The sequence below is a fragment of the Cnephaeus nilssonii genome (assembly GCF_951640355.1).
Source record: "Cnephaeus nilssonii genome assembly, chromosome: 13".
NCBI lineage: Eukaryota > Metazoa > Chordata > Mammalia > Chiroptera > Vespertilionidae > Cnephaeus > Cnephaeus nilssonii.
The window spans coordinates 57,181,853-57,326,031 of record NC_137084.1 but is presented as its reverse complement, the minus strand read 5'-3'; the positions used below and the strand labels follow the sequence as shown (position 1 = coordinate 57,326,031).

At 41.1% G+C, this 144,179-nt stretch overlaps 2 protein-coding genes and 1 pseudogene across 4 annotated transcripts; 1 reads left to right on the top strand and 2 right to left on the bottom strand.

Moving 5' to 3' along the window:
- Positions 1 to 28,718: 28,718 nt before the first annotated feature.
- On the top strand, positions 28,719 to 118,997 carry LOC307109647 (speckle-type POZ protein-like; the record flags this gene model as incomplete). 2 transcript variants are annotated; one of them, XM_079788470.1, is made up of 2 exons in its annotated part: positions 28,719 to 29,771; positions 118,926 to 118,997. In XM_079788470.1, the coding sequence occupies 2 exons, from the start codon at positions 28,719 to 28,721 to the stop codon at positions 118,995 to 118,997; spliced, it is 1,125 nt and encodes a 374-aa protein (XP_079644596.1). The 2 variants fall into 2 exon arrangements, with proteins under 2 accessions (XP_079644596.1, XP_079644595.1); XM_079788469.1 differs by lacking the exon at positions 28,719 to 29,771 and having other exon boundaries at positions 117,873 to 118,997.
- LOC307109645 (upstream-binding factor 1-like protein 1) lies at positions 39,213 to 40,399 on the bottom strand (annotated as a pseudogene). The gene has a single exon. The product of its transcript is annotated as an upstream-binding factor 1-like protein 1 (transcript).
- A 20,709-nt stretch (positions 118,998 to 139,706) lies between the features above and the next one.
- LOC307109648 (speckle-type POZ protein A-like) lies at positions 139,707 to 140,831 on the bottom strand (the record flags this gene model as incomplete). Its single annotated transcript, XM_079788471.1, has 1 exon — positions 139,707 to 140,831. One exon carries the CDS (start codon positions 140,829 to 140,831, stop codon positions 139,707 to 139,709), a length of 1,125 nt encoding a protein of 374 aa, XP_079644597.1.
- Between the last annotated feature and the right edge of the window lie 3,348 nt (positions 140,832 to 144,179).

Sequence of the window (144,179 nt, the reverse complement as noted above, 5' to 3'; positions counted from 1 at the left end):
CTGACCTCTTTGTATTAATACTTCTCCAGCCAGCATTGGTGAGTATTCATTCATCAGCAAACTGAGGTTGTTTCTATAAAATCACATTGTTTGCCAACTTAGTAAAAATGATCCCATTACTGTTTTGTTTGGTCTGTGTTTTGGAATTAATATGATGACCAATTTTACTTCTCTTATTTTATTAATCCTTAGTAGTTCCTAGGACACACAAAGTAGTGGCCAGATATCTTGTAGTTTTGTACATGGTTGTAGACTCTAAAAAATTTTAGGAGTATTTAATTCTATATATAGTACACATTACAGCCTACTCAAAACATGATGAATGCCTATGTATACAAGAGGGATGCTAGTCTATAATATTTAGTGAGATAAGCATTCAATGATTTGAAAAAATAGTTACATGTTTCAGTATGCACTTTGAAGTGAGGTAAATGTTTTTTAAGGAACATGAGTATTGTGACTTAAATTTCCAATTCAGGACAGTCCAGTGTTCTTCCCACATACCCTTTAACCTAGCTATATCACCTTTAGCAATCTTTTCAATAGAATTTCCCACAAACAAGAATATGTACAAAGGATGTATTTTGTAGTATTTTCAATAGCTCAATAAGTAAGTGAATAGGAAATAAATGTTATGAAATATCAGTTAACATATTAGTAGTCTGTTATTCAATGGACAATCTATACTAATAAAAGTGTAATATGCTAATTAGACCGGGGCGATGGGACATCTTCTGGACATCTGACTTCCTTCCAGACAAAGCCATGGTGGCAGGGCCAAGGCAGAGGCAGTTATGGGAAACCAGGCCAGCATGTGAGCAGTTAGGGGATGGCCAGGCTGGCAGGGGGGCGGTTAGGAGGAGTCCAGTCCGGCAGGGGGGCATTTAGTGGGCAACAACTAGGCCAGCAGGGGACCAGTTAGGGGTGACCAGGCCGGCAAGCAGAGGCAGTTAGGGGTAATCAGGCAGACAGGCAGTAGAGCGGTTAGGTCCATTGGCAATTGAACTCTTGTCTGGGAAATATTAGGCCCTGCCTAGTGTGGCTCAGATGGTTGTTCCAGATTGGAGAGTGTGTAGGCTGGGCTGAGGGAGCCCCCTTTTATTCACAAATTTTGTGCACTGGGCCTCTAGTATACTATAATTACTCATATAGTTTATGTTATCTTGTAAGTTTTTAACTAATGGGTTTTATTAACATTCTAAAACAAATGCTTGCTTCCACATGTAAAGAAAAACCACAGTACTGAATGATATGAAAGAAAAACAAAAGTCAATGATATCAATCAAGATCACAATGAATGTAGAGGCTACATTTTCAATTTATTGCTAGTGGAATCAGAAATATTTATTAACATTATCAATGCATTGAGTTAGAGAAGATACATCCAGGGCATTCTGTGGATGGTCCTACATGGTAAACCTAGAATGGAACAAGGAGACCTGTTCTTATATTTTTAAAATTTATTGTCATATCAACTTATGATAGTTTTTTTATGTGCTGACTCAGTTAGGCAGAACTACAAGGAAGGAAATGAGGGTAGCAAGCTTTTTTTTTTTTTTAAACACACATACCTCTTGCCTAGTTATTCAATCAAAGGCTAAACTACTTGGTGCTGTGAGAAGATAGCAGGTGTAACTAAAGTCCCTTATTTTGACTGTGCGCTAAAGAAATTCTCAAGTCTTGACTTCACCAACAAAAGTCCTTCAAGGGAAGGCATAGACAATCTTTGAACAAATCTCCAAACATCAAATGGGCCTTTTTCTCCAGAAATACCTCACTGACGTGACAAATGCTTTGTCCCATGAGCATTGGGTTCCAGCCTGCTGGTGATTTCTCTTCCCGACTTAGCCTACCACAGATCTCACACTTGCTTAACTAGCCCCTATGGTCCTGTAAGCCATTTCTTTGGAATAAATCTGTACATGGATCCATATTACAGGTTCTGCTTCTGTGGTTGAGCCTTGATTGACAGCACTGATAGATTCTTCTTCACTGCTATGACAGTCTTGACCATAAATCTTGTGGTCCATTGGCAAAGAACTCTTGTCTGGGAAATATTAGGCCCTGCCTAGTGTGGCTCAGATGGTTGGACATCTTTACATACACCAAAAGGTTTATGATTTGATTCACATATGTGCCTGGGTTTCTGGCTAAATACCAGGTGGGGGGTGTGCAAGAGCCAGGTAAGAGATGGTTCTCTCTCTCCCTCTCTGCCTTCCTCTCTTCCTGAAAATCAATAAAAAACAAAATATTATGTAGCCCCTCCCCAAATTTCCTGCCTTTATTTCATTTTCTTATAAAAACATATAGATATAGCATACCCAGAAAAATACAGTTAGTCCTTCCTCTTAATTTGCAGGTTCTGTAGTTGCAAATTTGCTTATTCACTAAAACTTATTTGTAATCCTATAACTAATACTCATAGTGATTTCCTAGCCATTCTTGGACTTGCACTGAGAAGGAGAATTTTGAGTCCCACCAGTTGAATATTCCAAGCAGAGTTTGAATAAGGAGAAGCTCAAACAGCAAGTAAGTGTCTTTTCCATGGTCTATTATGCCAGGTTTTTGGCATTTTGATGCTGTTTGTTGATTACACCATTGTTTAAAATGCCCCCCAGCCTTAGTACCAAAGCACTAGCTATGATTTAAGGAAATAATCTATCTGTTAGATAAGTATCCTTAATGAATGAGCTCAAGTGCTGTTTGCCATGAATTCAATATTAATACATACACAATATATATTAACTAAGATGTCTTTAAATGGAAACACAGATAAACCAAGGTTATGTATTAACTGATGGATGAGCATGCTATGACCAGAGGCTGGACGGAGACTAACTCTTCATTTCCACAGGGAATAATGCTTCAGTACTTGCTAGTAAAGTGTTTGTGTCACTTTGTAGAACATGATTGGGATTTACTATGTGTTTAATATCTGTCACTTTAAAAAGGAAGTAATTTGTTTTTAGAATGCAATGAAGAATCAATACTTATAGATAATAAAAGTAATAGATTACCTGGTAGAAAAATGAATAATTTTATAAAGTGCTTATTTATAGTAAAGAAAAAGAACAAATAAATAGGAAAAGGTGCTAACATTATTAACAATGAGAAAGAAATTCAAATCAAATGATTATTTTTTATGCATGAGATTGACAAAACATTTGTAAATTTGGTAATTGTTCGAGAGTATTGGATAATTAGTGATTTCTCTTAGGTGTTGGAAAGGGAAAGTATTGGGATTTTTAGGAAGGGTTTCCCATTGGTCCATTCCTGGGCATATCCTGTGATATAGATAGATTAGACTGCAGGGGCGAGGAGGACTTTTTTCTGCCAAGGGTCATTTGCATATTTATAACATCATTTGAGGGCCATACAAAATTATCAACTTAAAAATTATCCTGCTGTACTTGGTCAAACATTTAAATTACTCACCCCTAGTGCCTTGCCAGGATCAGACAGAATGCTTTTGGGGCCTTATATGGACCTAGGGCAGGACTTTCCCCACCTGTGGATTAGCGGATCACTTTAAGAAATGCCTGACACTCACACAAACACTCAATAAATATTATTAAATAAATCTTAGGTAATTGTTGAGCATCTGTCTACTGTAATAGCATTTATGTTTTAAATGCATCATTCAGAGAGTTGTTTTTAGAAACAAAGCTGTATATTAATTTGATCAATGGGCCCAAAATTGAGTTGTTAATAGATCATGAATTCCTATTGTCATCTTGCTACATACTTGAGAGTTACAATCTAAAGAGGTGGGTGTGGACCTAGCAGGTTTTCTTGGTGGTTAGAGCAATGGCCTTGGGACCAAAGGGTCTCCTGTTCTATTAAGGTGAAGGAGCTTATCTCAGTTGCAGTCTGGCCCTAGTTGTGGTGCATTCAGTAGGCAACCAATTAATGTGTCTCTCTCACCTCAGTGTATCTCTCTCTGTGTATCTCCCTCTCCCTTCTACTCTCTCTAAAATTTAATGGAAAAAAATATCCTCTGGTGTGGATTAACAAAATAATCTAATCTAATAAAAGAAACATGCAAATTGACTGTACCTCCTCTATGCCCACCAGCCAATCAGAGTGAGTATGCAAATTATCCCAGCAAATATGGCAGGGGCCATGGAGCTGGAGTGAGCAGGAGGCTTGAGTTGCCCTTGGCAATGGAGGAAGCAATGCTTTCCGCCCACTTGCCCTGGCCGGCCCTGGCCTCTCCTCAAGGCTACAAAGTTTCAATTATGGAAGATAAATAAATCCCAATATCTGTTTCCCAACTGCCCTGGCCTCTGCTCAAGGAGGCAATGAAAAAAATTAAAAAAAGGAGGAGCTGGGGGCTTGTGTTGCTGGGGGGCATGGCCAGTCTGCAAACAGCCATCAGCCCCTCACCCAGGCTGGCCACCTGCTCCCCACATGGGGTGAGGGTCCCCACTGGGGGGCTTGTCCAGTCTGAAAACAGCCATCTGCTCTGCACCCAGGCTGGTCAGGCACCCCAGCGGGGACCCCCACCCTGAAGGGGGTGTGGCCAGCCTGAAAACAGCCCTCAGCTCCTCACCCAGGCTGGCCATTCACCCCCTCCCCCAGTATGGACCCTCACCCCATTGGGGCTTGGCTGGCCTGAAAACCGAATTGGGCAATTCTGATTGATTTAGAACAATTAAAGACCAGTAATAAAAGGCTATATCCCACGTCCTGGAAATGGATACTTGCACACATTTGTATTTGGATAAGGACTAGGAACTGAATGTGTAAGATTATGTTAGCCATCTAGTGAGAACATTGTCTGTGGTAAAGCCCAAGGATGCTTTCTGAGCTCCAGATTTTCATCTGTGTCATGGCATAAATAGGTTGTCTTGCTTTAGTGAGTATTGCAAAGAGAAAAAAACATGGACATCACTACCCTCATATAACTGTTCAGAAGCCTCTTACCAACCCAGGCCCAGAAATGACCTGTTGCTAATTCTTCCCAGAAACATGGATCGCATCTTGCAAATCTTCCAGAATGAACTCACCTGTTCCATCTGCAGGAACTGCTTCGTAGACCCCATCACCATAGAATGTGGGCACAGCTTTTGCAGGCCCTGTTTCTACCTCAACTTGCCAAACAGGTCAGTTCTTGCTCGCTGCTCTGAATGCCAGAAAGCAATCAAGCAGAAAGATTTCCACACAAATGTCACTCTCAAGCAAATGGTTCTCACTGTCAGACAAGCCAGTCTGTGGAATTTCCTGCGCTCTAAGGAGAATAGGTGTGGGATACACATGGAGGCAAAGCAGGTCTTCTGTGAGGATCAGAGGAGCCTGCTCTGTTTACACTGCTCTACGTCTCAGGAGCATGGTGCTCACAGACACTGTTCAGTAGAAGAGGCGGCTGAGCAACACAGGGTAAGTGATGCCCTTTTGGACCCACTTCTGTAAAGTGGGTATGAAATTCCTGTGGGTCTGTTTCCTTGGGGATGGGATTACTCCATCCAGGTGTTCTTTCAGAATCTCTGCCCTGGAATTCCTTAGTGTGAAGCCTCCCAGATTTCACAAATATGTGATGTAAACAAGGCAACTCTATGATTTCCTGTTTTCCATGGTTCTGATTTATCACTCATTCTGTAGGCCCTCCCTCTATGAGCACTAAATGTTACATTGTCCTCTTCATTGGCTCTAATTGATTCTTGTTGTTCTTTTACAGGAGAAACTCCTCAAGACAATGTGCTCTTTATGGGAGAAATGTTGTGAAAATGATAGAAACCTGATTGTGGAATCTGTGACAACCAGATCTTGGGAGGTTGGTATTTGCATTTCTCCAACCTGCAGCATGAACATGGGGTGGTTGGATGAATGACTTTAAAATAGGAACTTCCTCTGACACTATAATGTTCTTTGGGATTCAATATGGGAAGGGTGATCAACAGGAAAAGGGTGTTTTCCTCCATAGATAGATAGTTGGGGTCTTAGTCAGGGCTTCTAACAAAATGACAACTGTCACACAAAGCATGCTGGTTTGTTCCCCGGATAAACAATATTTATCATTTGTGTACCAAGAACCACAACAGACTGGGCCATTTCACAGAGTGCCATATATGGAGGGAGGGGGAAAATACTGGGCGTAGATGTTTTGCAGCCATTGAAAATTCAGGAGAAGCATCTGAGGCAGTATAAACATTAATGTGGAAAGTAGTATTTGAAAACAGATTGAAAATTTCAGGAAGAAAGAACATTGTCATCAATCCAGGGAAATCCTGAACTTATCCTAAGTAATTAAATTTGAATCTATATATATAAAAGCCTAAGCAACCAACTGACCATAGGACCCATAGATCGGTCACTATGATGTGCACTGAACACCAGGGGGCAGATGCTCAACACAGGAACTGCCCCCTGGTGTTCAATGCACTCCCATCGCCAACCCCCCCACAGCAAGCCAACCTCCCACAGTTTCTCCCCCCTGCCAGCAGGCCAACATCCTGTGGACCCTACCCCCAAGTGGCCTACCACCTGTGGTTCCTAACCCTGGTTGGTCAGCCCCCTGCCATTGGCCCCATTGGCTCTTAGTCAGGGTTTCTCACAAAATGACAGCTGTCACACAAAGCATGCTGGTTTGTTCCCAGGATTAACAACCAACCTCCCAGCCAACCTCCCACAGTCCCTTCCAATTGCCAGGCAACTCCGCCAATTGGCCCCAATCACCAGCCAGGCCCAAGGACCCTACCCATGCATGAATTTGTGCACCAGGCCTCTAGTAATATATATAATGTCTGAGGAGAAAATTGATGAGAGATGAGGGATACATATAAACATGCCAAATATAGACCCTGGTATCTATATAGAAGGAGATGTTTCAACACGTTAGGGAAATATAAGAATAACAGATTTCTGCAATCTGGATGGTTATCTTGAAGGTGTGATATCTAATAGGAATTTACTCAACACATATTTTATAAACACCTTGTCTGTATCAAATAATGATCTAGAAAATAGAACAGTAAGCAAAATAGAAAGTATTCTTGCCCTGATAAAGCTTACACACTAAATCAAAGGGCAAATAGTCTATATATATATATATATATATATATATATATATATATACATACATATACATATATATGTATATATATATATATACATATATATATGTATAACATATGATAAGTGATAAGTTCTTTGTAGAATAATAAAGCAGTAAGGAGAAAGAGGAGTACAGGGTAGGGACTGCAGATGAGGGTTTGAGTTCTAAATAGGATTGATCATCAGAGAAGACCTCACTGAAAATTTCACCTTATGAAAATAGATCTCTGAAGAGGACAGCAACCATAGGAGTATGTAGAGAGCATTCTAGATGGACAAAATAGCACATGCAAAGGTGTTGCAGGCAGGTGTATTGGGGGCCGTTGAAAACAACAAAGATCTGAGGCAGCATCAGAGTGAACTAGGAAGATAATGAAAGGAAATAAAATCAAAGAGATAATGCGAGTCAGATTGTAAATGAAACCTCCTCAGGATTGGATTAAGCTGGATGAAATGCAAGGGAATGAGCATATCAGTCTGAGGTCACAGCATGTAAAATGGGTTGAAGCAATCTGATCCAAATTTCAGAAATCAGGCTAAATAGAGGATCCCTAATCCAATTAATATAAATTTAAACTGCATGTTTTATGAATGAACTGTGTTGCCTTCTCACACCATTGGCTGGAATATAGAAATCACACATTTGCTTTTCTTTGTGGTTATCTTACCAAAGGATTCTTTATGAGTGAAGTGGATATAATTGGTTGATTAAAATATATGGAAAAGAGGAATGAGAACATGTGGATTCTGAGACCAGACAAGACTGAGGGTTAAAGGTTAAATATAATTGATCTTTATAAGGGAAAAAAGAATCCATGAGATTCAGTAGGAGATGAATGAAAGGGTTTATGTTTTTACTAAACATCTCCATCTCATTGCAGATTTATGTGATCTCAAAGGGGGAAGCAATCAGAGCTGAATATGATGAGTTGGCTCAAATTTACCATGAGGAAAAACATCATCATTTAGAGAGACTGCAAAGGGAAGGCAAGGAGATTTTTGACCAACTCCAGAACAGTGAAGCCAGCATGGCACACAAGAGGCAGCTTTTAAGAGGAATGTATACAGAGCTGAAGGAAATGTGCCATAAACCAGATGTAGAGCTGCTCCTGGTAAGAACTCTGAAGTAGGGTGTTGAACATTCACCTGCACTGGCATTCCTTCTGCGGAAATCCACCTCCTCTTTTATGGCATTTGTTTCCAACAACCTATTTCCATACCCTCAGTCATTTTGTTGGGAGGGTATCGCTCCTCCAAGGAACCCCACAAACAAAAGATCCCTCCTACACTATCCATAAGAAACAAACCTCTGTGGGATGGTAAAAGAATCCTGAGTTAGATTCCCCCTCTAAAAGTCAATGATATATTTTGGCTTCGGGAAAAGGCACAAAATGTATTAGTATTGAGGCTAATTATAGGCATGGCAATATGGGGAGATTTAGGAATCTCCACTTGCATTGTTGTCATTTTTGGGTGCACCCACATTGGAAATAGACAAGATGCTGGATACTTAATCATGGTTACAGGAGCACATAGGGACTCCCCAGCCCTCTTCCCCCTTCACTGGCCCTTGGAGAGTCTCCAGGAATCAGTCTCCAGCAGAACATTGTTTATGACAATATGGTAAACTGGGAAGGGGAAATAGATAGGTTTCTCAGGATGAAACAGAGTAGGGATATAACTTCTGGAACTATCTTAAAATTGCCCACCAGGTTTCTGGAGGAATGGAACAAAAATAAGAGAAAGAGTAAAAAATAAAAAAAGAGAAAAAACTAAGTAAAAAAAAAAAATCTCCCATGGACGTAGTGGAAAAGTCATTGGTAAAAAGCACTAAACCTTTCTATTTTTCTCCACAGAATTTTGGAGACATATTGCAAAGGTGAGTCTGTACCTTGATACCAGCTGGTGCTCTTTCAGAGTTTTCACATGCATCAGACAAGATATGCTACAGTGAAGGCAGATCTTATTGGGATCTTGATAGAATGTTTTCCTGTATCTATTTTCCCCTTCCCAACTCCGTGTAGATGTCTGTTTTCATTGCCATACTGAATGATTTCATTCTGCAGTTTCAATGGACAAATTGAAAAAAAAAATCCAAAAAACTCCAAAAAAACTGACTAAAGGTAACGCCCTCACTCCCAATTTCCTTTTTAGTTCTCAAAACCCTACATATATGAGGGAGAAGGTGCTAAGTTTTCTGAGTGATGAGAAAGTCAAATACCTTAGAGGCAGAGCTAGTGGAATCTGGGGTGAGAGGGTAGAGGAAATACCCAGCAGTGAGAAAGCCCTGGTGATTTGTTGATCTATTCATAGCAGTTGACAGTCCTGAAAAACAGATGAAAAAAATTTTCTAAGTATGAGAATGATGTGAGGCCCCTAGAACCCCTTGCCCCAGGAAGCAGATCGCCCTCCTGGGAAAAGTTTCCCAGCCTCTATGTTGAGAGTGTGCACTAAGCCAACTAGTCTTCAGAGAACCCCATCATTTCCAGACGGGGAGCATTTCAGAGGAATACAGAATTTCCCTCTTGAATATCCTCAAGGATATAAGAGACTGAGGATCTTTACAAATTCCTAGACAAGATGCGAAAGGGTTAGACTGAATTCTGGTTCAAATGGACTTTCCATTAGACTTGAAAATTAAGGAACTATGAAGAATTATTTGGCAAAGTGATAGTTTTGGATTTTCAAATTAATGGATTTAAATAATTCTATTGAAGTATGTTCTACCTAAAAAATAGTGGTTTTGTTTGTTGACTGTAAACACGGTAACTTTCTCTTCCTTCTTGCAGGAGTGAGGCAGTGTGTGTGCACATGCCCCAGCCTGTGAAAGCAGAGCTCACTGCAGTGATCATCCCGGGGATGATTGCAAGGTTCAACCCCTTCCACAGTAAGCACAGGCCCATGGGCCATATCCATTATCTATCCTGTGTGGTTAGGGCCATGCAGGTAATCTGCCCTCTTTTATTAAGTGTGTTACTATTTTCAGACATAAGTGGATCATTTGACTGTATAATCCTTTTGTAAGGGAACATGTCTTTACAGTCACATTTATAATAGCAAGAGTGAAAGGTAGTGAAAAACAGAAATATGATTCAGACTCATAAATAGTACTTTTCTTTTGGGTAAAGGAATGATGTCAGAAATGAACAGTTTAATAAATGAAACAATGTTCAGATTTAAGGTTAATGATTTAATTTTATGTATAACTTTTTATTCATATATAATTTTCAAATGCTAACAGCTGTTTTTTTGTGTGATATATAACATACTGGATCATACTTGGTTTCTTTGTATTTTTTTTACAATGGTCATATAATATAAAAATTTGAATTAGTCAGTGTGAACAGAAGAGATATTTTTACAAACACCCAAATAAAAACACACCAAAATTCAGTTTACTCATTATCTGAAGAGGTACATGTTAAATCGAATGCTGACATCCCAGAGCCAGGACAGAAGACAGAGAGACTGGTGAAGGGTTTTGCAAACACCATTTTAAGAAACAACTAAAATGGACATAAATTGGATTTTCATTAATTTATCTAGAGAAATGTTTGACTCATGGCAAATCTGCATATCCCTTCCATAATCAATGATGATGTGATTATTTAAAAGAAATGTTCTTCTGATTCTAATTTTTTACAATGGAAGACAATTCAAGGAATATTATGCATTGGCCATTTTGCTATGAAAAGTGAACTTGGAGACATGAGTCTTTTTGTTCTTAATCCTCACCCAAGGAGACATATACAACCTTATTTTTTATTGATTGAAGAGAGGCAGGGAGAGGAAGGGTGAGATAGAAACATCAATGATGAGAGAGAATCATTGATGAGCTGCCTCCTGCATGCCCCCTACTGGGGATCAAGCCCACAACCCAGGTGCCCTGACCAGCAATGGAACCATGACCTCCTGGTTCATATGTTGACAGTCAAACACTGAGCCATATGGGCTGAGCTAAGGATATTTTTTTTCATTAATCTTTAGAGAAAGTAGAAGGGAGGAAGGAAGAGAGAGAGAGAGAAAATATGAGAGAGAGGGACAACAAGTACCCAGACAGACACAGATGCAGGGGATGGAACCTGCAACCCAGGTTGCGCCCTTGACTAGAATCAAACCCATGATCCCAAGTGCCAGAGCCTACCCTCTACCCAGTGAGTCACACTGGCGTGGATGTGATGAGTCTTCTATTTGACCCTAAACATTTGAATTTCAAAAAATGTTGAGATGTCTGTCCTTAGGGATCTGTTTGTTCTGCACATGTATTGGTCATCTCAGTGCTTTATTAGATGTGACAACCAACATTGCTGTTGTAGTTGTGACCTCATAATAAAGTAACTTCTTGATAGAGCAATGTTTTCATCAGGACTTCTATTTGCAATGTGTCCCCATGATTTTTTTTTTTTTCTTTTTGCAGAGGTTATCGCTCTGCATCATGGAACCACTCGCGCTCATAACTTCCTACAAGGAGATTTGATAAGCCTGAGTATTGGATGTGGTGTTCAAGGTGTACCATTTACCTTTCCAAAATCTCAGTGTTTTCTTTACTGGGGTGCTAGTATTTTTACCTATGGGCAACATTACTGGGAGTTAGAAGTGGGAGACCTTTGGAATTGGGCTTTAGGAATCTCCTGTGATGATTGGGTAGAGGGTAATAGAAACCTCCAGAAGGCATTCTATCTTCTTGGCTGTACTAAAAATGACATGCACCACAGTGTCTTCACCACCTCCCCACTTTTACTGCAATATGTGCCCAAACCTATTGGCCGAGTGGGAGTACTCCTGGATTATGAAGCAAGAAGCGTGACCTTTATAAATGTAGCAAAAAGTTCCTTTCTATGTAGAATCTCCTCTTGCTCTTTCTCTCCCCGTCTCAGGCCTATCTTTTGCTGTTGTCACTCCCGACTAGAAATACATTAGGAATCTCTCTCTATCCTGGGCGTCGCCAGTATCTAAGGAAGCCCTTTTACTGGTGCCCTATCAAATAAGACAATTATGTTATATGTTTTTGTTTTTAATTTCCTTTTTTTGTCCTGAATATCTATTAGCTGTATTATTAAATATGATAACCTTCAAAACATATGTATTGATTTGTGGTTTACTCAGTTTAGGAAAATCATCATCCATGAAGCATGGCATAAAATAAGTCCTCGGGTTGTTGCTTTATTTGTGAACTGTCATGAGGAAGTATAATGACAGATGACAGGGGTGTTTGCAGAGGTAAAACTCAATGCAAGAAAGCAGGCATACATGGTTGTAGAGACACAGTGGCAAAAATGCAAGACACACACTTGCGCGTGCGTGCCCCAATGGCAATTTAGAAATAATTTTCTCATTTATCTTCAGCTAACTATAGTCTACATGTTCTCGTCTCATTTTAATAATCCATAGAGAAGTAACATTACTTAATAACCTGTGCTGTGCATTCCTTTGTAATTCTCACCACAGTGATACATACTTCACTGTTATTCATATTCTCTAGTAGATGGAAATTCACAGGATGATCAGACCAGTACTCTCCTCATCTTCCTTAGTATCTCTGTCTAGAGCTACATTCATTCATACACCATACTGTCTACATGTTAAGTACATGATGCTATTATCATCATCTTCATAATCTCCATTTCATTCCCTGGCTTTTCCGCTATTAATCTAGCTGTGAAACCTTGTCATTTCCCCACACCTATAATACAATTCACCCTCTCTACAGCAGTGATTAACCTGTTGATTAAACTCTTCAACAAATATTTAGTCTTAATTATTGCATTTTAAAAATTATATATAAACTAGTGACCCAGTGCATGAAATTCATGCACGTGTGTGTGTCCCTCAGCCCGGCCTGCACCCTCTCCAATCTGGGACCCCTCAAAGGATGTCTTACAGCTGGTTTACAGGAATCGGGCCTAAACCAGCAGTTGGACATCCTCTTGCAATCCGGGACTGCTGGCTCCTAACTTCTCATCTGCCTGCATGCCTGATTGCCCCTAACCATTCTGCCTGCTGGCCTGCTCATCCCCAACTGCCCCCCGCCACCAGCCTGTTCGCCCCCAAAAGGCTCCCCCCTTGCCATCCTGATCACCCCCAACTGGCCCCCCTACTGGTCTGCTCACTCCCAACTGCCCCCCTTCCCGCCGGCCTGATCACCCCCAACGCCCCCCCCCCCCCCCCACACACACACACCAACCTGATCATGCACATTGCTGTCCCATCCTGGCCTGATCACCCACAACTGCCCTCCCCTCTTGGCCTCTAACCGCCTCTACCTCTGCCCTGCCACCATGGCTTTGTCCAGAAGAACATCCGGAAGGTCTCCTGGAAGGTCTCCCAGTCTAATTAGCATATTACCCTTTTATTAGTATAGATACAAGCCTGGTGCACGGGTGGGTGCCTGCTGGTTTGCACTGAAGGGTGTCACGGATCAGGGTGGAGGTTCCCTTGGGGTGTGGGGTGGCCTGGGCGAGGGGCCTGTGGTGGTTTGCAGGCTGGCCATGCCCCCATGGGGTGAGGGTCCCTGCTGAGGGGGTGTGGCCAGCCTGGGTGAGGGGCTGAGGGCCATTTGCAGGCTGGCCACAGCCCCTTCAGGGTGGGGGTCCCCACTGGGGTGCCTGGCCAGCCTGGGTGAGGGGTTGATGGCTGTTTGCACACTGGCCAAGCCCCCTAGTGGGGACCCTCACCCCCTGGAGATGTGGTCAGCCTGGGTAAGGGGCTGAGGGCCATTTTCAGGCTGGCCATGCCCCTGAGTGACCCAGGCCCCCAGCCACTCCTTGAGCGGAGGCCAGGGCAGGCTGGAAGCCTGGGTTGCCCCCAGTGACCCAGGCCCCCAGCCACTCCTCCCTGGCAGAGGCCAGGGCTGACTGGAAGCTTGTCTTTCTCCATCGCCGGGGGCAACCCAAGCCTTCTGCTCGCTCCAGCTCCATGGCTGCCACCATCTTTGTTGGGTTAATTTGCATACTTGCTCCTGATTGGCTGGTGGGTGCAGCAGAGGGATGGTCAATTTGCATGTTTCTCTTTTATTAGTGTAGATGCTATTTTTTATTCAATAAGATGGGAACCATCAGCCAAATATGTCAGTTGTACGAAGACTCAAATTCAGAATAAGATTGTATTTATATAATTTGATTCAAAATAAGATTGTATTTATATCATTAGACATTTCATTGAAGATATGCTGTGGCTCTTCCCTTAAGTTTGAAATGCTATCAGGTGAAAGAATGCATGGATGTTTATAAATGAAAAGCTTTTACTATATTTTAATTTTAATAGCTAATGGTAGTTTTTATAGGGTTCTAGTATTACCGGAAATGTGTTTTTTTTAAGATATTATTTTGCTTAATTTATAATGTACAAACTGTGCTTTTTTAAAAAAAACACACACACACAAATAAACAGTATACACTAAAAGCTCTCAACTTTATCATCACTGATGGTGTTAGTTCATGTTTTGGTAAAGTCTTTATGCCAAAGTCATTAATCTATGAAAAGTACTGTGGGCCCTGGCTGGTTTTGCTCAGTGGATAGAGCATCGGCCTGCGACTGAAGGGTCACAGGTTTGATTCTAGTCAAGGGCACATGCCCGGGTTGCGGGCTTGATCCCCAGTGGGGGGAGAGGCAGCAGATCAATGATTCTCATTGCTGTTTCTCTCTCTCTCTCTCTCTCTCTCTCTCTCTCTCTCTCTCTCTCTCTCCCTCTCTCCCTTCTTCTCTGAAATCAATAAAAATATTACAAAAATATAAAAAATAAAAAGTACTGTGGTACTTCAAGTCTCATTAAATTTCTAAAAGGAGTAATTTTAATGTGCAAAAACAAAATAATAAAAATAAGTGAATGTTTGCCAATCAGTATCAATTGTTAGCTGAAAGTTGATTTTTATATTATCTGTAAACACCGAACACAGCCATCATAGATCTCCCCATCCACAGACAGCCTCTCAGTAACTTGAGGCCTTTTTCAGTAATCGGGTCCCCCTCTGGCTGGGGCAGTGAAACCCTTAGCACCACCCAGTAGCAGGTGGCAGTGCTGAGAAGAAAGGGACACAAACCCGGGTTGACCCCTGGAGAATTTCCTGTGGTGGTTTTGCAGCCAGGAGCCATAGCCCCATGCCACCCAGAGACAGGAGTTGGAGGTGCCCAGTTGTTTGATGCTGGCTCCTCCCACTGAAGAACCCAGCAAAGGAACTTGAACTTCATTTCACTATGGAGCTGCTGGTAGAGCTGGTGTGGGTAGGGTATAGGGGTTACCCTGAGGACATTCTGATTGAAATTCAACCCGCTCCTCTGACCCCAATCACCACCAAGAGTTTTGGTCCTTTTTCTCCTCCTGATGCCTGCCTGTCCCATGCTGCTGGGGATCTATTCCCTCCACAGTCGCTGGCTGTGGCCACCCTGTCCTGCCTGCTGAGCTCTTCTGATCACTATGACTCCAACCCCGATGGTCCTTATTTTATAAGGACACTGTTCCCATAAGAATGACAGATGCCTATAGATGGAGCTTCCCTGGCTGTTGATCCTGGTGAGCTGTAGTAGCCCTGTAAGCCCTCTCTCCGCTTCCTTGTGTCTGAGCTGTGTCTACCTCACCACTCTTCTTACTCAGTGCGTGTTTAGGAAACCTGCTCTGAGGCCTCAGCCTGCCAGAGCTGGACCATCTCCATCTGTAGCTGGACCATCTCCATCTGTAGCAGGACAGCCCAGTGGTAACTTCAAAACCTTATATCCACATATTATCTTACCCAGCAATATCATCTATAGCAATCTTTCCAATAGATTTTTCACAAACAAGGATATTCAGAAAAGAATGCATTTTGTAGCATTTTTCAGTAGCTGCATAAATAAATCGGAAGTAACTTAAATGTTCTGAAACCTGAGGTATCATTTCATAAAATATACCACATAGTATATACCTGAGATATGAAAATATCTTATAATTACTGGTTTAGTCCATGATATTTTGTATGTTATAAAATTAATATGTTTTATTAGTATTCTAAAAGAAATGATTCCAAATGATAAGCCAAACTAGTGACACAAAACTGACAGTACTGAATGATATTAAATTAAAAACAAAAACTCAATGATGTCAGTCAAGTTCACAGTGTGTGAATGATCTTAGAGGTCAAAATCTCATCTTTTTTTAAAAAAATATTTTTTATTGAATTTTTACAGAGAGGAATGGAGAGGGATAGAGAGTTAGAAACATAGATGAGAGAGACACATCAATCAGCTGCCTCCTGCACACCCCCTACTGGGGATATGCCCGAAACCAAGGTACATGCCCTTGAGCAGAATTGAACCTGGGACACTTCAGTCCCCAGGCCAACACTCTATCAACTGAGCCAAACTGGTCAGGGCCAAAATCTCATCTTATTATCAATACAATCAGAGGAGTTTATTGGAGGCTAATACCAACAGCAGTCAGCATATCAATGCAATATTCAGAAAAGCTGAAAATCAGGATAATATTGCCCAGCTGTTAGCTAAATGGCTCAAGGCAATTCCCTAACCCAGTGGTTGACAAACTGCGGCTCGCGAACCACATGTGGCTCTTTGGCCCCTTGAGTGTGGCTCTTCCACAAAATACCAGGTGCAGGCGCGCATGTACAGTATGATTGAAGCTTCATGGCCCATGCACAAAAGTCGGTTTTTGGCTCTCAAACGAAATTTCAATCGTTGTACTGTTGATATTTGGCTCTGTTGACTAATGAGTTTGCAGACCACTACCCTAACCTGATAATTATTTTACTATTTACTAATATTTACCTTTGATATGCCTGTATGCATTCCTAAAGGGCAGATGTGTGTTCAAGTGAATAAAAGCAGCCAGGACCCAGAAGTCAGGGAGCTTCCCCACTAGAGGTAGGTTTCCAGCCTGGCCCCGCATGCCTTCTAAATTCATATTTCTTGTCTAGTGCATTTGTTTATGCATGGCCCTTTTTCCAGATCCTGAATCTTTGCTGCAAAAGGTTGGGGCAGGAGTTTCCTACTTAATAAAGAGGGAGTATGCTAATTGACCCTCATGCCATCACAAAGATGATGGCACCCACAGCCGTTAAGGAGGGAATATGCTAATTGGCTGTCACCCCCTCAAAGATGGCGGTGCCCACAGCCACAAGATGGCGGCACCCATTTTCCTCAGCCCCGCCTCCAAAGTCCCCCAGCTCCCTTAGCCCCCTAGTCACACAGGGCTGGCCCAAGGTGCAGGCAAGCCTCGGATGGTGGCTTCCCAGCTGCCCAGGGCCGCCCGAGGCTCAGGTAACCAGGGCTGGCCGAGCCTTGCACTGCTGGCAGTGGCAGCAGCAGAGGTGTGATAGGAAATCGCCTTCCCCTGATGGCTGAGTTGCCTCCCGCCCCTGAGGTCTCCAGGACTGTGACAGGGGCAGGCTGTGCTGAGGGACTGCCCTTCCAGTGCATGAATTTTCATGCACCAGTCCTCTAGCCTACATTAATAAAAGTGAAACATGCAAATCGACCATACCTCTGCTACACCCACCAACCAATCAGAGCAAGTATGCAAATTAACCCATCAAAGATGGCAGGTAAATTTGCATACACAGGTGCGGCAGGCAGTACCATGGCGTGCCCCTGGAGGTCCGGGTCCATCGGGGGATGGGGGAGGCCGGGTGGGCAGCGCCAGACACCACCCGTGGGGTCTAGGTCCATCGCAAGCTCCAGGAGGGGCAGTGGACCCACCTAGCCACACCCACAAGACCCTGGGAACATCGCTGTCCAAGGGAGGAGTGGCCAGCCTGCCTAGTCAGTCCAGTGGGGCCCTGGGAACAATGCCGCCCTGGAGAGGAGCGGCTGGGCCTGCTTAGCCATTCCCGTGGGGCCCCGGGAACATCACAGGCATGGGGTTGCTGAGACCCAGACCAGGCCTCTGGCCACAGATTCACAGAGACTCACTCTACCAGGCCACCCGGTGGCCATGTGGCTGGGCCACAGGGTGCCTGTTCAAGATGTGACACAGAGAGGAGGTGCAGGAGGAAATCCAGAGAATGGGATGTGCGGGTTCAAGACTCACTTCCTTTGGGCTTTGTCCTTCTTGGTCTGGGTTCTTTTCTTTCAGATCTGGAGCCCAAGCACTGCAGGAGAGAGGGATGGATGAAGGCCAAATGTGGAAGAAGAGGCACGAGGCCCGGCTGCGGGGCTGCCCGATGGGCGGCTGCAGGGCGAGTGCCACAGCTTTGGCAAAGCGGCTGGCCAAAAGGCGGGCATTCCAAGGGGCGCAGAGCAGTGCCTCACCATCTCTCTATGAGGACACCCCACACAGGCGCTGCCTTCACCAGCAGGCTCTGGGCGACATCTGCAAATGCTACTGCAACCTCTAACATTCTGGGCAAAGAACTGACCCTGTGTGCCTCTGGGTAGCAGGCTTGCTGGGAGTGTGCTGTCACCAATGCCATAGATCAAAGGCAAAAACCTGGCAAGGTGGGCTGCACCAGAGGGGGCTCGGGCTGGGGCAGGAGACTGGCAGGCAGGGATCTGCCTCACCTGCAGAGAGAGAGGTTCTGCAATGGCCCCAAGACACAGGTGAGCCAGGGCAGGGATCAAGGGGCATGGAAAGACACCCGGGCAGAGGGGCAAGGACCTGCAGCCCTGAGGTGGGGGTTGACGGGCGGTGCCACCTCAGTGGGGGAGTGCCACAATTCAGGTACTCGTTTGACTGAAGTGATTCAGAGAAGCGCCCAGTGCTAACCGGCTTTGCTCAGGCAGCCTTCACACTTCAGAGGCAGCGACTCCTGCTCCTGCCTTGACCCAAAAGCAAGCCCGCGCTGCCCTGCTCCATGGCAGAGCATGCCAGGCGGTGAATGTGAAGCCTACCACCTGCTCCGGAGAAGGGGGAGGGGGGCAGTAAAGAATGGGAGCAGGGGACAGGGAGAGGAAAGAATGTAGAGCTTCCACAATGAAGAGGTGCTTGAGAAGGAGGCTCAGAGCCTGATGGAAAGGTTTGTTCTGTTTGCCCAGAGGCTGCCCCTTAGGAAGCGCAGAGAGCATGGCTCAGAGGGCTCCCTGTGCGCTCAGTCAGGTGCCACAGCGAACTGGAATTGGACTCAATTTCCTGGTGTGTAAAATGGATTAAGCGTGTCCCAGTGCTTTCACTGAGCTCTGATGGCCAATTGAGATACTATATAAGGAAAATGAGGGAAGAAGTGAGATAGAAAAGGAAAGGCGAAAAATACAAAAGAAAGACTGGAAGGAACCTGTAAACCCATTGTCACTTAAATAGGGAATATAGTCAATAGTGTTGTAATGATGGTATGATGCCAGGTGGATACTGGAAATATCAGGGAACACTTTGTAAAGTATATGATTGTATAACCACTATTCTGTAACTAATATAAAACCTGAAACCAATTCAAAATAATATTGAATGTAAAGAAATGAAAATTGGAGTGAAATTTTTATAAATTTCAATGTTTAAATAAAGGCTGTAAAGGAACATAGGGGGAGAATAAAAATAGTTTTTATTTTTATTTTACCACTCTATTTTCTTTTTAGTACATAAAAAAGGCAATTGTCTTTAAATGGTGCTTTTATACTTTTCTAAGTCATTATATCATTTTAATTTCAGGGCAACTTAACGACAAGATAATTTTTCCCTCCACTATTCAAAGAAAGGAAATCTTGGTGTCTGGTACAATGTTTCAATCTTCAAGCCCTTATTGTAAAGCAGGGTTAGTAAAATTTTCTGTGAAGGGTCATATCTGTACAAATAAAAGTTTGGGGGTGATCAAGCCAGCGGGGGAGGGTAGTTGGGGGCAATCAGGCCGGCAGGGGAGTAGTTAGGGGACAATCAGGCAGGCAGGTGAGCGGTTAGGAGCCAGTGGTCTCAGATTGTGAGAGGGATGTCCGACTGCAGGTTTAGGCCCGATCCCACAGGGGTCCCAGATTGGAAAGGGTGCAGGCTGGGCTGAGGGACACCCTCCCCAGTGCACAAATTTCATGCACTGGGCCTCTAGTCCTCTATAATAAAAGGCTAATATGCAAATAGACCAAAGGTGTAACAACTGGAACAAGTAATCAATGGTACAACTGGTTGCTATGACACGCGCTGACCACTAGGGGACATGTGGGTAACATGGCAGGCATTGGCCATGGAGGCATGGTGGAGCATTTGATTGGGGATGCCAGACCAAGGTGGTGTCATTGAGCCAAGACTCTGATGGTTATTGAAAATTCTTTGCTCCCACCTGCTGTGATCCTGCCTGGTACTCACACCTGCTAGGGGCCAGGCCGCAGTGGGAGGGGCTGGGGAGAAAGCATGGAGGATCGGCCAAGACCAGCTTCTGTGCCCATCATAGCCTCCTGACTCACAGTTCCTTTCTGAGTGCACAAATTCGTGCACTGGACCCCTAGTAGTCTTCTGAAAAATCTGGTGTCCATGGCCAGAAAAGCCAGTCTGCGGCAATTCCTGAGCTTTGAGGACAATAGGTGTGGGCTGCACCAGGAGACAAAGCAGATCTTCTGTGAAGACCACAGGAGCCTGTTGTTTGCACTCTTCCAGCTCTCAGGAGCACGAGGCCCACAGACACTGCTCCGTGGAAGAGGCTGCTGAGGAACACAGGGTGAGTGGTGCCGCTCAGAGCACCTTGAATGCTGGAGGAGAGTACAGCAAAGAGATGAGGATTCCTTGGCAGCGCCAGTCCCTTCTGCACCTGGCCTATTGTAAGCTCCTAGAAAACCTCTCATTTTACTCCCTAAAGTCCCTCCTTGTCCCTGAGCCATGGCTGCTCCTGAAACTTTCCAGGGCTAGTGGAGCCTAAGGGTTTTCTGTTCAGTCCCTCTTGAGAGCCAGTCCTTGGGCAATGGGAGCTATTTCCTCTCACAAGTCCCAGGAGTTACTGTCTGAGGTGTTGCCCCTGAATGAACTGGGTTCTCTGATCCTCTGGCCCCACCTGCAGGTAACTGCCCTGCAGGACAGACTCAGGGAAATGGGGATTTCTGTGCTTTGCTGCAAGGACACCAGAGGGCCCTGTTCCCCATCTAGACCTTAAACTGGATTTCTTGGAGCAGGGACCCCACTTGTAGCTAGATGCTGGAACCAGGGACAATACCTAACCTCTTAAACTTGGCAACAACCTACCCTGGACCACAGGTTCATTGCCCCTGAGCTAGATTTCAGAGATGCATGTTCCCTTCCATGGATCCTCTGGGATCCAGGGACTAACTTCAGCTTGATAAACCCAATATTTTCCAGTAGATGGACTTGGACATATGATAAAATATTTTTCAAAAAAAAAAAAAAAGAAACCAAGCACCTTAGCTGGTTTGGTTCAGTGGATGGAGCATTGGATTTGGACTGAGTTAGTCTGGGATGTGATTCAGGTCAAGGGCACTTTCCTGGGATGCTGGCTCCTCCTAGGCCAGGGCACTGGTTAGGGCACATGCAGAAGGCAACCAATTGATGTGTTCTCTCACATAGATATTTCTCTCTGTTTTTTTTTTTTCTTTCTCTTCCACTCTCTCTAAAAATCAATGGAAAAATATTCTTGTGAATCTCTAAAAAATAAATGCAAAAATATTCTCAGGTGAGGATTTAAAAGGAACAAAACAAAAATGGCAACTTGAACTATTACTAGTCTCATTAGATATGAAGAATAAAAGATAATTGTAATCTACAAGCACTAACTAATAATAGAATGACAGATTAGCCTTTTTAAACTGAGATTATTTACATCCTATATGAAAATACCACCCAAAACGTTCATAACTCTCCAGGCACAGATAGTCCTAGTCCCCTAACTTCTTTCAGTAACCTCCAGGTGGCCTGGCCATCCTCAAGTTGGGGTGGCATAACCCTAAGTATAGATGAGGTGAGTGGCAGTTGACAATGCTGAATTTCTGGACCACAATTCAGGTCACAGCAAGCCAAGACCCTGACAGGTTGCTTCCTCCCGGGCTCCTCCATTCTGTAAGAACCAGTAGGTGACTATGGAATCTCAGCACAGGAGAGCTGCTGTGTGTACATGCATATGTTTGTGTGTGTGGAGGGGACATGCTCAGATAGACAAGGTGAAATCTATTCCCTGCCCATCATCCCCATGCTTCCTAGGGCTTTGGTTCACTTTCTAAATGTCTTAATAAAACAAAAGGTAACTGATAGAAAGAAAATATTTTAATACATATATATGTTAAATGATTTGTATCCAAAGAACTCTTACAATTCAAAAGAAGACCAAAAATCCAATGATCATTGTACAATTTAGAGGACTTGAGTAGGCACTTCACTAAAGAAGATATATGAATGGTTACTAAGGACATTGTCTTAGCCTATTTGTACTTCCATAACAAAAAGACTGTAGACTGGGTGGTTTATGAACAACATCAATGTATTTCTCACAGCTCTGGGAGCTGAAAAGGCCAAGGTCAAGATGCTGGTTGATTCTGTTTCTGGGCAAGGCCTATTTCCTGCTTTATACACAGCTGTCTTCTCCTTTAGTCTTTACCAATTAGGAGAGGTGAGGGAGCTTTCTGGAATCTCCTTCATAAGGGCACTAATCCTATTTCTAAGGGCTCCAGCCTCATAAGATAATCACCTCTCAAAGGCCTTTAAAGTCTATCAATAGTTTTAGGTAGTAGGTGATGAGTAAAGAATGAAATTGTAATTTACTGAGATTCTAAATCCCCTGCAGCTGCCTGGATTACCATCCTACCTAATAAAAGAGTAATATGCAAATTGATCCTAACTCCCCTACTCCCACAAGCCATGCCCGCAAGCCATGCCCGCAAGCCAATCAGGAGCAAATATGCAAATAAACCCAACCAAGATGGCTACAGCCACAGAGAGCAGGAGGGAGGCTTGGGTTTCTCCGGTAACAAAGGAAGCCAAGCTTTCCGTGTGCCATTGCAGGCCTAAGCCTCCATTCAAGGCTACAAAGTTTCAATTATAGAAGGTAAACAAATCCAAACAGAAATGGCAGCAGCCACTGAGCTGGAAAGAGTGGAAGTCTTGAGTTTCCCTTGGCAATGGAGGAAGCAAAGCTTCTGCAACCCTGGCTAGCTTAGGCCTCCACTCCAGGCTACAAAGATTCAATTATAGAAGAACACTAACCCCAAAAGAAATGGCTGCCGGCCATGGAGCGAGCCTGAGGCTTGGCTCCGTTCCAGGCTACAAAGTTTCAATTGTAGACAGTAAATAAATTGCAGATACCAGGGCATCTGCTTGGGTCACCAGGGGGCGTGGCCAGCTTGCAAACCACCACAGGCCCTACACCCAGGCTGCCCCACACCCCAAGGGAACCCCACCCTGATCCGGGGTACCCTTCAGGGCAAACCAGCTGGCCCCCACCCGTGCACCAGGCCTCTATCCTATCTAATAAAAGAGTAATATGCCGATTGACCATCACTCCAGCACACAATATGGCTGCCCCCATGTGGTCAAAGATCCTGCCCCCTTGTGGACACAAGATGGCCACCACAAGATGGCCAGCAGGGGAGAGCAGTTGTGGGTGATAAGGCCAGCAGGGGAGGGCAGTTAGGAGGGACCCGGCCTGCAAGGGAGGGCAGTTGGGGGCAATCAAGCCTGCAGGGGAGGGCAGTTAGGGGTGACCAGGCCAGCAGAGGAGGGAAGTTGGGGGTGACCAGGCCTGCAGGGAAGGGCAGTTGGGTGGGACCCGGGCCTGCAGGGAAGGGCAGTTGGGTGGGACCCAGGCCTTCAGGGGAGAGCAGTTGGGAGGGGACCAGGCCTGCAGGAGAGGGCAGTTAGGGGTGACGAGGCCTGCAGGGGAGGGAAGTTAGGGGCAAACACGCTGGCAGGGGAGCAGTTAGGCATCAATCAGGCTGGCAGGGGAGTGGTTAGGGGGTGATCAGGCTGGCAGGCAGAAGCAGTTAGGGGCAATCAGGAAGGCAGGCAGGTGAGCAGTTGAGAGCCAGCAGTCCTGGATTGAGAGGGATGTCCAACTGCCCGTTATCCCTAGAGGGGTCCCAGATTGGAGAGGGTGCAGGCTGGCCTGAGTGATACCCCCCACCCCTCTCCCCCTGTGCAAGAATTTCATGCACCAGGCCTCTAGTATCTTACATAAATTCAAGGTCATTGCTTGAAGGAAAGAAAAGCTGAGATATATCTTCTCAGACCTTTATACCCTGTTCTTATGACAGTTTATCTCTTCTTTTAAACAAATATTCTCCCCCACAACATGGAAGCAGTTATATGTGTGCTATGTAGATATGAAAGTAATTGAGGTGATAATGCCTACAAACTAGTATTAATTCATTCTTAGTATTTGGTCTGTCTCTCCAAAACATCTTCTAAGAGTCCTAGTCAGACACACATTTATAAACCAATTTCTCAATTACATACACATGTATATGCACACACATTTTTTAAGCTTTGAATCTTATTTATGGTATTGGTCTCTTTGGTGAGAATGGACATAGTTACCATATTATGTCTTTCAATCCATGAATATGGGATATTCCCATTTATAGGACTCATAGTTCTTTCTTTTTTTTCAATGGTGTTTAATAGTTTATATACACAGAATCATATGACTTTTATTAGATTTGTTTTCAGGAATTTCAGTTTCTGATCATATAAGATGCACTTTAAATTTTCTTTTCTATTTTTTATAGTTTAGAGGAAATTTACTGATCTCATTTCTTCCTAACTTCAATAATTATAGATTTCAGGAAAATTTCTAATTATGCAATCATGTTGTGTTAATAATATAAATTATGATATCTTTCTTTCCTCTTTCCTCTTAGAAGATTTCTTTCTTTCACCTGTCTAATTGCATTGAATAGGAATCCATCATAGTGTTGAATATATGTGGTAACAGCAGACATTTTGTTGTTTTTTAATATATTTTTATTGATTTGAGAGAAGAAGGGAGAGGGAGATAGAAACATCAATGATGAGAGGGACTCATTGGTTTTGTGCCACTTGCACACTGCCCAGTAGGGATGGAGCCCACAACCCAGGCACAGAATGTACCTATGACCTCTTATTTCTGGGGCCAATATTTTAATATATATATATATGTTAAAGGATTTGTATCCAAAGAACTCTTACAATTCAAAATAAGACCAAAAATCTAATGATCATTGTACAATTTAGAGGACTTGAGTAGGCACTTCACTAAATGGCTGAGCAACATCAGAAGGGTCAGTCCAATGTTTTAGAACTTGCCCATGGCAGAGAAGTAGCTATTTCCTGCTTATTGCCCAGCTCCTTGTAAGCTCATTGTAAGGCAGGCATTCCAACCTCTTTAATCCTCTTTAGTGATTGTCTTCCTCTGGCCTTTTCCAGGGAAAGATGAGGGGGAAGGATTCTCAGGTGCAGTCAGTCATCTGCTCTTCCTTTTCTTCTTAATTGTACACAGCAGATCCCTCTTCCTTATTTGAGCTTTGAGAATTTTTTTATTTCTCTGTGCCTGCATATACCTTTTCCACTAACCTATAATCTGCAGATTCTAGGGGTTTTGCCTTACCTTAGAAGACTGGATGTGGTGGAGGGGAATTGAGAAGTTACTATGCTACCTAGGAAAACTTGGTTATAATAACTTAGTTACTATATTTATTTATTTTGATAAATATGTGTGTGTGTGTTTTTAATTGATTTCAGAGAGATGGGCAGAGAGAGAGAAAGAGAGAGAGAGAGAGAGATGTTGACAGAAAATAATTGATTGGCTGCCTCCTACAAGCCCCCTAAAAAAATCTAGCCTGAAACTCTGGCATGTGCCTTAACCAAGATTCAAACCAAGTCAATCTGGTTTATGGGTGTAGACTAAATCATTCAACCACAAGAGCCAGGCTAGTTGCTGTATTTATTATTTGAAGTAGGAATGAGATTGCAGGGCCTGACTTATAGAATATTAAAATGCTGTGTGACAGAATCAGAAATCTAGGAAATAATAGTGCATGTGAGTGCTGGACCAGTTCCTGTAAGGGACAGCACTAGGTAACAGCACAACAGGAGGGCACACTGCCCACAGAATTGATTGATTTTTGCTGGGAAATGAAATGTCTGTTGAGATATGCTTACGTGGTGACTTGAAACATGTTGAGAAATGTGTGAGATAATTTTCTGAGAATTAATTAATTTGGGGATCTTGCTGGTCAATGACCCTTCCGTTGGCTTACAATCCTATGCACTGATTTAGAGGAGAGCTATTTCACCTCTTTCTAGGACAGTGGTCGGCAAACTGCGGCTCGAGAGCCACATGCGGCTCTCTGGCCCCTTGGGTTTTTAGCAAAGGCCAGCTTAGGAGTACACTAAGTTAATAACAATCTACATACCTATATAGTTTAAGTTTATAAAATTTGGCTCTCAAAAGAAATTTCAGTCATTGTACTGTTGATATTTGGCTCTGTTGACTAATGAGTTTTCCGACCACTGTTCTAGGATATGTGGTCTTCGATGGCTTTTACATTTGTTTTCCCATAATTTTTAAAGTTGAGTTACTTAGATTTTCACTTTTTAAACTTCTTGGAAGGTTAATTATTTTCATAGATTTTTTAAAATTGGACTTAAATTCCCAAACATTTGATAATGTGGTAAATAATTCATATGGCGAGGGCATCAATAACTTGTTAACTTGTGATACATTTCAACAAAATGCAGGTAGCATGGCAACTCTGTTAAAATTAATTTTCTACAGTATACAGGGGTCCTCAAACTTTTTAAACAGGGTGCCAGTTCACTGTCCCTCAGACCGTTGGAGGGCCGGACTATAGTTTAAAAAAAACTATGAACAAATTCCTATGCAAACTGCACATATCTTATTTTGAAGTAAAAAAACAAAACGGCAAAAACACCCGCATGTGGCCCGCGGGCCGTAGTTTGAGGACGCCTGAATAAGATAGTGTCTGTAGTTACTACTGTATTGCCTATTGAAAAGTTTCCTGTATCTTACAGCAAAACACATTTACATTCTGTTAAGGTATCAGCCCCCATGTGTTGTTTTCTTTGTGTTGAAATCCTAATTAGCTCTCAGACTACAATCTGTATAATCCATTCAAGATGGTTACAACCTTTATAGATTTCAGCCAATTGCAGCAAGTGGGTGTGGCCTAAGGGGAGTCATATAAAAGGCCCATCTGTTCAGAGGCACTTCACTTCTCCAGGGTAGACTGACTGAAGTTGGATCTGCCAGTTGACTTGCAATGAGAAGGAGAAATTTGAGCCCTGCAGGTTGAATATTCCAAGCAGAGTTTGAACAAGGAGAAGCTCAAATAGCAAGTAAGTGTCTTTTCCATGATCTATTATGCCAGGTTTTTGGCATTTGGGTGCTGTTTCTTGGTGACAAAACTGTTTAAAACAGCCCCAAACTTAGTGCCAAAGCACTGGGATATGCCTTATGGAGATAATGTTTCTGTCAGATAAGCTTCCTTAAGAAATGAGCTCTAGGGCTGTTGGCCATGAATTCAATGTTAATAAATAAACAATATATATTAACTAAGACATCTTTAAATAGAAATACACATAAAACAAGATTATGTACTAGCTGATGGATGGGCATGCTATGACCAGAGGCTGGAAGGAGACTAACTCTGCCTTTTGGCCAAGAATAATGTTTTAGTATGTACTATAAGTGTGTAATATCTTTAATTTTAGTCAGAAAGTAATTTGTTTTTAGAATGCAATGAAAAATCTATACTTAGAGTTAATAAAAGTAATAGATTATGCAATAGAAACATGAACAATTTTATTTATTGCAAAGAAAATTAAAGAGCAAAGAAACTGGAAAAGATGCTAAATCTAATTACAAATGGGGAGAAAGCAATTGTGTTCACAATAATGATTTTTTACACGTAAGACTGACAAATTTTTTTTGTAAATTTGATGAGAGTTCCCAAGTATTGGATTATTCGTGATTTCTTTTAAGTGTTGGAAAGGGAAAGTAATTGGATTTTTAGGGAGTGTTCCCTGTGGGTCTACTCTAGGGATTATACTGTAGTGTAAATTGATTAGATTACAGGGGTGAGGAACCTTTTTTCTGCCAAGGGCCATTTGGATATTTATAACATTGTTTGAAGGCCATACAAAATGAACTGAAATTATTAACAATTAGCCTGTTACATGTGGTCAAACTTTTAAATTACCCCTAATGCCTTGGGAGGGCCAGACCAAATGATTTTGGGGGCCTTATATGGGCCTCAGGCAGGACTTTCCCACCATTGGATTAGAGGATTACTTTAAGAAATGCCTGAGACTCACAAGAAACTCAATAAATATTATTAAATGAATCTTAGATATTGTTGGGCATCTGTCTGCTATGATAGCATTTATGTTTTATTTATTTTATTTTTATTTCAGAGAAAAAGGGAGATAAAGAGAGACATAGAAACATCAATGAAGAGAGAGAGTCACTGAATTGCTGCCTCCTATAAGACCCACAGTGGGGATCGAGCCTGCAAAGTGGCCATATTCCCTGACCTGGAATGAAACTGAGACCTTCTGCTTCATAAGTGAACGCTCTACCACTGAGCAACACCAGCCAAGCATTTTACATGCAACTTTCAGACAGTTGTTATTAGAAACAATGCCTGGATGTTGTAGAGAGTATGCAGCGAATGCAAGCAAGTTACCAGAAGCTGTTCGTCCTGCTCTGAGGGATTTCTTGTTAGACAAGACAACTTCATCTTCCCACTACTGACTTAACGTGGCTGAAAAGAGAACAGAAATCTTTGTCCTCTGACTTTGGAAATCTTGTTTAACCTTCAAACTTGCAATGTCAAGGGTTCTAAGTCCTCCACCTCTGGCAGAAATGTCCAGTGGCCCTGTAGCTGAGAGCTGGTGCCACACACAGATCAAAGTAGTGAAATTCTCCCACATGTGGACCATCAGTAACTTTAGCTTTTGCAGGCAGGAAACAGGTGAAGTCATTCAAAGTTCAACCTTTTCATCAGAAGCCAATGATCAACTGAAATGGTGTTTGAGAGTATACCCAAAAGGGCAAAATGAAGAAAGCAAAAATTACCTTTCACTTTACCTGTTTCTAGTCACTTCTCCAAAGAGTATATTTTTGGCAAAATTCAAATTCTCCATCCTGAATGACAAGGGAGAAGAAACCAAGTCTTTGGAGAGTCACCGTGCATATAGGTTTGTACAAGGCACAGACTGGGGATTCAAGAAATTCATCCCTAGAGATGTTCTCTTGGATGAAGCCTACAGGTTTCTCCCTGATGACAAGCTGACCCTCTTCTGTGAGGTGAGTGTGGTGCAAGATTCCATCACCATTTCTGGCCAGAATTCCAAGAAGATGGTGAAGGTTCCGGAGTGCCAGCTGGCCGATGAGCTAGGAGGACTTTGGGAGAATTCCTGGTTCACAGACTGTTGCTTTTGTGTGGCTGGCCAGGAAGTCCAGGCTCACAAAGCTATCTTAGCAGCTCGCTCTCCAGTGTTTAGGGCCATGTTTGGACATGCAATGGAGGAGAGCAAAAAGAATCAGGTGGAAATCATTGACGTGGAGCCTGGAGTGTTTAAGGAAATGATGTGCTTCATTTACACTGGGAAGGCTCCCAACCTGGACACAATGGCTGATGGTTTGCTGGCAGCTGCTGACAAGTATGCCCTGGAGCGTTTGAAGGTCATGTGTGAGGAAGCCCTCAGCAGTCACCTGAATGAGGACAATGCTGCAGAAATGCTCACCTTGGCTGACCTCCACAGCGCAGATCAATTGAAAACTCAGGCAGTGGATTTCATCAACTCTCATGCTGAGGATGTCATGGAGACCTCTGGGTGGCAGGCGATGGTGGCGTCCCATCCCCACTTGATGGCTGAGGTGAACCCCTCAGGACCCCCAGACAAGCGCCGGAAGCAGTCCTGAGATCCTGCCTGTTGTGAGACTCCCTTGACTTTCCAGAAGCAACAGCCACAGTTGCTGCCATTGAGCACCAGGTACACTGCGCAATCTGTAAAGTGTTTCTTCTGCTGTGGGGGGAGAAAGTCTGCATCTTGGCCCCAGATTTTTAGTTTTATTATTTTCTTTAAAGGAATCATATGTTTTAATGTATTTTTATTGATTTTTGAGAAAAAGGGAGAGGGAGAGAGAAAGATAAGTTATGAGAGTGAATCGCTGGTAAGCTGATTTCTGCATGCACCCTAATGGAAATCAAGCCCACAACCGAGGCATGTGCCCTGAACACCAATGGATCCTTGACCTCCTAGTTCATAGATCGACACTCACGAACTGAGCAACACTGGCTGGGCTAAGGATATTTTTCTCCCATTGATTTTTAGATTTAGTGCAAAGGAGGGAGGGAAAGAGAGACAGAGACTCAGAGAAAGAGAAAAAGATGCAATGCCCAGACAGATGCATTGCAAGGGGTGGAAACTGCAACCCAGATATGCATCCTTGAGTGGAAGCAAACCCCTGACCCTTCATGTCTGAGCCAAAGCTCTGAAGTCTGAGACAATGGCCAGCGTGAGATAAGTCTTATATTGGACCATAAACATGTAAATTCAAAAATGTTCAAATGTGTGTCTTTAGGGATTTGCTTGTTCTGCAGATGTTGTGGTCATCCTTGCACTTTATTAGATGTGACAACCAAAACTGCTCTTGCTGTTCTGACCTCATAATAAAGCAACATCTTGAAAGACCAACTTTAGCCTCACTCTGTGAAAAACATTTATTTTCCTGATTAAATATGAAGAGTTGCTTTAATGTCAAAAATATGCTCATTTTCAATGATACTCATTTCTTTTGTTGTATCGCCTAACATATAAGCTACCGTTAGTAATTTGCTTTTCAACACCACTCTACACTATTCAAAGCTTATCACATCATACAATTAATGTTTTTAGTGAAATTATATTTAAATTATGCATCCAAATAGCTACATAGAAAGCATGCTAGTAGAGTAAAATATGTCGACGAAGGGGAAATAAAGATATGGAGTTGGATAAAAGAATGAAGACAGAGAAAATGGAAAGAATAGATCCCAAATATCATAGAGTTTAGGGGTTTGTACCAGATTCTGGGCTTTCTGTATTTTTCAAGTTTATAACATCACACACACACACACACACACACACACACACACACACACACGCACACAGGATAAAAACCAGGCTGCAGCCAGGCCCAACTGCAACCTGCTGGCTGACATCTGTGCCACCTCTCTCTGCTAGGGCCTCTGCAGCATGGCCACCACCAGGCAGTTCAGATGCTCCTGCAAATGGAGCAGGGGGAGGGGACACCATTCCAGGTGCTCAGACACATCACCAAGCGCTCCTCCTGGATCCACTCTGAGCCCTGGAGAGTCCGAAGGCACTTCACCTGGAGGGGTGGCTAGTGGAAGTGAAGTTTGTCCACGGAGGCGGAGAGCATATTGCACACATTGAATGTGTGTTGCAGAACCTGCTTCTGTCAGTCAGGGGTACCCTGAAGGCGAGGCTGAGATCTTCGTATTTGGGCGGCCTTCTTACCAAAAGGATGAGTCCAAGATGATCCTGACCTTGGCTTACTGACACAGCCCACTCAGGGTGCAAAGCTGAGAGAACAACGCTGTCCAGGAGACAGAGGCCCAGAGCTCCCCTGGCTGCTCTCCTGGAGGCACAACCCAGAGAGCTCCCAGACACTACCCAGCCAGGTTCCCAGGTTATGAAGGCATTTATGGGCCCTGGAGCTAGAACCAGGCAAGGTTCAAGAGGAAACCCCTATCTAGAGCCCTATGTTCTAGGTCCTGCTTCTGCAGCAGAAACTGGGGAAGGATGGTGTGGGTTGCTCTGCTTTCCCCTCCTGAATTCTCTCTCTACCAGGATCAGCAAGATGGGATGTGGTAGTGATTTTGAAGTGTTTTTCCGAAGACTCAGAATTGCTTTAGGCAAAATGCAGTGTATTAAAAATTTGGTATGTCTGTCATAAGTACTTCAGGAACATTTAGAATATATTTTAAATAAACAAATCATTCTGAATCAAGAAAAGTGACTGAAGCACTAGAGAAGGAGAGGAATTTAAAGGAGAAAGCATAGTTCAGATGGTGCTTCTACTGGGGACAGTTCCTGCATCTGTTGTCCTGAGCCTTGTCACTTGAACTTCCATGTACTCCCTTAAATATATTTTCCATTTCATCTTGTGGTATTTCTTTCACCCAGTTATTTAAACTTGAAATGTAGGAATCGTCTTTGATTCCTCTAAACCAGTGGTCGGCAAACTCATTAGTCAACAGAGTCAAATATCAACAGTACAACGATTGAAATTTCTTTTGAGAGCTAAATTTTTTAAACTTAAACTATATAGGTAGGTACATTGTTATTAACTTAATTAGGGTACTCCTAAGCTGGCCTTTGCTAAAAATTCAAGGGGCCAAAGAGCCGCATTTGGCTCGTGAGCCGCAGTTTGCTGACCACTGCTCTTAACCCATCATCATTCAAAACCAGTCTCATATCAAGACCTGCAAACATTTGAATTTGTATTTGATTATATCTCCAATCAGTAAACATGAAAGTTATAATAACCAATGGCATATCCAAGTCTTAGTTTTTTTATTGTTGATGCTGGTCATGATAATGAAAATTTTATAGCTTTTGCTTTTGTGAAAGTACCATAGGTATATACTTCATAAAATGTCACATATTACTGGAACAATTGATAATGAAAAACCATGGGAGGACCCTTGTTTGAGGGAAGCATGCAGGACATGGAGTGGAGAAGTGGTTTAAAGACCTGAAATTGTGCCACTAGGCTTGTAGGATCCAGTGATCGCCCTGGATTGTGGATTTGAGCTGCAGCCACCAGCCAGGCCTCCTGCCTTGACCCATGGACAGTCAAGAACCAATGGCTGACAGCACCCAAGGACGGGGTTCATTCCTGAAGGTTTTGCAGCTAGGTCATCATTCCCTGGCTTTCATCACAGCCTCGCCCTCCCTGGTCCCACAATCCAAAGCTCCGGTCACAGAGCCCAGTTGTATTCAATGGTGATGTAAAAAGTACAATAAAATTTGAAAAGCGTGCCATGGAAAAATAAAAGAAAAATGTGGGTCCCCTATCCCAATTACATGCTTGACCCACCTTTGATTCTTTTCAGCAGACTAACCCACTTTCAACTAATCAGTTTTATGTATTACCCATTTACCTCTTACTAGGGAAGATAGGCATTCAGTTTTCTCACATGGCTTCTTCTCTCAGCCTCCAAACACTTAAACCTCATCCCATTTTCTCAGCTTATAGCTGCACTATACTTGTGGATTAGAACACTTTTATTGTTTTCCTCCAGGTACCCATAAGCAATTTACCACACACTCTTCATCTATTCAAACACATCAGGTGATGTGGCAGAGCTCATTATCCCCTGAGGGACCTCTGGGTTCTCTGGTTCTCTCTGCCTGGGGCCCAGCTCCTGCCTGTAATATTTCCCTTCACAGAGAAATCTGAGGATATCTTCATTTATCTCCTCTATTGCATCTTATGTTCTCAGATTTTGTTTCCTACTCTCTCTTGTATATGCTCTACTTGTTCCTTCAGGAACGTTTTGAAAAAGGTGTATGAGAGCTAAAAACCATGCATGTCTGAAAACATTATCTATGCCACACACAATTCTTCTATAGTTTGGCTGGGCATCAACTTTTGGTTGAAAATTCTGTACCCTTAGAAATTTGAATTCATTGCTTCATTGTTTTCCAGCCTTCAGGATTGCTGTTGAGATTTTGGACCAATTGATCCCAGTTCCTTTGTCTCTGATATTTTTTCCCCCTGATATTTTTAAAAAGAAGATTATTAGTATCTTCTCTGTTTATTAGGGAGTGGAAGGGGGGGGAAATGGAGGGAGAGAGACAGAGACAGAAAAATATTGATGTGAGGGAGACACTGTAATTTTAAATTTATACTGAATAGCTCTCAAACACCAGTCATCAGGTGAAAACAAATGCTCACGGATAGGGGGTGGCTACCTGCATGTGGAAAATGGGCCAACCACTTAACTGCTGTAGAAATCAGGCCAGTGACTACAGAACCATTAATGCATGGGATGTGGTGTGATCACGTGCTCATCATTCCCGGAACATTGTTTAAGAGTGGTGCCAGTTGGATTTATGTATGTAGACTATAGTTGTAGACATGTAATATTTATTAGTGGTGAAATTACTACAGTGATTTTTCCAACATTTTGTAAAATTTGTTCAAAATAACAGTGAACTAATTACAAAAAAATAACCTATACATTCAATCATAATCAAATCTTGGTTAAAAACATTTAAAAATTAACAGGATATTAATTTTCACATATGACACAGGGACAGGAAATGAGACTTCCAGCCTCTAGAAGAGTAAAAGCTAAATTTCTATTGTTTGTAGGCTACCCAGCCTATCATATTTTGCTATAGCAGCTCTAATAGAATCAACGTAACATTTTCTATAAATCTACTGTGAGCCAAGCATTGTATAAATATGAAGCTACTCTCTACTGTTATCAGAACTCACTGTAATTTTATTAGCAGTTAATGAATGTATACTAGTAAATGGGGAAAGAGATGATAAAGAGATAATTATGTTAACCAATGTATTCTTATTATAATAGCAACTTCAGAATTTTAATATATATTTGTTCAATTCCAGTGTATGTGCTTTTTGTGACCAAATAATGCTTCCTCTTACTGATTACATTGGTCAATCTTCGCTGCTAGACTGTGAGTGTTATAAAGTCAGAAACTATATCATTCATCTCTGTATCCCATGCAATGAGACATGGCTTCTAAAACAGGATGTGCTGAATGAATCAGAAAATGCATGCTGTCAATTCACAAGCAGAACCCTAATTGACTCTATGAATCTATGTAGCCTAGGTTGTAAACTGTACCACCACCTAGTGGCAAAAGTGACTTCTGCATTCTGCTGATTTGAAGTAGAAAGAACGTCTTAAACGTAATTTTGCAAATTTAATGTCAAGAGGGAAGACAAGTGATACAATCTGCTAAAGAATATTCCAAATAAGCATACCATGTCATTCATAGGAAACTGAAAGGTCTCCAAGGACTTTGAGAATAAATGCATGTGTTTACACTTAGCCTCCCACTGAAACTGAAAAGAAAGAAATCTACAGACAATAAGAGTATTAGTCTTACTTTGAATGCTAGATGTCATGTGCATTACTCCTGTTCTTTCAATAAAAATGTCTAAATTGGCTTTAATATTTATTTTAATAAGAGGAAACAAAAAATTAGGGTCTGCACTATGTATATAGATAAGATACCATATTCAAAGTCTTGACGTGTTAAATTAAAAATATTTTCCTACAAATTTTTTCCTACACGATAGTGAACATACAATACGGTATACAGATGATGTGTTGTGGAATTGTGCACCTGAAACCTGTATAATTTTTTAACTACTGTCACCCCAATAAATTGCATCAAAAGGAAAAATATTAAGTGAAGGGATCAATATGGTGAGTTGGAATAAAAATTCTAAGTTACATTGAAAAAAATATTTTTCTACACCAATAGTGAAACTATGGAGTTTGGGTGATAATGTTATGTCAATGTGAGTTCATCGGCTGTAACACACATACATGCCATGCTGGTGGGAGATGTTGACAATAGGGGAGGTTATGCATGTGTGGGGAAAGGAGGAATATGGGAAGACTCTGTACTTCCATTCAACTTGTTATTAACTGCTCCAAAATAAGGTTAATTAAAAATATTTCCCTTCTGTCTTTTAATTATTACAAATTTATAATCATCGACCGTGGAATTACAATTTTTCCTTCACTCTTTATTAACTCATTCTGTGTTTAGCAACAAGCAAAGCCTGAAGAAAATTTAGAGCCAGAATAATTTATGAAAGCTTGGCAGGCCCTATGAAACCCCTCCTGAGACTCACATTTCCATTTCTTCTTGTGAGTGGAGAGGGTGTGCCGCCTTCACTGTGCTTGTGGAGATGAGGAGGGAACATCACTGAAAGTACAATGAAAAGCATTGGGGCAAGTGGTGATGGGTGGGATCAATGTGGAGAGGATGCTCAAGGAAGGAGCAGGTTTTGATTTGGGATGATTTCTGGTTCTGACACTTTGAGAATGCTGTTTCAGAGGAAAATGGTACTGGAGAGGCCCATGAGATCTTTACGTTGTGAACTGAATTTCTGTGGAGATGTAGATGTAAAATGAGGTCATGCCATAAAAGTGTGTAGACTAAAATGAGAATATGCAGATCCCAACAGGGAAAACAGACTGAGAGACCCCTTCAGGAAACCAGGAGTTCATGGTCCTTGAAGAAAGGAATGCCTGATGAATGAGAGCCAATCAATAAGTGGATAAGTGCATGAGCCAAATCACTCTGCAACCTCATTTTCCCTCCTGATCTTGCTAGCTCCTTGAGACTCAGTTCAGAGATCACAGGCACAGGAATAGCCACCTTCCTCTGGACTGTCAGTCACCATGCACATCATGGCACTCAGATGATTCCATGATAATTGACTTTCACTTTCTCTCCAATTTTATGCAAAGTGAAAGAGACTATCTGTTAAGGATCCCAGGCTAGGTATCTGGAACTGTTCTGAGAGATTTCCCTCCCTGGATCCTCTTCCATAAATTCACTTTCTTTTTATTTTCTAGGAAAGAGAGAGGGAGAAATACTTCAGCTTTATTGTAGTAACTAGAGGCCCAGTGCATGAAATTCGTGCATGATGGTGGGGGGTGTCCCTCAGCTTGGCCTCACCCTCTCCAATCTGGGACCCCTTGTGGGATGTCCAACTGCCAGTTTAGGCCCACAGGGATCAGGCCTAAATAGGCAGTCAGACATCCCTCTCACAATCTGGGACTGCTGGCTCCTAACCGCTCACCTGCCTACTTGCCTGATTGCTCCAAACCACTCTGCCTGCCAGCCTATTCACCCCAAACTGACCCTCCTGCTGGGCTGCTTTCCCCCAACTGTCCCCCCTGTCAGCCTACTAGCCCCAAATGCCCCCCCTCGCCAGCCTGCTTGCCCTCAACTGCTTCCCCCTGCCAGCCTGCTCACCTCCAACTGCCCCCTCCCCGCTGGCCTGTTCACCCCCAACTGCCCTTCCCTCCTAGCCTGATCACCGATTACCACCTCTGCTTCGGCCCTGCCATCATGGCTTTTTCCAGAAGGACATCCAGAAGGTCTTCCAGGAGGTCTCCCAGTCTAATTAGCATATTACCCTTTTATTAGTATAGAAGATGTTTCTTATTTCCCTCAGCCTCCTGCCCCCAGGCAGGTTTCATTACTGTGAGGAAAACAATTCAAACCTAGTTTATGAAAAAGAGTTAGTGAATGTAGTGAATATACCCAAAAGCTTTGTGTAAATGTCACATTCCCAGCATAGGAATGGTTGGAAAATCTGCCTAACCTCTAGTCACCTTTTCAATATGGAATAAGAAAGTGAGTTTATTTCTGGAATATGATGAGTGTTTAATATTAGGGCATACAATTCCTGATGCAAATATATGTAAGGTAAATATTATTGATCAATGATAGAAGTGATGTGTTAAATAATAATACACATTATGTAGTGAAAACAATAATATAAACACATAGGCATTTTAGGACTAGGTTATATAGTTTACTTTAAATGAAATATTAATCAGCATAATTTCAATAGTTGCAAATCCTTTAAACATGAGTTTGAAAGCCAGAAGCAAGACAAGCACATATGACTGCTATTACTTAACATTGTTCTGAATATTCCAACCACTTAAAAAAATTAACAAGGAAAAAAAAAAGAATATTCCAACCAACACTTTTAGAAAGAGAAAGAATTAGAGGTATAAAACACGTTAATGCTGCCTTTATCTTGTAAAATGTACTTTATCCAGAAAATCACTTAATAATAAGTCACTAAGATATCTAGTTATCTAAATGCTCAAACCTTAATGGTTTGCATATAAATATTATATGATTACTTTTATCATGCTTATATTCATGAGAACACAATATGGAAATAGCCAGGAATATACAGGGGGAAAGAATCTAATTTAATCTCACATTAAATAGATTTTCAAATATATCCATAAACCAAATAATCAAAGCAATGTGGTACTGCAACAATAATTCACAGGCAGACCAGTAGAACAGAATAGAGTATATTTGCACATCTATCTCTTTCTATGTATCTATTTATGTATCTATGCATATACCTTATATTTTTTTGTTAATCCTCACAGGAGGATATATTTTCCATTGATTTTTAAAGAGAGAGAAACCTATGTGAGAGACAAATCAGTTGGGTGACTCCCAAACACACCCCATCCTGGGGCAGGGATCAAACCTGCAACCCAGGTAGGTTTTCATGATTAGGAATTGAACTCAAGACATTTTGGAGTGCAGGCCAGTGCTCTAACCAATGAGGACAGCAGCCAGAGCTATCCAGATATATTTGTATTTTTATCTATCTATCTATCTATCTATCTATCTATCTATCTATCTATCATCTATCTATCTATCCCTTCATTCTTACATCCACTCACCCACCCATCAACCCTGAAAGCTAAATAGGAGATTCACTTGAACCTGGAGCAACAGGAAAGAATTTAGGTTTTGCCAAGAACAAAGGCAGACACTACTTGGAGCAGCAATGGCCCAAGTTATAAAACATTTATTCTCATGCCGGCCCTTGTTCAAATGAAAAATCTAACCTTAGAAAATACAATTTTATTTGAAATTAGTAAGAAACACTCATAGAAATGTCAGAGTTAAATATCCATGTATAAATATTGCCTGCTACATGATGCTGCCCACTCTCACATTAAGAATGGCCAACTCCTTTCTCACACCAGATGAGTGCAAGAGTCCAGAGCTACAGTTCTTGCAGAGAATGTAGGAGTCACAGGCTCATGGTGGCCCCAGACGACCTCTGGCAGACAGAAAATGAGGAAAGCAAAACTTCTTCCTCCAGAAATTCGCAGTCTAGTGCAGTGTGCTCCTCACAGCTGCCCAATCACCTCACTGTTTGTGTCAAGATCATTCATTGCTTGGGGCTCCTAGAGGGAGTGGTACTGCTGGTGTAGGCGGATCCAATAAAGAAAGGCTCACACATATTTTTTTTCTCCCAGCAGGAACCTCTCTTCTCAGGTGTGTGGACCTGATATTGAGAGTACTGTCCCAATTCCCTGCTTCCCAACCTGTGCTACTCTGTACTGAGGAGGAGAGGGGAAAGAAAGTGAGAAGCAAAGCAATAAAAAGGGACAGGGAGAAGAGCCCTTCAGTTTACACAGATGCCAAAGACTTCTGTTGGGAAGTTTCTGTCCCACCATCTAGGAATGAACAAAGCTCAGTTGGAGTCTGAGTCAGAGGTGTCCCCTGAGGAAGATGAGCTGGAGCTGCTGTCATCTTCATCGCTACTGCTGGAGTCTGAGGAGCTGCTGCTTTCTGCCTTTTCCTCGTGCTCCTTCTTTCCTTCAGATCTCTGTGAGGCATGAGAATGGTCCCCATTTGTCTCTGAAGATGCCATCCTGGGAGCCTGCAGCCCCTGCTCCTGTGCAAGCCCTTCTTGCAGAGCCTTGCTGATGGAGACTGCACATGTGTCCTGATGATCTTGTGTCCCGGGCCTCCACGCATGTTCATGATCTTACGCTTCCCAGAGGCTCTCTCTCTGTAGGCAGCATACTCTTCAGGAGACAGACTCTTGAGCCAGTGCTCCAGGTCCACCTTGTACTGTTTCTGCAGCTCCTCAGCCTGCTGCTTATAATGCTCCCTCTGGCTCCTTGGGACGCGCTGCCAGCGTCTGCTAATCTCCACCATGCGCTCCCTCAAGGGCAGGCCTTGCAGCTCCATACTGGACCACAAATCCTGGTGGAACTTCTGGAATTCGTTCATGGGGGGCTTCTTGGGCTCTCCAAGGAATTTAAACTCAGAAACATAGTTTTCTGGGGAAGACTTCACTTTTTCCCAGTTCTCTGGAACTTCTTGGGGGCTCTGCTTTGGCTTCTTTTGGGGACAACAGATGTCTTGGAGTTCTGCACTAACTCAGGGTGGTCTTTCCTGAACTGAGATAGTTTCTCCTGAAACTCCTGTTTCTCCTTCTGGAAATCTTCAATATATTTCAGCTTCCTCTCCTCTGTGAGCTCCTTGTATTTCTCAGACATGAGCTTGATCAGTTGCTGGTTGTTGAGTTTGGGGTGCATTTGAAGAAGTGAAGGTAAGGAGTCAGGGGCTGCTTGGGCATGTCTGGATGTTTCTTGAGTTTTTTGCTTTTGTAAGAATTTTTAACATGTTTCTTAGCTTCCAGGACTAATTCTGTCAAAGTCTGATACTTTCTTATCTTCCTAGAAATCTCTAACTAGTTGAGTTTGCACATTTCTCCCGAATAACCTTTAAAACTACTTTTCCCCAGTCCATATGTGACTGGGTTGTTTTGAATGAGTGTTTGTCATTGGATGGCAGATTATTCTTCAGGAGGTCCAGTAACATCACAATATCTTCCTTAGGCCATTGGTCTTGGCCGTTAGTCAATGCCATTTCTAGGACTTTGGGCTACTTATGAGGTCCCAGTTATGCAAACACCAGAGTAGAAACTCAAAAGTCTTCAAGCTTAAGTCTTAGCAGCTGAGCTATTTTGGAAGTTTTGCAGTGCGTGCTCTGTATTTCTGAGGAGAAATAGAAAAATGAATGAGAAAATAATTTGCGAGCCACATGCAGCTCTTCGGCCCCTTGAGTGTGGATCTTCCACAAAATACCTTCCTGGGAGTGGTCATATCATTACCCTGTGTTTGTAGAAAGGTGTGGGCCACATCACCAAATAATCCAGGGGCAGTTCTCTCATCTTGTGGAAAGGGAGGTAAAGTTATGATAGTTTATCTCCCTTTCCACAGGTTTCTTCCGGGTTTGTATCTCTGCTTCCACCTCCAGCCTCCCCCCACCCCCCGCCAGCAGCCCCAGCACCTCTGCCTAGGTCCTTGGGGCTGCTGGGTGCCAGGCCTGCGGGTTTGTGTCTCCAATCCACTCCAGCAGCCCCAGCACCACCTGGCCACTATGGGCCTCGCCATCTTGGTTGTGTTAATTTGCATAGTCACTCCTATTGGCTGGTAGCCTAGCAGAGGTACATTCAGTTTGCATGTTTCTCTTTTATTAGTTAGGATAGTCACCATCTTATAGATGCTGTAGAAAATTATTTTTAACAGAGGTCCCATGCTACCTGTATTTTGTTGGCATTTGTCACAATTGAACAAATCACTGATACCCCCACCACATAAGTTGTTTCCCTAAACCTGTGGTCAGCAAACTGCAGCTCTTTGGCCCCTTGAATGTGGCTCTTCCACAAAATACCACGGCCTGGGTGAATCTATTTTGAAGAAGTGGCGTTAGAAGAAGTTTAAGTTTAAAAAATTTGGCTCTCAAAAGAAATTTCAATTGTACTGTTGATATTTGGCTCTGTTGACTAATGAGTTTGCCGACCACTGCCCTAAACTATAAAATGTTGGGAAATTTAGGTCTGATTTTTATAAATATATGAAATGAAAATAATCTAACTTTCCTAGAAAGTTGAAACATGAAAATCTAAATGAAACTCACCTTATAAAATTTATTGAAAAATGAATGATAAATCCATCAAACCCCACATTTCCTACAAAGAGGAGAAATACCTGCCCTCTTACACAATGAATAGGATTGTAAATTAAGGTAAGGGTCATTGACCAGCAATGAACCCAATATTAATTCTGGGAAAATTATCTCAAACATTCCTTAACATGTTGCCAGTCATCTATGTAAGCGTATAGAGGAAGAAGTTTCATTTTTCAGCAAAAATCAAATAATTCTGTGGGCAGGCTGTCCATAGTCACAATTGAAATCCTGGTCAGGCCACATACCTGAGATGCTGGCTTGGTCCTCAGTAGGGGGCTTATAGCACACAGCCTACCCATGATTCTCTCTCATTATAGAAGTTTCTATTTCTTTCACCCTTTTCCTTCCTCTCTCTGAAATCAATAAAAATAAATTTATAAAAATAAATAATAAATCAATAAATATAATAACTAAACTGTCATAAATAAGTTTTGCTAGGCACCATGGTAACTTTACAATTCTACTTCCCCAAACCCAGTATTCAATGATAAGACAAATCTCCTAGACCTGGAGATTATAGGTTAGTAGAAAAGATGAATACATGCAGAGAAATAAAAAAAATCTTAACAGCTCAAATAAGGAAGAGGAATCTACTGTGTACAACTGAAGAAGAAAACAAAGAGCAGATGACTAAACCTGAGATTCCTTTCTTATTTGATATTCTATGATGGATTGCTTACTATATTTATTTTTGTAAATATGTTTTCTTATTGATTACAGAGAAAGGAAGAAAGAGAGAGAGGGAGGCAGAGAGAGAGAGAGAGAGAGAGAGAGAGAGAGAAGAGAGAGAGAGGGAGAGAGAGAGAGAGGAGAGAGAAGAGAGAGGAGAGAGAGAGAGAGAGAGAGAGAGAGAGAGAGAGACATCAAAGATGAGAGAGAATCATTGATCAGCTGCTTTTTATAAGCCCTCTTCTGGGTATCAAACCTTAATGCCAGGCTTGTGCCCTGACCTGGAATCAAACCTTGACCTCTTGGTTCATGGGTGGAATCAAACCTTGACCTCTTGGTTCATGGGTCAAAGCTCAACCACTGAGTCACCCCAACCAGGCTAGTTACTATACTTGTTATTTAGGTAGTAACGAGATTGCAAGATTATAGAATTTTAAAATTCTGTGTGACATAATCACAAATCCAGGGAACAGTAGTGCAAGTGATTGTTGGACAAATCCCTGTAAGGGGCAGAACTATGTAACAGCACTACAGCAGTGCAGCCTCTCACAGAATTATTTTATTCTTGCTGAAAAAATGAAACTTCTTCCTCTATATGCTTCCATAGATGATATACAACATGTTGAGGAATGTCTGAGATAATTATCCCAGAATTAATTTTGTGATCATTTGCTGATCAATATCCCTTACATTCATTTACAATCCTACACATTGAGTAAGAGGGCAGGTACTTCACCTCTTTTTAGTGTATGTGGCTTTCAAGAATTTATCATTTGTTTTTAATAATTTTTAAAAAGTGAGATTTATTTTGCCCAGCCAGAGTTGCTCAATGGTTGAGCATCGACCTATGAAGCAAGAGGTCAGGTTTCAATTCCTGGTCAGGCACATGACGAGGTTGTGAGCTGGATCCCATTGTGGGACTTGCAGGAGGCAGCCAATCAATGTCTCTCTCATCATTGATGTTTCTCTCTCCCACTCCCTCTACATTCCTCTCTGAAGTAAAAAATATATATTTTAAAAATAATTCTCCCTCTCTCTCTCTCTCTCTCTCTCTCTCTCTCTCTCTCTCTCTCTCTCTCTCTTTTTCAACACCAATGATGGGAGAGAATTATGTCCCCTGCTAGAGACCAAGCTGGAAATCTTGACATGTGCCCTTGGCCAGAATGGAACCAGGGACCCTTCAATCCCCAGGCCAACACTCTATCCATTCAGCCAAACAAGTCAGGGGCCCAAATGTTGCTTTCTATACATTGTAAACCTAACCAGCCATCTGTGTAACCTAATTAGCCATGTCATTTCCTTTTCTACTTTATTTTATTATTGATATTATTTTTAAAAATAATTCTTTATTGTTGAAGGTATTACATATGTCTCCTTTTCCCACTATTTTCACCTTCTAGCTTGCCCCCACTCCCCTCATCATGCCCTCAACATCCTATTGTCCATGTCCTGGGTTATTCAAATATGCAAACAAGTTCTTTAATCTCTTCCCACCCACCCACCTCCCCTGCCCTGAAAACATAAGCCAATCTCAGCAAGTGGGTGTAACCTTACCTGGATGGGGTCATATAAAAGCCACATTTCTCCAGATGCCACTTCTCCACAGTAGACTGACCACATTTGGAGCTGCCAGAACTTACAGTGGTGAGATCACTCCTAGTAGACTCTGTGGCATATGGATTTAGAGTAAAGATCTTCATGTCCACAAATGCTTTCAATTTACCTATTAGAATGCTTGGATCTTCTCTAAGTAGAGGAGTTGATTTCCTATTTAATTGAAGTGACATCAATATTTAAATTATCTGTGATTAGAGCAATTGTAATACATTTGTTATAATAAGATATTGGATTATTTCTTATTTTATTTTAGTACCACATTACTACTAGACTTTTTAGGCCTAAAAAGAGATTCCTCTATTTTTTGTTCAAGTATAGGGGGCAGCTTCTCACAGAATTATTTGATTTTTGCTAAAAAATGAAACTTTTTCTCTATTTGCTTACATTGTATCCCCTAAACCCCGCCCCATTGACTCTTTCTAGCCCACCCCCTCTACCCTCCTCAGGCCTTCAGCACCCTATATTCTGTGTCCATGGGTTATGCATATATGCATACAAGTTCTTTAATATCTCCCCCCCAACCATCCACCTTCTGAAGACATGAAGCCTGTCACATGATTTGTTAAGTTGTGATAGGTTTCAATGAAATACAGGTAGCATGGCAGCTCTGTTAAGAATGATTTTCTACAGCATCTATAAGAAGGCAACTGTAATTAATGAAAAGGTATTGCATATTGGAAAGTTTCGTGCATCTTACCACAAAACACATTTACATTCTGTTAGGGTGTCAGCCACAGAGTGTAGTTTTCTATCCTTTGTAAACCTAATTAGCCATCTTAGTAAGATCTGTGTAATCTATTCAGGCTGGTCACTTTCTTTGAAACTTAAGCCTATCCCAGCACGTGGGTGTGGCTTTAGGTGAGTGGTATCATATAAAAGGCCCATCGGTGCAGGGGCCACTTCACTCTTCTCCAGAGTAGACTGACTGAGGTTGGAGCTGCCAGTTGAGCTCAGTTATCCACAGAACTTCCAGAAGTGGGTCCACTCATAGGAGACTCTGGTGAGTATGGAATTTCGAGTAAATACTTTCATGCCTAAATTCTATTATACAAATACCTTCAAATTACCTGTTGGAGTGCTGGGATCTTCTCCAAGCAAACAAGTAGATTTCCTAATTAATTGAAATGATGTCATATTTAAAATATCTCTGATTAGAGCACTTGCAATATATTTATATTTGTTATAATAAATTACTTGATTTTTTTTAATTGTACTACAATATTGCTACTGGATATGTCTTAGGTCATAAAAATGATTTCTCTATTTTTTTGTGCAATTATGAAAATCATAAACTACCTAAAATGTTCAACATAATGTATGCATGTAAGTATCTTCACACACATTAACCTGAAATACAAATGTGTCAATTAATTAGAAAATCCTTGTAAAGGTCCTATTTGTATTTCTTTAAAACTTTCCATTTCGAGGCTACATTTGAAAACTTTGAAGTTGATCTGAACAACTCTAAGGCTACCAAGATGTAGCATTGGAAACAATGGGAGACTATCAGAAATAAAGATGAACCAGCAATACTTCCATTAACTGCATCCCTGGATTTTCTAGTGTATCAATTACATGCCAGGGTTTTCTTTTTTTTTTAAATTAATTCCTGGGAATTAAGGAGAAAGATGAGAGAGAGAGAGAGAGAGAGAGAGAGAGAGAGAGAGAGAGAGAGAAACAGGTATATATTACACTTATGTATGTATTCGTTGGTTAATTCTTATATGTGCCCTAATGGGGCATCAAACTCGAAACCTTGCAAGTTCGTTTAGCACTCTAACCAACTAAGCTACCCAGGCAAGGCCTAGATCATTGTTTATTTAATTAAATATTTTAATTGTCTTTAGAAAAGAAAAAGTGATGGAGAGAAGGAGGGAAAGAGAGACAGAGGAAGAGAAAGAGAGAAAGGGCGAAACATCCATTGGCTGCCTCCCATAGGCATCCCAACCAAATATTGAACCCCCAACCTGGGTGTGTCTCCAGACTGGGTATGGAACCCACAACCTTTCAGTGCCCTGGACAAAGCTCCAATCAACTCAGTCACACTTGCTGGGCTCATTGTTTACTTTAAACAAAAAGGATGCCTAGGAACCTCCTTTCTGATTTTCTCATTTGTATCTTAGCATAAACCCCACCTGTCTAGTTTTGCTATGTCTAGGCTTGTATTGGAAGGAACATAATGGGCAGGTTAGATAACTATTTAATAGGAAGATCAAACTCAAGCAGACATGCTTTTATCCAAAGGCCTTTCTTTCCTCATCTGGAAAGAAGATGGACTTTCTGTCTCTCCCTCTCTCATTCTTTCTTTTATTGTGATTACAGAAACATGGAGTCACACACCTTGCAAGCCTTGTGGAATGAACTGACCTGCTCCGTCTGTATGAACTAGTTCCTAGACCCGGTCACCTCAGACTGCGGGCACAGCTTTTGCCATCCCTGCCTGTGCCTCAGCTGGGATGCGGCCCAGACTCCAATGCACTGCCCTCATTGCAGACAAGTGTCAGAGAAGCCAGATTTCAAAACCAGCATCCCACTCAGGAGCCTGGCTTCCCTAGCGAGACAGGCCAGAGCTGACTCTGTCAACAGCTCTGAGGAGCAGATCTGTGTGGCACTCAAAGCAGCAAAGGGGCTCTTCTGTGAACTTGAACAGAACCAGCTCTGTGGCTCTGCTCTGATCCCCTGGACCATGTGGCTCACAGCCACAGCACACCACAATGGGCTGCTGAGAAATACAGGGCAGGTGACGTCTTATGAGCAATTGGGTAGCTGTAGGCTCCTACATGAGAGAGAAAGACTAGGATGATGATAAGGAAATTGGTAAGAAAGAAATAGTGGGGGTGGTAATGTTCCAATGTAAATTCCCATTTATAAGTGTATCTGGGCAATGCTGTTGACCAGCTTGGACACTATATTCATAGTGGTGTTTTCCCTTTGCTAAGGTAGACTTCCTTACATATGTTGTCCAAATATGTAGAATTGGTTTCTATTGTGGGGCAGTTGGCTAGCACCAGGAACACTGGCTTCTGATGCAAGTTTTTCTTCAGAGTCAGGATTCATGAAAACCTGGTTGCCTATTTCTCAAGAAATGGATATTATTTGTAGAGTATCCCTAAACTTGTTATTATATGTTCCTCTGAGATTCCAAATGTTAGAATCAAAGCAGATGAATGTGAATATATCAGACCTCTCCTTTCTAACTGAAAGGTTTTTTTTTCAACAACTGCCTTTAACCAGAAATAAGGGGTTAAAACTTACTTTATCATCTTAGGTGGCACTAAAGTTCATGGTTATTGTGCAGGTGAAACTTCTAAAGAGCATGGGCTTTTTATGGAGTATGACTGGAGACATGCAAAACAATCTGAAGCAGGAAGCTAGCAAAACCCAGACATTCAAGGTAAGAATGAACGTGCTCTGTTGAGATTTATATTTTCATACATAATAAGAATATATTTTTGGATAAATTCAAGTAACTAGGTAAATGATAATGGTTTCTGCCCAGAGGAAAATAGAAAAATTGGTTTTAATAACATATTAGCAATCATATATATATATATATATATATATATATATATATATATATATATGTAGAAAGAAACTAGTGCCCAGAATTGTAATAAATGTGTGTGACTATTGGACAGGGATAGAAGTATGCTAAAGTCCAATTGGCTTGTTGTCAAATATCCACATTAACTTTTGACTCTCCCCAAACTTCCTCATTCTTATGTGTGAGGCAATGTTTCTGGGACCCCAAGGATACCAAATTCCAGGGATTTTCAGGTTCCTTATAGAAAATGATATAAAATAATGCATAGAGTTAGCCCTCTGAGTTCATGCATTTCCAAACAATGATTAAAATTGTTGTCTTTGATCGACCATAGATCGATACAAAACCCACAGATACAGATGGTTAACTATGTATTTATTGAAAAAAATCAGAGTACTAGTTCCCTCACAGTTCAAACCTATGTTGAGCAAGGTCCCACCGTATACGATAATAAGGGCATGATAGGTATTCCCAGTTCAATGTTAAAGGCTTGATAATTTTTTCAGAATCAGAGTATCAGACAATACCACACTAAGTATGACTATGAAGAAGAGGAGAGAAATACAGTAATACCTAGAAGAAAATCACCTACTGGCTGTGGAGACAGCACAGGGAAGGGAAGGGTCCAAAGGAGGGGCTGCCTTGACTCCCAGACACCAGGCCTGTACCCTGTTGCTTGATGTCCTGAGCTCTGAAATCCAAGGGCGCTGCATAGCTGCCATCCTGCTGCCCTCCCCAGGACACAGCTGGGTGGGCTAATGGGCTGCAAACTTATACTCCCTTCTCCCCACACAGACTGCAGGAAGCTACAGCAGCAAGTCCATGGCCTGGACTTCCATCCTTGTGCTATTGAATGCTGTGTTTTTCTACTGTCCATTCCCGAACAACCTAAAGTATCATCTTTAATGAACATTGAGTTAAATTTGAGATTTTCAAAGTATGGTCCCGGGACCAGCAGCAGCAGCAGCAGCTTATAATTTGCTAGCTCTGCCATCTCTCCAGCCCCAGATGCACTGAGTCAAGAATCTCTGTGGTTGAGGCTCAGCCACCTGTGTTCTAACAAGACCTGCAGGTGATTATGATGCACCTGCTAGGCGAAGGCAGTGTGGATGTTAATCTCTGAAAGGATCCCTTCTCAGAAGGGAAACTCAGCACAGATGGGAAGGGCAGCCTCTTTCTTTCTGTCTCCACCCCTTCCTGAATCTGGACCATCTGGGTAGAGAAACAGAGAATCACTTTTGAGTGCTGAAGGCCAACAGGATTAGGCAATCGAGGTTCCTTGAGGAGAAGCACCAACTGGCTACATTAACCCTCCAGGTTTAGGGTTACCATGGAGCTTTATGTATGGCCTCATCCACCACCAAATAACTTTATTGTTATTATTTATAAATTCTTTGTTTCTGCATTTAGCTTTTTTTCACATTTATGATTATTTCTGATTACATCCATTGAAACACATATTATAAATCCAATTACTAAAAAAATTTAAAGCAAAATATTTTAAAAACAGATTCACTGCAGTTATTAGAAATTGGAATATCTTACACTGATATCCAATTTTTTATGACTCAGTGAACTACTGAAATTTTATGTAATGATATTTCTAGTACTCAGGAAGTCACTTTGCATCCATATTTTTTTCTTATTATATAAGTCACTTGTCAAATATATAAGTATTTGCTAAGGCCTGAGTCACATCTATCATTTTCCTACATTATAGTGACCCCGTGACTAAGTAGGACCATACATGCCACTTGGCAGGCAGGTTATTCTCCTCTGCAAGATAAAGCTTAAGCAAAAGGAAAAGGTCACCCACAACATATCCCAACTGAAGGGCCCTGCCAGGTGGTCCCCCATTGGGGTGACACTCACCTCGGAAGCAGTTGACCCTGCCCATCAGTCCAGTGATGGGACGTGCAGGGAGTTGTGGCTGCAGAGGCTGAGGCATGTGCAGGTGCACCTGCTCACCCTGTCAGGAGGAAGAGGCAATTAATCCTGCTGGTGGCATCATCATCCAGCTGAACATTGTTCCTCAAAACCGTTTTGTTCAGAATGATGGTATAAAATTGGGCCATTCTATGGGAATTTCGCTTTTCTTTGCCTTCTACCAGCCCCATTTCTCAGATGTACTTGTCTCTATTACCCAATTCTGGGAAAATCTAGTCTTTGCCATTTCAGTTCTTATTGATTGTGAAATATTAAACCATAAATGACCGTTCTTTCAGAAAGGTCTGTATTAAGTTTGACAATATACACATCCCTCAGCCACAGAAGGGAAAATACTAACTTTTGATCAAAAGGAACAGGAAGTTATATTCTGCATGGGGGAGGCAACCCATCAATGTTTCTCTCTCACATTGAAATTTTCTTTCATTTCTCTTCCTCCCCCTCTCTCTATAATCAATAAACATATTCTTGGGTGAGGATTAAAATAAAAGAGCAGTGGCCAAGGTGTTCTTATATTAAAGTCTTAATTAAAATATACAAACATCCCTGGCTGGTTTGGCTCAGAGTTTAGAGTCAGCCCATGGTTCCATTCCCAATCTAGGTCACACATCTGGCTTGCAGGATTTATACCTGGCCCTGGTAGGGTATGAAGGGAGGCTACCAATCAACAAGTTTCCTTCGGGTCGATGTCTCTCTCTCTCTCTCTTCCTCTCTCTCTGTCTGTCTGTCTCTCTCTCTCATCCTCTCTCTCTCTCTCTCTCTCTCTCTTTCTCTCTCTCTCTCTCTATCTTTCTCTCTCTGTCTTTAACTCTTCCTAGGTCTCTCTCTATATATCTCTCCGCCCTACCCTCCACTCTCAATTACAATATTTTGAAAAAATATTAAATAATAGAATTCAAACAATAATAATAAAACTATAACAACAAATAAAGCACTTTGTACATAATAGAACATAGTTAAAATATTTCCAAGAAAACACAGTAAAATATTTCCAAGCTTTTGGATATTTGCTGAAGTCACTAGTTAGTAAAATAATCCATTGTATCTGTTTGTGAATTAAAAATAAAAGTTCTTAATGTCCATAAATGTAGATATAAAGACAGTGTTGGAGGGTTGGTTTGTTGGCAAATTGGTGACTTGATGAGGTTATGTTAGTAGAGGTATATTTAGGGAGATTAGCAAAGGTGTTGCTAATCTTCCTTTTACAAGATAACAGCTCTATGGAGAGCTCTCAAATCCCATCACCTGGAAAAAATGAAAGTGGTCTTCAGGGACTCAATATAAGGAGCCAAACTCACTGTTTCCAGAACACAGGGAGTGTGCTTGGAGCCTACTTGGTCAGGGAGATTTCTGAGAGCTACTGCCATCACACTTGGAAGGCTTGATCCTTGAGCTGACCTCTTTGTATTAATACTTCTCCAGCAAGCATTGGTGAGTATTCATTCATCAGCAAACTGAGGTTGCTTCTATAAAATCACATTGTTTGACAACTTAGTAAAAATGATCCCATTACTGTTTTGTTTGGTCTGTGTTTTGGAATTAATGTGATGACTAATTTTAGTTTTCTTATTTTATTAATCCTTAGTAGTTCCTAGGACACACAAAGTAGCGGCCAGATATCTTGTAGTTTTGTACATGGTTGTAGATTCTAAAAATATTTTAGGATATTTAATTCTATATGTAGTACACATTACAGCCTACTCAAAACATGATGAATGCCTATCTACACAAGAGGGATGCCAGTCTATAATATTTAGTGAGATAAGCATTCAATGATTGGAAAAAATAGTTACAGTTTCAATATTGCACTTTGAAGTGAGGTAAATGTTTCTTAAGAAACATGAGTATTCTAACTTAAATTTCCAATTCAGGACAGTCCAGTGGTCTTCCCACATACCCTTTAACCTAGCTATATCACCTTTAGCAGTCTTTTCAATAGAATTTCCCACAAACAAGAATATGCACAAAGGATGTATTTTGTAGTATTTTCAGTAGCTCAATAAGTTAATGAATAGGAAATAAATGTTATGAAATATCAGTTAACATATTAGTAGTCTGTTATTCAATGGACAATCTATACTAATAAAAGGGTAATATGCTAATTAGACCGGGGCGATGGGACATCTTCTGGAAGTCCGACTTCCTTCTAGACAAAGACAGAGGCAGTTATGGGAGACCAGGCCAGCATGTGAGCAGTTAGGCGATGGCCAGGCCGGCAGGGGGACGGTTAGGAGGAGTCCTGTCAAGCAGGGGGGCATTTAGGGGGCAACCACCAGGCCAGGAGGGGACCAGTTAGGGGTGACCAGGCCAGCAAGCAGAGGCAGTTAGGGGCAATCAGGCAGACAGGCAGGAGAGCGGTTAGGAGCCAGGGGTTCCAGATTAGAGAGCATGCAGGCTGGGCTGAGGGAGCCCCCTTCCATGCACAAATTTTGTGCACTGGGCCTCTAGTATAATATAATTACTCATATAGTTTGTTATCTTGTAAGTTTTTAACTTATGGGTTTTATAAACATTCTAAAACAAATGCTTCCACATGTAAAGAAAAATCGCAGTACTGAATGATATGAAAGAAAAAAAAAGTCACTGATATCAATCAAGATCACAATGAGTGTAAAGGCTACATTTTCAATTTATTGCTAGTGGAATCAGAAATGTTTATTAACATTATCAATGCATTGAGATAGAGAAGATACATCCAGGGCATTCTGTGGATGGTCCTACATGGTAAACCTAGAACGGAACAAGGAGACCTGTTCTTATATTTCTTAAATTTACTGTTATATCAACTTATGATCGTTTTTTTATGTGCTGACTCAGTTAGGCAGAACTACAAGGAAGGAAATGAGGGCAGCAAGCTTTTTTATTTTTTTTTAAACACACATACCTCTTCCCTAGTTATTCAATCAAGGGCTAAACTACTTGGTGCTGTGAGGAGATAGCAGGTGTAACTAAAGTCCCTTATTTTGACTGTGAGCTAAAGAAATTCTCAGTCCTGACTTCATCAGTGAAAGTCCTTTAAGGAAAGGCATAGACAATCTTTGAACAAATCTCCAAACATCAAATGGGTCTGTATTGCTCCAGAAACTCCTCACTGACAGTGACAAATGCTTTGGCCCATGACCATTGGGTTTCAGCCTGCTGGTGATTTCTCTTCCCGACTTACACTACCACAGATCTCACACTTGCTTACCTAGCCCCTATGATCCTGTAAGCCATTTCTTTGTAATAAATCCGTACATGGTTCTATATTACTGGTTCTGCTTCTGTGGTTGAGCCTTGATTGACAGCACTGATAGATCCTTCTTCACTGCTATGACAGTCTTGACCATAAATCTTGTGGTCCATTGTCAAAGAAATCTTGTCTGGGAAATATTAGGCCCTGCCAGTGTGGCTCAGATGGTTGGACATCTTTCATGCACCAAAAGGTTTATGATTTGATTCACATATGTTCCAGGGTTTCTGGCTCAATACCAGTTAGGGGGTGTGCAGGAGCCAGCTAAGAAATGGTTCTCTCTCTTCCTCTCTGCCTTCCTCTCTTCCTGAAAATCAATAAAAAACAAAATATTAGATAGCCCCTCCCCAAATTTCCTGCCTTTATTTCATTTTCATATAAAAACATATATACATATATATAGCATACCAAGAAAAATACAGTCAGTCCTTGCTCTTAATTTGCAGGTTCTGTAGTTGCAAATTTGCTTATTCACTAAAACTTATTTGTAATCCTATAACTAATACTCCTGGTGTTTTCCTAGCCATTCTTGGACTTGCACTGAGGAGAAATTTGAGTTCTGCCAGTTGAATATTCCAAGCAGAGTTTGAATAAGAAGAAGCTCAAACAGCAACTAAGTGTCTTTTCCATGGTCTATTATACCAGGTTTTTTGGAATTTTGATGCTGTTTGTTGATGACACCATTGTTTAAAATGCCCGTCACCCTTAGTACAAAAGCACTATTTATGATTTAAGAAAATAATCTATCTTTTAGATAAGCATCCTTAATGAATGAGCTCTAGTGCTGTTGGCCATGAATTCAATATTAATATATACACAATATATATTAACTAAGATGTATTTAAATTGAAACACAGATAAAACGAGGTTATGTATTAACTGATGGATGAGCATGCTATGAACAGAGGCTGGAAGGAGACTAACTCTGCATTTCCACAGGAAATATTGCAGGCTCCATCCCTGGTCCTGTTCTGGGCATGTGCATGAGGCAACCAATCAATGGGTCTCTCTCACATCCATGATTCTCTCTGTGTGTCTCACCCCCTCCCTTCCTGTCTCTGAAATTCAATGGAAAAATATCCTGGGGTGAGGATTAAGGAAACAAAACAAAATAAAAGATGCTTCCAAGAGAAAAAAAAAAGAAATGAAAAGTCAACTCCTAGTAGTGTGAAAGTAAAGTTTGTAGATGCAAATGATTAAATATATTTTAGTTTAAAAATAATCTACTTTTTGTATTAAAAAAAAACAATAAGAAAAATGTTTACTTAAACTTTTAGCCTATATTTTTATACCAGAAATATGGACTATAGAACATTACAGAGAATAATATTTATAAAACATTCACTTTATTGTTTAGTGAAAATATATGTATATTTTTAAAAATATGTCAGTTCAGAGTTTGTATAAACAGATGTTAATCCTCAAAAATTTAGAAAAGGCTGATTCATTTCATAATTTCTTTTCTGATGAATCTCAATTGGTTCAATTTGTGTTTTGTTTGTTTCCTTATTTGCTTGTTTTAAAGGAGAGAGCTAGGTTTCCTTGACCCTCTCTCTGAAGTCATTTCATAGAATCATTTTGGCCATCTTCCTCTCAGATTTATTGGCTAAATAGATTTATGGGGTAAATCTCACAATTCCATTTTTACTAACAATTTACTTAAAAAGAAATTGGACAATTCTGATTGATTTTGAACCATTAAGACCAGTAATAAAATGCTATATCCCACGTCCTGGAAATGGATACTTGCACACATTTGTATTTGGATAAGGACTAGGAACTGAAGTGTAGGATTATGTAAGCCGTCTAGTGAGAACCACGTCTGTGGTAAAGCCCCAGGACTCTTTCTGGGCTCCAGATTTTCATCTGTGTCATGGCATAAATAGGTTGTCTTGCTTTAGTGAGTATTGCAAAGAGGAAAAAACATGGACATCACTACCCTCATATAACTGTTCAGAAGCCTCTCACCAACCCAGGCCCAGAAATGACCTGTTTCTAATTCTTCCCAGAAACATGGATCGCATCTTGCAAGTCTTCCAGAATGAACTCACCTGCTCCATCTGCAGGAACTACTTCGTAGACCCCATCACCATAGACTGTGGGCACAGCTTTTGCAGGCCCTGTTTCTACCTCAGCTTGCAGAACAGGTCAGTTCTTGCTCGCTGCTCTGAATGCCAGAAAGAAATCCAGCAGAGAGACTTTCACACAAATGTCACTCTCAAGCAAATGGTTCTCATTGTCAGACAAGCCCGTCTGTGGAATTTCCTGCGCTCTAAGGAGAATAGGTGTGGGATACACATGGAGGCAAAGCAAGTCTTCTGTGAGGATCAGAGGAGCCTGCTCTGTTTACACTGTTCTACGTCTCAGGAGCATGGTGCTCACAGACACTGTTCAGTAGAAGAGGCGGCTGAGCAACACAGGGTAAGTGATGCCCTTTTGGACCCACTTCTGTAAAGTGGGTATGAAATTCCTGTGGGTCTGTGTCCTTGGGGATGGGATTACTCCATCCAGGTGTTCTTTCAGAATACCTGCCCTGGAATTCCTTAGTGTGAAGCCTCCCAGATTTCACAAATATGTGATGTAAACAAGGCAACTCTTTGAATTTCTTGTTTTCAATGGCTCTGATTTATCACTCATTCTGGGGACCCTTCCTCTATGAGGGCTAAATGTTACATTCTCCTCTTTATCGGCTCTAATTGACTCATGTGGTTCTTTTGCAGGAGAAACTCCTCAAGACAATGTGCTCTTTATGGCAGAAATGTTGTGAAAATGATAGAAACCTGATTGTGGAATCTGTCACAACCAGATCTTGGGAGGTTGGTATTTGCATTTCTCCAACCTGCAGCATGAACTTGGGGTGGTTGGATGAATGACTTTAAAATAGGAACTTCCTCTGACACTATAGTGTTCTTTGGGATTCAATATGGGAAGAGTGATCAATAGGAAAAGGGTGTTTTCCCTCCATAGATAGATAGTTGGGCTCTTAGTCAGGGCTTCTAACAAAATGACAGCTGCCACCCAAAGCATGCTGGTTTGTTCCAAGGATTAACAATATTTACCACTTTTGTACCAACAACCACAACATACTGGGCCATTTCACAGAGTGCCATATGTAGAGGGAGGGGGTAAATACTGGGCCTAGGAGATGTTTGGCAGCCATTGAAAATTCAAGTGAAGCATCTGAGGCAGTATAAACATTAATATGGGAAAGTAGTATTTGAAAACTGATTGAAAATTTCAGGAAGAAAGAACATTGTCCTCAATCCAGGGAAACCCCGAACTTATCCTAAGTAATTAATTTTGAATCTATATATATAAAAGCCTAAGCAACCAACTGACCATAGGACCCATAGACCGGTCACTATGATGTGCACTGACCACCAGGGGGCAGATGCTCCACACAGGATCTACCCCATGGTGTTCAGTGCACTTCCACCGCCAACCCCCCACAGCCCGCTATCCTCCTGTGGTTTTCCCCCTGGCAGGCTGGCCCACCTGATTAGCCCCAAATGGGGAGGAAGCCGGCCAGTCAACCTCCCGTGGCCCCTCCCCTTGGATAGCCAGCCAACCTCCCACAGTTTCTCCCCCCTGCCAGCAGGCCAACATCCTGTGGACTTTATCCCCAAGTGGCCTACCACCTGCGGTTCCTAACCCTGGTTGGTCAGCCCCCCGCCATTGGCCCCATTAGCTCTTAGCCAGGGTTTCTCACAAAATGACAGTTGTCACACAAAGCATGCTGGTTTGTTCCCAGGATTAACAACCAACCTCCCACAGTCTCTTCCAATTGCCGGGCAACTCCCCCAACTGGCCCCAATCACCAGCCAGGCCCAGGGACCCTACCCATGCATGAATTTGTGCACCAGGCCTCTGGTAATATATATAATGTCTGAGGAGAAAATTGATGAGAGATGAGGGATACATATAAAAATGCCAAATATAGACCCTGGTATCTAAATAGAAGGAGATGTTTCAACACGTTAGGGAAATATAACAGATTTCCTCAATCTGGATGGTTATATTGAAGGTGTGATATCTAATATGCATTTACTCAACACATATTTTATGAAGACCTTGTCTGTATTAAATAATGATCTAGAAAATGGAGCAGTAGGCAAAGTAGAAAGTATTCTTGCCCTGATAAAGGTTACACTCTAAATCAAAGGGCAAATAGTCAATATATATATATATATATATATATATATATATATATATATATATATATATTACATATGATAAGTGATAAATTCTTTGCAGAATAATAAGGCAGTAAGGAGAAAGAGGAGTACAGGAGGGTAGGGACTGCAGATGAGGGTTTGAGTTCTAAATAGGATTGATCATCAGAGAAGACCTCACTGAAAAATTCACCTTATGAAAATAGATCTCTGAAGAGGACAGCAACCATAGGGGTATGTAGAGAGCATTCTAGATGGAGAAAATAGCACATGCAAAGGTGTTGCAGGCAGGTGTATTGGGGGCCGTTGATCTGAGGCAGCATCAGAGTGAACTAGGAAGAGAATGAAAGGAAATGAAATCAAAGAGATAATGGGAGTCAGATTGTAAATGAAACCTCCGTAGGATAGGATTAAGCTGCATGAAATGCAAGGGAATGAGCATATCAGTCTGAGGTCATAGCATGTATAATGGGTTGAAGCAATCTGTTCCAAATTTCAGAAATCAGGCTAAATAGAGGATCCCTAATCCAATTAATATAAATTTAAGCTGCATGTTTTATGAATGAACTGTGTTGCCTTCTCACACCATTGGCTGGAATATAGAAATCACACATTTGTTTTTCTTTGTGCTTATGTTATCAAAGGATTCTTTATGAGTGAAGTGGATATAATTGGTTGATTAAAAATATGTAGAAACGAGGAATGAGAATGTGTGGATTCTGAGACTAGACAAGACTGAGGGTTAAAGGTTAAATATAATTGATCTTTATAAGGCAAAGAAGAATCCATGAGATTCAGTAGGAGATGAATGAAAGGGTTTATGTTTTTACTAAACATCTCCATCTCATTGCAGATTTATGTGACCTCAAAGGGGGAAGCAATCAGAGCTGAATATGATGCGTTGGCTCCAATTTACCATCTGGAAAAACATCAACATTTAGAGAGACTGCAAAGGGAAGGCAAAGAGATTTTTGACCAACTCAGGGAGAGTGAAGCCAGCATGGCACACAAGAGGCAGCTTTTAAGAGGAATGTATACAGAGCTGAAGGAAATGTGCCATAAACCAGATGTAGAGCTGCTCCTGGTAAGAACTCAGAAGTGGGGTGCTGAATGTTCACCTGCACAGGCATTTTTCAACGGAAACCCACCTCCTCTTTTATGGCATTTGTTTCCAACAACCTATTTCCATAGCCTCAGTTATTTTGTTGGGAGGGTATCGCTCCTCCAAGGAACCCCACAAACAAAAGATCCCTCCTACATTATCCATAAGAAACAAACCTCTGTGGGATGGTAAAAGAATCCTGAGTTAGATTCCCCCTCTAAAAGTCAATGATATATTTTGGCTTCGGGAAAAGGCACAGAATGGTAGGGGATTTATTGATATTGAGGCTAATTATAAGCATGGCAATATGGGGAGATTTAGGGATCTACACTTGCATTGCTGTCATTTTTGGGTGCACCCACATTGGAAATAGACAAGACGCTATATACTTAATCATGGTTACTGGAGCTCACAGGGACTCCCCAACCCTCTTCCCCCTTCACTGGCCCTTGGAGAGTCTCCAGGAATCATTCTCCAGAAGAACATGAGTTTATGACAATATGGTAAACTGGGAAGAGAAAATAGATACGTTTCCTAGGATGAAACAGAGTAGGGATATAACTTCTGGAACTATCTTAAAATTGCCCACCAGGGTTCTGGAGAAATGGAACAAAAATAAGAGAAAGAGCAAAAAATAAAAAAAAGAGAAAAACCTAAGTGAAAAAAATAATCTCCCATGGACCTAGTGGAAGAGTCATTGGTAAAAAGCACTAAACCTTTCTATTTTTCTCCACAGAATTTTGGAGACATATTGCACAGGTGAGTCTGTACCTTGATACCAGCTGGTGCTCTTTCAGAGTTTTCACATGCATCAGACAGGATATGCTACAGTGAAAGCAGCATTCATTGGGATCTTGATAGAATGTTTTCATGTATCTATTTTCCCTTTCCCAACTCCATGTAAATGTCTGTTTTCATTACCATACTGAGTGATTTCATTCTTCAGTTTCAATGGACAAATAGAAAAAAATATCCAAAAAATTCCAAACAAAAAAAGAATAAAGGAAATGCCCTCATTCCCAATTTCCCTTTTAGTTCTCAAAACCCTACACATATGAAGGGAAGGTGCTAAGCTTTCTGAGTGATGAGAAAATCAAATACCTTAGAGGCAGAGCTAGTGGAATCTGGGGTGAGAGGGTAGAGGAAATACCCAGCAGTGAGAAAGCCCTGGTGATTTGTTGATCTATTCATAGCAGTTGTCAGTCCTGAAAAACAGATGAAAAAAAATTTTAAGTATGAGAATGATGTGAGGCCCCTTGTACCCCTTGCCCCAGGAAGCAGATCGCCTGCCTGGGAGAAGTTTCACAGCCTCTATGTTGAGAGTGTGCAATAGGCCAGCTAGTCTTCAGAGAACCCCATCATTTCCAGACAGGGAGCATTTCAGAGGAATACAGAATTTCCCTCTTGAATATCCTCAAGGACGTAAGAGACTGAGGATCTTTACAAATTCCTAGACAAGATGAGAAAGGGTTAGACTGAATTCTGGTTCAAATGGACTTTCCATTAGACTTGAAAATTAAGGAACTATGAAGAAGAATTACTTGGCAAAGTGATACATTTGGGTTTTCAAATTAATAGTTTTAAATAATTCTATTGAGGTATCTTATACCTAAAAAATAGTGGTTTTGTTTGTTGACTGTAAACATGGTAACTTCCTCTTCCTTCTTGCAGGAGTGAGGCAGTGTGTGTGCACATGCCCCAGCCTGTGAAAGCAGAGCTCACTGCAGTGACCATCCCGGGGATGATTGCAAGGTTCAACCCCTTCCAGAGTAAGCACAGGCCCATGCGCCATATTCCCATTATCTATCCTGTGTGGTTAGGGCCATGCAGGTAATCTGCCCTCTTTTATTAAGTGTGTTACTATTTTCAGACATAAGTGGATCATTTGACTATATAATCCTTTTCTAAGGGAACCTGTCTTTTCAGTCACATTTATAATACCAAGAGTGAAAGGTAGAGAAAAACAGAACTATGATTCAAACTCATAAATAGTGAGTTTCTTTTGGGTAAAGGAATGATGTCAGAAATGAACAGTTTAATAAATGAAACAATGTTCAGATTTAAGGTCAATTATTCAATTTTATGTATAAAACTGTACATTTATTCATATATAATTTTCAAATGCTAACAGCAGTTTTTGTGTGTGTGATATATAACATAGTGGATCATACTTGGTTTCTTTGTATTTTTTTACAATGGTCATATAATGTAAAAATTTGAATTAGTCTGTGTTAACAGAAGAGATATTTTTATAAACAACAAAATAAAAACACACCAAAATTCAGTTTACTAATAATCTGAAGAGGTACATGTTAAATCTCCAAATGCTGATATCCCAGAACCAGGACAGAAGACAGAGAGACTGGTGAAGGGTTTTGCAAACACCATTTTAAGAAACTACTAAAATGGACATAAATTGGATTTTCATTAATTTATCTAGAGAAATGTTTGGCTCATGGCAAATCTTCACATCCCTTCCATAATCAATGATGATGTGATTATTTAGAAGAAATGTGCTTCTGATTCTAATTTTTTACAATGGAAGACAATTCAGAGAATATTAGCATTGGCCATTTTGCTATGAAAAGTGAACTTGGAGACATGAGTCTTTTTGTTCTTAATCCTCACCCAAGGAGACATATACAACCTTATTTTTTATTGATTGAAGAGAGGCAGGGAGAGGAAGGGTGAGATAGAAACATCAATGATGAGAGAGAATCATTGATGAGCTGCCTCCTGCATGCCCCCTACTGGGGATCAAGCCCACAACCCAGGTGCCCTGACCAGCAATGGAACCTTGACCTCCTGGTTCATATGTTGACAGTCAAACACTGAGCCATATGGGCTGAGCTAAGGATATTTTTTTCATTAATCTTTAGAGAAAGTAGAAGGGAGGAAGGAAGAGAGAGAGAGAGAAAATATGAGAGAGAGGGACAAGTACCCAGACAGACACAGATGCAGGGGATGGAACCTGCAACCCAGGATGCGCCCTTGATTAGAATCAAACCCATGATCCCAAGTGCCAGAGCCTACCCTCTACCCAGTGAGTCACACTGGCGTGGATGTGATGAGTCTTCTATTTGACCCTAAACATTTGAATTTCAAAAAATGTTGAGATGTCTGTCCTTAGGGATCTGTTTGTTCTGCACATGTACTGGTCATCTCGGTGCTTTATTAGATGTGACAACCAACATTGCTGTTGTAGTTGTGACCTCATAATAAAGTAACTTCTTGATAGAGCAATGTTTTCATCAGGACTTCTATTTGCAATGTTTTTTTTTGCAAAAAAATCCACATGATTTTTTTTTTTTCTTTTTGCAGGGGCTATCAATGTGTGTCATGGAAGAGCTCACAATCATGAATTCCTAGAAGAAGATTTGATAAGCCTGAATATTGGATGGGGTGTTTATGGTGCACCATTACCCTTTCCAAAATCTGAGTGTTTTCTTTACTTGGGTGCTAGTATTTTTACTTATGGGCAACATTACTGGGAGTTAGAAGTGGGAGACACTTGGAATTGGGCTTTAGGAGTCTGCTGTGATGATTGGATAAAGAATAATATAAATCTCCATAAGGCATTCTATCTTCTTGGCTGTACTAAAAACAACATGCACCACAGTGTCTTCACTACCTCCCCATCTGTACTGCAATATGTGCCCAAACCTATTGGCCGAGTAGGAGTATTCCTGGATTATGAAGGTAGAAGCGTGACCTTTGTAAATGTAGCACAAAGTTCCCTTATATGTAGAATCTCCTCTTGCTCTTTCTCTTTCACTCTCAGGGCTATCTTTTGCTGTTGTCACTCCCAACTAGAAATACATTAGGAATCTCTCTATATCCTGGGGGTCGCCAATATCTAAGGAAGTACTTTTCCTGGTGCCCTGTCAAATAAGACAAATATGTTACACGTTTTTGTTTTTAATTTCCTTTTTTCCTGAATATATATTGACTGTATTATTAAATATGATAACCTTCAAAACATATGTATTGGTTTGTGCTTTACTCAGTTTAGGAAAATCATCATCCATGAATCCTGGCATAAAATAAGTCCTCGGGTTGTTGCTTTATTTGTGAACTGTCATGAGGAAGTATAATTACAGATGACAGGGGTGTTTTCAGAGGCAAAACTCAATGCAATAGAGCAAGCATACATGGTTGTAGAGACACAATGGCAAAAATGTAAAACGCACACACATGCACACCAATAGCAATTTAGAAATAATTTTCTCATTTATCTTCAGCTAACTATAGTCTACATGTCCTCATCTCAGTTTAATAATCCATAGAGAAGTAACATTACTTAATGACCTGTGCTATGCGTTCCTTTGTAATTCTCACCACAGTGATACATACTTCAGTGTTATTCATATTCTCTATTAGATGGAAATTCACAGGATGATCAGACCAGTACTCTCCTCATTTTCCTTGGTATCTCCATCTAGAGCTACATTCATTCATACACCATACTGTCTACATGTTAAGTACATGATGCTATTATCATCATCTTCATAATCTCCATTTCATTCCCTGGCTTTTCCGCTATTAATCTAGCTATGAAACCTTGTCATTTCCCCACACCTATAATACAATTCACCCTCTCTACAGCAGTGATTAACCGGTTGATTAAACTCTTCAGCAAATATATAGTCTTAATTATTGCATTTTTAAAATTATATATAAATGCTATTTTTTATTCAATATGATGGGAACCATCTGCCAAATATGTCAGTTGTACGAAGACTCAAATTCAGAATAAGATTGTATTTATATAATTTGATTCAAAATAAGATTGTATTTATATCATTACATATTTCATTGAAGATATGCTGTGGCTCTTCCCTTAAGTTTGAAATACTATCAGGTGAAAGAATGCATGGATGTTTATAAATGAAAAGCTTTTACCATATTTTAATTTTAATAGCTAATGGTGGTTTTCATAGGGTTCTATTATTACTATAAAGGTTTTGTTTTTATAAGATATTATTTTGCTTAATTTATAATGTACAAATTGTGCTTTTATAAAAAAAAAACCCACACACAAATAAACAGTATACACTAAAAGCTCTCAACTTTATTGTCACTGATGGTGTTTAGTTCATGTTTTGGTAAAGTCTTTATGCCAAAGTCATTAATCTATGAAAAGTACTGTGGGCCCTGGCTGGTTTTGCTCAGTGGATAGAGCATCGGCCTGTGGACTGAAGGGTCACAGGTTCGATTCTAGTCAAGGACACATGCCCGGGTTCCGGGATCGATCCCCAGTCGGGAGAGAAGCAGCAGATCAATGATTCTCATTGCTGTTTCTAACTCTCTCTCTCTCTCTCTCTCTCTCTCTCTCTCTGTCTCCCTTCTTTTCTGAAATCAATAAAAATATTACAAAAATATAAAAAATAAAAAGTACTGTGGTACTTCAAGTCTCATTAAATTTCTAAAAGAAGTAATTTTAATGTGCAAAAACAAAATAATAAAAATAAGTGAAAGTTTGCCGATCAGTGTCAGTTTTTAGCTGAAAGTTGATTTTTACATTATCTATAAACACCAACACAGCCATCATAGATCTCCCCATCCACAGACAGCCTATCAGTAACTTGAGGCCTTTTTCAGTAATCGGGTCCACCTCTGGCTAGGGCAGTGAAACCCTTAGCACCACCCAGTAGCAGGTGGCAGTGCTGAGAAGAAAGGGACACAAACCCGGGTTGACCCCTGGAGAATTTCCTGTGGTGGTTTTGCAGCCAGGAGCCATAGCCCCATGCCACCCAGAGACAGGAGTTGGAGGTGCCCAGTTGCCACTGCAGAACCCAGCAAAGGAACCTGAACTTCATTTCTCTGTGGAGCTTCTGGTAGAGCTGGTGTGTGTAGGGTATAGGGGTTACCCTGAGGACAATCTGGTTGACATTCAACCCGTTCCTCTGACCCCAGTTACCACCAAGAGTTTTGGTCCTTTTTATAACCCTGATGTTTGCCTCTCCCATGCTGCTGGGGATCCATTCCCTCCACAGTCGCTGGCTGTGGCCACCCTGTCCTGCCTGCTGAGCTCTTCTGATCACTATGACTCCAACGCCGATGGTCCTTATTTTATAAGGCCACTATTCCCATAAGAATGACAGATGCCTATAGATGGAGCTGCCCTGGCTGTTGATCCTGGTGAGCTGTAGTAGCCCTGTAAGCCCTCTCTCGGCTTCCTTGTGTCTGAGCTGTGTCCACCTCACCACTCTTCTTACTCAGTGCGTGTTTAGGAAACCTGCTCTGAGGCCTCAGCCTGCCAGAGCTGGACCATCTCCATCTGTAGCAGGACAGCCCAGTGGTAACTTCAAAACCTTATATCCACATATTATCTTACCCAGCAATATCATCTATAGCAATCTTTCCAATAGATTTTTCACAAACAAGGATATTCAGAAAATGATGCATTTTGTAGCATTTTTCAGTAGCTGAATAAATAAATCAGAAAATAACTTAAATGTTCTGAAACCTGGGGTATCATTTCATAAAATATACTACATAGTATATACCTGAGATATGAAAATATCTTATAATTACTGGTTTAGTCCATGATATTTTGTATGTTTTTAATTAATACATTTTATTAGTATTCTAAAACAAATGATTCCAAATGACAAGCCAAACTAGTGACACAAAACTCTCAGTACTGAATGAAATTAAAAATAAAAACTCACTGATGTCAGTCAAGTTCACAGTGTGTGAATGATCTTAATCTTATTAATGGTCAAAATCTCATCTTATTACCAATACAATCAGAGGAGTTTGCTGGAGGCTAATACCAACAGTAGTCAGCATATCAATGCGATATTCAGCAAGGGTGAAAATCAGCATAATATTGGCAAGCTATTGGTCAAATGGTTCAAGGCAATTCCCTAACCCAGTGGTTGGCAAATGCAGCTCGCGAGCCACATGTGGCTGTTTGGCCCCTTAAATGTGGCTCTTCCAAAAAATACCAGTGCGGGCACACATGTACAGTATGATTGAAACTTCGTGGCCCATGTGCAGAAGTCGGTTTTCGGCTCTCAAAAGAAATTTCAATCCTTGTATGTTGATATTTGGCTCTGTTGACTAATGAGTTTGCCAACCACTACCCTAACCTGATAATTCTTTTACTGTTTACTAATATTTACCTTTGATATGCCTGTATGCATTCCTAAAGGGAATATGTGTGTTCAAGTGAATAAAAGCCGCCAGGACCCAGAAGTCAGGGAGCTTCCCCACTAGAGGTAGGTTTCCAGCCTGGCCCCCTCTGCCTTCTAAATTCATATTTCTTGTCTAGTGCATTTGTTTATGCATGGCCCCTTTTCCAGATCCTGAATCTTTGCTGCAAAAGGTTGGGGCAGGAGTTTCCTACTTAATAAAGAGGGAATATGCTAATTGACCCTCATGCCATCACAAAGATGGTGGCACCCATAGCCGATAAGGAGGGAATATGCTAATTGGCTGTCACCCCCTCAAAGATGGCGATGCCCACAGCCACAAGATGGCAGCACCCGCCTCAGCCCCGCCTCCAAAGACCCCAGTTCCCTTAGCCCCCTAGTCACACAGGGCTGGCCCACGGTGCAGGCAAACCTCGATCATGGCTGCCCGGCCGACCAGGGCTGCCCGAGGCTCAGGTAACCAGGGCTGGCCAAGTCTTGCACTGCTGGCAGTGGCAGCAGTAGAGGTGTGTTGGTACATCGCCTTCCCCTGATTGCTCAGTTACCTCCTGCCCCTGAGGGCTCTAGGACTGTGACAGTGGCAGGCTGTGCTGAGGGACTGCCCCTCCAGTGCATGAATTTTCATGCACCGGTCCTCTAGTCTACATTAATAAAAGAGAAACATGCAAATCGACCATACCTCCACTACACCCAGCAACTAATCAGAGCAAGTATGCAAATTAACCCATCAATGATGGCAGGTAAATTTGCATACACAGGTGTGACGAGCAGTGCCATGGCTTGTCCCTGGAGGTCCGGGTCCATCGGGGTATGGGGGAGGCCGGGTGGGCAGTGCCAGACACCACCCGCGGGGTCTGGGTCCATCGCAGGCCCCAGGAGGGGCAGTGAGCCCACCGAGCCACGCCCGCAGGGCCCTGGGAACATCACTGCCCAGGGAGGAGTGGCCAGCCTGCCTAGTCACTCCAGTGGGGCCCTGGGAACAATGCCGCCCTGGAGAGGAGCGGCTGGGCCTGCTTAGCCATTCCCGTGGGGCCCCGGGAACATCACAGGCATGGGGTTGCTGAGACCCAGACCAGGCCTCTGGCCACAGATTCACAGAGACTGACTCTACCAGGCCGCCCAGAGGCGATGTGGCTGGGCCACAGGGTGCCTGTTCAAGATGTGACACAGAGAGGAGGTGCGGGAGGAAATCCAGAGAATGGGATGTGGGGGTTCAAGACTCACTTCCTTTGGGCTTTGTCCTTCTTGGTCTTGGTTCTTTTCTTTCGGGCCTGGAGCCCAAGCACTGCATGGGAGAGGGATGGATGAAGGCCATATGTGGAAGAAGAGGCACGAGGCCCGGCTGCGGGGCTGCCTGAGGGGCGGCTCCAGGGCGAGTGCCACAGCTTTGGCAAAGCGGCTGGCCAAGGGGCGGGTGTTCCAAGGGGCACCGAGCAGCACCTCACCATGCCTCTATGAGGACACCCCACACAGGCGCTGCCTTCGCTAGCAGGCTCTGGGCAACATCTGCAAATGCTACTGCAACCTCTAACATTCTGGGCAAAAAACTGATCCATTGCCCCTCTTGGTACCAGGCTTGCTAGGAGTGTGCTATCACTTATGCCATAGATAAAAGGCAAAAACCTGGCGAGGCAGGGTGCACCAGAGGGGGCTCGGGCTGGGGCAGGAGACTGGCGGGCAGGGATCTGCCTCACCTGCAGAGAGAGAGGTTCTGCAGTGGCCCCAAGACACAGGTGGGCCAGGGCAGGGATCAAGGGGCATGGAAGGAATGCCCAGGCAGAGGGACAAGGACCCGCAGCCCTGAGGCGGGGGTTGAGTGGCCATGACACCTCAGGGAGGGGTGCCACACTGCAGGGTACCGGACTGACTGAAGTGATTCAGAGAAGCTCCCAGTGCTAACCGGCCTCGCCCAGGCAGCCTTCACACTTCAGAGGCAGCAACTCCTGCTCCTGCCTTGACCCAAAAGCAAGCCTGCGCCGCCCTTCCCCATGTCAAAGCATGCCTAGGCAGTGAGTGCGAAACCTACCCCCTGCTCCGGAGAAGGGAGGGCAGTAAAGGATGTGGGCAGGGGACTGGGGAGAGGAAAGATTGTGGAGCGTCTGCAATGAAGAAGTGCTTGAGAAAGAGGCTTGGAAGCCTGATGGAAAGGTTTGTTCTGTTTGCCCAGAGGCTGCCCCTTAGGAAGGGCGGAGAGCATGGCTCAGAGGGCTCCCTGTGCGCTCAGTCAGGTGCCACAGCCAACTGGAATTGGCCTCAGTTTCCTGGTCTGTAAAATGGATGAAGCATGTCCCAGTGCCTTCACTGAGCTCTGATGACCAATTGAGATACTATATAAGGAAAATGAGGGAAGAAGTGAGAAAGAAAAGGAAAGGCGAACAACACAAAAGGAAGACTGGAAGGAACCTGTAAACCCATTGTCACTTAAATAGGGAATATAGTCAATAGTGTTCTAATGATGGTATGATGTCAGGTGGGTACTGGAAATATCGGGGAACACTTTGTAAAGTATATGGTTGTCTAACCACTATTCTGTAACTAATATAAAACCTGAAACCAATACAAAATAATATTGAATGTAAAGAAATAAAAATTGGAGTGAAATTTTTATAAATTTCAAAGTTTAAATAAAGGCTGTAAAGGAAGGAAGGGGGAGAATAAAAATAGTGTTTTCCATTTTAACACTTTATTGTGTTTTTAGTACATGAAAAAGACAGTTGTCTTTATATGGTGCTTTTATACTTTTCTAAGTCATTATCTCATTTTAATTTCAGGGCAACTTAAAGACAAGGGCAACTATTCAAAGAAAGGAAATCTTGGTGTCTGGTCCCAATGATTCAATTTTCAAGCCCTTATTGTAAAGCAGTGTTAGTAAAATTTTCTGTGAAGGGTCATATCTATACTAATAAAATCCTTGGGGGTGATCAGGACAGCAGGGGTGGGTAGTTGGGGCCAATCAGGCAGGCAGAGGAGCAGATAGGTGTCAATCAGGCTGGCAAGGGAGCAGTTAGGGGGCAATCAGGCAGGCAGGCAAGTGGTTAGGAGCCAGTGGTCCGGGATTGTGAGAGGGATGTCTGACTGCAGGTTTAGGCCCAATCCCACAGGGATACCAGATTGGAGAGGTTGCAGGCTGGGCTGAGGGTGCTTTGTGTCCTTTATAATAAGTAAACATTGAGAGAACTAAACACACTGATTCTTTAAGTTGACATGGAATAAAAAAATATGGAAGAATCATCATGAAAGTTTTGTAGAGATAGGGATATATTACTGAAGAGCTATAGCACATAAAACACTGTAGTTTGAAAAAAAAAAGAAAAAAGATTTTCTTAGCCTTTACCCTTTGGCATTATAATAAGTGCAGTCTCCTGAGGAGCTTCCAGGATTCCTCGGTACCACCACTTCCTTCTACTCCTGGCATTTTGTAAGCTCCTGGACAACTTCTAGTCCTTTAAAATAAAAGGCTAATATGCAAATAGACCAAAAGGTGTAACAACTGGAACAACCAATCAATGGAACAACTGGTTGCTATCACATGCGCTGACCACTAGGGGACATGTGGGTAACATGGCAGGCATTCGCCATGGAGGGATGGTGGAGCATTTGATTGGGGGTGCCAGACAAAGGCAGTGTCATTGAGACAAGACTCTGGTGGTTATTAAAAATTCTTTGCTCCCACCTGCTGTGATCCTGCCAGGTACTCACACCTGCTAGGGCCCAGGCCTCAATGGGAGGAGCTGGGGGGGAGCGTGGATGATGTCCACCATAGCCTCCTGACTCACAGTTCCTTTCAGGGTGCACAAATTTGTGCACTGGACCCCTAGTATTCTTCTGAAAAATCTGGTGTCCATGGCCAGAAAAGCCATTCTGTGGCAATTCCTGAGCTCTGAGGACAATAGGTGTGGGCTGCACAAGTAGACAAAGCAGATCTTCTGTGAAGACCACAGGAGCCTGCTGTTTGCACTCTTCCAGCTCTCAGGAGCACGAGGCCCAAAGACACTGCTCTGTGGAAGAGGCTGCTTAGGAACACAGGGTGAGTGGTGCCGCTCAGAGCACCTTGAATGTGGGAGGAGAGTACAGCAAAGAGATGAGGATTCCTTGGCAGCGCCAGTCCCTTCTGCACCTGGCCTATTGTAAGCTCCTGGAAAACCTCTCATTTTACTCCCTAAAGTCCCTTCTTGTCTCTGGGCCATGGCTGCTCCTGAAACTTTCCAGGGCTAGTGGAACCTAAGGGTTTTCCTCAGTCCCTCTTGAGAGCCAGTCCTTGGGCAATGGGAGCTGTTTCCTCTCACAAGTCCCAGGAGCTAGTGTCTGAGGTGTTGCCCCTGCAAGAGCTGGGTTCTCTGTTCCTCTGGCCTCACCTGCAGGTAACTCCCCTGCAGGACAGCGTCAGGGAAATGGGGATTTCTGTGCTTTGCTGCAAGGACACCAGAGGAGTCTTTTCCCCATCTAGGCCTTGAACTGGATTTCTTGGAGCAGGGACCCCACTTGTAGCTAGATGCTGGAACCTGGGACAGTACCTAACCTCTTAAACTTGGCAGCGACCTATCCTGGACCACAGGTTCATTGCCCCTGAGCTAGATTTCAGAGATGCAAATTCCCTTCCATGGATCCTCTGGGATCCAGGGAATAACTTCAGCTTGATATACCCAATATTTTCCAGTAGATGGACTTGGACATATAATTAAATATTTTTCAAAAAAAAGAAACCAAGCACCTTAGCTGGTTTGGTTCAGTGGATAGAGCATTGGATTGCAGAGTGAGTTAGTCTGGGATGTGATTCAGGTCAAGGGCACTTTCCTGGGATTCTGGCTCCTCCCAGGCCAGGGTCCTATTTGGGGCCCATGCAGGAGGCAACCAATTGATGTGTTCTCTCACATAGATATTTCTCTCTGTCTTTTTCTTTCTCTTCCACTCTCTCTAAAAATCGGTGGAAAATATCCTTGGGACTCTCTAAAAATAAATGCAAAAACATCCTCAGGTGAGGATTAAAAAGGAACAAAACAAAAACAGCAACTTGAATTATTACTACTCTCATTAGATATCAAGAATAAAAGATAACTGTAATCCACAAGCACTAACTAATAATAGAATGACAGATTAGCCTTTTTAAACTGAGATTATTTACATCCTATATGAAAATACCACCCAAAACGTTCATAACTCTCCAGGCACAGATAGATAGTCCTAGTCCCCTAACTTCTTCCAGTAACCTCCAGGTGGTCTGGCCATCCTCAACTTGGGGTGGCAGAACCCTAAGTATAGATGAGGTGAGTGGCAGTTGACAATGCTGAATTTCTGGACCACAATTCAGGTCACAGCAAGCCAAGACCCTGACAGGTTGCTTCCTCCCTGGCTCCTCCATTCTGCAGCACCAGGAAAGGACTATGGAATCTCAGCACAGGAGAGCTGCTGTGTGTACATGCATATGTTTGCATGTGTGGAGGGGACATGCTCAGATAGACAAGGTGAAATCTATTCCCTGCCCATCATCCCCATGCTTCCTAGGGCTTTGGTTCACTTTCTAAATGTCTTAATAAAACAAAAGGTAACAGATAGACAGAAAGAAAAATATTTTAATACATATATATGTTAAATGATTTGTATCCAAAGAACTCTTACAATTCAAAAGAAGACCAAAAATCCAATGATCATTGTACAATTTAGAGGACTTGAGTAGGCACTTCACTAAAGAAGATATATGGATGGCTACTAAGGACATCGTCTTAGCCTATTTGTACTTCCATAACAAAAAGACTGTAGACTGGGTGGTTTATGAACAACATCAAAGTATTTCTCACAGCTCTGGGAGATGAAAAGGCCAAGGTCAAGATGCTGGCTGATTCTGTTTCTGGGCAAGGCCTATTTCCTGCTTTATACACAGCTGTCTTCTCCTTTAGTCTTTACCAATTAAGAGAGGTGAGGGAGCTTTCTGGAGTCTCCTTCATAAGGGCACTAATCCTATTTCTAAGGGCTCCAGCCTTATAAGATAAACACCTCCCAAAGGCCTTTAAAGTCTATCAATAGTTTTAGGTAGTAGGTGATGAGTAAAGAATGAAATTGTAATTTACTGAGATTCTAAATCCCCTGCAGCTGCCTGGTTTACCATATCTGACATAAACTCAAGGTTAAAGCTTGAAGGAAAGAAAAGCTAAGATATATCTTCTCAGACCTTTATACCCTGTTCTTATGACAGTTTTTCTCTTCTTTTACACAAATATTCTCCCCCACAACATGGCAGCAGTTATATGTGTGCTATGTAGATATGAAAGTAATTGAGGTGATAATGCCTACAAAGTAGTACTAATTATTCTTAGTGTGTGGTCTGTATCTCCATTATTGACAAAAACATCTTCTAAGAGTCCTAGTCAGACACACATTTATAAACCAATTTCTCAATTACATACACATGTATATGCACACACATTTTTTAAGCTTTGAATCTTATTTATGGTATTGGTCTGTTTGGTGAGAATGGACATAGTTACCATATTATGTCCTTCAATCCATGAATATGGGATATTCCCATTTACAGGACTCATAGTTCTTTCTTTTTTTCAATGGTGTTTAATAGTTTATATACACAGAATCATATGACTTTTATTAGATTTGTTTTCAGGAATTTCAGTTTCTGATCATATAAGATGCACTTTAAATTTCCTTTTCTATTTTTTATTGTTTAGAGGAAATTTATTGATCTCATTTCTTCCTAACTTCAATAATTATAGATTTCAGGAAAATTTCTAATTATGCAATCATGTTGTGTTAATAATATAAATTATGATAGCTTTCTTTCCTCTTTCCTCTTAGAAGATTTCTTTCTTTCACCTGTCTAATTGCATTGAATAGGAATCCATCATAGTGTTGAATATATGTGGTAACAGCAGACATTTTGTTGTTTTTTAATATATTTTTATTGATTTGAGAGAAGAAGGGAGAGGGAGATAGAAACATCAATGATGAGAGGGACTCATTGGTTTTGTGCCACTTGCACACTGCCCACTAGGGATGGAGCCCACAACCCAGGCACAGAATGTACCTATGACCTCTTATTTCTGGGGCCAATATTTTAATACATATATATGTTAAAGGATTTGTATCCAAAGGACTCTTACAATTCAAAATAAGACCAAAAATCCAATGATTATTGTACAATTTAGAGGACTTGAGTAGGCACTTCACTAAATGGCTGAGCAACATCAGAAGGATCAGTCCAATGTTTTAGAACTTGCACATGGCAGAGAAGTAGCTATTTCTTGCTTATTACCCAGCTCATTGTAAGGCAGGCATTCCAGCCTCTTTAATCCTCTTTAGTCATTGTTTCCCTCTGGCCTTTTTTGGGGAAAGATGAGGGGGAAGGATTCTCAGGTGCAGTCATCTGCTCTTCCTTTTCTTCTTAATTGTACACAGCAGATCCCTCTTACTTATTTGACTTTAACAATTTTTTTATTTCTCTGTGTATGAATTTATCTGTTCCAATAACCTATAATCTGCAGATTCTAGGGGTTTTGACTTACCTTTGAAGATTGGTTTTGGTGGAGGGGAATTGAGAAGTTACTATGCTACCTAGGAAAACTTGGTTATAATAACTTAGTTACTATATTTATTTATTTTGATAAATATGTGTGTGTGTGTGTGTGTGTGTGTGTGTGTGTGTTTATTGATTTCAGAGACAGGAAGGGCAGACGGAGATAGAGGGTAGCATCAATGTGGACAGATAATGATTAATTGGCTACCTGCTACAAGCACCCTAAGGAAATCTAGCCTGAAACTCTGGCATGTGACCCGACCAAGATTCAAACCAAGTCCATCTGATTCATGAGTGGAGACTCAAACATTCAATCACACCAGCCAGACTAGTTGCTATATTTATTATTTGAAGTAGGAATGAGATTGCAGGGCCTGGCTTATAGAATATTAAAATGCTGCGTGACAGAATCAGAAATCTAGGAAATAATAGTGTGAGTACTGGACAAGTTCCTGTAAGGGACAGCACTAGGTAATAGCACAACAGGAGGTCACACTGCCCACAGTATTAATTGTTTTTTGTGGGAAAATGAAACTTCTTCTGCTATATACTTACTTGGGTGACTTGCAACATGTTGAGAAATGTGTGAGATAATTTTCTGAGAATTAATTAATTTGGGGATCTTGCTGGTCAATGACACTTCTGTTTGTTGGCTTACAATCCTATACACTGAGTTAGAAGGCAGCAGCTTCACCTCTTTCTAGGATATGTGGTCTTTGATGGTTTTTACACTTGTTTTTCCATAATTTTTAAAAGTTGAGTTACTTAGATTTTCTCTTTTTAAACTTCTTGCAAGGTTAATTATTTTCATAGATTTTTAAAAAATAGGACTTAAATTCCCAAACATTTGATAATGTGGGAAATAATTCATAATGTGGGAAATAATTCATATGGCGAGGGCATCAATAACTTGTTAACTTGTGATACGTTTCAACAAAATACAGGTAGCATGGCAACTCTGTTAAAATTAATTTTCTACAGCATCTATAAGATAGTGTCTATAGTTACTACTGTATTGCGTATTGAAAAGTTTCATGCATCTTACAGCAAAACACATTTACATTCTGTTAAGGTATCAGCCCGCTTGTGTTGTTTTCTTTGTGTTGTAATCCTAATTAGCTATCAGACTACAATCTGTATAATCCATTCAAGATGGTTACATCCTTTTATAGATTTCAGCCAATTTCAGCAAGTGGGTGTGGCCTAAGGGGAGTCATATAAAAGGCCCATCTGTTCAGAGGCACTTTACTTCTCCAGGGTAGACTGACTGAAGTTGGATCTGTCAGTTGAGTGAAGAGAATCCCTATGGACCCTGATATCAACAGAATTTACAGAGGTGGGAGCCCCCATAGTAGACTCTGGAATAAATATGTTTTAGAATAAATATGTTTTATTTTTTTGAGTAAATATCTCAAAAATGCCTACTTTATCTTATTACAAATATTTTCAGTTTACCTCTCCAATTGCTGGGATCTTCTCTAAGTAGAAAAGTAGATTTCTTAGTTAATTGAAATGACATCAATATTTCCAATATCTGGATTTGGAGCATTTGTAATATATTGATATTTGCTATAATAAGTTATTTCATTATTTTTTTTTAATTTTAGTACCATATTGCCACTAGGTGGTTTTTAGGTCATACAGAATGAACTGAAATTATTAACAATTAGCCTGCTACATGGGGTCAAACAATTAAATTACCCCTAATGCCTTGGGAGGGCCAGACCAAATGATTTGGGGGGCTTTATATGGACCTCAGGCAGGACTTCCTCACCAGTGGATTAGAGGATCACTTTAAGAAATGCCTGCCACTTAGAAGAAACTCAATAAATATTATTAAATGAATCTTAGATATTATTGGGCATCTGTCTGCTATGATAGCATTTATGTTTTATTTATTTTATTTTTATTTCAGAGAAGAAGGGAGAGGAAGAGAGACATAGAAACATCAATGAAGAGCGAGAATCACAGAGAGAATTGCTGCCTCCTGCAAGACCCACAGTGGGGATCCAGCCTGCAACGTGGCCATATTCCCTGACCTGGAATGAACCTGAGACCTCCTGCTTCATAAGTGAACTCCCAGCCACTCATAGTTCTTTCTTTTTTTCAATGGTGTTTAATAGTTTATATACACAAGAATCATATGACTTTTATTAGATTTGTTTTCAGGAATTTCAATTTCTGATCATATAAGATACACTTTAAATTTCCTTTTCTATTTTTTATTGTTTAGAGGAAATTTATTGATCTCATTTCTTCCTAACTTCAATAATTATAGATTTCAGGAAAATTTCTAATTATGCAATCATGTTGTGTTAATAATATAAATTATGATATCTTTCTTTCCTCTTTCCTCTTAGAAGATTTCTTTCTTTCACCTGTCTAATTGCATTGAATAGGAATCCATCATAGTGTTGAATATATGTGGTAACAGCAGACATTTTGTTGTTTTTTAATATATTTTTATTGATTTGAGAGAAGAAGGGAGAGGGAGATAGAAATATCAATGATGAGAGGGACTCATTGGTTTTGGACTCTGTAGTGATGATTGCAAAAAGAAGAATAGGAATGTCCAGAAGGGACTCTTTCTTCTGGGCTATGCTAAAACCCATATCCACTACAATGTCTTCACCACCTCCCCACTTTTACTGCAGTACGTGCCCAAACCTATTGGCCGGGCTGGGGTATTCCTGGACCATGAAGGTGGAAGTGTGACCTTTATAAATGTAGCTCAAAGTTCCCTTATATGTAGAATCCCTTCTTACTCTTTCTCTCCCTGTCTCAGGCCTATCTTTTGTTGTATTCACTTCTGACTAAAAATAGATTAGGAATCATTCTATATATCAGGGAACTCCAATATCTAAGGAAGGCATTTATTTTCCTGGTACACTATCAATTAAGACAAATATATTATCCTTTTTAGTTTTTAGTTTCCTTTTATGTCATGAAAATTCATTTACTGTATTATTAAATATGATGATAACACTCAAAATATAAGTATTGGTTTGTGCTTTACTCCTTTTAGGAAAATCATCGCCCATGATGCAAGGCATAGAATAGGTTCTCTGGATTTTGCTCTATTTTTAAACTGTCATCAGGAAGTATGATAATAGATGACAGGAGTGTCTGGAAAAGCTAAAATTAAATGCAAGAGGTTGGCTTATTCCATGTAACATAATATTCTCCAGGTTCATTCATTCTGTCCCAACGTGTAAGGAATTCCTTTTTATAGCTGTGTTGTGTTCCACTGTGAAAATGTCCCACAGCTTTTTATCCACTCACCTACTGATGGGCACTTGGGCTGTTTCCTAATCTTAGTTACTGTGCCATGGAAAATAAAGAGAAAATAGACAATTGGAACTTCATCAAAGTAAAAAGTTTCTGTACAGCAAAAGAAATCTCCATCAAAATGAGAAGGAAACCCACTGTATGGGAGAACATATTTGCTAATGTTACATCTGATATGGGTTAATATCCAAATTATGTAAAGGACTCATACAAGTAAAAAAAAAAGGAAGAGAAACAATCCAAAATAAAATGGGCTGAAGGCCCAATTAGACATTTCTCCTGTGGAATGAGCATATTGTGGTACAATCATATAGTGGAATACTCTGAGACACAATAATAAAAACAAGTTCTACACACAGGGGAGTGCATAAAACTCACCAAAATACTTTTCTTTATTTCTTTAATTTAAAATATATTTTTATTGATTTCAGAGAGGAAGGGAGAGGGATAGAAGCATCAATGATGAGAGGGAATCATTCATTGGCTGCCACTTACATTCCCCTGACTGGGGTTTGAGCCTGCAACATGGGTATGTGCCATGACTGGGAATTAAACTGTGACTTTCTGATTTATAGCTCAACACTCAACCACTAAGTCACTCTGGAGGGGCTCACCAACATACTTTTAAACAAAAGAAAGTACACACCGAAGGCTGATTACTATGTTATTTTATTCATATAAATTTAAAGAAATTATCATTAGAATCAGGGCATATTAATCACCAGCATATGATTACCTTTATTGGATGGGGAGTAGACTTGGGAAAGGGTAAGCAATCCTAGGATCTATAGGTATGAGTATGTTACATTTGTGTTATGAAATAGAACATTCTTTTGACAAATTTTTCACCATTTTTCATAATATTTATAAATCTCTGGACAGGGAAGGTATATTTTTTGGGTCAGTAACATGGATTCTTTCACTGTAACATGGATCCTTTCACCGTATCCTTTCACTGTGTTGCCAAACATTATTTCATTTACGGTTTCCTATCTTATGGATTCCAGGGAACTTTAAGAGCATTATTTCCCCAGTTTGATCCATATATAGACACAAAATTGCTTTCAGTTAACAACAATTTCTAAGATGTGGGAAGTCAGCTCAAATGACCTTATAATTTTTATCTCAGTCTGTGTAAACATTTATTTTCCTGATTATGAAGCTTTGGTATAATTTCAAAAATATGCTCATTTTCAATGATACTCATTTCTTTTGTTGTATCACCTAACATATGAGCTACAGTTTGTAATTTGCTTTTCAACACAACTCTACACAATTCAAAGCTTACCACATCATACAATTAAAGTTTGTTAGTGAAATTATATTTAAATTATGCATCCAAACACCTACACAGAAAGCATGCTATGAAAGTAAAAAAAAAGTACAGGAAGGGGAAATAAAGATATGGAGGGGAAGAATAAAGAATGAAGACAGATAGAGAAAATGGAAATAATAGATCCCAAATATAATAGAGTTTGGGGGTTTGTACCAGATTCTGGGCTTTCTGTATTTTTCAAGTTGATAACATTACACACACACACACACACACACACACAAATACAGAATAAAAACCAGGCTGCAGCCAGGCCCAACTGCGACCTGCTGGCTGACATCTGTGCCACCTCTCTCTGCTAGGGCCTCTGCAGCATGGCCACCACCAGGGGGTTCAGATGCTCCTGCAAGTGGAGCAGGGGTAGGGGACACCATTCTAGGTGCTCAGACACATCACCTAGCGCTCCTCCTGGATCCACTCTGAGCCCTGGAGAGTCCAAAGGCACTTCACCTGGATGGGTGGCTAGTGGAAGTGAAGCTGGTCACAGAGGCGGAGAGCATATTCCACACGTTGAGTATGTGTTGCAGAACCTGCTTCAGTCAGTCAGGGGGACTCTGAAGGCGAGGCTGAGATCTTGATATTTGGGCGGCCTTCCTACCAAAAGGATGTGTCCAAGATAATCACGAACTTGGCTTACTAACACAGACAACTCAGGGTGCAAACTGAGAGAACAAGGCTGTCCAGGAGACAGAGGCCCAGAGCTCCCCTGGCTGCTGTCGGGGAGGCTGCACCCCAGAGAGCTCCCAGACACTACCCAGGCCAGGTTCCCAGGTTATGAAGGCATTTATGGGCCCTGGAGTGAGAACCAGGTTAGGGTCAAGTGGCAACCCCTATCTAGAGCCCTATGTTCTAGGTCCTGCTTCTGCAGCAGAAACTGGGGAAGGATGGTGTGGGTTGCTCTGGTTTCCCCTCCTGAATTCTATCCTTTCCAGGATCAGCAAGTTGGGATGTGGTAGTGATTTTGAGGTGTTTTTCCAAAGACTCAGAATTGCTTTAGGCAAAGTGCAGTGTACTAAAAATTGTGTAAGTCTGTCATAAGTACTTCAGGAATACTGAGAATATGTTCTAAGTAAACAAATCATTCTGAATCAAGAAAAGTGACTGAAGCACTAGAGAAGGAGAGGAATTTAAAGGAGAAATCATAGTTCAGATGGTGCTTCTACGGGGGACAGTTCCTGCATCTGTTGTCCTGAGCCTTGTAACTTGAACTTCCACGTACTTCCTTAAATATAGTTCCCATTTCATCTTGTGGTATTTCTTTCACCCAGTTGTTTAAACTTGAAATGTAGGAATCGTCTTTGATTCCTCTAAACCAGTGGTCGGCAAACGCATTAGTCAACAGAGTCAAATATCAACAGTACAACGATTGAAATTTCTTTTGAGAGCTAAATTTTTTAAACTTAAACTATATAGGTAAGTACATTGTTATTAACTTAATTAGGGTACTCCTAAGCTGGCCTTTGCTAAAATCTCAAGGGGCCATATTTGGCTTGCGAGCTGCAGTTTGCTGACCACTGCTCTTAACCCATCATCATTCAAAACCAGTCTCATATCAAGACCTGCAAACATTTGAATTTGTATTTGATTATATCTCCAATCAGTAAATGAAAATTATAATAACCAATGGCATACCCAAGTCTTAGTTTTTTTATTGTTGATGCTGATCACGATAATGAAAATTTTATAGCTTTTGCTTTTGTGAAAGTACCAAATATATACTTCATAAAATGTCACATATTACTGGAACAATTGATAATGAAAAACCATGGGAGGACCCCTGTTTGAGGGAAGCATGCAGGACATGGAGTGGAGAAGTGGTTTAAAGACCTGAAATTGTGCCACTAGGCTTGTAGGACCCAGTGATGGACCTGGATTGTGGATTTGAGCTGCAGCCACCAGCCAGGCCTCCTGCCTTGACCCATGGACAGTCAAGAACCAATGGCTGACAGCACCCAAGGACAGCGTTCTTTCCTGAAGGTTTTGCAGCTAGGTCATCATTCCCTGATTCCTTGGGCTTTCATCACAGCCTCGCCCTCCCTGGTCCCACAATCCAAAGCTCTAGTCACAGAGCCCAGTAGTATTCAATGGTCATATAACAAGTACAATAAAATTTGAAAAGCGTGCCATGGAAAAATAAAAGAAAAACGTGGGTCCCCTATCCCAATTACATGCTTGACCCACCTTTGATTCTTTTCAGCAGACTAAAGCACTTTCAACTAATCAGTTTTATGTATTACCCATTTATCTCTTACTAGGGCAGATAGGCATTCAGTTTTCTCACATGGCTTCTTCTCTCGGCCTCCAAACACTTAATCCTCATCCCATTTTCTCAGTTTATAGCTGCACTATACTTGTGGATTAGAACACTTTTATTGTTTTCCTCCAGGTACCCATAAGCAATTTACCACACACTCTTCATCTATCCAAACACATCAGGTGATGTGGCCAAGCTCATTATCCCCTCAGGGGTCTGTTCTCTGGCTACTCTGGGTTCTCTGGTTCTCTCCGCCTGGGACACAGCTCCTGCCTGTGATATTTCCCTTCACAGAGAAATCTGACGGTACCTTCATTTATCTCCTCTATTGAATCGTATGTTCTCCGGATTTTGTTTCTTCTTCTCTCTTGTATATGTTCTACTTGTTCCTTCAGGAACTTTTTGAAAAAGGTGTACGAAAGCTAAAAACCATGCATGTCTGAAAAGGTTATCTATGCCACACACAATTCTTCTATAGTTTGGCTGGGCATCAACTTTTCGTTAAAAATTCTGTATCTTTAGAAATTTGAATGCATTGCTTCATTGTTTTCCAGCCTTAAGGATTGCTATTGAAAATACCAAGCAAGATACCTATTTTTAATTACATTTGGTATACATAGAGGAAGAGAAGAGCAATGAGGTTGACCATGTGGTCACGAGGAGATAGAATATTTAGTTCTCAGTGAAGCCATCAATATTGTATGTTTATTCAGTTACCCCACTCTTGAATGTTTAACTCTGACATCAATGGCTTTAAATCTGTTGTATATTGCAAGTGCATTTATCATGCATTGCACTAACAATATTTATTATTTATAATATCAGGAAGTGCAACAAATGACTGAAAATGTCATCAACAGAATAATTTTAATGCTGTTGGATCAATGTCAAAACCACTGACAAGAGAAGGATCTGTGACCATGGTACAAACATATTAGGCTCATCCTAGGCATCAGGGTTAGGTCCAGAGGGCTGATATGGATGAATTTAGATTGAGTGCAGGGTCTGATCAGATAATGTAAAGCCAAAGCATTAACTTCAGAAACTTCTAGTTTATGTGTAATATATATTCCCAGCAAATATTTTGATTCCTAAAAATGTAACAGGTGCAGCTTATACAGCAATAACTACCCACATAATAGCAAAGTGCTGTCTATTTGTTAAATAGTATGAAGAACAATCAAACCAAGAAGAAATTTCTAAAGGCAAGGAAAGGTTTTAGGTGTGACCTGCAACAAACTACCTGAGGTTAATACTAAATCTCTGCTTCACACAGTCACACTGTTCATGATATACATAGAGGTTCTCTTTTCTTTTTCTGTATAATTTGAAGGACTCCTGTTTGCTATAGAGGTAGTGATGACTTCTTCTTTTCATAGTGGGGCCAGTCTGCACTCTCTTTGCTGTCTTTATTTTGTATTTCCTTGGAGGAGGAGCAAATGAAGAGACTCTGCCCCTCAGGCCATGGAAATTCCATGCATTGGCCTCTCTCTGCATTGGAGGAAGCCATTACTGCCTGCATGAGCCTTTCTGAGGATGTGAGGAGTGTGCTGTTTAAAGCTGGCCCTCACAGCATGTCCAGGGAGCTCCAGAGCGTGCGGAGTTTTGCGCCTTGGGGAACTCAGACCTTCACCTCTGGTAGACATTTCTGGGAGGTGGATGTGCCATGCTCCTGGATTTGGATTCTGGGAGTCTGTAAAGATTCCCTCATAAGCGACGATACTGATATCATTATGGATTTTGAAGAGGCATTTCTCCTATTTTCATTGAAGATGAATGACCAGATTATCTCCCCACTAACCTCCCATCCTTAATTCATTATGTGAAAAGTCCTCTGGGCCGGTTATCATTGGAGTGTTTCTGGATTGTGACAAAGGAACTGTGAGCTTCCATGATGCTGTCAATGGCTCCCTTATATGCAGTTTTGTTTCTTCCTCCTTCTCTTCTCCTCTGAAGCCCTTCCTTTGCTTTGAAGCTTCATGAAAACTTGTTTGGGCCAATTACTTGATGAGCTTCCAGGTCTCTGGAATTTATAAATATCCTGAATTGCAGCAGGATGATAATGAATGATTGTCTTTGAACACATTGTAATGTAAGGGAAGATAATTTTTGTATCTTTATAAATGGCATAGCCACATTAAATGTACACATGTGTTTATAAATTCTCTTTTAATAAATGTATATAATGGAGCACTTACTTCCTAGAATAATCAATGGCTTTTGCTTTTATTTATTAACAGTTGTATTAAGGTGGATGTTACATACCATCACAACTTCCTTCTGAATACCAATCTAAAATTGTTAAAATGTTTATAATTCATTTCACTTCCAAAACCTGCTCCTTAATTAGCATACTTCTTCTTAGCAAGGACCACACGGAATCCTTTCCATTCTCCATTCAGTAGCACTCTCCCTTACCTCCTCCTGAAAAGTGAACTGATCTCTCCTCTCACCAAACAACTGAAAATGTGAGCTCCTTGAGGAGTGTCATAGGGCCTGCCAAACTTTACTAGGTTTTCAGAAAATAATCTTGGATAATTATACTTTTTACATGCCTTACCTGACATTAAACTCTTAACAAGCTGAGAAGACAGAAAGTTGCAGAAACCCCAAAGGGGCATTTGAGCACTCTCCCAAGGAGCATATTCTTAGCATCTCCAGTAGCAGGAAAAATAGGAAGAGGTCAGCTCAGGAATCAAGCCTGTAAGTGTGGTCATAGCCTCTTCCAGAAATCTCCTCAGCTGGGTGACTTCCCAAGACCCTCTTTCTGTCCTGGAGAAGATTGAGTTGGGCTCCCTGATGTCCTTCTATTGAGTCTCTAAAGACCACACCCATTTCTTCTAAGAATTAATTTCAGAGGTGTTTAGATAGGACTAATTTCACACCTTAGCTAATCTTCATAAATATACCTCTATAAGCATAATCTCATTAATAAATTACTGATTTTACAACAAGCCAGCCTTCCCATGCTGCCTTTCTATCAGAATTATTATACAGAAGGGTTTTTATTTTATGACTGAGGGCCAGTGAATGAAATTTGTGCATGGGTAGGGTCCCTAGTGGCTGCTGGCTACCAGCTGCCAGCTGGGGTCTCCCTTCCCAGGCTGCCAGCCACTGTAGGGGGAGCCTCCATTTATTCTGTGCCGCCCCCTGGTGGTCAGCACACATCATAGCGAGTAATCGAATTCCTGGTCAGTGGAACTCCTGAGGGGATACTTTGCATATTAGGCTTATTATATAAGTCAGTTCTCAAATGTATAAGTATTTGATAAGGCTTGAGTCACAGCTATCATTTTACTACATTATAGTGACCCCATGACTAAGTAGGACCATACATGCCATTTACAGGCTTTTCTCCTCTGCAAGATAAAGCTTAGCAAAAGGAAAAGGTCACCCACAACATATCCTAACTGAAGGACCCCGCCAGGTGGTCCCCCATTGGGGTGACATTCACCTCAGAAGCGGTTGAGCCTGTCCATCAGTCCAGTGATGGGATGTGCAGCGAGTTCTGGCTGCAGAGGCTAAGGCATGTGCAGCTGCACTTGCTCACTCCTGTCAGGAGGAAGAGGCAATTAATCCTGCTGGTGGCATCATCATCCAACTGAACATTCTTCCTTAAAACCCTTTTGTTCACAATTGTTGCATAGGATTGTGCCATTCTTAGGGAATTTCTCTTACTTTTCTTCTTTGACAGCTACCAGCCCCATTTCTCAGATATACTTGTCTATATTATGCAATTTGGGGAAAATCTAGTCTTTGCAATTTCCGTTCTTATTGATTGTGAAATATTAAACTATAAATGACTGGTCTTCCAGAAAAGTCTGCATTGAGCCTGACAACACATACCCCCTCAGCCACAGAAGGGAAAATAGGAACAGAAAGTCCTATTCTGCCTGGGGGAGGCAATCCATCAATGTTTCTCTCTCACATTGAAGTTATTTCTCTCTCTTTTCTCTCCCTTCCTCTCACTCTAGAATCAATAAACATATTCTTGAGTGAGGATTAAATTAAGAGAGCAGTGGCCAAGGTGTTCTTATATTAAAGCCTTACATTAAAATATAAATAACATCCTTAGCTGGTTTGGCTCAGAGTTTAGAGCATCAGCCCATGGTTCCATTCCTAATCAAGGTCACATATCTGGCTTGCAGGATTTATCCCTGGCACTGGTCAGGTATGTAAGTGAGGCTACCTATCTATGTGTCTCCCTAAGGTTGGTGTTTCTCTCTCTCTCTCTCTCTCTCTCTCTCTCTCTCTCTCTCTCTCTCTCTCTCTCTCTTTCTCTCTCTCCCTCTACCCTATTCACCACTCTCTCTAAAAATCTATTGTAAAAATAATAAATAATAGAATTAAAATAATAGTAACAATAATAAAATTATACCAACAAATAAAGCACTGTCTACATACAGAACACAGTTAAAATATTTCCAAGAAAACACAGTAAAATATTTCCAAGTTTTTGGATAGTTGCTTAAGTCACTAATTAATAAAATAATCCATTCTATCAGTTTGTAAGTTAAAACTAAAACTTCTTGATGTCCATAAATGTAGATATAAATGCAGCCTGTGAGGGTTGGTTTGTTGGGAAATTGGTGATTTGATGAGATTATGTTAGTGTGGGTATATTTAGGGAGATTAGCAAAGCTGTTGCTAACCTTCCTTCCCCTTAGAAGAGACTAGCTCTCTGGAGAGCTCTCAAATCCCATCACCTGGAAAAAATGGGTGTGACCTTCCGGGACTCCATATAAGGAGCCAAACTAACTCTTTCCAGAACACAGAGAGTGTGCTTGGAGCTTACCTGGTCAGGAGTCTTCTGAGAGCTACTGCCACCATGCTTGGAAGGCTTGATCCCTGAGCTGAATTTCTTTGTATTAATACTTCTTGAGCAAGCATTGGTGAGTTTAATTTATCAGCAAACTGAGTTTTGTTTTTTTCTATAAAATCACATTGTTTGCCAACTTAGTAAAAATTATTCTATTATTGTTTTGTTTGGTCTGTGTTTTGGAATTAATATGATGATTAATTTTAGTTCCCTTATTTTATTAATCCTTAGTATTTTCTAGGACTCAGAAAATAGCGGCCAGATATCTTGTGGTTTTGTACATGGTTGTAGATTCTAAAAACATTTAGGAGTATTTGATTCTATATGTAGTACACATTATAACCTACTTGAAACATGATGAATGCTTGTGTACACAAGAGAGAACCTATTCTATGTTTAGCGAGATAAGCATTCAATGATTTGAAAAAAATAGTTACATTCTTCAATATTTCACTTTGAAGTGAAATAAATGCTTCTTAAGAAACAGAGTTTTCTGACCTAAAGTTAAAATTCAGGACCATCCAGTGGTCTTCCCACATACCCCTTAACCCAGCTATATCGTCTTTAGCAATCTTTCCAATAGAATTTCCCACAATCAAGAATATACACTAAGGATGTATTTTGTAGTATTTTCAGTAGCTCAATAAATAAGTGAATAGGAAATGAATGTTCTGAAATATGGGTTGTCATTTAATGATATATACTACATGTTATTAGTCTTATTCAACTGACAATATTCTATAATTACTTGTTTGGTCTGTTATCTTGTATGATTTTAACTAATGGGTTTTATTAATCATCTAAAACAAATGCCTGCTTCCACATGCATAGAAAATCCTCAGTACTGAATGATCTGAAAGTAAAACAAACAAACAAACAAAACACCTCATAACATCAATCAAGGTCACAGTGAGTGACCTTGAGGCTAAAATTTCAATTTATTGCTAATGTAATCAGAAATATTTATTAACATTATCAATGTATTGTTTGGGGGAGATATGTACATCCAGGGCATTTACTCTGTGGATGGTTGACATGGGAAACCTAGAATGGAACAAGGAGACCTGTTCTTACATTTCTTAAATTTAAGGTCATATCAACTTATGATGGTTTTTCATGTGCCAACTCAATTAGGCAGAATTATAAGGATGAAATTGATGGCAGCAACTTCTTCTTTTTTTTTTTTAAATATATTTTATTGATTTTTTACAGAGAGGAAGGGAGAGGGATAGAGAGCTAGAAACATCGATGAGAGAGAAACATCGACCAGCTGCCTCCTGCACACCCCCTACCGGGGATGTGCCCACAACCAATGTACATGCCCTTGACCGGAATCGAACCTGGGACCTTTCAGTCCGCAGGCCAACGCTCTATCCACTGAGCCAAACCGGTTTCGGCTCTTTTTTTTTTTTTTTAACACACATTCCTCTTGCCTAGTTATTCAATCAAAGGCTAACCTACTTGGTGCTGTGAGGAGATAGCAGGTGTAACTAAAGTCCCTTATTTTGACTGTGAGCTAAAGAAATTCTCAAGTCCTGACTTCATCAGCGAAAGTCCTTTAAGGAAAGGCATAGACAATCCTTGAACAAATCTCCAAACATCAAATGGGCCTGTATTGCTCCAGAAACTCCTCACTGACAGTGACAAATGCTTTGTCCCATGACTGTTGGGTTCCAGCCTGTTGGTGATTTCTCTTTTCGGTTTACTCTACCACAGATCTCGCACTTGCTTAACTCGTCCCTATGGTCCTGTAAGCCATTTCTTTGTAGTAAATCTGTACATGGATCTCTTCATATGTGTGTACATATTTCTGGTTCTGCTTCTGGGGTTGAGCCTTGATTGGCAGCACTGATAGATCCTTCTTCACTGCTGTGACAGTCTTGACCATAAATTCTGTGGTCCATCGGCAAAGAATTCTTATCTGGGAAATATTAGGCCCTGCCCAATGTGATTCAGTTAGTTGGGCATCATTCATGCACCAAAAGGTTTCTGATTTGATTCACAGATGTGCCCGGGTTTCTGGGTCAATACCAGGTAAGGGGTGTGCAGAAGCCAGCCAAGAGATGTTTCTCTCCTCCCTCTCTGCTTTCCTCTCTTTTTGAAAATAAATTTAAAAATATTTTAAAAAAGAAAATATTAGATAGCACTCCCTGAATTTCCTTCCTTTGTTTCATTTTAATATAAAAACACACACACACACATATATATATATAGCATACCAAGAAAAATAGTCAGTCCTTCCTCTTTATTTACATGTTCTGTAGTTGCAAATTTGCTTATTCACTAAAACTTATTTGTTATCCTAAAACTAATACTCATGGTGTTTTCCTAGCCATTCTTGGACTTTCACTTAGTAGGAGAAATTTGAGTCATGTCAATTGAATGTTCCAAGTAGAGTTTGAATCAGGAGAAGCTCATACAGTAAGTGTCTTTTTCTTATTATATTATGCCAGGTTTGGGCATTTTGGTGCTGTTTGTTGATGACATCGCTATTTAAAACAGCACCCAGCCTTAGTGCCAAAGCACTGGCTATGCTTTATGGAGATAATGTATCTGTTAGATAAGCATTCTTAAGGAATGAGCTCTAGTGCTGTTGGCCATGAATTCAATGTTAATATATACACAATATATATTAACTAAGATGTCTTTAAATAGAAACAGCTAAACTGAGGTTATGTATTAACTGGTGGATGAGCATGCTATGACCAGAGACTGGAAGGAGACTAACTCGGCATTTCCACAGGGAGTAATGCTTCAGTACTTGCTAGTAAAGTTATTTGTGCCACTTTGTAGAACATGAATGGGATTTACTATGTGTGTAATATCTGTCACTTTAAGAAGGAATTTATTTTTAGAATGCCATGAAGAATCAATAATTATAGACAATAAAAGTAATAGATTACCCAATAGAAAAATGAATAATTTTATAAAGAGCTTATTTACAGAAAAGAAAAAGAACAAATAAACAGGAAAGGGTGCTAACTCTAAGAATGGGGAGAAAGAAATTCAAATCAAAATTATTTTTCACACAAGTGATTGACAAAACTTTTGTAAATTTGAGAATAGTTCCCCAGTATTGGATAATTAGTGACTTCTTTTAAGTGTTGGAAAGGGAAAGTATTGGGATTTTTAGAGCGTGTTCCCTGTGAATCTATTCCAGGGCATATCCTGTGATGTAGATAGATTAGACTGCAGGGGGGAGGGGATCTTTTTTCTGCCAAGGGCCATTTGCATATTTATAACATCATTTGAGGGCCATACAAAATTATCAACTTAAAAATTATCCTGCTGCACTTGGTCAAACATTTAAATTACTCACCCCTAGTGCCTTGGCGGGATCAGACAGAATGCTTTTGGGGCCTTATATGGACCTAGGGCAGATCATTCCCCAGCTGTGGATTAGAGGTTCACTTTAAGAAATGCTTGCCACTCACACACACACACAAAAAAAATCAATAAATATTATTAAATAAATCTTAGGTCATTGTTGAGCAGCTGTCCACTATGATAGCATTTAGGTTTTAGATGCATCATTCAGAGAGTTGTTTTTAGAAACAAAGCTGGATTTTAATTTAATCAATGGGCCAAAATTGAGTTGTTAATAGATCATGAATTCCTATTGTCATCTTGCTAAATACCTGAGTTACAATCTAAAGAGGTGGGTGTGGACCTAGCAGGTTTTCTCAGTGGTTGGAGCAATGACCCTGGGACTGAAGGGTCTCCTGTTCTATTAACATCAAGGAGTTTATCTCAGTTGCAGTCTGGCCCTAGTCAGGTGCATGCAGGAGGCAGCCAATCAATATGTCTCTTCTTACATCAATATGTCTCTCCCCCTCCCTTCTATTCTCTCTAAAATTCAATGAAAAAATATATCCTCTGGTGATAATTAACAAAATAATAATAATAATAAAAAGATGTGATCTTCAATCATTCTAGTAAAAGGACCTACATAACACAAGTTCATTTTTTTTTAGAGGAGACAGACTGCACTTAAATGTGGCTGCCCTGTGCAGACCACTGCAGCCAGTGAGCTCCTCAGCCTGAGGTGTGTTTCACAGAATTTGTTTTGGAAAAATCCTTGTGGAAACCATTCACAGAACCCAGGGGTGAGTGCAAGTTAAGTCAAGGAAATACCTTCTATTCTGGTGCTGAACATATTTTACCTTTAACCTACTAAGTTATACTATTTGTAACTCATATTCTTACTAAGCACTGTTATGAATCCTCAAGGTATAATCTGCTACTATTTTGTATATTTGTGGTTGTTTGATGTATTGTTATGCCTCAGAAGGTAGTTGTCAAATAACATGTAATTTTATAGCAAAGTATCTAAAAGATCCAGTGTTTGCTGCTATAGGTATGGCTGAGTAGTGAACATATGGACGTCATATGAATATATATTTACATATACACATATATGTCATGAGAGCATTAGAAATATCTTATTCTTAAATACTGTAAAAGCTGTCCCTTTATAACTTTTAACTTTTATACCTGCTTTTAAGTTATTAAGAAAATGACTAGGGATACAGATCTAAGGGAAATGAGAAGGCTCACTGAGATACTTATGTTAGACATTAGACGCCAATTGTTTGACCAATTAAATATATTTGAATGTATAATTTTCCATATGAGGTTGGTTGTCATTTCACTTTAGGCTTACAGTACATCTCCTTAAAGTATGAAAAAGTTCCTGTAAATTCTGACTTTACTCTGAACTTAATTGACAATTCTGATCTTTTTACTTTTTACCTTATTGGGAAATGAAAAGCACCATAGCCGGTTTGGCTTTGTGGATAGAGTGTTGGCCCATGGACTGAAGGTCCTGGGTTTGATTCTGGTCAAGGGCATGTACCTCTGTTGCAGGCTCCATCCCTGGTTCTGTTCTGGGCATGTGCATGAGGCAACCAACCAATGGGTCTCTCTTGCATTCCATGATTCTCTCTGTGTGTCTCACCCTCTCCCCTCCTCTCTCTGAAAATCAATGGAAAGATATCCTGGGGTGAGGATTAAGGAAACCAAACAAAATAAAAGATGCTTCTAAGAGAAAAAAAGAAAAGAAAAATCAACTCTTAGTACTGTGAAAGTAAAGTTTGTAGCTGCAAATGGTTAAATGTATTTTAGTTTAAAAATAATCTACTTTTTTGTATTAAAAAAAAACACAAGAAAAATGTTTACTTAAACTTTTAGCCTATATTTTTATACCATAAATATGGATTATAGAACATTATATAGAATAATACTTATAGAACATTGACTTTACTGTTGTAGTGATAATATATGTATATTTTTAAAATATATCAGTTCAGAGTTTGTATAAACAGAAGTTAATTTAATCCTCAAGAATTCAAAAAGGCCTTTTTTTTCATAATTTCTTTTCTAATGAATCTCAATTGGTTCAATTTGTGTTTGTTTGTTTCCTTATTTGTCTGTTTGAAAAGAGAGAGCTAGGTTTTCTGGACCCTCTCTCTGAAGTCATTTCATAAAACCATTCTGACCATCTTCCTCTCAGATTTATTGGATAAATAGATTTATGGGGTAAATCTCACACTTCCGTACTCACTAACAAGTTATTGAAAAAAGAATGTGTACAATTCTGATTGATTTAGAACAAATAAGACCAGTAATAAAATGCTATATCCCACGTCCTGGAAATGGATACTTGCACACATTTGTATTTGGATAAGGACTAGGAACTGAAGTGTAGGATTATGTAAGCCGTCTAGTGAGAACCACGTCTGTGGTAAAGCCCCAGGACTCTTTCTGGGCGCCAGATTTTCATCTGTGTCCTGGCATAAATATGTTGTCTTGCTTTAGTGAGTATTGCAAAGAGAAAAAAACATGGACATCACTACCCTCATATAACTGTTCAGAAGTCTCTCGCCAACACAGGCCCAGAAATGACCTATTGTTAATTCTTCCCAGAAACATGGATCGCATCTTGCAAGTCTTCCAGAATAAACTCACCTGCTCCATCTGCAGGAACTACTTCGTAGACCCCATCACCATAGACTGTGGGCACAGCTTTTGCAGGCCCTGTTTCGACCTTAACTGGCAGAATATGTCAGTTCTTGCTTACTGCTCTGAATGCCAAAAAGCAATCCAGCAGAGAGACTTTCATACAAATGTCACTCTCAAGCAAATGGTTCTCATTGTCAGAAAAACCAGTCTGTGGCAATTCCTGCACTGTATGGAAAATGAGTGTAGGATACACATGGAGGCAAAACAGATCTTCTGTGAGGACCAGAGGAGCCTGTTCTGTTCTCACTGCTCTACCTCCTGGGGGCATGAGGCTCACAGACACTGTTATGTAGAAGAGGCGGTTGAGGAACACAGAGTAAGTGATGCCCATGAGGACCCACTTTTGTAAAGTGGGTATGAAATTCCTGTGGGTCTGTTTCCTTGGGGATTGGATTACTCCATCCAGGTGTTCCTATCACAATTTCTGCCCTGGAATTCTTTGTTTGAAGTCTCCCAGATTTTACAAATACAAGGCAACTCTATGATTCCCTGTGTTTATTTCTTTATTGATTAAGGTATTACATATGTGCCCTCAACCTCCCTTAACCCCCACAACCTGATTCCCCATTTTCAATGGCTCTGACTTACCACTCATTCTCAGGGCCCTCCCTCGATGAGGTCTAAATGTTACATTCTCCTCTTCATAGGATCTAATTGACCTTTGTGGTTCTTTTGCAGGAGAAACTCCTCAAGACAATGTGCTCTTTATGGGAGAAATGTTGTGAAAATGACAGAAAGCTGAATGTGGAAACTGTCACAACCAAAACCTGGGCGGTTGGTATTTGCATTTCTCCAACCTGCAGCATGAACATGGGATGATTGGATGAATGACTTTAAAATAGGAACTTCCTCTGACACTATAGTGTTCTTTGGGATTCAATATGGGAAGGGTGATCAACAGGAAAAGGGCGTTTTCCCTCCATAGATAGATAGTGGGCTCTCAGTCACTTTCTAACAAAATGACAGCTGCCACACAAAGCATGCTGGTTTGTTCCCAGGTTTAACAATATTTACCACTTCTACACCAACAACCACAACAGACTTCATAGAGTGCCATATGTGGTGGGGGAGGGTAAATACTGGGCATAAAAGACATTTGGCAGCCATTGAAAATTCATACATCTGAGGCAGTATAAACATTCATATGAATGTTATTTGAAAACAGATGGAAAATTTTAGGTAGAAAGAACAGTGTCCCCAATCCAGAGAAACCCTGAACTTATACCAAGTAATTAATTTTGAATCTGTATATATAAACATGTACGTAACCGAAGGACTGAACAATCAAACAACCGGTCGCCCAGTTGCTACCAGGCTCTCTGACCACCAGAGGGAAGATGCTCAACACAGGTGGTGCCCCCTGGTGGTCAGTATGCTCCCACAGTCAACCTTCCCTGGCCAGCCAACCTGCCACAGTCCCTACCCCTAGCTGGCCTATAACCTGTGATTCCTCCCCCCAGCCAGGCAGCCCCCACAATCGGCACCAATGGCGGCAGGCGGGGGAGGGGCAGCTTGCCAACCTACCAGTGTCAATTCCACCTGCTGGCCAGCTCCTCCAATAGGCCCTGACCACTAGCCTCTAGTAATATATAATGTGTGAGGAGAAAATTGTCAAGAGATGAGGGATACATATAAATATGCCAACTATAGACCCTGGTATCTAAATAGAAGGAGATGTTTCAACACATTAGGGAAATTTAAGAATAACTGATTTCCTCAATCTGGATGGTTATCTTGAAAATGTGATATCTAATGTGAATTTACTCAACACATATTTCATGAGCACCTTGTCTGTACCAAATATTGATCTAGAAAATGGAGCAGTAAGCAAAGTAGAAACTATCCTTGCCCTGATAAAGCTTACACCTTACACTCTAAATCAAAGGGCAAATGGTCAACATGTATATAGGTATAATACATGATGCCTGATAAGTTCTTTGTAGAATAATAAGGCATTAAGGAGAAAGAGGAGTACAGGAGGGTAGGGATTGCAGATGAGGGTTTGAGTTCTAAATAGGATCGATCATCAGAGAAGACCTCACTGAAAAATTCACTTTATAAAAAAAGATCTCTGAAGAGGAAGGCAACCACAAGGGTATGTAGAGAAAACATTCTAGATGGAAAAAATAGCACATGCAAAGGCATTTCAGGCAGGCGTGTTTGGGGGCAGTTGAAAAGCCTGAAAGATCTGAGGGAGCATCAGAGTAAAATATAAAGAGAATGAAAGGAAATATAATCAAAGACATAATGGGAGTCAGATTGTAAATGAAACCTCCTTAGGATAGGATTAAGCTGCATGAAATGCAAGGGAATGAGCACATCAGTCTGAGGTCATAGAATATAAAATGGGTTGAAGTAATCTGCTCCAAATTTCAGAAATCGGACTAAATAGAGGAACCTAAGCCAATTAATATAAATTTAAACTGCATGTTTTGTGAATGAACTGTGTTGCCTTCTCACACATATTGGCTGGAAGATAGAAATCACACATTTGTTTTTCTTTGTGGTTATCTTATCAAAGGGTTCATTATGAATGAAGTGGATATAATTGGTTGTTTAAAAATATATGGAAAAGAGAAATGAGAAAATGTGGATACTGAGCCTAAGCAAGACTGAGGGTTAAAGCTTAAATATAATTGATCTTTGCAAGTCAAAGAAGAACCAATGAGATTCAGTGGGAGATGAATGAAACCGTTCATGTTTTGACTAACTTCATGTCATTGCAGACTTATGTAATCTCAAAGGGGAGAGCGGTCAGAGCTGTATATGATAATCTGCCTCCAGTTTTCTATCTGGAAAAGCAATATTACATAGAGAAACTGATAAGGGAAGGCAAGGAGATTTTTGAACAACTCAAGTGCAATAAAGCCAGGATGGAACACAAGAGGGAACTTTTAAGAGGAATGCATACAGAGCTGAAGGAAATGTGCCATAAACCAGATGTAGAGCTGCTCCTGGTAAGAACCCTGAAGTGGGGTGTTGAACATTCATGTGCACTGGCATTACTTCAGCAGAAATCCATCTCCTCTTTTATGGCATTTGTTTCTAACAACCTATTTCGATAACCTCAATTACTTTGTTGGGAGGGTATTGTTCCTCAATGGAACCCCACAAACCAAAGATCCCTCCTACATTATCCATAAGAAACAAACCTCTGTGGGATGGTAAAAGAATCCTGAGTTAGATTCCCCCTCTAAATGTCAATGATCTATTTTGGCTTTGTGAAAGGGCACAAAATGGTAGGGGATTTATTGATATTGAGGCTAATTATAGACATGGCATTATGGGGAGACTTGGGGATCTACACTTACATTGCTCTCATTTTTGGGTGCACCCACATTGGAAATAGACAAGACGCTGGATACTTAATCATGGTTACAGCAGCACACAGGGACTCCCCAGCACTCTTCCCCCTTCACTTGCCCATCGAAGTCTCCAGGAATCAGCCTCCAGAAGAACATGAGCTTATGACAATATGGTAAACTGGGGAGAGGAAGTAGATATATTTCCCAGGAGGAAATACAGTAGGGAAATAATGACTTCTGGAACTATCTCAAAATTGCCCACCAGGGTGCTGGAGGTATTGAGCAAAATAAATAAGATAAAGAGCAAAAAATAAAATAAGAGAAAAAACTAAATGAAAAAAAAAAATCTCCCATGGACCTAGTGGAAGAGTCATTGGTAAAAAGCACTAAACCTTTCTATTTTCTCCACAGGATTTTGGAGACATATTGCACAGGTGAGTCTGTACCTTGATATCAGCTGATGTTCTTTCAGAGTTTTCACATGCATCAGGCAGGATATGCTACTGTGAAGGCAGAACTTATTGGGATCTTGATTGGATTTTTTCCTGTATCTATTTTCCCCTCCCAACTCCATGTAGATGTCTCCTTTCATTGCCATACTGAGTGATTTCTTTCAGCAGTTTCAATGGATATATTGCATACAAAAAAACAAAAACACCAAAAAACTGAATAAAGGAAACCCCTTCATTCACAATTTCCTTTTGTGTTCTCAAAAATCCCACATGTATTATGGAGAATGTGCTAAGTATGAGAACGAGGTGAGGCCCCTAGAACTGCTTGCCTCCAGGAAGCAGATAGCCCTACCTGGGAAAAGTTTCACAGCCTCTACGTTGAGAGTGTGCCATAGGCCAACTAGTCTTCAGAGAACCCCATCATTTCCAGATGGAGAGCATGTCAGTGGAATCCAGAATTTCCCTTTGGAATATCCTCAAGGAAATAAGAGACTAAGGATCTTTACAAATTCCTGGACAAGATGAGAAAGGGTTAGACTGAATTCTCATTTTTTGTTTTGTTTTTTAATAAATCTTTATTGTTTAGATTATTACAGTTGTTCCTCTTTTCACCCCCATAGCCCCTCTTCACCTGGTTCCCACCCTACCCTCTGCCCTTACTCCCCACCACTGTCCTCATCCATAGGTGTATGATTTTTGTCCAGTCTCTTCCTGCACCCCCACCCCCTTTCTCCCAGAAGATTATCAGTCCACTCCCTTTCTATGCCCCTGATTCTATTATATTTACCAGTTTATTCTGTTCATCAGATTTTTTATTCACTTGATTTTTAGATTCACTTGATATGTATTTGTTGTTCATAATTTTTATCTTTACCTTTTTCTCCTTCCTCTTCTTAAAGAATACCTTTCAGAATTTCATATAATACTGGTTTCAGTGATAAACTCCTTTAGCTTTTTCTTATTTGTGAAGCTCTTTATCTGACCTTCAATTCTGAATGATAACTTTGCTGGGTAGATTAATCTTGGTTGTAGGTTCTTGCTATTCATCACTTGGAATATTTCTTGCCACTCCTGTCTGGCCTGCATAATTTCTACTGAGAAATCAGCTGACAATCATATGGGTACTCCCTTGTAGGTAACTAACTCTTTTTTTCTTGCTGATTTTAATATTCTCTCTTTGTCTTTTGCTCTTGGCATTTTAATTATGATGTGTCTTGGTGTGGTCCTCTTTGGATTCCTTTTATTTGGGGTTCTCTGCACTTCCTGGACTTGTAAGTCTATTTCTTTCACCAGGTGGGGGAAATTTTCTGTCATTATTTCTTCAAATAGCTTTTTAATATCTTGCTCTCTCTCTACTTCTGGCACCCCCATAATTCGGATGTTGGTACTCCTGAAGTTGTCCCAGAGGCTCCTTACACTATCTTCATATTTTTGGATTCTTTTTGCTTTTTTGGTTGGGTGTTTTTTGCTTTTTTGTACTTCAAATCTTTGACTTGCTTCTTGCAATCCTCTAGTCTGCTTTTGGATCTCTGTATATTATTCTTTATTTAAGTCAGTGTATGCTTAATTTGTAGTTGGTCCTTTTTCATATCCTCGAGGGTCTCACTAAACTTATCGGCGGTTACTAGAAGATTCTTGAAAAACCTTATAACCATGGTTTTGAACTCTATCTCCAGTTGTTTGCTTTCCTCCATTTCTTTCATTTGTGACCTTTTTATCTTTGTCTCCGCATTTTGGCTGCTTCCCTGAGTTGATAGAGTGGCTTTGTGTGCTAGGTGTCCTATAGGGCCCAGTGGCTCAGCCTCCCCAGTTACCTGAGGTGGACACTTTTGGTGCACTGCTTTTTGGGCTGTGTGCACAGTATTGTTGTAGTTAAGCCTTGATTGTTGGAAGGAATTCACCACCAGGCCAATTGGCTGTGAGGATCAGTTGTGTCTGTGATGGGAGAACTTCTGTGCTGGAGACACCCTTATGAGGCAAGACTTGCTTCAGTGCGGCTTTGGTGCTTACTGAGTCTGCCCCCTGAGTGCAGATCTGAGGAGTTGTAAACTGGATGGTCCCACTCTGACCACTGGGTATACTGGCTCTTGGATCTCCAAGGAGGTGTAAATTTAGCCTCTGCTGAGGTCACCCAGCAGGAGATACGAAAAGATCTGCAGATTCCTCTTCTTTGTTTAGGGTTTGGAGGTGCACAGATGAAGCCCGGCTGTGAAGCAATGCAAGCTGCTGTGGGGCCTTGGGCCTTCTTTTGGAAGTTCTGGGTCTCTCTGACCCAGCTGCAGTTTGTTAGGTAATTTTAGATTTCAAAGGACCAGGCCATTCATATGCAAAAGCCTCTGCACACAGCTTGGGTGGGGCGGGGTCTCAGGGCAGAGCAAACAGTAATGGCTGATCCTCAGCCATGCCGTAAGAGGCCCTGGGTCTCAGTGTCCTGAGGTAATTGCTGCAAGCACCTCTGAGAGAAAGCCGCCCTCAAGTTCCGCCTGAAGCCAGACAGTCCAGTTTCTCCCAGTATGATTCTGGGTTCCCAGAGTCTCGCCCGTAACTGGAGTTCAGAGCAGTGGGGAGCTAGTGTCTTCCTCCTGATTGATTGAAAAAGACAGCCGTGTCCTGAGTTGCCAGCCCTTTCCATGCAGTGTACACGCCTCCGTACCTCTGCACTTTACTTCCGTACCTCTTCTGAGTCTCAGTGTGCTTTTCTCTTTCCTTCTAGTTGTAGAATTTCCACTCAACCAGCCTTCCTTTGGTTCTGGATGATGTCCATTTTGCCTTTTAGTTGTAGTTTTAAAGTGGTTGTGCGAGGCAGCAAGTTCAGGTGTTTACCTATGCTGTCATCTTGGTTTCTCCTGAATTCTGTTTCAAATGGACTTTCCATTTGACTTGAAAATCAAGGAACTATGAAGAAGAATTATTTGGCAAAGTGATACTTTTGGGTTTTCACGTTAATGAATTCAAATAATTCTATTGAAGTATCTTATACATAAAAAATAGTGGCTTTGTTTGTTGATTGTAAACATGGTAACCACCTCTTCCTTCTTGCAGGAGTGAGGCAGCGTGTATGCACATGCCCCAGCCTCTGAAACCAGAGCTCACTGTAGGGACCATCACGAGGCTGATTGAAACTTTCAACTTCTTCAAAGGTAAGTGTGCAAGCACAGGCCCATAGGCCATATTTCCATAATCTATCATGTGTTGTTAGGACCATGCAGGTAATCTTCCCTCTTTTATTAAGTGTGTTACTATTTTCAGACATAAGTGGATCATTTGACTGTATAATCCTTTTGTAAGGGATAATGTATTTATAGTACCAAGAGTGAAAGGTAATGAAAACAGAAATATGATTCAGACTCATAAATAGTGAGTTTTCTATAGGTAAAGGAATGATGTCAGAAATGAGCTGTTTAATAAATGGAACAATGTTCAGATTTAAGGTTAATTATCCAATTTTATGTACAAAACTGTACATTTATTCAGTATATATAATTTTCAAATGTTAACAGAAGTTTTTTGTGTGTGATATATAATATACTGAATCTTATTTTATTTCCTTGTATTTTATTTACAATGGTCATTTAATGTAAAAATTTTAATTAATATGTAAGAGTTAATAGAAGAAATATTTTTATAAACAATGAAGTAAGAACACAGCACCATTAAGTTTACTCATAACCTGAAGAGGTACATGTTAAATGTCAAAATGCTGACAGCCCAGAGCCAGGACAGAGGGACTGGTGAAGGGTTTTGCAAACAGCATTTTAAGAAACTAATAAAATGGACATAAATTGGATTTTCATTAATTTATCCAGAGAAATGCTTGACTCATGGCAAATTTTTATATCCCTTCCAAAATGATGATGTGATTATTTAGAAGAAATTTCCTTCTGATTCTAATTCTTTTACAATGGAAGACAATTCAGAGAATATTATACATTGGCCATTTTGCTATGAAAAATGAACTTGGAGACATGAGTCTTTTTGTTCTCAATCCTCACCCAAGGAGACATACACAAAAATTTATTTATTTATTATTGATTGAAGAGAGGCAGGAAGATGAAGAGTGAGACAGAAACATCAATGATGAGAGAGAATCATTGACCAGCCGCCTCTTGCATGCACCCACTTGGGATCAAGCCCACAACCAAGGCATGTGCCCTGACCTGCAATGGAACCTTGACCTCCTGTTTCATATGTCGACATTCGAACACTAAGACAAGGAGAGAGAGAGAGAGAGAGAGAGAGAGAGAGAGAGAGAGAGAGAGAGAGAAAGAGAGAGAGAGAGAGAGAGAGAGAGAGAGAGAGAGAGAGAGAGAGAATGAGAGAGAATGAGAGAGAATGAGAGAGAGGGACTCCAAGAACCCAGACAGATGCAGGTGCAGGGGATGGAACCTGCAACCCAGGATGCCCCCTTGACTGGAATCAAACCCATTACCCTAAGAGCCTGAGCCAACATTCTGACCACTGAGTCACAGTGGCCAGGGTGAGATGAGTCTTATGTCCAAATATCTGTCATTAGGAATCTGTTTGTTATGCACATGTATTGGTCATCTCTGTGCTTCATTAGATGTGACAACCAACATTGCTCTTGCTGTTGTAACCTCATAATAAAGTAACATCTTGAAAGAGCAACTTTTGCATCAGGACTTTTATTTGCAATGTGTCCACGTGATTTCTTCTTCTTTTTTCTTTCTTTTTGCAGTGATTATCACTATGCAGCATAGAAGTACTCCTGGTCATGTCTTCCTACAAGGAGATTTGATAAACTTGAGTGTTGGATGTGGTCCTCAAGGTGCACCATGCACCTCTCCACTATCTGAGTGTTTTCTTTTCAGGGATGCTCAGACTTTTACCTCTGGGAGACATTACTGGGAGATAGAAGTGGGAGACACTTGGAATTGGGCTTTAGGAGTCTCTTGTGATGATTGGATAGAGGAGAATATACATCTCCAGAAGGCATTCTATCTTCTTGGCTGTGCTAAAACGGACATGCACCACAATGTCTTCACCACCTCCCCACCTTTACTGCAATATGTGCCCAAACCTATAGGTCGAGTAGGGGTATTCCTGGATTATGAAGGTAGAAGCGTGACCTTTGTGGATGTAGCAAAAAGTTCCCTTATATGTAGAATTGCCTTTTGCTCTTTCTCTCCCCATCTCAGGCCTATCTTTTGCTGTAGTCACTTCTGACTAGAAATACATTAGGAATCTCTCTATATGCTGCGGAACACCAATATCTGAGGAAGCCCTTTCCTGGTGCCCTATCAAATAAGATAAATATGTTATAAGTTTTTGTTTTTAATTTCCTTTTATTCTGAATATATATTTACTGTATTATTAAACATGATAACTTTCAAAACATATGTATTGGTTTGTGCTTTAATCAGTTTAAGAAAATCATCACCCATGATGCATGGCATAGAATAAGTTTTCTCTTTTTTGCTCTATTTGTGAACTGTCATGAGAAAGTATAATTAGAAATGACAGGGGTGTCTGGAAAGGTAAAATTCAATGCAAGAGAGCTGGCATCATTCATTCTCTTTCCAAACAGACATGGTTGTAGAGACACAATGGCAAAAATGTAAAACACACACACACACACACACACACACACACACACACACACACACGAACATCAATGGCAATTTAAAAATAATTTTCTCATTTATCTTCAGCTAACTATAGTCTACATGTTCTTGTCTCAGTTTAATAATCCATAGTTTGAAGTAACGTTTCTTAATAACCTGTGCTGTGCATTCCTTTGTAATTCTCACCACAGTGATACATACTTCAGTGTTATTCGTATTCTCTACTAGATGGAAATTCACAGGATGATCAGACGAGTACTCTTCTCAGCTTCCCTAGTATCTCCATCTAGAGGTACATTTATTCAGACATTATACTGTCTATATGTTAAGTACAAAATGCTATATCATCATCTTCATATCTCCATATCACTTCCTGGCTTTCCCTCTATTAATGTAGCTGTTAATCCCTCTATTATTTCCCTCACCTATCATACAATTCACACTCTCTACAACTGTGATTAACCTGTTGATTAAACTCTTCAACAAATATTTAGTCTTAATTATTGCATTTTTAAAATTTATGTAAATTCTATTTTTATCTTCAATATGATGGGAACCATCTGCTGAATTTGCTAGTTCTATGAAGACTCAAATTCAAAATAAGATTGTATTTATATAATTTGAACATCGTAACCTCAGTCATATTATAACGTTAGAGAGCCCACTTTAACTTAATTAATATATGTAATGTAATTTTAATTATATGCTAATGTAACTAAGATTTTTTACATTCTTAACTAAACATCATTATTCATTATCCATTTCATTGAATATATGCCGTGGCTCTTCCTTTAAGTTTGAAATACTAGCAGGTCAAAGAATACATAGGTGTTTATAAATAAAAAGCTTTTACCATATTTTAATTTTAATAGCTAATGGTGGTTTTTATAGGGTTCTATTATTATTAGAAAATTTTTATTTTTTTATAAAGATTGTATTTTGCTCAATTTGTAATGGACCAACTGTGCTTCTATAAAAACACACACAAATAAACAGTAAACACCAAATGCTCTCAACATTCTCATCACTGGTGGTGTTTAATTCATGTTTTGGTCAAGTGTTTATGCCAAAGTCATTAATCTATAAAAAGTACTGTGGTACTTTTAGTCTCATTAAATTTCTAAAAGGAGTACTTCTATTGTGCAAAAACAAAATAATAAAAATACTTGAAAGTGTGATCAGTATCAGTTTTTAGCTGAAAGTTGATTTTTATACTATCTGTAAACACCAAACACAGCCATCATAGATCTCCCCATCCACAGACAGCCTATCAGTAACTTGAGGCCTTTTTCAGTAATCGGGTCCCCCTCTGGCTAGGGCAGTGAAACCCTTAGCACCACCCAGTAGCAGGTGACAGTGCTGAGAAGAAAGGGACACACACCGGGGTTGACCTCTGGAGAATTTCCTGTGGTAGTTTTGCAGCCAGGAGCCATAGCCCCATGCCACCCAGAGACAGGAGTTGGAGGTGCCCAGTTGTTTGATGCTGGCTCCTCCCACTGCAGAACCCAGCAAAGGAACCTGAACTTCATTTCTCTGTGGAGCTGCTGGTAGAGCTGTTGTGTGTAGGGTATAGGGGTTACCCTGAGGACAATCTGGTTGAAATTCCATTCCTCCTCTGAACCCAACCACCATCACCACCAAGAGTTTTGGTCCTTCCTCTCCTCCTGGTGCCTGCCTCTCCCATGCTGCTGGGGGGATCCATTCCCTCTACGACTGCTTGCTGTGGCCATCCTGTCCTGCCCGCTGAGCTCTTCCAGTAACTATGACTCCAACCTCGATGGTCCTTATTTTATAAGGACACTGTTCCCATAAGAATGACAGATGCCTATAGATGGAGCTGCCCTGGCTGTTGATCCTGGGGAGCTACAGGAGCCCTGTAAGCCCTCTCTCTCCTTCCTTGGGTCTGAGCTGTGTCCACCTCACCACACTTCTCACTCAGTGGATGGTTTAGGAAACCTGCCAGCTAGAGCAGGACCATCTCTTTTTGTATCAGGACAGCCCAGTGGTAATTTCAAAACCTATATCTACACTAGAGGCCCAGTGCATGAAATTCATGCACTCGTGTGTGGGAGTGTCTATTAGCCCAGCCTGTGCCCTCTCGCAGTCCAGGAGGGCATGTGTGACTGATGACTTAGGCCCTCTCATCCTTAGAGCTGCCTAAGAGGCTGGAGAGGCTCCTGCCACTGCTGCTGCGCTTGTCAGCCTTGAGCCCAGCTTCTGGCTGAGCTGAGCTCCCCCTATGGGAACGCACTGACCACCAGGGGGAAACTCCTGTGTTGACCAGGATTGGGCCAAAACCAGCTCTCCAAAATCCACAAGGAGTCGCAGATTGCAAGAGGGCACAGGCCAGGCAGAGGTACCCCACTGGTGCACAAATGTGGCCAGAGAGGGACATGTGAGGTTGGAATGCGAAGGGCTCCCAGGTGTGTCTGGCCTGTCTCGCTCAGTTCCAATTGGCTGGACCTCAGTAGCAAGCTAACCTACTGGTCAGAGCATCTGACCCCTGGTGGTCAGTGCATGTCATAGCGAGCAGTTGAGCAGCCTTAGCATCTCAGTAGCATATTACACTTTTATTGGTTGAATGGACGACCAGATGACTGGACACTTAGCATATTAAGCTTTTATTATATAGGATATTATCTAACCCAGAAACATCATCTTTAGCAATCTCGCCAATAGAATTTTTCACAAACAAGGATATTCACAAAAGGATGCATTCCGTAGCATTTTTCAGTAGCTAAATAAATAAATAGGAAATAACTTAAATGTTCTGAAATCTGGGGTATCATTTAATAAATTATACTACATATTGTTAACCCAAGATATGAATACTAGTACATTCTGTAATTACTGGTTTAGTCCATGATATTTTGTATGTTGTTAATTAATACATTTTATTAATATTCTAAAACAAATGATTCCACATGACAAGCCAAACCAGTGCCACATAACTCACAGTACTGAATGATATTAAATTAAAAATAAAAACTCACTGATGTCAGTCAGGTTCACAGTGTGTGAATGATCTTAGAGGTCAAAATCTCAACTTATTACCAATACAATCAGAGGTGTTTATTACTATAATAAACAATTCACTGATTTGAGAAACTCTATGTAGGACATTCACTGTGTAGATGATACTGCATGGTAATTCTGTAGCTGAATTTGTTTTTCTTAAATATCATGGCACTTAACCTAGGAAGGTTTCTGACTGCCAAGGTGGCCCAGCAGGGGCATGATGGGACTGAGGGGCAGCCATCTTGAAGCTTATCCACACCTTCTCTTGGTCATTTAATCTAATTAAGAGCCATGATGAAGGGATTTTGCAGATATGTGCAAAGTCCCTTATGTTGATTTTTAAAAATATTTTTATTGATTTCAGAGAGAAAGGGGATAGAAGATAGATAGAAATATCAGTGATGATAGATAATCATTGATCAGCTGCCTCCTGCATGCACCACATTGGGGCTCAAACCTGCAACCAGGGCATGTGCCCTGACCAGGAATTGAACTGTGACAACTGAGCCCTTAGATTGATTTTAAACTGAAGAGCCTAAACCTGTTTATCTACATAACTGCTGCCTGAAGGGCAGGCTACTAATTCAACCAACACCTAAGGGCCCTCTGTAACCTGAGACCCTGGAATGGGGCAGTGGAAGGCCATCCAAAGCTCCAGTAGATCCCTTACACAACTGAGCACATGCATCCTAGGCCGGGTTTATTTGTGTGTGACAGCTGCCATTTTGTAAAATACAGAAAATTGAAAGTATAAAATGAAATCTCTTGCCGAAACCGGTTTGGCTCAGTGGATAGAGCGTCGGCCTTCGGACTCAAGGGTCCCAGGTTCGATTCCGGTCAAGGGCATGTACCTTGGTTGCGGGCACATCCCCAGTAGGGGGTGTGCAAGAGGCAGCTGATCGACATTTCTCTCTCATCGATGTTTCTGACTCTCTATCCCTCTCTCTTCCTCTCTGTAAAAAATCAATAAAATATATTTTAAAAAAAAATGAAATCTCTTTACAGTAAACCCTTGCTTTTGTGGACCTTAATTTAATAGACTTAGAATTTAACAGACAAGTTTTCTGGGCTCTATGTCATATGTGAAAATTAACACCCTGTTATTTAAAAATATATTTTTTTATTGATTTTCAGAGAGGGAGAGACAGATAGAAACATAAAAGTTGAGAATCATGGATTTGCTGCCTCCTGCACCCCCCGAACTGAACCCAGGGGATTGAGCCTGAACCCAGACATGTGCCCTTGATGAGAATTGAACCTGAGACCCTTCAGTCCATAGACCTATGCTTCATCTACTGAGCTGCACCCTGTTACTTTTGAAATGGTTTTTAATAAATAATTGCTCATAATAAAATTAACAGCTTGTTTTTCAACTAATTCCCTGTTATTTTTTATTTATTTTTATTTATTTTTTTAAAATATATTTTATTGATTTTTTACAGAGGAAGAGAGAGGGATAGAAAGTTAGAAACATCGATCAGCTGCCTCTTGCACAACCCCTACTGGGGATGTGCCCACAACCAAGGTACATGCCCTTGACCAGAATCGAACCTGGGACCCTTGAGTCTGCAGGCCGATGCTCTATCCACTGAGCCAAACCGGTTTTGGCAAATTCCCTGTTATTTTTAACAAATTTTAGGAAATAGGCCATATGTTGGAAAAAACACTAGACATTTTGCTGACATAAATAAATAGTACATGTGTACAACTATAGTCAACATACTGCAATCCAGAGGTCACTGCTTCTAAACAATGTTCAGTGAATGATTAGCACATGATCACACCACTTCCTGAGCTGTAATTGGTTGTGCTGGCTGATGGTCCCAGGGGTGCTAAGCCACATTCCTACTGTGAGCATTTGTTTACTCGTGGTGACCATGATTACACACATTTTCTAGACCTCTTCAGTATAAATTTAAAATTATTCTAATAGACATAGAAAACTTTTCTGTGAAATCAAACTTTTCATACATACTTAATTTTTATTTATTTTCCTTTTTAAAATTCTCACTTGAGGATATTATTCCATTGATTTTTAGAGAGAGTAGAAGAGAGAGGAAAATACAGAGAGAAACATCGATGTCAGATAAGCACATTGGTTGGTTGCCTCCTGCACGCCCCAGGACCAGGGCCCAGGCCTGGGAGGAGCCTGCAACCAAGGTAAATGCCCTTGACCTGAATGGAAAGCAGGACCCTTTGGTCTGCAGGCTGATGCTCTATCCACTGCACCAAAATGGCTTAGGCTGTATACTTAATTTTAATTACACAAACTAGTCAATATAAGTGAAAATAGGTTAGCTAAAAGAACTTTTATTTTTAATTTACAAACAGACAAGATGGATTATTTCATTAATTAGTGACTATAGAAAATGTCCAAAACCTTGGAAATATTTCACTGTGTTTACTTGAAAATATTTTAACTATGTTCTGATATGTAGGAAGTGCTTTGTTTGTTGCTATAATTTTATTATTATTATTATTATTATTATTATTATTTTAATTCTCACCTGGGGATATTTTTCCATTGAGTTTTGAAAGAATGGAGTTTGGTGTAGGTGGAGAGAGACCAACAGAGAAAGAGAGAGAAACATAAACTTTAGAGAGACACATAGATTGGTTGCCTTTTTACATGCTCAGATCAAGGCAGGGGATCAAACATTCAATCAAGGTGCTTGACCTTTACTGGGAATCAAATCCTGGGCTGCGTCTCAAACCACTGCACCCAAAAAGCCAGGGCTGTTTTCATATTTTAATGTCAGAATACCTTGGCCACTACTTTTTATTTTTAAATCCTCACCCAATAGTATTTTTATGTATTCTGGAGAGAGATGCAAGAGAGAGAGAGAGAGAGAGAGAGAGAGAGAGAGAGAGAGAGAGAGAGAAACATTTATGTGAGAGAGAAAAATTGATAGGTTGCCTCCCGCATTCACCCTAACCAAGGATAGAACCCAAAACCTGGGTATGTGCCCTGACCAGGAATCAAACTCTTGCCCTGAGATCACAGATAGTACACCCTTCCTCTAAAATCACTGCTCTGGCAAACTTTGAGCCTAGCTTAGTGGTTGAGTCTCGACTTATGAACCAGGAGGTCATAGTTCCATTCTGGGAGAAGGCACATGCCTGGGTTGCAGGCTTGATCCCCAGTGGGAGGCATGCAGGAGGCAGCCAATCAATTATTCTCTCTCATCGTTGATGTTTCTATCTCTCTCTCCCCCTCCATGCGTCTCTGAAATAAATAAATTAAAAATAGCTGCTCTATCCTGACTTGGCTGTGGCCGTGTTCTTGACATCACAGACATTGTTAACATGTTGTTAAAATTAAGTCAAATTAGCCATCTGGGTGCTCCCTGCACAAGTCCTTAAGTGACGCTTTCCCTTGACACCACCTCTATCCAGCCTGCTGCCTGCTCTCAAAGGCAGTTACTTTGAAAATCACTTTGGTCTCCTTTAACTATTTGGTTTATGATTCACTGTAACATGATGGAAACCCACCTGCATGGGGGAAAATGACAAAGACAGAATATTTTAAATGAATAATTCTTATCTGGACTCTACCATAACTTGCTATTTAAACCTGGATGCATCCTACCCCTGACATATTTCTCACTAAATAAGCCAGATGTTGAAATACAGAAATTTTGTAAGAAATGGGAATTGTTACCTTGACTCTAAAACTTTCATAAGAAATGCATACAGATACTTAAAGTAGATGATGTTAGTAAGTTTGTAGTTATGATTTTTAAAAAGTAGTCTTTAACTCCAAAAGCACAATTCCTCTCTCCCAGGGACCCATAATTGTTCAAAATAAAGCCAAAGGCCCTTTTTCCTCCTATTTGTTAACCAATTTTTCTAGCACCAACTTTTCCTCAGTGAAGTACAAGAATTCTACTTATTAAGGAAATATAAATGACTCCATCCCAGCCAGTGTGGATCAGTGGTTGGGCATCAACCCAAACCCCAAAGCTCACTGGTTGGATGCCTGGTGAGGGCACTTGCCCAGGGTGTGGGCTCCATCCTCAGTGGGGGATGTGCAGAAGGCAGCCATCAATGTTTATCTCTCATGGATGTTTCTTTCTTTGTCTCTCTCCCTTCTTCTCTTTGAAATAAATTAAACACACACACACACACACACACACACACACATCACACATGTAACAGCAAAAAAAAAAAATGATTAGTTGAACTCCATAAAAAATAAAAGATTAAAAAATAGTTCTGGAATATAATTAAAGTTAAATTGCATTAAATTACATGACGTAATGAAAATCAAAGTAAAAAATCTTGAGCCAAGCCAGTGACTATCATCAAGTGTTAGCTGGGGTATTAGAGCCTTCAGGACCCAGCACCTGGAGCTATAGATTTGGGAGAAATGCCCTGAAACTCAAGCTATTTGGGAAAGGAAGGATGTCAGCAGAAGAGGTGTTGTTCTTTATGCAGAAGAAAAGGGGGTGGGAGGGGGATGGAGTTGGTTAAATAGTTAAGAATGGTTTCCACCGGTTGTGGGAGCTTTCCTGTGTCTGCTTTCCATGTGTGTCACATGCCTACCAAGCCTGTTCTGCTCTAGACACAGTCATTGAGTCACAACCTGAGGCACATTTTGCTTAGACCTTTGTGTCTCCAGGGCAGAGGAGTAAACTCCTGACTTTCTTCCCTCAGAAAAATGGACTCGGACCTCCCACAAAACTTCCAGAAAGAGCTCACCTGTGCCATCTGCCTGAATCACTGTATAGACCCAGTCACCATGGGCTGTGGGCACAGCTTCTGTTGTTCGTGTCTCTATGTATCCGGGGAGAAAGCAGAAAGCCCTACTTGTCGTCCCCTGTGCAGTGAACCATCAGAGCAGAAAAACCTCAAAACCAATGTTATCTTGAGAAATCTGGTGTCCATGGCCAGAAAAGCCAGTCTGTGGCAATTCCTGAGCTCTGTGGACAATAGGTGTGAGCTGCACAAGAAAATGAAGCAGATCTTCTGTGAAGACCACAGGAGCATGTTGTTTGCACTGCTCCAGCTCTCAGGAGCACGAGGCCCACAGACACTGCTCCGTGGAAGAGGCTGCTGAGGAACACAGGGTGAGGGGTGCCCCTCAGAGCACCTTGAATGCGGGAGGAGAGTACAGCAAAGAGATGAGGATTCAATCTTCTCCTTTCTGACTGTATTGATACCTATTTCAGAATAAATAATGATTTTTGAGAAAATGCACTGGTTTACCTCTTTTCATGGACATTGCAGTTAAATATGGGACTGCCATTTGACCCAGTGATCCAACTTCAAGGAATATACCCTAAGAAACCAGAAACCAGAAAGAATGCATGCACCTATGTTCATAGCAGCACAATTTACAATTGCTAAAATTCTGAAAATGCCCAAGTTTCCATCAGTAGATGAGTGGTTAAAAAAAACCCGGCACATTTATACCATGGAATACTAGGCAGCAGTAAAAAAGAAGGATCTCTTACCGTTTGACACAGCCTGGAGGGTACTGGAGTATAATATACTAAGAAAAATGAGCCATTCAGAGAAGACAAATATCACATGATCTCACTCATATGTTGAATCTAATTTATCAAAATAAACTGATGGACAGAGTTGTTCCAGGGATATAGAAGCCTGAGAAAGAGTGTGGAATCTCAGAGGGAAGGCAGGGGAGGGTCGTGGGTGGCAGGTGATCAAACAAAGAACTAGTAGGCATATATGCATAACCCATGGGCACAGACAATAGGGTGCTGAAGGCCTGGGGCAAGGGTCGTGGTCAGGCTGGATGGGTTCAATGGGGGATAAAAAAGGGACATATTTAATACTTTCAACAATCTTACCTTATAATAGACAAATATGCAAATTGACCGCACCTTTGCTACGCCCAAGCCACGCCCACCAGCCACGCCCACCAGGAAACCGTTGCAGGGACGTTGGGGTGTGGCAGAGCCCAAGGCCGGGAAAGCCTCGGGCACCAGAGGGGAGCCTGCACCGATCACAGGAAACCACTGGGGGTCGGCTCCTGCGATCGGTAGCAGGGACGCTGGGTGCGGCTGAGCCCAAGGCCAGGAAAGCCTGGGGCGGAGGCTTTCTGGGCCTTGGGCACCAGCGCGGAGCCTGCACCCATCGCAGGAAACCACTGGGGGTCGGCTCCTGCGATCGGTAGCAGGGACGTTGGGTGCGGCCGAGCCCAAGGCCACCGCCCGGGGCCAAGCCCCGACCCTGAAAAAGGCAGAAGGCGGTGGCCACAGCCAAGGCCTGGGTCCCCGGTGCCGGCAGAAAACTGGTGCAGGCAGCCAGGTGAATGAAGGTCTATTGCACGAATCTTCGTGCAAACGGGCTACTAGTAAAGATGATAAAAGAAAACCATGGTGGCAATGACAGGGTCCTGCTTGCTGAGAGTAGGGTTTTCCTGAGCTCCCCTTTTCTGAGGACTGGTTTCCTGATTTGTATCTGGCAAGCTCCAAGTAGAGTGCCTGGGGAAGAGAGAACTCTCCAGGCACCTGCTGTTTCCTGCTCTTCACCTCAGTCAGGCTCAGCGGCCTCTGGGCATTTCTCCCACTCATGCCCTGGTGTCCTGGCAGCTACATTTTCCTGTGCTGTGGGGCTGAGGGGGGCTAACCTGCGCCCAGGGCTGTGTGGGGAACACAGAGCTCCACTCAGAGGCCTCTGCAGGCACTGGTGCCTGCCCATCTCCTGCTCTGAGCTGCTCTTTCCTGTCCACATGAGGCCATCATCACCACCAGCCTCCCAAGGCTTCCTGGCCATGTTTCCCGGGTTCTTCATATCAGTGCTTTCCCATTGGCTGAGGTATCTCCAGGGTTGGAATAGAGGAGGAACCCTGAGTTCCTTTGCAGCCCACACCTCCACTCACTGCTCCCTGGTACTTCTGAGCTTTCTGCCCTGACCTCAGGCACCTCCAGGGAAGTGTTTGCATCCTACAGTTGCCCTCAGGCAACAAGGCTGTGCCACCATATCTCCCTTTGCTAGGATGGCTAGTTAATGCTCCTTCATCTACTTTCCATTTCCAACAGTCTCCTATTGACTTCTCTAAATCTCCCAGTCTCATAAGGACTCCTCTCCAGTCACACCTCCCAGTGTGTTTACAGGGTTTTCCTCTCCTTTACCTTCATATTAGTAGGATTTCTGAGATTCATGACTAAACAGGAGTTCTATAATAGTAAACATTGAGAGAACTAAACACACTTTTAACTTGACTTGGAAGAAAAGAATATGGAAGATTCATCATGAAAATTTTGTAGAGAAAAGACTTGATATATTATTGTAGAGCTATAGGACATAAAACACTGTAGTGTTGGCATAAAAAAAAAAAGATTCTCTCTTAGCCTTTACCTTTGGCATTATAATGAGTGCAGTCTCCTGAGGAACCTCAGGATTCCTTGGCACCGCCAGTCCCTTCTACACCTGGTGTTTTGTAAGCTCCTGGACAACCTCTCATTTTACACCATAGAGCTCCTCCTTGTCCCTGGGCCATGGCTGCTCCTGAAACTTTCCATGGCTAGTGGAGCCTAAGGTTTCCCTCAGCCCCTCTTGAGAGCCAGTCCTTGAGCAATGGGAGCTGTTTCCTCTCACAAGTCCCAGGAGCTATAGTGTCTGGGGCAGGCGTCATCAAACTACAGCCCGCGGGCCACATGCGGGTGTTTTTGCCGTTTTGTTTTTTACTTCAAAATAAGATATGTGCAGTGTGCACAGGAATTTGTTCATAGTTGTTTTTTTTTAAACTATAGTCCGGCCCTCCAACGGTCTGAGGGACAGTGAACTGGCCCCCTGTTTAAAAAGTTTGAGGACCCCTGGTCTGGGGTGTTGACCTTGCAAGGGCTGGCTTCTCTGTTCCTCTGGCCCCACCTACAGGTAACTCCCCTGCAGGACAGCCTCAGGGAAATGGGGATTTCTCTGGTTTGCTGAAAGGACAACAGAGGGACCTGTTACCCATCTAGGCCTTGAACTGGATTTCTTGGAGCAAGGACCCCACTTGTAGCTAGATGCTGGAACCAGGGACAGTACCTAACCTCTTAAACTTGGCAGTGACCTACCCTGGACCACAGGTTCATTGCCCCTGAGCTAGATTTCAGAGATGCACGTTCCCTTCCATGGATCCTCTGGGATCCACGGACTAACGTCACCTTGATATACTAATATTTTCCAGTAGATGGACTTGGACATATAATAAAATATTTTTCAAAAAAAGAAACCAAGCACCATAGCTGGTTTGGATCAGTGGATAGATCATTGGATTGTGGACTGAGTTAGTCTGGCATGTGATTCAGGTCAAGGGCATTTACCTGGGATGCTGCTCCTCACAGGCCAGGGTCCTGGTTGGGGCCCATGCAGGAGGCAATCAACTGACGTGTTCTCTCATATAGATATTTCTCTCTATCTTTTTCTTTCTCTTCCACTCTCTCTAAAAATCAATGGAAAAAATATCCTTGGGACTCTCTAAAAAATAAATACAAAAATATCCTCATGTGAGGATTAAAAAAAAAACAAATGAAACAAAAATAACAATTTGAATTATTACTGGTCTCATTAGATATCAAGAAAAAAAGATAATTGTAATCCACAAACACTAACTAATATTAGAAGGACAGATTCGCCTTTTTAAACTGAAAGATTATTTAACATCCTATATGCAAATACCATCAACAACCTTCATAACTCTCCAGGCACAGATAGTCCCAGCCCCTAACTTTTCAGTAACCTCCAGGTGGTCTGGCCATCCTCAAGTGGGGGTGGCAGAACCCTAAGTATAGATGAGGTGAGTGGCAGTTGACAATGCTGACATTCTGGACCACAAATCAGGTCACTGCAAGCCAAGACCCTGACAGGTTGCTTCTGCTCTGGCTCCTCCATTCTGCGGGAACCAGGAAAGGACTATGGAATCTGAGCCACAGGAGAGCTGCTGTGTGTGCATGCGTATGTTTGTGTGTGTGGAGGGGGCATGCTCAGATAGACAAGCTGAAATTCCCTGCCCATCATCCTCACACTTACTAGGCTTTGTTTCACTTGTTAAATGTTTTAATAAAAACAAAAGGTAACCCATTGATAGAAAGAAAAATATTTAGAATACTTATATCTCATAAAGAATTTGCATCCAAAGAACACAATTGAAAAGAAGACCAAAAATCCAATGATCCTTGTACCATTTAGAGGACTTGAGTAGTTACTTCACTAAAGAAGATATATGGATGGCTACTAAGGACATTGTCTTAGCCTATCTGTACTTCTATATCAAAAAGACTATAGACTGTGTGGTTTAAAACATGAATATATTTCTCACAGTTCTGGGGGCTGAGAAGTCCAAGGTCAAGATGCTGGCTGATTCAGTTTCTGGGCAAGGCCTATTTCTTGTTTTATACACAGCTGTCTTCTACTTCATTCTTTACCAATTAGGAGAGATGAGGGAGCTTTCTGGAGTCTCCTTCATAAGGGCACTAATCCTATTCCTGAGGGCTCCAGCTTCATAAGATAATCATCTCCCAAATGGCCCTTTAAGTCTATCAATAGTTTTAGGTAGTAGGTGAAGAGTAAAGAATGAAATTGTGATTTACTGAGATTCTAAATCCCCTGCAGCTGCCTAGGTTAAGATATCTTACATAAACTCAAGGTCACTACATGAAGGAATAAAAAGCTGAGATATATCTTCTTAGACATATCTTTATACCCTGTTCCTATGACAGTTTATATTTTCTTTTACACAAATATTCAGCCCCACTATATGAAAGTAGTTATATGTGTGCTATGTAGATATGAAAGTAATTGAGTTGATAATGCCTACAATAGTAATTCATTTTTAGTGTGGTCTGTCTCTCCTTTATTGACTAAAACATCTTATAATAGTCCTAGTCACACACACACATTTAAAATCCAACTTCTCAATTACATACACATGTATGCGCACACACATTTTTTAAGTTATTGAATCCTATTTTGAGTATTGGTCTTTGGTAATGTTGGCCATAGTTAGCATATATGTGTTTCAATCGATGATTATGGGATATTCCCATTTACAGGACTCAGAGTTCTTTCTTTCTTTTCTTTCAATAGTGTTTAATAGTTTATATACACAGAATCATATGACTTTTATTAGATTTATTTTCAGGAATTTCAGTTTCTGATCATATAAAATGGACTTTAAATTTCCTTTCCTATTTTTTATTGTTTAGAGGAAATTCACTGATCTTATTTCTTCCTAACTTCATGAATTATAGATTTCAGGAAAATTTCTAATTATGCAATCATGTTGAGCTAATAATATTAATTATAATAGCTTTCTTTCCTCTTTACTCTTAGAATATTTCTTCTTTCACCTATCTAATTGCATTGATTAGGAATCCATCATAGTGTTGAAAATACAGTATGTGGTAACATCAGAAATTCTGTTGTTTCTTAATATATTTTTATTGATTTCAGAGAAGAATGGAGAGAGAGATAGAAACATCAATGATGAGAGGGAATCATTGGTTTTGTGTCACTTGCACACTGCCCACAAACCAGGGATGGAGCCCACAACCCAGGCATGTGTCCTGACAGTGAATGAACCTATGACCTCTTCTTTCCAGGGCCAATGCTAAGTGGCTGAGCAACAACAAAAGGGTCAGTCCAATGTTTTAGAACTTGCCCATGGCAGAGAAGTAGCTATTTCCTGCCTATTGACAGGCTCATTTTTAGCAAAAGCAGGGATTCCAGCCTCTCTAATCCTCTTTAGTCAATGTTTCCCCGGGCCTTTTTCTGGGGAAAGATGAGGAGGAAGGATTCTCAGGAGCAGTCATCTGCTCTTCCTTTTCTTAATTGTACACAGCAGATCCCTCTTCCTTATTTGAGCTCTTATGAATTTTTTATTTTTCTGTGCATGAATTTGTTTTCCACTAACCTACAATCTGCAGATTCTAGGGGTTTTGCCTTACCTTTGAAGATTGGGTTTGGTGGAGGGGAATTGAAAAGTTACTATGCTACCTAGCAAAAATTGGTAATAAAAACTTAGTTACTATATTTATTTATTTTTATATATGTGTTTTTTATTGATTTCAGAGAAGAAGGGCAGACAAAGAGAGAAGGTAACATCAAAGTAGACAGATAATGATTGATAGGCTGCCTCCTACAAGCCCCTTAAGGGAATCTAGCCTGAAATTCTGGCATGGGCCCTGTCCAAGATTCAAACCAAGTCCATCTGGTTCATGGGTAGAGACTCAACAATTCAACCACAACAACCAGGCTAGTTGCTATATTTATTATTTGAAATAAGAAGGAGATTGTAGGGCTTCTGTTATAGAATATTAAAATGCTGTGTGACAGAATCAGAAATCTAGGAAATAATAGTGCAAGTGAGTGTTGGACAAGTTCCTATAAGGGACAGCACAAGGTAACAGCACCACAGGAGGGCACACTGCCCACAGAATTAATTGATTTTTGCGGGAAAATGTAACTTCTGCTATATGTTTACTTGGGTGACTTGCAACATGTTGAGAAATGTGTGAGAAAATTTTCAGAGAATTAATTAATTTGGGGATCTTGCTGGTCAATGACGCTTCAGTGTGTTGGCTTACAATCCTATGCACTGAGTTAGAGGGCAGCAGTTTCACCTCTTTCTAGGATATGTGGTCTTTGCTGGCTTTTACATTTGTCCCATAATTTTTAAAAGTTGAGTTACTTACATTTTCACTTTTTAAACTTCTAGCAATATTAATTATTTTCATAGATTTTTAAAAATAGGACTTAAATTCCCGAACATTTGATAATGTGGGAAATAATTCATATGGAGGTGGCATCAATAATTGTTAACTTGAGATGGGTTTCAACAAAATGCAGGTAGCATGGCACTTCTGTTAATAATAATTCTCTACAACATCTGTAAGATAGTGACTCTAGTTAGTACTATATTATATATTGAAAAGTTTAATGTATCTTACAGCAAAACACATTTACATTCTGTTAGGGTGTCAGCCCCCAACAGGTGTTGTTTTCTATGTTATAACCCTAATTAGATAACAGATCACAATCTGTATAATCCATTCAAGGTGGTCACTTCCTTTTGTAAATTTTAGCCAATCTCAGCAAGTGGGTGTGGCCTGAAGTAAGGGGACTAATATAAAAGCCCCATCTGTACAGAGCCCACTTCACTTCTCCAGGGTAGACTGACTGAAGTTGGAGCTGCCAGTTCTATGAAGAGAATTCCTACTGAAACTGATATTGACAGAACTTACAGAGTTGGGAGAACTCATAGTAGACTCTGGTGAGTATGGTATTTAGAATAAATACGTTTTTATTTTTTGAGTAAATATAAGAAAAAAATGCCTACTTTATCTTATTACAAATATTTTCAGCTTACCTCTCTGGGATCTTCTCTAACTAGAGAAGTAGATTTCTTAGTTAGTTGACATGACTTCAATATTTCAAATATCTGGAATTGGAGCACTTGTAATATATTGATATTTGGTATAATAAGTTATTTCATTATTTTTTATTTTAGTACCATATTGCCACTAGGTGTTTTTTAGGTCATAAAAGGGATTCCTCTAATTATGGGAATCATAAAAAACCTAAAATGTTTCACATAATGTATGCATGTCAGAATCTTCATACTCATTAATCTAAAGTACAAATGTGTCAATTAATGAGGAAAAACTCATAAAGTCCTTTTTGCTATTCCTTTAAAACCTTCAGTTCCAGGCTCTATTTGAAAACTTAGAAATAGATCCCAACAGCTGTAAGGCTTCCCAAGAAGTGGCACCGGACACAATGGGAGACTATCAGACGTAAAGATGAACCAGTCATGCTTCCATGAACTGCATCTCAGGATATACTAGTGAGGACCATTACAGTGTTCATATTAATATATATATATATTTCCAGGGAGAATTAAGAAGAGAGTGAGAGAGAGACTGAGGTATTGATGTGTGAGAGAAATGGGAATACATTGCCTCCAGCAAGCACCTTGAATGGGTGTGAAACCTGAAACCAGGGCTTGTGCCCTGATTCAGAATCTGATGGACCAGCATTTGGTGTAGGTAATAATTCACCCTTTGGTCCACAGCCCAAGACTCTATCCACTGTGAAGGAGGATGCCAATGTTTCCCTTTTGCCCCTCTGTCTTCCTCTCTCTCTAAAAGTTAATAAAAACATTTTTCTTTAAAATAACCTATTAGGATATCCCCTCCCAAAATGTCTTTCTTTTTTCATTATTTTCATTTAAAATCATGAAGATATGGCATACCAGAAAAATACCCTGTTAGTCCTTCCCCTTACTTATAGATTCTGCATTTGCAAATTTTCTTATTCCGTAAATTTACTTCTAATCCTAAAACTAATACTCATGGTGTTTTCCTAGCCATTCTTGGAATTGCACTGAGGAGGAGAAATTTGAGTCCCGCCAGTTGAATATTCCAAGCAGAGTTTGAATAAGGAGAAGCTCAAACAGCAAGTAAGTGTCTTTTCCATGGTCTATTATGCCAGGCTTTTGGCATTTGGGTGCTGTTTGTTCGTGACATCACAGTTTAAAACAGCCCCAAACTTAGTGCCAAAGCACTCGGCTATACTTTATGGAGATAATGTATCTGCCAGATAAGCTTCCTTAAGGAATGAGCTCTAGCGCTATTGACCAGGAATTCAATGTTACTAAATAAACAATATATATTAACTAAGATATCTTTAAATAGAAACACACATAAAACAAGATTATGTACTAACTGATGGATGGGCATGCTATGACCAGAGAGGCAAGTAGGAGACTGACTCTGCCTTTTGGCGAAGAATAATGTTTAAGCACTTGCTAGTACAAAGAGTATTTCTGCTACATTATAGAATGTGAAGGGAATTTACTATAAGCTTGTAATATCTGCCATTTTATTCAGAAAGTAATTTGTTTTTAGAATCCAATGAAAAATCTATACCTACAGATAATAAAAGTAATAGATTATGCAATAGAAATATGAAAAATTTTATGAAGAGCTTATTTATGGCAAAGAAAATTAAAGATCAAAGAAACAGGAAAAGATGCTAATTAACAATTGGGAGAAAGCAATTCAATTCACAGGTATTATTTTTTACACATGAGATTGACATGTGACTGCTGAGGGCTTCCTCACACATGACCTTCAAATGCTCCAGGGCATACTTGTCAGCAGCTGCCAGCAAACCATCAGCCATTTTGTCCAGGTTGGGAGCCTTCCCAGTGTAAATGAAGCACATCATTTCCTTAAACACTCCAGGCTCCACGTCAATGATTTCCACCTGATTCTTTTTGCTCTCCTCCATTGCATGTCCAAACATGGCCCTAAACACTGGAGAGCGAGCTGCTAAGATCGCTTTGTGAGCCTGGACTTCCTGGCCAGCCACACAAAAGCAACAGTCTGTGAACCAGGAAATTTGATAAGAGTCCCCAAGTATTGGATAATTCCTGATTTCTTTTAAGTGGTGGAAATGGAACTTAATTGGATTTTTAGGGAGTGTTCCCTCCGGGTCTACTCCAGGGACTATATTGTAGTGTAAATGCATTAGATTATAGGGGTGAGGAAGCTTTTTTCTGCCAAAGGGCCATTTGGATATGTGTAACATCATTTGAGGGCCACACAAAATGAACTGAAATTATTAACAATTAGCCTGCTACACGTGGTCAGAAATTTAACTTTCCCCTCTGTCCTTGGGAGGCCAGACCAAATGATTTGGGGCCGTATATGGACCTCAGGCAGGACTTCCCCACCTGTGGATTAACAGATCACTCTAAGAAATGTGGGGCAATCACAAGAAACTTAATAAATATTATTAAATGAATCTTAGATATTGTTGAGCATCTGTCTAGTATGATAACATTTATTTATGTATTTGTGTATTTATTTATTTATTTATTATTTCAGAGAGGAAAAGAGACATAGAAACATCAATAAATAGAGAGAATCACTGAATTGCTGCCTCCTGCAAGCGCCACACTGGGGAGCAAACCTGCAAGGCAGCCATATTCCCTGACCTGAACTGGAACCCAGACTCCTGCTTCATAAGTGGACACTCAACCACTGAGTCATGCCAGCCAAGCAGCATTTATGTTTTAGATGTTTTAGAGTGAATGAGAAGAAAGGAATAATAGAAGATGAGGATAAAATGTAAGGGAGGGTCATCTTATGGAGGGCTTTAAAGGTTATTGTAAAGATTTAGCAACAAAGTCTGGATGTTGAAGAGAGTATGAGGCAAATGCAGAAGTATAGTTACCAACAGCTGTCGGCCAAGCTCTGAAAGATTTTCTGTTAGACAATACAACTTCATCTTTCCATTACTGACTTAACCTGGCTGAAAAGAGAGTAGAAATCTTTTCCTCTGACTGGAAATCTTGTTTAACCTTCAAACTTGCAATGTCAAGGATTCCAAGTCCTCCAACTCTGGCAGAAATGTCCAGTGGCCCTGTAGCTGAGAGCTGGTGCCACACACAGATCCAGGTAGTGAAAACCTCCCACATTTGGACCATCAGTAACTTTAGCTTTTGCCAGCAGGAAATGGGTGAAGTCATTCAAAGTTCAACCTTTTCATCAGAAGCCAATGATCAACTGAAATGGTGTTTGAGAGTATACCCAAAAGGGATAAATGAAGAAAGCAAAGATTACCTGTCACTTTACCTAATACTGCTCAGCTGTCCAAAGAGTGAATTTTGGGCAAAATTCAAATTCTCTATCCTGAATGATAAGGGAGAAGAGACCAAGACTTTGGAGAGTCGCCGTGCATTTAGGTTTGTACAAGGCAAAGACTGGGGGTTCAAAAAATTTATCCCTAGAGATGTTCTCTTGGATGAAGACTACAGGTTTCTCCCTGATGACAAGCTGACCTTCTTCTGTGAGGTGAGTGTGGGGCAAGATTCCGTCACCATTTCTGGCCAGAATCCCAAGAAGATGGTGAAGGTTCCCGAGTGCCAGCTGGCCGATGAGCTAGGAGGACTTTGGGAGAATTCCTGGTTCACAGACTGTTGCTTTTGTGTGGCTGGCCAGGAAGTCCAGGCTCACAAAGCTATCTTAGCAGCTCGTTCTCCAGTGTTTAGGGCCATGTTTGGACATGCAATGGAGGAGAGCAAAAAGAATCGGGTGGAAATCATTGATGTGGAGCCTGGAGTGTTTAAGGAAATGATGTGCTTCATTTACACTGGGAAGGCTCCCAACCTGGACACAATGGCTGATGGTTTGCTGGCAGCTGCTGACAAGTATGCCCTGGAGCGTTTGAAGGTCATGTGTGAGGAAGCCCTCAGCAGTCACCTGTCTGTGGAGAATGCTGCAGAAATGCTCACCTTCGCTGACCTCCACAGCGCAGATCAATTGAAAACTCAGACTGTGGACTTCATCAACTCTCATGCTGAGGATGTCCTGGAGACCTCGGGGTGGCAAGCGATGGTGGCATCCCATCCCCACTTGGTGGCTGAGATGTACCGCTCTCTGGCTTCAGCACAGGGCCCCTGTCTGGGACCCCCACGCAAGCGCCTGAAGCTGTCCTGAGATCCTGCCTTTGTAAGACTCCCTTGATTTTCCAGAAGCAGAAGCCATAGTTGCTGCCATTGAGCACCAGGTAGACAGGGAAAAATGTGGAGTTTTTCATCTGCTGTGGGGGGAAGACTGCATCTCAGCCCAAGATTTTTAGTTTTATTATTTTCCTTAAATAGGTATTATTTTTTAATATATCTTTATTGATTTCAGAGAAGAAGGGAGAGGGAGAGAAACATACATGATGAGAGTGAATCACTGGTAAGCTGATTTCTGTATGCACCTTACTGGAAATGAAGCTTACAACTGAGGCATGTGCCCTGATCACCAATGGATCACTGACCTCCTGGTTCATAGTTTGACATTCACCAACTGAGCAACACTGGTTGGGCTAGGGATACTTTCTTCCATTGATTTTAGAGGGAGTGCAAAGGAGTGAGGGAGAGACAGAGACTCAGAGAAAGAGAAGAAGATTCAATGCCCAGACAGATGCATTGCAAAGGGTGGAAACTGCAACCCAGATAAGCACCCTTGAGTGGAATCAAACCCCTGACCCTTCATGTCTGAGCCAAAGCTGTAAACACTGAGACAATGGCCAGGGTGAAATGAGTCTTATATTGGACCATAAACATGTAAATTTCAAAAATGTTCAAATGTGTGTCTTTAGGGATTTGCTTGTTCTACAGATGTTGTGCTCATCTCTTTATTAGAGGTGACAACCAAAACTTCTCTTGGTGTTGTGAACTCATAATAAAGTGACTTTATTTGCAATGTGTCCACATGATTTCTTTTTCTTTTGCAGTGACTCTCACTTTGCAGCCAAGAGGAGCTGATAGTCTTGTCTTCCTACCTGGAGGTTTGATGAACGTCTGTGTGGGATGTGGTTCTCTAGGGGCACATGTGTCTCTCCTGGATCTGAGTGTTTTCATGACTGGGGTATTCAGACTTTTACCTCTGGGAGGCATTATTGGGAGATACAAGTGGGAGACACTTGGAATTGGTCTTTTGTAGTCTGTAGTTATGATTGGAAAGAGAGGAATATGATTGTCCAGAAGGGACTCTTTCTTCTTGGCTGTGCTAAAACCCATATCCACTACAATGTCTTCACCACCTTCCCACTTTTACTGCAGTATGTGCCCAAACCTGTTGGCCAACTAGGGGTATTACTGGATTATGAAGGTGGAAGTGTGACCTTTATAAATGTAGCTCAACGTTCCCTTATATGTAGAATCTCTTCTTGCTCTTTCTCTCCCTATCTCAGGCCTATCTTTTGCTTTAGTCACTTTTGACTAGAAATAGATTAGGAATCATTCTTTTTTTAAAAATATATTTTATTGATTTTTTACAGAGAGGAAGAGAGAGGGATAGAGAGTTAGAAACATCGATGAGAGAGAAACATCGATCAGCTGCCTCTTGCACACCCCCTACTGGGGATGTGCCCGCAACCAAGGTACATGCCCTTGACCGGAATCGAACCTGGGACCCTTGAGTCCGCAGGCCGATGCTCTATCCACTGAGCCAAACCGGTTTCGGCTAGGAATCATTCTAATGCTGGGGAACTCCAGTATCTAAGGAAGGCATTTTCCTAATACACTATCAATTAAGACAACTATGTTATCCATTTATGTTTTTAGTTTCCTCTTATGTCATGAAAATCCATTTACAGTATCTAATGTGATGATAACATTCAAAACATTAGTATAGGTTTGTGCTTTACTCAGTTTGGGAAAATCTTCATGCATGATTCATGTCATAGGATGTGTTCTCCGGATTTTGCTCTATTTCTAAACTTTCATCAGGAAATATAACAATAGATGACAGGGGTATCTGAAAAAACAAAATTAAATGCAAGAAGTTGGCTGATTTCATGTTGCATAATATCCTTCAGGTCCATTCCTGCTGCCCCAAAGTTTAAGAGAACCCTTCTTACAGCTGCATAGTATTCCATTGTGTAAATGTCCCAGAGCTTTTTTATCCATTTGCCCACTGATGGCCACTTGGGCTGTTTCCAAATCTTAGTTATTGGGCATCAGAAACTAAGGAGAAAATAGAAAAATGGAACTAGGTCAAAATAAAAAGTTTCTGCACAGCAAAATAATCACCATCTAAATGAAAAAGGAACCCATGGTATGGGAGAAAATATTTCCAAATGTTACCTCTGATATGGGGTTAATATCTAAATTATATAAAGTAGTCATACAAGTCAACAAAAGGAATAGAAACAATCCAACAAAAATAGGCTGAAGCCCTGATTAGACATTTCCCCATGGAATGAGCAAGTTGTGGTACAATCTTAGAGTGGAATACCATGAAACAAAATAATAAAAACAAAGGCAACACACGGGGCAGTGCATACATCTCACCAAAATACTTTTCTTTAATTTTAAATATATTTTTATTGATTTTAAAGAGGAAGGGTGAGAGATAGAAGCATCACTGATGAGAGGGAATCATTCATGGGCTGCCTCCTTCATGCCCCTGACTTGGGTTTGAGCTTGCAACCTGGGTATGTGCCATGACTGAGAATTGAACTGTGACCTCCTGGTGTATAGACTGACACTCAAGAACTAAGTCACTCTGGCTGGGATCACCAACATACTTTTAAACAAAAGAAAGTACACACCAAAGGGCATATACTATGTGATTTTATTCATATAAATTTAAAGAAATGATCATTAGAATCAGGGCATATTAATCACCAGCATATGATTACCTTTATGGGAGAGGGGATTAGACTTGGGACAGGGTAGGCAATCTTGGGATCTAGAGGTATGAGTATGTTACGTTTGTGTTATGAAATAGAACATTCTTTTGACAATTTCTTCACCATCCTATATAATAAAGAGCTAATATGGAATTCACCATTACTCTGTCACAAAGTAGGCTGCACCCTTAGCTGAGGCCAAGTTCCCATAAGGAGCCTTAACAAACAAACAGCAGGAACCTGAGGCTATGCCCTCCTCCGCTCCCTTGGGGCTTGACAGGGGACCTCAGGCCTCCCCCACACCTGGCAGGGCTTGACAGGAGACCTCAAGGTGTGCTTCCCGTCCTGGTTCTGGGCTAGGGGACCTCAGGCTGCTCCCCCCACCAGGTGGGGCTTGACAGGAGACTTCAGGCCATTCCCCCCACCCTGGTACCAGGCCGGGGACCTCAGTCCGCACTGCCTACCCCAGCACCAGGCCAGGAGACCTAAGGCTACGCCCCCTGCCTGTTGGGGCTTGACAGGGGACCTCAGGCCATGCACCCCACCCAGCGGGGCTTGACAGGGGATCTCAAGGTGCACCCCCAGTGCTGGGTCGGGGGACCTGAGGCTATGCCCCCCCTGCCTGGCGGGGCTTGACATGGGATCTCAGGCTGTTTCCCCCATCTGGGGACCCTTGAGGGGGGACCTCAGGCCTTGCCCCCATCCTGGCGCCTGGCCAGGGGACCTGAGGCTACACTCCCTGCCCAGCAGGGCTTGACAAGGGTGGGATTGGCCAGTTCTGGATCTAGCCCAATGTGGGGGGAAACAGCCGGGTCTGGGTCTCACCTGATTTTGAGGCACATGTGGCAAGGCGGGGACTTGACTCAGGGTCCCCCTTTTAACGTGCACAAATTTCGTGCACCAGGCCACTAATTTTTCCATAATATTTAGAAACCTCTGGACAGGGAAGGTATCATTTTGGGTCACTAACATGGAACCGTATCCTTTCACTATGTTCCCAAACATTATTTCATTTATGGTTTCCTACCTTATGGATTCCAGGGACCTCTAAGGGTATTATTTCCCCAGTCTGATCTATAAAGGAGACACAATGATTTCTAAGATGTGGGAAGTCAGCCAAATGACCTTTTAATTTTTATCTCACTCTGTGAAAAACATTTATTTTCCTGATTAAATATGAAGCTTGGCTTTAATTTCAAAAATATGTTCATTTTCAATGATACTCATTACTTTGTTGTGTTGCATATCATATAAGCTACAGTTTGTAATTTGCTTTTCAACACAACTCTACACTGTTCAAAGTGTATCACATCATACAATTAAAGTTGGTTAGTGAAATTATTTTTAAATTATGCATCCAAACAGCTACCCGTAAAGCATGCTACGAGAGTAAAATATGTAGAGGAAAAGGAAATAATGATTTGGAGGGGAATTAAATAATGAAGACACAGAAAGAGAAGTGGAAAGGACAGATCTGAGGTGTCTTAGAGTTTTTGGGCTTGTGCCTGATTCTGGGCTTTCTGTATTTTTCAAATTGATAAAATTAAAACACACACACACAAACACAGAATAAAAACCAGGCTGCAGCCAGGCCCAACTGCGACCTGCTGGCTGACATCTGTGCCACCTCTCTCTGCTAGGGCCTCTGCAGCATGGCCACCACCAGGGGGTTCAGATGCTCCTGCAAGTGGAGCAGGGGGAAGGGACACCATTCCAGGTGCTCAGACACATCACCAAGTGCTCCTCCTGGATCCACTCTGAGCCCTGGAGACTCCGAAGGCACTGCACCTGGAGGGGTGGCTAGTGGAAGTGAAGTCTGGCTACAGAGGTGGAGAGCATATTCCATAAGTTGTGTGTGTTGCAGAACCTGCTTCAGGTCGGTCAGGGGGACCCTGAAGGTGAGGCTGAGATCTTGATATCTGGGTGGCCTTCTTGCCAAAAGGATGTGTCCAAGATGATCCTGAACTTGGCTTACTAACACAGCCAACTCAGGGTGCAAAGATGAGAGACAGAGGCCCAGAGCTCCCTGACTGCTGTCTGAGCAGCAGCACCCCAGAGAGCTTCCAGACACTATCCAGACAGGTTCCCAGGTTATGAAGGCATTTATGGGCCCTGGAGCGAGAACCAGGCAAGGTTCAAGAGGAAACCTCTATCTAGAGCCCTATGTTCTAGGTCCTGCTTCTGCAGCAGAAACTGGGGAAGGATGGTGTGGGTTGTTCTGTTTTCCTCTCCTGAATTCTATCCCTACCAGGATCAGGAAGTTGAGATCTGGTAGTGATTTTGCGGTGTTCTTCTAAAGACTTAGAATTGCTTTAGGCAAAGCACAGATCATTTAGAATATATTTTAGCTAAATAAATCATTCTGAATCAAGAGAAGTGACTGAAGCACTGGAAAAGGTGAGGAATTTAAAGGAGAAGGGATAGTTGAGATGTTGCTACTATTGCAGACAGTTCCTGCATCTGGTGTCCTGAGCCTTGTCACTTGAACTTCCATGTACTCCCTTAAATATATTTCCCATTTCATCTTGTAGTATTTCTTTCACTCAGTTATTAAACTTGAAATGTAGGAATTGTCTTTGATTCCTCTGAACCCATCATCATTCAAAACCAGTCTCATATCAAGACCTGCAAACATTTGAATTTTTATTTGACTACATCTCCAATCAGTAAACATGAATGTTATAATAACAAATGGCATAATCCAAGCCAGTGTTTTATTGTCGATGCAGGTCATGATAATGACAATTTTATAGCTTTGATTTTGTGAAAGTACCATAGGTATATACTTCATAAAATGTCACATATTACTGGAACAATTGATAATGAAAAACTGTGGGTCCCCTGTTTGAGGGAAGCATGTGGGAAGTGGTGTGGAGAAGTGGTTTAAAGACGTGAAATTGTGCCACTAGGCTTGTAGGATCCATTGTTTCTCCCTGAATTTTGGACATTAGCTGCAGCGACCAGCCAGGCCTCCTGCCTGTGACCCATGGACAGTCACAGACCAATGGCTGACAGCCACCCAGGAGTGGTTCAGTCCTGAAGGCATTTTTGCAGCTAGGTCATCATTCGCTGGTTTTCTTGGGCAGCCCCTCCATGTTAATTGCTTTCTGCACAGCTTCGACCTTCCAGGTCCTGCAATCCAAAGCTCTGGACACAGAGCCCAGCAGTATTCAATGGTCTTGTAAAAACTAGAATAAAATTTGAAATGTGTGCCATGCAAATATAAAAGAAAAACATGGGTCCCTTATCCCACTTTCATGCTTGAACCACCTTTGATTTTGTTCAACAGACTAAAGTGCTTTCAACTAATCCGTTTTATGTATTACTCATTTACCCCCTACTAGGGAAGATAGGCATTGGGTTTTTCATATGTATTTTTTTTTCTAATTGCCACATAATAAAAACATTTTGTTAAATTTTAATCATATATTTAACCCAGTACATCCAAAACATAATCATTTTAGCATATAATTACTATTGAAAATATTAATGAGATATTTTACTTTTTTTCCTACTGTTTTTGAAATTCTGCACACATTTTACCCCTACAACACAGCTCAATTCAGACTACTCACATTTCAAGTGCTCAAGATCTGCATGTGACCACCCAACTAGACAAAACCAAGTTAGCCAAATCACCCATCCTCATGGGGGACACCTTGTTTTCAAATCCTTAGCTGACAGAACAACTTCAAGTACTCTGAGTAAGAGAGGGTAGTTAGAAAACCACACCCTCTGAATTCCACAGAAGGCCGATATAAATGGTCTTATGGTAATAGTTTGGGAGGAAACTTTGTCACAGTTAGCCAGCATGGTTGCTTTATAGAGCATGATTCACGGCAGGATATAACTTGGCATCCTAATAACCCCCAGTGAGGGTCTTTGTTTTCTGGAAAATGTGGAGGACTGAATTTTATTCCTTGGTTCTTCTGTAGAATTTCCAAAGACTAGACAATTTTCTTAGCGTTTTGAACTATACTCTCAACCAGAGATGAGGTTAAGGTAGGAGCAAACAGGAGTTTCTCGTTATGATGAGATTTACGTAATTGTTTAATCTGTTTAAAATGGAAACAACAGATACCTGAGGGTGATAGATAATGAGATCAGTTGGTTTGAGGCCATTGCTTGATCTTACATTTTTTATACCCACATAGGACTTTCAATTACCCTTCACTCTAAACCTAAACTATCTGAACTATAATAGGTCTTTTGCATGGATTCTTCTTCAAATAGACTTTTTAGAACAATTTTATGTTCATAGCAAATTTGAGGGAAAAATAGAGGTTTCCCATATACCCACTGCCCACCCTGTTCTGAATATCCCCCATCAGAGTGGTATATTTGTTACAATTGATGAACCTACAATGACATCTTTATCTCCCAATGTCCCATAGGTAAACCCATAGTTTACCTTAAGGTTCACACTTGGTGATGTACATTCTACAGTAGGTACTTGGGTTACATAGGAGATCCATTCCTACATCGAAACTGAATGGGATTTTTGCAAATAAGCTGGAACCCACCTATACAAGCACCTATATCACTCACATGGAGCACATACACAGCAGTAATGAAGTGAAACAGTAAAAAAAAAAAAAAAAAAAATTTAAAAGAAAGATAACAATTCCTGACCTTTACTTGGGGTAAATAAATAATAAAAAACATAAAGCACATATGACCCTAACCGGTTTGGCTCAGTGAATAGAGCGTCAGCCTTGGGACCGAAGGGTCCCAGTTTCTTTTCTTTCTTTTTTTTTTTTTTTTAAATTTCTTTATTGATTAAGGTGTCACATATATGTCCTCATCCCCCCATTCCCATCCCACACCCCTCCCCACGGATGCCCCAACCCCCTGTTGAACTTAACCATTGGTTAGGCTCATATGCATGCACACAAGTCCTTTGGTTGATCTCTCCCCCCTCCCCCTACCCTCCCCTATCCTCCCTCTGAGGCCCCATAGTCCGATCGATGCCTCCTTGTTTCTGGTTCTGTTCTTGTTCATCAGTCTATGTTGTTCATCATTTCCCCTAGATGAGCAAGATCATGTGTCACTAGAGATATACTTATATGAACTGAATGTGAGATGAGCAATAATAGTTATGCTGACAGGCAAATGAATCAGTCTGTAGTGAGTTTCTTGGGTCCCAGTTTCGATTCCGGCCATGGGCATGTACCTTGGTTTCGGGCATATCCCCAGTAGGAGGTGTGCAGGAGGCAGCTGATTGATGATTCTCTCTCAACGATGTTTCTAAGTCTTTATCCCTCTCCCTTCCTCTCTGTAAAAAATCAATAAAATATATTTAAAAAAATAAAGCACATTGTACATACCTTGAAATGACGGAACTTTTTTTTTTTTTTAATAAATAAATGGAAGATGGCAACATAACCACGAAACGATGTACATTGAGTCTGACATAACCCAAGGACTGGCTGTATTGGTTTAGACAATTTATAATGAAATGTAATCCTCATAATAGTATCATCTATATATAAAAAGCCAACGACCATAAGGACCGGAACCACTGGTTGCTATGATGCACACTGTGGCCAGTGAACCAGCCTGATCTGGCCCGCCCTACCTCTGATGGACTCTCAACACCCTGATCAGCCTGCAGTCCTTCCCCCTGGACAGCCCACCCCTGATAGCGCCCCCCCTCATTCCAATGGCGGGTGGGGGAAGACCAGCCAACATCCTGCAGGCCCTCCCCCAACCCACTCCACCCCCAATAGACCCCCACCACCCTGATTGCCTGAAGCCCTTCCCCCAGCCAGCCCTGCCATAATCCCCCCCACCTCAATAGGGGGCAGGGCCCACCAGCCAATCTCCCACAGCCCCTCCCCTCAGCCGCCAGGCCATGATTTGCCAATCTGGGTGGGCCAGCCAACCTCCCACCATCTCCTCCTCCCAACAAGCCCAGCCCCAATCTACCTTGATTGGGGCTGGGCCGCCTGATCCCATAGGTACAGGAATTCAGCACTGGGCCTCTAGTATAGAATAATTTCACTACCCTAAAAATCCTCTCTGCTGCACTTGAATTCATTATTTGATTATAAGTCTTTTTATAGTGGAGAATATTTTATAAGACAATTAAAAATAAATATTTTTTATGAAAATAACAAACTCTGAGTTCTGTCAAAAAATAGTCCTTTAAGTTGAAGTGGTTTATAAGCACTTGAAATGTATAATTTTTATTTAAAAGAACTGTTTTTATTTGTTTGTGAACATTTTTAAAGTTAGAAACATGTCACAAAGCAAGAAGAGTTTGAATGACTTTGATGACATATTTACTCCTCAATAGCAGTACTGTCTATGGGTGCTGAGTTATTGGTCTGAAACTATAACCATTGTGGGTCATGAAACCAGTGTCCTGAAGCATAAAATAGTTGTAGTGAGTTAGAAAAATTCTGAAATCGCAGAGGACATGATTTTATAGATCAAAAGTTTGCAGTGGGCGATGAGCTTCACTGAAGATTGTCTAAACTTCCTATAACTATGAAAAACAAGACGCAATCAAAACATTTTCGATGAGATGGGTCAGACTGAGCAGTGTCTACTTGGTATAGGGCTCCTTTCAACTCTGGGTCACTACATTATGGAGATTAATCTTTTCTGTGACCTGTTTTTCTCACCCTTCTAATTTATTCGTGTTCAATAATCCTCTTGACTCTGCATCTAAGCTTGAAATCTTATTGTTTTAATCTTATTATTATGACAGTGTTTGCATCTCCTGGTAATAGATATAATTCTATCTTACTAGAATGGTTGTGACTGAATTTCAAAGGTAGAGGTCATAACAGTCTGCATTTTCATTCTATACTTCTTTGTGGCTTGGCTTTATGTTCTTATTCCTGTTGTTTTTATCTCCTAACGTGAACACACACACACACACACACACACACACACACACACACCACACTCTCACCCTCAGGGGAGGGAGTTGGAATTGAATTATGAATATTGAGCTGATTAGACACCAGGCTATGGAGAACTAGCTGAGGTTACGGACCCTCTGGCAGATGACCCACTGCCTGGAGACTGCCCCAGGAGGCCTGCCCCTGCCCCGGGGCTGCTGTGCAGGCCTGTGACTGCCCTGATGTGCCGCATCGCCTCCCAGGTACATCTCTCCTGGACCCAGTATCTCCCAAATCAGAGAAACCATGTGGAGCTGGTGGCACAGGCCATGCAGGAGCTATGTCAACACTGCCCAGGCCCCAACTGGGGCCCAGTGCTGGCGCTCCTGACTTTCACAGGGTTCCTGCTGGAGAGACTGCTGCCATGCCACAAGTGGGCACTGAAGGAGTGGGGAGCCACCATTGACAAGGACCTCCAGAGCCTGGTGACCTTGCTGTGAGCTTGGCTCATGGGGCAGTCCCACACCTGGCTGGAGACATAAGGCCGCTGGGATGGCTTTTGTCAGGACTTCAGAGTGCAAGGCCTCTTTGGAGCAGACTGCTGGCTCGGGTGCTTCTGCCTTGCATTACACTAACAATCTTAGCCTACTTGGGTACAAAATTATTGTGAGTTGCAAAATTTTTACCCCATTTCTACCTGCCTACCTGTGACCAGCCAAGTAAATTTGGGACGTGAAAGACCAGAGTAAAGCACCTTCTGAGACCTTTTTATGGGCATCGGATAAGGAGTCCTGTGGTGATACTGCAGCCAGTGTTTTAGCTCCTGACAAATACTTGAAGGTGTTAGGACAAAGGCACTTGAGTGGCTCTTCTCTGTCTGGGGAAAATGGGAATCTAAAGGCTTATTGCTCCCATGAATAGTAAAAGAACCTGCATTTCATTAAATGGTAAACCAGTGCTATTTACTACACTTAGATTAATATGAGTATGAGACTCTCATTTATCCACAATCCCATGTGCTACTTCTGGCCAATTATCCAGGCACTGGGTCAGAGGTGAAATGGTGAAATGATATCAACTGTACTCTAAAAAGCAGTCTAAAAAATAATGTAATAGTAATGCCTTCATAAGGAATTCTTTCTAAAGCCTTTGAAATTGAATTCTTGTGTTTCTAGAGTTATTATTAAGACTTTAGCCCTAGCTGGTTTGACTCCGTGGTTAGAGCGTCGGCCTGCAGACTGAAAGGTCCTGGATTCAATTCTGGTCAATGGCATGTGCCTGGGTTGTGGTCTTGCTCCCCAGTAAGGGGTATTCAGGAGGCAGCCGATCAATGATTCTGTCTCATCATTGATGTTTCTATCTCTCTCTCCCTCTCCATTCCTCTCTGAAATCAATAAAAATATACCTAAAAAGATAGTCACTAATTTGAAATGCACATTATAGAACATTATTTTCATTTGTATTTTTGAATTATTAATTAATTTGAATATTATTAATATCTGTTTCTGTAATGGTGGCATCCTGTTTTATATTTGTTTATCTTGGCAATGGGCATGGCCAGCAGTATTTCCAACTTTGAGCTTTTAGATTTTCTTATTATTAATTTTCAAAACATTTTTATAATCATATTGCCCCCTTTCCACATTTGCTGAAAAGGAGGTTTCCTGTCTTTTTTTAAAAATTTTTATTGATTTTCAAAAAAAAAAATTATAATTGTTATATTACCCTCTTTCCACATTTGCTGAAAAGGAGCAGGGACTCTTAGGACAACGTGAGCTCCCCCTCTCCCATCCTCTGACATTAGTGAGGAGACAGGCTGTCCATCAGGGACTTCAGAAGAGGTTTCCCACTCTTTTATCTTTGTATTTGATCATTAGTTTTCATATAATTAACCATTGCTTTGTTCTCAAGTCTGGTTGTACTGTCATTTCCCTGTGGCTTCTAAACTTGAAATTTTACTTCCAAATTTTTAAATTTTAGTAAACTGTTCTTCCACACCTGTTGCTTATGTTTGGATGCAATGTGAAGTGAGACTTTGAATTCACTTTTCTATCAGTTGCTAAAGAAACTTATACAACATTATGTTTCAGTATGTCTTTCTTTCCCATTGATCTTATATGTATCCTTCATTACAAATACATCCTTATAGATTACTAATTTTTGGACCATCTACTCTTATATTTCCATGTAGTTTTTAAAATATTTTTAATTGATTTTTAGAGAGAGAGGGAAAGGGGGAGAAAGAGGGAGACATTCATCTTCTGCCTCCTGCTACCTGGGATGGAGCCTGAAACCCAGGCATGTTCCCTGATTGGGTATCAAACCAGCAAACTTTCGATGCAGAGCTCTTTCTATGTAATTGTACACTGATCCCCATGGATTTGATATTTGTGTGATCATAAAGTGTGTAATATAAAATAGATGTTTACCCACAAAATTCTACCTTAAAAAATCCTTCGTGTTAAAACTATGTCCCTCATATTAAAACTATGTTCATATTATGTTTTTTTGTGACTTTATACAGAATTAATCCTAAAATGATGGCTTTACAATATTTTGTATTCCAGATAAATAGAATTTTCCCACGTGGAAGTGAAGAAAAGAATTCTTTGTGGAGGTAATGACTTTAAGGAGAGGGAGAAAGAAGGTGTGTTCGGGAATAAGAGTCTGGCTGAAGTCTGATGGAGAGAGAGATACTGAAAGCACAAGAGAGAAAGCTGGAGAAGGCTTTGGTCAGGCGGTGGAGGCCCTTCAATGGTCAGCTGGGGACTTTGCACTAATGAGTTGGCAGTGAAGGAGCATCAGCATTTCTCAGCAGCACAGTTGCCACTCAGGAGGTCATAAGTGGGTCTTTCTTTGAGAGATATGGCAGCCTATATGCTTAGAGTGAAGGGACAGAAGCAGCAAAAACTTGCAAAGATATTTCAACACCGAACTCCTTGATGTAGCACATACTTGTTTTCATCCAAGTCTTCCAGTTTTTGGCTGAACGTAGAAGCAATTTCTGTAAAGTTCTTTACTGCAGAAAAGAGTGAATCTGAAAGAGAAATTAGGTCCTAATGGTATTGCTCTATAGCTGAAGCAAAGAAAACAAAAAAGTAAGCTATTCACCTTTGTATTTTACAAGGTATTTATATTTGGCATATTACAAGATAAGCAAGAGTGAAATAAAAATGCATTTATAGACATAAAGAAAACATTTGATCATATAGAACAGCAATCAATAGGTAGGTCAGCATATTTTAGATATTCACAGAAACATACAGATAATGAATTCTGAAAATGTGAAGCATACCAAAGGACACACTGTATGTTTCCATTTCTTGTGGATGTTTCATTGAAATGTTGTAGATTTTGTCAGCATACTTTCTTAAAACCATGGCATAATCTCGACAGTCGAAAGAGAGCATGACAGAATTGGCTAGTTCAAATACCATCCCTCCTGCAACCTGGGCCACGGCATGGTGATACTTAAAAAGTTGGATCATAAAACTTTTCCACCAATTCATAAGTTTCATAAACACTGTGATACAGTGGATAGCTGCTGAATTTGTTTATTGCCTACAAAAAAATCAAAGAACAAAATACATCTCTTATAAGATAGCTTATAATAAAATAGAGTGCCATATTTACTAGTAGTGTTAGTGAGAATATTTTGGTCAGTAATTAATACAGAAAAGTGTTTAAGTACCTCAATCAGCCACTTATTACAGGGTTAGTATAATATGAAAATCTGTCCCAGGTTTTCACTAGAATAAAGCCTGCATTTTGGGGACCTCAACCTAATTGATTTTAGATTTAATGGATAAAATTTTCTGTTCCTATATCAATTAACATCCTGTTAATTTTAAAATGTTTTTAATAAGATTTGATTATAATAGGATATACAGGTTATTATTTTATAATTAATTCACTGTTATTTTAAACAAATTTTACATGTTGAAAAAAAACACTGTAGTAATTTCACCACTAATAAATATTACATGTCTACAACTATAGTCTACATACTTAAATCCAAGTGGCACCAATCTTAAAAAATGTTCCAGAGAGCCCAGAGGAGCCAGAGAACAGGCCCTGAGGGGATAATGAGCTTGGCCACATCACCTGATGTGTGAATAGATGAAGAGTGTGTGGTAAATTGCTTATGGGTACCTGGAGGAAAACAATAAAAGTGTCCTAATCCACAAGTATAGTGCAGCTATAAGCTGAGAAAATGGAATGAGGGTTAAGTATTTGGAGGCTGAGAGAAGAAGCCATGTGAGAAAACTGAATGCCTATCTGCCCTGGTAAGAGGTAAATGGGTAATACATAAAACTGATCAGGTGAAAGCACGTTAGTCTGCTGAACAGAATCAAAGGCGGGTCAAGCATGAACGTTAAGACAGGGGACCCATGTTTTTCTTTTATTTTTCCATGGCACGCATTTCAAGTTTTATTGTACTTTTTACACGACCATTGAATGCTGCGGGGGTCTGTGTCCAGAGCTTTGGATTGTGGGACCTGGGAGGTTGAAGCTGTGCAGAAAGCAATTCACATGGAGGGGCTGCCCAAGGAACCAGGGAAGGATGACCCAGCTGCAAAAACGCCTTCAGGACTGAACCCCGTCCTTGGTGGCTGTCAGCCATTGGTCCTTGACTGTCCATGGGTCACAGGCAGGAGGCCTGGCTGGTGGCTGCAGATCATGTCCACAATCCAGAGTGAAACAGTGGATCATACAAGCCTAGTGGAAGAATTTCACTTCGTCACACCACCTCCTGCATGCTTCCCTCAAACAGGGGACCCACAGTTTTTCATTATCAATTGTTCTAGTAATTGTGATATTGTACCAATTATATACCTGTTACTTTCACAAAAGTAAAAGCTATAAATTGTCATTATCATGACCAGAATCAACAATAAAAATATAAGACTTGGATTGTGCCATTTGTTATTATAACATTCATGTTTACTGAGTGGAGATGTAGTCAAATAAAAATGCAAATGTTTGCAGGTCTTGATAGGAGATTAGTTTTGAAAGATGATGGGTTGAGAGGAATCAAAGACAATTCCTACCTTTTGAGTTTAAATGACTGGGTGAAAGAAATACCATGAGATGAAATGGGAAATATATTTAAGGGAGTACATGGAAGTACAAGTGACAAGGCTCAGGACACCTCAGATGCAGGAACTGTCCGCAGTAGTAGCACCATCTCAACTATCCCTTCTTTAAATTCCTCTCCTTCTCCAGTGCTTCAGTCACTTCTCTTGATTCAGAATGATTTATTTAGCTAAAATATATCCTAAATGATCCGTGGCCCCCTGGGAAGGCACCTGAGCATTCTAAATTGGCCCCTCTTGCCCTTTTGGCCAAGAGGGACCCGCTTCTCACAATCCAATTGTCCATAGCTGTTGCCTGAGCTTCTGTTCATGCCGAGGTTGAAGCCTCGTGATGGCTGGTACCATGGATCTGTCTCTCGCCCAATGGGGTGAGCTGGGCCTCCTTGGAGAAGAAACCTGGGTTCCACAAGATATGTGATCAGTGCTGGGACCCTGCCAGCAGGCGAGGGGATCCCAAGGCAGGTGCTGGGCATGGAGACCATGGCGGCATAGGCGACCAAGGAGACAGAACTAAACCTCACATCACCCTGCTTGGCCCCGGAGGATGGCTGGTTAGCCAGAGACGAGTAAGATTCCTCAGGGAAGGAACAACCTAAGACAGGCACAGTCGCATAAGGGCCATCAGGAGAGAACTTGGGGGTCAACAGAGGTGGGGCACAGACCTTCATTCTCCCAAGTTTGCAGGGGCCTGAACCCTCACCCCTGCTGAAGGAGATCTCCTGCCCCCATGGCTGTTCAGCTTCACATGCCCATCTCAAATCGGGACCCAGGTAACAGAGACTTGGCCGGCAGCAGATGCCCTCTCACTGCAACAAGACTTGATGGAGATGTCTTGCACCCATGATCCGGGGACCTGGGGTCTATGATATCTAAATCCAGCCTAGCACCAGGAATGCTCAGGGCCTACTCAAGAAGGCAAATAATCCTCTCCACTAATAATTACAGGGTAAAACAAGATGGTTGTTAGAGTATTAAATTTGACAGTAAAATAATAGTCCAGTTTTCAGACTAATTTAAATTGGCCAATCAAAATAAGCAAATACTCTAGAAAAATCAATTGTACTGGACAAAAAAGCTGTTCCTAAAGTGTTAACTAAAATTTTTATTGGTAGTTCATCTCATGATAAAATTGCGTAACATATAATGAACCTAAAGCAGTCACAATTTAGTGCAAAAAAGTAAAATTTAAAAGCTATCAAAATTACAGCATAAAATTTCCAAAAGCCTCCCAATATTTAAACCAAAAAAGGGGGGATAGTAGAAGAATATCATGTAAGGAAAAATATCTTGTAAATAAATTACATCTAGAAAATTTTTACTTTAGAAAATTAACTTTCATTTGTAATGCTAACAGCAAGACACCCAGGTAAAACATACATGGTGTCAAAACAAGCCAAAGGAAAATCATTTGGGCAAAAAAATGAAAAAGGATCACAAGTCAAATTTATAGAAAATATTCCTTTATTAACTTTTGGTCGAGAATATGTTTGTATATTTTCAGAAAACAACTCCGAGACCATGTGGATTCCTGCAACAGAGAGGAATTGACAGGAGTGCTCCAGCCATCAAGTCAGAAGAGATGGAAGACGCTGACCATGCCTTGCCATACTAGCAGTCAGCAGATGTGCGTCACTGTAGATTGCCCAGGACCAAACCAGAGAGGGTCGGACCTGCATTACCACCATTTGTCCACCATCCAGAACTGAAATATCATTGCTGTTATGTACACATAAACAAACTGTTGGACATAGAAATCGGGACTCAAAAGAACTATTGGCCCAGAAAGAAACTCACTATAGACTGATTCATTTGCCTCTCAGCATAACCATTATTGCTTGTCTCATTTTCGGTTCCTATAAGTGTATTCCTAGTATCACATGAGCTCACTCATCTAGGGGAAAAGATGAACAACATAGACTGAATAATAAGAACAGCATTGATCAGACTGTCAGACCTCAGAGGGAAGGTAGGGGAGGGTGGGGACAAGGGAGATAGATCAACCAAAGGACTTGTGTGCTTGCATATGAGCTTAACCAGTGATCACGGACAACAGGGGGATGGGGGCATGCGTGTGGGGGGGTTTGGGATGGGAATGGGGGGGGTAATGACAAATATGTGATACCTTAATCAATAAAGTAATAAAAAATAAAATAAAAAATATATAATTCTGAGTTTTTAGAAGAACATCTCAAAATCACTATCAGATCTCAACATACTGATCCTAATAAGGAGAGAATTGAGGAGAGGAAAACAGAACAACCTACACCTTCCTTTCCTAATTTCTGCTGCAGAAGCAGGACCTAGAACAATAGGGCTCTAGTTAGGGGTTTCCTCTTGAACCATGCCTGGTTCCCGCTCCAGGGCCAATAAATGCCTTCATAACCTGGGAACCTGTCTGGGTAGTGTCTGGGAGCTCTCTGGGTTGCTGCCACCTGGTCAGCAGCCAAGGGAGCTCTGGGCCTCGGTCTCTCAGCTTTGCACCCTGAGTTGGCTGTGTTAGTAAGCCAAGTTCAGGATCATCTTGGACACATCCTTTTGGTAAGAAGGCTACCCGGATATCAAGATCTCAGCCTAGCCTTCATGGTCCCCCTGACTGACAGGAAACAGGTTCTGCAACATACACAACTTGTGGAATATGCTCTCTGCCTCCTTGGCCAGACTTCACTTCCACTGGCCACCCCTCCAGGTGAAGTGCCTTCGGACTCTCCAGGGCTCAGAGTGGATCCAGGAGGAGCACTTGGTGATGAGTCTGAGCACCTGGAATGGTGTCCCTTCCCCCTGCTCCACTTGCAGGAGCATCTGAACGGCCTGGTGGTGGCCATGCTGCAGAGGCCCTAGCAGAGAGAGGTGGCATAGATATAAGCCAGCAGGTCGCAGTTGAGCCAGGCTGCAGCCTGGTTTTTTTTATTCTGTATTCATGTATGTGTGTCTCTCTCTCTCTCTCTCTCTCTCTCTCTCTCTGTGTGTGTGTGTGTGTGTGTGTGTGTGTGTGTGTGTTTAATTTTATCAATTTGAAAAATACAGAAAGCCCAGAATCAGGTACAAGCCCCAAAACTCTAAGACACCTCTGATCTGTCCATTCCATTTCTCTGTCTGTGTCTTCATTGTTTAATCCCCCTCCATATCTTTATTTCCCCTTCCTCTAAATATTTTACTCTCATAGCATGCTTTATGGGTAGCTGTTTGGATGCATAATTTAAAAATAATTTCACTATTCAGCAAAGTTTCTTATTTAATCAGGAAAATAAATGTGTTGTGTTGTTTTTTTTTTCACAGAGTGGGATAAAAATTAAAAGGTCACTTCTTTTTATTTTGATTTCTAAGATGTGTGAGCTGACTTCCCACATCTTAGAAATCATTGCTAACTGAAAGCAAGTTTGTGTCTCCTTTATAGATCAGACTGGGGAAATAATGCCCTTAGAGGTCTCTGGAATCCATAAGGTAGGAAACCATAAATGAAATAATGTTTGGGAACACAAAGAAAGGATACAGTTCCATGTTACTGACCCAAAATTATACCTTCCCTGTCCAGAGGTTTCTAAATATTATGGAAAAATGGTGAAGAAATTGTCAAAAATAATGTTTTATTTCATAACACAAATGTAACATACTCTTACCTCTAGATCCCAGGATTACTTACCCTGTCCCAAGTCTCATCCCCTCTCCCATAAAGGTAATCATATGCTGGTGATTAATATGCCCTGATTCTAATGATCATTTCTTTAAATTTATATGAATAAAATCACATAGTATATGCCCTTTGGTGTGTACTTTCTTTTGTTTAAAAGTATTTTGGTGAGCCCAGCCAGAGTGACTTAGTGCTTGAGTGTCAATCTATACACCAGGAGGTCACAGTTCAATTCCCAGTCATGGCACATACCCAGGTTGCAAGTTGGATCCCCAGTCAGAGGCATGTACGAGTAAGAGGCAACCAAGCAATGATTTCCTTTCATCATTGATGCTTCTATTACTCACCCTTCCTCTTTGAAATCAATAAAAATATATTTAAAATTAAAGAATTGTAGAAAAGTATTTTGGTGAGATTTATGCACTGCCCTGTGTGTTGCCTTTGTTTTTATTATTTTGTCTCATGGTATTCCACTCTATGATTGTACTACAATTTGCTCATTCCATGGGGAAATGTCTAATCAGGGCTTCAGTCCATTTTTGTTGGATTGTTTCTCTTCCTTTTGTTGACTTGTATGACTACTTTATATAATTTGAATATTAACCCTATATTAGATGAAATGTCTGCAAATATTTTCTCCCATACCATGGGTTCCTTTTTCATTTAGATGGTGATTATTTTGCTGTGCAGAAACATTTTATTTTGACCTAGTTCCATTTTTTTTATTTTCTCCTTAGTTTCTGATGCCCAATAACTAAGATTTGGAAATAGCCCAAGTAGCCATCAGTACGCAAATGGATAAAAAACATCTGGGAGACATTTACACAATGGAATACTATGCAGCTGTAAAAGGGATCTTTTAAAATTTAGTACATCAATGGACCTGGAGAATATTATGCAGCATGAAATCAGCCAACTTCTTGCATTTAATTTTACTTTTTCAGACACCCATGTCATCTATTATTATACTTCCTTATGAAAGTTTAGAAATAGAGCAAAATCCAGAGAACATATTCCGTGGCATGCATCATGGGTGATGATTTTCCCAAACTGAATAAAGCATAAACTGATACTTATGTTTTGAATGTTATCATCATATTTAATAATACATTAAATGGATTTTCATGACATAAAAGGAAACTGAAAACAAAAATGGATAACATAGTTGTCTTAATGGATAGTGGGTTAGGAAAATGCCTTCCTTATATACTGGAGTTCCCTGGCATACAGAATGATTCCTAATCTATTTCTAGTCAAAAGTGACTAAAGCAAAAGATAGGCCTGAAACAGGGAAAGAAAGAGCAAGAAGAGATTCTATATATAAGGGAACTTTGAGCTACATTTATAAAGGTCACCTTCATGATCCAGGAATATTCCAACTCAGCCAATAGGTTTGGGCATATATTGCAGTAAAAATGGGGAGGTGGTGAAGAAATTGTAGTGGATGTGGGTTTTAGCACAGCCAAGAAGAAGGAGTCCCTTCTGGATATTTATATTCTTCTCTTTCCAATCATCACTAAAGACTCCAAAAGACCAATTCCAAATTTCTCCCACTTCTATCTCCCAGTAATGTCTCCAAGAGGTAAAATCTGAGCACTCCAGTCATAAAAACACTCAGATACAGGAGAAACACATGTGCTCCTTTAGAACCTCATCCCTCACAGAGGCTTATCAAACCTCCAGGTAGGAAGACAAGACTATCAGCTCCTCCTGGCTGCAAAGTGAGAGTCACTGCAAAAGAAAAAGAAATCATGTGGACACATTGCAAATAAAGTCACTTTATTATGAGTTCACAACACCAAGAGAAGTTTTGGTTGTCACATCTAATAAAGAGATGAGCACAACATCTGGAGAACAAGCAAATGCCTAAAGACACACATTTGAACATTTTTGAAATTTACATGTTTATGGTCCAATATAAGACTCATTTCACCCTGACCATTGTCTCAGTGTTTACAGCTTTGGCTCAGACATGAAGGGTCAGGGGTTTGATTCCACTCAAGGGTGCTTATCTGGGTTGCAGTTTCCACCCTTTGCAATGCATCTGTCTGGGCATTGAATCTTCTTCTCTTTCTCTGAGTCTCTGTCTCTCCCTCCCTCCTTTGCACTGACTCTAAAAATTAATGGAAGAAAATATCCTTAGCCCAACCAGTGTTGCTCAGTTGGTGAGTGTCAATCTATGAACCAGGAGGTCAGTGATCCATTGGTGGTCAGGGCACATGCCTCCGTTGTGGGCTTGATTTCCAGTAGGGTGCATGCAGGAATCAGCTTATCAATGATTCAATCTCATCAGTTATGTACCTCACTCTCTCCCTTTCCCTTCCTCTCTGAAATCAATAAACATACATTTAAAAATATGATCTCTTTAAGGAAAATAATAAATCAATGGCAGCAACTATGGCTTCTGCTTCTGGAAAATCAAGCGAGTCTTACAAAGGCAGGATCTCAGGACTGTTTCAGGCGCTTGTGTGGGGGTCCCAGACAGGGGCCCTGTGCTGAAGCCAGAGAGCGGTACATCTCAGCCACCAAGTGGGGAAGGGATGCCACCATCGCTTGCCACCCTGAGGTCTCCATGACATCCTCAGCATGAGAGTTGATGAAGTCCACAGTCTGAGTTTTCAATTGATCTGCGCTGTGGAGGTCAGCAAAGGTGAGCATTTCTGCAGCATTCTCCACAGACAGGTGACTGCTGAGGGCTTCCTCACACATGACCTTCAAACGCTCCAGGGCATACTTGTCAGCAGCTGCCAGCAAACCATCAGCCATTGTGTCCAGGTTGGGAGCCTTCCCAGTGTAAATGAAGCACATCATTTCCTTAAACACTCCAGGCTCCACGTCAATGATTTCCACCCGATTCTTTTTGCTCTCCTCCATTGCGTGTCCAAACATGGCCCTAAACACTGGAGAGCGAGCTGCTAAGATCGCTTTGTGAGCCTGGACTTCCTGGCCAGCCACACAAAAACAGCAGTCTGTGAACCAGGAATTCTCCCAAAGTCCTCCTAGCTCATCGGCCAGCTGGCACTCGGGAACCTTCACCATCTTCTTGGGATTCTGGCCAGAAATGGTGACGGAATCTTGCCCCACACTCACCTCACAGAAGAGGGTCAGCTTGTCATCAGGGAGAAACCTGTAGTCTTCATCCAAGAGAACATCTCTAGGGATAAATTTTTTGAACCCCCAGTCTTTGCCTTGTACAAACCTAAATGCACGGCGACTCTCCAAAGTCTTGGTCTCTTCTCCCTTATCATTCAGGATAGAGAATTTGAATTTTGCCCAAAATTCACTCTTTGGACAGCTGAGCAGTATCAGGTAAAGTGACAGGTAATTTTTGCTTTCTTCATTTATCCCTTTTGGGTATACTCTCAAACACCATTTCAGTTGATCATTGGCTTCTGATGAAAAGGTTGAACTTTGAATGACTTCACCCATTTCCTGCCTGCAAAAGCTAAAGTTACTGATGGTCCACATGTGGGAGGTTTTCACTACCTGGATCTGTGTGTGGCACCAGCTCTCAGCTACAGGGCCACTGGACATTTCTGCCAGAGATGGAGGACTTAGAACCCTTGACATTGCAAGTTTGAAGGTTAAACAAGATTTCCAAAATCAGAGGACAAAGATTTCTGTTCTCTTTTCAGCCACGTTAAGTCAGTAGTGGGAAGATGAAGTTTTCTTGTCTAACAAGAAATCCCTCAGAGCAGGACGAACAGCTTCTGGTAATTTGCTTGCATTCGCTGCATACTCTCTACAACATCCAGGCGTTGTTTCTAATAACAACTGTCTGAAAGTTGCATGTAAAATGCTTGGCTGGTGTTGCTCAGTGGTAGAGCGTTCACTTATGAAGCAGGAGGTCTCAGTTTCATTCCAGGTCAGGGCATATGGCCACTTTGCAGGCTCGATCCCCACTGTCGGTCTTGCAGGAGGCAGCAATTCAGTGACTCTCTCTCTACATTGATGTTTCTATGTCTCTCTTTCTCTGAAATAAAAATAAAATAAATAAAACATAAATGCTATCATAGCAGACAGATGCCCAACAATATCTAAGATTCATTTAATATTTATTGAGTTTCTTGTGAGTCTCAAGCATTTCTTAAAGTGATCCTCTAATCCAATGGTGGGAAAGTCCTGCCTGAGGTCCATTTAAGGCCCCCAAAGTCACTTGGTCTGGCCTCCCAAGGACAGAGGGGAAAGTTAAATGTTTGACCACGTGTAGCAGGCTAATTGTTAATAATTTCAGTTCATTTTGTGTGGCCCTCAAATGATGTTACACATATCCAAATGGCCCTTTGGCAGAAAAAAGCTTCCTCACCCCTATAATCTAATGCATTTACACTACAATATAGTCCCTGGAGTAGACCCGGAGGGAACACTCCCTAAAAATCCAATTAAGTTCCATTTCCACCACTTAAAAGAAATCAGGAATTATCCAATACTTGGGGACTCTTATCAAATTTCCTGGTTCACAGACTGTTGCTTTTGTGTGGCTGGCCAGGAAGTCCAGGCTCACAAAGCGATCTTAGCAGCTCGCTCTCCAGTGTTTAGGGCCATGTTTGGACATGCAATGGAGGAGAGCAAAAAGAATCAGGTGGAAATCATTGACGTGGAGCCTGGAGTGTTTAAGGAAATGATGTGCTTCATTTACACTGGGAAGGCTCCCAACCTGGACAAAATGGCTGATGGTTTGCTGGCAGCTGCTGACAAGTATGCCCTGGAGCATTTGAAGGTCATGTGTGAGGAAGCCCTCAGCAGTCACATGTCAATCTCATGTGTAAAAAATAATACCTGTGAATTGAATTGCTTTCTCCCAATTGTTAATTAGCATCTTTTCCTGTTTCTTTGATCTTTAATTTTCTTTGCCATAAATAAGCTCTTCATAAAATTTTTCATATTTCTATTGCATAATCTATTACTTTTATTATCTGTAGGTATAGATTTTTCATTGGATTCTAAAAACAAATTACTTTCTGAATAAAATGGCAGATATTACAAGCTTATAGTAAATTCCCTTCATATTCTATAATGTAGCAGAAATACTCTTTGTACTAGCAAGTGCTTAAACATTATTCTTCGCCAAAAGGCAGAGTCAGTCTCCTACTTGCCTCTCTGGTCATAGCATGCCCATCCATCAGTTAGTACATAATCTTGTTTTATGTGTGTTTCTATTTAAAGATATCTTAGTTAATATATATTGTTTATTTAGTAACATTGAATTCCTGGCCAATAGCGCTAGAGCTCATTCCTTAAGAAAGCTTATCTAACAGATACATTATCTCCATAAAGTATAGCCGAGTGCTTTGGCACTAAGTTTGGGGCTGTTTTAAACTGTGATGTCACGAACAAACAGCACCCAAATGCCAAAAACCTGGCATAATAGACCATGGAAAAGACACTTACTTGCTGTTTGAGCTTCTCCTTATTCAAACTCTGCTTGGAATATTCAACTGGCGGGACTCAAATTTCTCCTCCTCAGTGCAATTCCAAGAATGGCTAGGAAAACACCATGAGTACTAGTTTTAGGATCAGAAGTAAATTTACGGAATAAGAAAATTTGCAAATGCAGAATCTGTAACTAAGGGGAAGGACTAACGGGGGTATTTTTCTGGTATGCCATATCTTCAATGATTTTAAATGAAAATAATGAAAAAAGAAAGACATTTTGGGAGGGGATATCCTAATAGGTTATTTTAAAGAAAAATGTTTTTATTAACTTTTAGAGAGAGAGGAAGACAGAGGGGCAAAAGGGAAACATTGGCGTCCTCCTGCACAGTGGATAGAGTCTTGGGCTGTGGACCAAAGGGTGCATTATTACCTACACCAAAGGCTTGTCCATCAGATTCTGGATCAGGGCATAAGCCGTGGTTTCGGGTTTCACACCCATTCAAGGTGCTTGCTGGAGGCAATGTATTCCTGTTTCTCTCACACATCAATACCTCAATCTCTCTCTCTCTCTCCTTAATTCTCCCTGGAAATATATATATTTTTTAATATGAACACTGTAATGGTCCTCACTAGTATATCCTGAGATGCAGTTCATGGAAGCATGACTGGTTCATCTTTACGTATGATAGTCTCCCATTGTGAGCGGTGCCACTTCTTGGGAAGCCTTACAGCTGTTGGGATCTATTTCTCAGTTTTCAAATAGAGCCTGAAACTGAAGGTTTTAAAGGAATAGCAAAGAGGACTTTATGAGTTTTTCCTCATTAATTGACACATTTGTACTTTAGATTAATGAGTATGAAGATTCTGACATGCATACATTATGTGAAACATTTTAGGTTTTTTATGATTTTCATAATTAGAGAAATCTCTTTGATGACCTAGAAAACACCTAGTGGCAATATGGTACTAAAATAAAAAATAATGAAATAACTTATTATACCAAATATCAATATATTACAAGTGCTCCAATTCCAGATATTTGAAATATTGAAGTCATGTCAACTAACTAAGAAATCTACTTCTCTAGTTAGAGAAGATCCCAGAGAGGTAAGCTGAAAATATTTGTAATAAGATAAAGTAGGCATTTTTTTCCTGATATTTACTCAAAAAATAAAAACATACTTATTTTAAATACCATACTCACCAGAGTCTACTATGAGTTCTCCTAACTCTGTAAGTTCCGTCAATATCAGGGACAGTAGGAATTCTCTTCATAGAACTGGGAGCTCCAACTTCAGTCAGTCTACCCTGGAGAAGTGAAGTGGGCTCTGTACAGATGGGGCTTTTATATTAGTCCCCTTACTAATATAAGGCCACACCCACTTGCTGAGATTGGCTAAAATTTACAAGAGGCCACACCCACTTGCTGAGATTGGCTAAAATTTACAAGAGGAAGTGACCACCTTGAATGGATTATACACATTGTGGTCTGATATCTAATTAGGATTATAACATAGAAAACAACACCTGTTGGGGGCTGAC